Below are 144,179 nucleotides of genomic sequence, written 5' to 3' on the forward strand. Positions count from 1 at the left end.
TCTTTGTTGGGTAGAGTAATCTTGGTTGTAGGTTTTTCCCTTTCATCACTTTAAATATGTCCTGCCAGTCCCTTCTGGGTTGCAGAGTTTCTGCTGAAAAATCAGCTGTTAACCTTATGGGGATTCCCTTGTATGTTATTTGTTGCTTTTCCCTTGCTGCTTTTAATATTTTTTCGTTGTATTTAATTTTTGATAGTTTGATTAATATGTGTCTCGGCATGTTTCTCTTTGGGTTTATCCTGTATGGTACTCTCTGTGCTTTCTGGACTTGATTGACTATTTCCTTTCCCACTTTAGGGAAGTTTTCAACTATAATCTCTTCAGATATTTTCTCAGACCCTTTCTCTTTCTGTTCTTCTTCTGGGACCCCTATAATTCGAGTGGTGGTGCTTTTAATGTTGTCCCAGAGGTCTCTGAGACTGTCCTCAATTCTTTTAATTCTTTTTAAAATTCTGCTCCCTGGCAGTTATTTCCACCATTTTATCTTCCAGCTCAGTTATCCATTTGTCTGCCTCAGTTATTCGGTTATTGATTTCTTCTAGAGTATTTTTAATTTCAGTAATTGTGTTGTTCATCACTGTTTGTTTGCTCTTTAGTTCTTTTAGATCCTTGTTAAATGTTTCTTGTATTTTCTTCATTCTTTTTCCGAGATTTTGGATCATGTTTACTATCGTTACTCTGAATTCTTTTTCAGGTAGGTTGCCTATTTCGTCTTCAGTTATTTGGTCTTGTAGGTTTTACCTTGCTCCTTCATCTGTAACATATGTTCTGTCATTTCATTTTTATTTTTTTTGATGGGTGGTGTTGTATTCCTGTTTTACTGGTTGTTTGGCCTGATGTGTCTAGCACTGGAGTTTGCAGGCAGTTAAATAGAGCCTTGTCTTGGTGCTGAGTTGAGGACCTCCGGGAGGCCTCACTCCAACTGATATTCCCTGCGGTCTGAGGTTCTCTGTTAGTCCAGCAGTTTGGACTTGGAGCTCCCACCACAAGAGCTGGGCCTGACCTCGGCCTGGGAACCAAGATTCCGCAAGCTGGTTGCTGGGGTTTCCTCCCATCCCCTTAGGTGTTCATGGTTCTCCTCCGGTGCCTGGTAGGTGCCCTAGTTGTGAGGAGATGCAAATTCCGTGTCATCCTAGTATGCCATCTTGACTCCTGTATTTGTTTTTTTTTAATGTATTATTTGTGTGAAAAATATTGTAAACTATTATAGTACAGTGCTATATAGCCAACTGTGTTAGTTGGGTACCTAGGCTAACTTTTCAGACTTAGTGAACAAATTGAACACACTCTCAGAATGGAACTCATTTGTATGTAGGGGACTTACTGTATAGTCTGAAGTCAGGGAGTGTGATTCCTCCAGCTCCTTTTCCTTTCTCAAGATTGCTTTGACTATTCAGGGTCTTTTGTGTTTCCATACAAATTGTAAAAATTTTTGTTCTAATTCTGTGAAAAATGCCATTGGTAATTTGAAAGGGATTGCACTGAACCTGTAGATTGCTTTGGGTAGTATAGTTATTTTCACAATATTGATTCTTCCAATCAAACATGGTATATCTCTCCATCTTTCTCATCTTTTATTTCCTTCATCAGCATCTTATAGTTTTCTGAGTACAGGTCTTTTGCCTTCTTAGGAAGGTTTATTCCTAGGTATTTTATTCTTTTTGATGTGATAGTAAATAGGATTATTTCCTTAATCTCTCTTTCCTACCTTTCATTATTAGTGTATAGGAATGCAAGAGATTTTTGCGTATTAATTTTGTATCCTGCATCTTTACCAAATTCATTGATAAGCTCTAGTAGTTTTCTTGTGGCATCTTTAGGATTTCCTATGTATAGTATCACATCATCTGCAAACTGTGAGAGTTTTACTTTTTCTTTTCCAATCTGGATTCCTTTTATTTCTTTTTCTTCTCTGATAGCCATGGCTAGGACTTCTAAAACTGTGTTGAATAAAAGTGGTGAGAGTGGACATCCTTGTCTTGTTCCTGATCTTAGAGGAAATGCTTTCAGCTTTTCAACATTGAGTATGATGCTAGCTGTAGGTTTGTCATATATGGTCTTCATTATGTTGAGGTAGTTTCTCTCTAAGCCCACTTTCTGAAGAGTTTTTATCATAAATGGGTGTTTAACTTTGTCAAAAGCTTTTTCTGCATCTACTGAGATGATCATATGGTTTTTATTCTTCAGTATGTTAGTGTGGTGTATCACATTGATTGATTTGGGTGTATTGAAGAATCCTTGCATCCCTGGGTTAAATCCTACTTGATCATGGTGTATGATCCTTTTAATGTGTTGTTGGATTCAGTTTGCTGGTATTTTGTTGAGTATTTTTGCATCTATCTTTATCAGTGTTATTGGCCTGTAATTTTCTGAGTTCACTGATTTTAGATATTGTATTCTAATACAAGCATTTAAAGTTATTCATTTTCTTCCACATAGTGCTTTAACTGCATCCCACAAATTTTGATGTGTTTTATTTTTATTGCCATTCAATTAAAAATATTTGATAATTTCCCTTGTGATTTTGTCTTTGTCCTATGAATGATTTTGAACTGTATGGTTTAATTTCCAGTTATTTGGGGTTTTCTAGATGTCTTATTACTATTGTTTTCCTATTCAACTCTGTTGTAGTTTGTAATGGCTAATTTTGCATGTCAACTTGGCTACACCACCCTACCCAGATTTTGGTCAAACATCAGTCTAGACATTGCTATAAAGGTATCTTTTAGATGTTATTACCATTTAAATTAGAAAACTCTGAGTAAAGCAGATTACCCTCCTAATGTGGGTAGAACTTATCTAAATATTTGAAGGTCTTGAGAGAAAAGAGGTCCCCTGAGTAAGAAGGATTCTGCCTCCAGAAAGTCTTCAAACTTGACGCTGTAACTTTAACTCTTCCCTGTTCTCCAGCCTGCTGCCTGTCCTGTAGATTCTGGATTTGCCAGCCTCCACAATCATGTGAACCAATTCCTCAAAATCTCTCTCTCTCTCTAGATAGTGAGCTAGCTAGCTAGCTAGCTACATGTATATGTATATGTTTATAGATGGGCATATATCTATATATAGATATAGATATAGATACACATATTCTATCAGTTTTTTTCCTCTGGAGAATTCTAATACATAAGTAGAAAACACACTCTTTTTAATTTTAATCCTTATTATATTTATTGAGATTTGTTTTATGGCCCCAAATAAGACCTATCTTGGTTAATGTACCATGTACTCCTGAAATGCTGTTTATATAAATGGTGAAATATAATTCATCTGTTGCTTGATGTAGTGGCTTATAAATGTTAACTTGGTGGAGGTAGTTTACAGTGATGTTCACATCTTCTTGATTGTTACAGATTATTTTGTCTAGTTGGTATAAGAATTTCTTTGACAGGGTGTTAACAATATCTTATTGTGATTGTGTAGCTGTCTAAATCTCCTCAAATTCTTTCAAGTATTGCCTCACATATTTTGAGATTCCATTATTAGGTGTGTACTTTTTATACTTTTTGTGTCATCCTCATGACTAATCCTTTTAATCATTTTGAAATATCTCTTTATTTCTAGTAATACTCTTTGCCTTAAACTCTGTGGTATATGACATTAATGTAGCCACTCCAAGCTTGGTATGTTTGTGGGTCGTGTGATATATATTTCTCCATCCATTTACTTTCTACCTATCTGTGCCTTTATATTTTAAATGTGTCTGTTGTAAGAAGCATGTAGTGAGTCTCAGTTCTTTATGAACTCTGTCATAAGTAGACTTCTTACACCATTAACATTTAATATGTTTTTATGTGGTTTAGTTTAAGTCTACCATTGTACCTTTTTTTCTGTTTGTCACTTCATTTTTTGTTCCTCTGTTCCATGTTTTCTTCCTTCTCTTGGGTTATTTAAAGTTTTTTTTTTCTTTACTATTTCTTATTAATTTATATCTTGGCTTTTAGACTTTTTTCAAGTGTAAATTTTTAGTGGTTGCTCTAGGGATTTACATACCTAAACTTTCACATCTGCTTAGAGTTAATATTTTATTATATCATATAAAGTATAGAAACTTGGCAATCATATATGTCCCTTTATATCCCCCCACTGTTCTTCATGTTACAGTGGTCATATGTATTACTTCTACATGTATTGAACACTCCACAGACAATGTTATAGCTTTTGCTTTAAACAGTCATATGTATTTTAAAGGACTAAAGAGGAAAACAGTCTTTTTTTAAAGACTATTTTTTAAAGCAGTTTTAGGTTCACAGAAAATTGAGGGGAAGGTACAGATCTTCCCCATATACCTCCTGCCCCCACGTGTACAGCCTCCCCCATTACCAACATCCACCATCAGAGTGGTACATTTATTAAAACCGATGAACATACATTGATACATCCTAGTCACCCAAAGTCCATAGGTTACATCGCAGTTCACTCTTGGTGTTATATATTCGATGGGTGTAGACAATCCATCTTTATTGTATCATACAGAGTGTTTTCACTGCCCTCAAAATCCTCTTTCCTCCATCTATTCATCCTTCCTTTCTCAACCTGGACCTTTCTACTGTCTCTATAGTTTTGCCTTTTCTAGGATGTCCTCTAGTTGGAATCATTTAGTATGTAGGCTTTTCAGATTTCCTTCTTTCACTTGGTAACATGCATGTAAGTTTCTTCCATGTCCTTTCATGGCTTGATAGCCCATTGTTTTTTAACACTGAATCATATTCCATTGTTTGTATGTACCACGATTTATTTATCTATTAACTTACTGAAGGATATCTTATTTGCTTCCAACTTTTGGCAATTATGAATAAAGCTGCTATAAACATCCAGGTGCAGGTTTTTATATGGACGTCAGTTTTCAGCTCCTTTGGGTAATTATCAAGGAATGCAATTGCTGGATTGCATGGTAAAAGTATGTTTAATTTTGTAAGAAATTACCACACTATCTTCCAAAGTGTCAGTATCATTTCACATTCCCACAGCAATATGTGAAAGTTTCTATTGCTCTACACCCTCACCAGCATTTGATGTTGCCAGCGTTCTGGATTTTGGCCATTCTAATAAGTACGTTGTGGTTATCTCGTTGTTTTAATTTGCATTTTCCTGATGACATATGGTGTAGAGCATCTTTTCATATGCTTATTTGTCATCTATCTTCTTTGGTGAGGTTTCTGTTAAAATCTGGTCCATTTTTCAATCGAGTTGTTTCTTATTGTTGAGTTTCAGGAGTTCTTTGTATATTTTGGATAACAGATGTATTTTTTGCAAATATTTTCCCTCAGTCTGTGTCTTCCCTTCTCATTTGCTTGACATTGTCTTTCACAGATCAGAAGTTTTAAATTTTAATGAAGTCTAGCTTATCAATTTTTTCTTGGATGATGCCTTTGATGTTTTATCTAAAAGTCATTGCTATATCTAAGGTCATCTAGGTTTTCTCTTATGCTATTTTTTTGGGCAGGTGTAAGATCTATGTCTGGATTCATTTTTTTGCATGTGGATATCCAGTTGTTCCAGCACCAGCTGTTGAAGACTGTCTTTGCTCCATTGTATTGTCTTTGCTCCTTTATCAAAGATCAGTTTACTACATTACATGGGTTTATTTTTTGGGCTCTTTGTTCTGTTCCAATGACATATTTGTCTATTCTTTCTCCAGTATCACACTGTCTTGATTACTATAGCTTTATAGTAAGTCTTGAAGTAGGGTAGTGTCTGTCCTCCAACTTTGTTCTTTTCCTTCAATATTGTGTTGGCTATTCTGGGTCATTTGCTTCTCCATAAAAACTTTAGAATCAGTTTGTCAATATCCACAAAATAACTTTCTGGGATTTGGATTGTAATTGCATTGAATCTATAGATCAAGTCGGGAAGACCTAACATCTTGACAATATTGAGTCTTCCTTATCCCTACACATGGAATAGCTCTCCATTCATTTAGTTCTTGATTTCATTCATCAGGTTTTTGTAGTCCCTTATATAGATCTTAAACACATTTTGTTAGATTTATACCTAAGTATTTCATATTTTGGGGTGTTTGCATTAATATTAAATGATACTGTGTTTGTTATTTCAAATTTCACTTGTTCATTGCTTGTGTATTGAAAAGTGATTGACTTGTATATTAACCCTATATCCTGCAACCTTGCTATAATATCTTATTAGTTCCAGCGGTTTTTGTTTGTTTGTTCAGTTTTTTTTTTGTCTATTCTTTTGGGTTTTCTACATAGATGATCATGTCATCTGTGAACAAAGACAGTCTTTCCCTGGTACCTGCTTTCTCACCATTAAATATGATGTTAGCTATAAGTTTTTATAGAAATTCTTTATTAAGTTAAGGGAATTCCTCTGTATTCCTGGTTTACTGAGTTTTTGTCATGAATAGGTGTTGGATTTTATCAAGTTTTTCTGTATCTATTGATATGCTCATGTAGTTTTTCTTTTTAGTCTGTCTATATAATGGATTACACTATTTGAAAATCAAATGTTGAACCTGCTTTGCATACCCAAGATAAATCTCACTTGGTCATGTCGTATAATTCTTTTTATACATTGTTGGATTTTGTTTGCTAATATTTGTTGAGAATCTTTGCATCTATGCTCATGGAGATATTGGTCTGTAGTTTTCTTATTGCATCTTTGTCTGATTTTGGTATTAAGGTAATGGTAATGCTGGGCTCATAGGATGAGTGAGGAAGTATTTCTTCTGCTTCTGTCCTCTGAAATAAATTGTAGAGAATTGGTATAAATTCTTCCTTAAATGTTTAGTAGAAGCTGTTGAACTCATCTAAGCTGCTGTTTTAGAAGGTTATTAATTATTGATTCAATTTCTCTAATAGGTATGGACTTACTCAGATTGTCTATTTCTTCTTGTGTGAGTTTTGGCAAATTGTGCATTTCAAAGAATTGGTTCGTTTCATGTATGTTATCAAATTATGGGCATAGAGTTGTTCATTATATTCCTTTATTATCATTTGAATGACAATGGGATCTGTAGTGAGATCTGAATAAAATAGATGTCCCTCCTTTCATTTCTGATGTTAGTAACTAGTATCTTCTCTCTTTTTCTTAGTTAGCCTGGTTAGAGATTTATATTATCTTTATATCATATAAAGATTTTATTGATCTTTTCAAACAACCAGTTTTTGGTTTCATTGATTTTCTCTTTTGATTTCCTGTTTTCAATTTCATTGATTTCTGCTCTATTTTTATTTCTTTTCATCTGCTTACTTTGGGTTTAATTAGTTCTTCTTTTTCTAGGTTCCTAAGGTGGAAACTTAGATTATTGGTTTTAGATCTTTCTTCCTTTTTAGTATATGCATTCAATGCTATAAATTTCAATCTAAGCACTGCTTTTAATGCATCCCACAAAGTTTGATAAGTTGCGTTTTCATTTTCACTTAGTTCAAAATATTTTTAAAGTACTCTTGGGATTTCTTTTTTGAACCAAGCGTCTGTCTCTTCAAATTGTGTGTTCTGCCTTTTGGTATGCCTTGTAATTTTTTCTTGATAGCTGAACATGATGTACCAGGTAAAAAGAACTGCTGTAAATAGGCCTTTCGTACTGGGGTGGTGAGGTGTGGTGAGTAAAGTGTTTTATAGTCCTATGATTAGGTCTCAGTCATTTAGTGAGCCTATGCTTCTGCCCTGTGAACTTCACAAGTGTTTCTCAGTTTTCACTCCCCCATTAGGTAGAACAGGATGGCTAGAGATGGCTGGAGTTAGGTATTTCCCTGCCCCCAGGTCAGTTAGATTCTGGTAATACCCAAGCAGATAAGACGCTGGTTAACTACTTTTCCTTGAGGGCAGTCCTTGTTGAGAAAAAGAGTGCTCCAGCTTATTTCAAAATTGTTCATTTTTCTTTCCCCCTGCCAGAAGCGTGAGGGGATTTTTCTCTGTTATTTAGATTGGTTGGAGGGCTAACTTCAGGCCAGTATTCAATTAAATAAAATTGGATTTAGTGGGAAAAAAATTTAATTTTTTTTTACTGAGGGAAGCTGACCGAGTACCTGGAAATGAATCTCACAATATTGTGGGGGTGATCCTTATGACTGAGTACTCCTGGAGTGTTTAACTCTCAGACTTCTCCACACTGAACACTGAATTTCCCCCAGCAATTCATCAGTTACAGTTCAGGATTTCCTAATCCAGCACTGGTTCCCATAGCTGTTTCTGCTGGTGGATCTCTGCTCCTGTAAGCCTGTGACTCCCTGTATTTGCCTGTCTGTGTTTCTAATTTAGGGACAGTGGTTTGCCCTGTGTTTTCCACTAACTAAGGATCCAAGAAGAGTTGTTGATTTTTCATTCTGTTTAGCTTTTTATTTCTTATTAGGACAGAGTGGTGACTTCCAAGCTTCTTATATATAGGACTGGAAACTAGAAGTTCAAAGCATAGTCTTTTATACATACCCAGATGATTACCATTTCTGACACTCTTCCTTCATTGCTGATGATCCAAGTTTCCCTCCAGTAACATTTTATTTTTTTCAGCTTGAAGAGCTACCTTTAGCATTTTTTTTTAAAGAGTATATCTTCTGGTGACAAATTCTCTCTGTTTTTACTTATGTGAAAATGTCTTCATTTCACCTTCATTTCTGAATAATAGTTTTGCTGAATTTAGAATTCTAGGTTTATGGATTATCTTCCTCCACTACATTAAAGATGTTGGTCCTTTGTTTTCTTGTTCTTCATGAGAATATGCAGTCATTCATATCCTTGTTCCCCTATATATTATGTGTTATTTTTCTCTAGCTGCCTTGAAGTTTTTTCTTTATCTTTGATTTCTGAAAGTTCAATTATGATTTCAAGTACATCAATTATGATGTACCTAGGCATGATTTTCTTTGAATTTATCCTGTTTAGATTTTACCAAGCTTCTAGAATTTGTAAGTTTATGTCTTGAACCAAATTGGGGAAATGTTGTGGGCTGAACTGTGTTCTCCCAGAGGATATACTAAAGCCCTAACCCAGGTACCTGTGAATGTGACCTTAGTTGGAAATAAGATTGATGTAATTAAGGTAAGATGAGGTCATTTAGGTAGGTTCTAATCCAATATGACCGGTTTCCTTATAAGAAGAGAGAAATCTGTATGCAAACGCACAAAGGAAGAGCATCATGTGATGACAGAGGCACAGATTGGAGTGATGCAGTTACAAGCCAAGGAACACCAAGATCTATGACCACCACCAGAAACTAGGAAGAGGCAGGGAAGGATTCTACCCAAAGTCTTAGAGGAGCATGGCCCCACTGACACCTTGATTTTATACTTCTAGCCTCCAGAAGTGTGAGATAATATATTTCTGTTTTTTAAGCCACCCAGTTTGTAGTACTTTGTTGCAGCAGCTCTAGGAAACCAACACAGGAAGTTTTCAGCAATTATTCCTTAATTTTTTTTCTTTCACAAACTCTTTTCCTCTCTTTCTGGGACTCTAATTCTATGTATGTTAGACCATATGACACTGTCCTACAGGTCTTAGAAGTTCTGTTCTTTTAAAATAATTTTTCTCTTTATTTTTCAGATTGTATAGTTTCTATTGATTTGTTTTAAAGTTCACTCTCTTTACTCTGTAATCTCTATTTTGGTAATGAGTCCATGCAGTGTCATTTTATTTCAGAGGCTGTAATTTTTTGTTCTACAATTTCCATTTGATTATGTTTTGTATAGTTTCTATTTTTCTTCTTAGATTTTCTATCTTTGTATTTATTTCAAGTATATGCACATTAAGCATAGCTATAACAGCTACTTTAAAGTCTTTGTTAATTCCAATTTCTGGGTCATCTCAGTGTTGGTGTTTATTGATTGTCTTTCCCTTAAGTTATATTTTTCTGTTTCTTTGAATGTTGGATATGTTATGAATGTTATATTATGTAGACTCTGGCTTTTATTATATTCCTCTGGAGATCGTTGATAGTTTTGTTTTAGTTGGCAATCAATGCAGTTAGGATCAGACTGTCAGGCCTGTCTCACCTTTGGTGAGTGATATTCAATTCTCAATTCAGTTCTCAAAGCCTTTGCTAGGCTGGTTTCAGTTTGTCCCACACATGCATAGTTCAAGGATTAAACTGAGACTTGTGGAGATGATTCAAATATCAGTTCAATTCTCAAAGCCTTTGCTATGTTGGTTTACTTCTGTCCCACGTATGTGTTGTATAGGAGAGAAGCTGAGACGTGATTTCTTCAGCAGAATTAGGGGACAGCATTCTCCTGACTTCTCCTTTCTCAGATTCTCCCCATTTCACTCTGGCTTGCATAACCTGGTTTCCATAGTTCCTCTGGCCAGAAAGACATTAGGATACTTTTTAGACTTTTAGTTGCCAATGCTGTGCTGCTTGATGACTGGTCCCCTCAGAGAAAAGAATCAGGAGAAAATAAGAACAGGAAACTCACCACCATGCAAATACTTCTCCAAGTTTCGATTCCCCTTTATAATCTTTCTGCTTTTAGTTTCTTCAACTTTTTATTTTAAAATAATTATGGTTTCACAGGAAGTTGAAAAGATAGTACAGAGAGGTCCCATGTATCTTTCATCCAATTACCCCCAAAAGTTACATCTTACATAATTATAGTACAATATCAAAGTCAGGAATTTCATATAGGTACAATGTGTGTGTAGAGTTCTGTCATTTTATCAAATGTGTAGGTTCATGTAACCATGACCACAAGATACAGAACCATTCAATCAGCACAAAGATGTCCCTAATGCTACCCCTTCATAGTCACATTCAAGCCCTCCCCCCATCATCCTTAATTAGTGGCAACCATTAATCTGCTTTCCATATCTATAATTTTATCTCTTCAATAATCCTATATAAATGAATCATACAGTTTGTGAAACTTGGGTTTGATTTTATCACTCAGCATAGTAATCTTGAGATCCATCCAAGCTGTTTCATGTATCAATAATTCATTACTTTTTATTGTTGAATAGTATTCTGTGGTATGTAAGTACATAATTTGTTAAACCATTCACCTATTGAGGAACGTTTTGATTGTTTCCAGTTTTAGGCTATTACAAATAAAGCTGCTATGAACAATGATATGTGGAGTTTTGTGCAAATATAAGTTTTCATTTCTATGGGATACATGACCTAAAGCTCAATTGCTGGCTCATGTGGTAAGTGTATATTTAGCTTTCTAAGAAATTGCCAAAGTATTTCCCAGATTGGCTGCATCATTTTGCCTTTCCACCAGCAATAAATAAGAGACCCAGTTTTTCCACATCCTTGCCATCATTTTAGCTGTTTTAATAACGGTGAGTGATAGCTCACTGAGGTCTTCATTTGCATTTCCCTGATGACTAGTGATGTTGAACATCTTTTCATGTGCTCGTTTGACATCTGCATGTGCTCTTCAGTGAAGTATCTCTTCATGTCCTTTACCCATTTGCTAATTGGATCATCTTTAGTTTGGATAATACTTTACATACTCTAGATTTGTCAGATATGTGCTTTGCAAATATTTTCTTTTCCATTCTGTAGCTTGTATTTCCATCCTTCTAACTGGATCTTTTTCAAAACAAAAGTTTCAAATTTTGATAAAGTCAATATTTGATTTTATTTTTATGGATTGTGTTTGGGGTATCAAGTCTAGGAAGTCTTTACCAAACCTGAGTCCTGAAGATTTTCTCTTATGTGATTTTCTAAAATTTTACAGTTTAATGTTTTACATTTAAGTCTATAATCTAGTCTGAGTTAATTTTTATATAAGGTGTGAGGCTTATATTGAGGTTCATTTTTTTGCCTATGGATAAAATGCCAATTGGTCTGGCACCATCCATTGAAAATATTACCCTTCCTCCACTGAGTTTTTCCCTATATTTTTATCAAAAATCACTTGGCCTCATTTGTGCAGGAGTTATTTCTGGTTTCCCTATTCTGTTCCACTCATCTATGTGTCTATTCCTCCATCAATATCACACATTCTTGTTACTATAACTATATAATACATCTTGAAACCAAGCAAAGAGATTCTTCCCACTTTATTCTTCTTTTCAGAATTATTTGAACAAATCTAGACTATTTGACTTTTTGTAAATTTTAGAATAATCTTGTTTATATCTACAAAAAATATTGCTGGGATTTTGATAGGAATTGCACTAAACCTGCATGTCAATGTGGGGAAAATTGACACAACTATAGTGAATCTTCTAATACATGAACACAGACTAGTTCTCCATTTATTTGGGTCCTCTTTGATTTCTTTCAGCAATATTTTGTAGTTTTCAGCATAGAAGTCCTGTGTGTCTTTGTTAGATGTTCTCCAACAACCAAATATTTATTTCAGAGTGACTGTATATGCCATTGTATTTCTAATTTCTGTTTTTACATGCTTGTTTCTATTTCTATAGAAATACAATTGCTTTTTGTATTTTGATCTTTATCCTGCACCCTTGCTGAACTCATTAGTCCTCAAAATTTTTAGTAGGTTCTTTGGGATTTCCTACTTAGACCATCAAGCCATATCATTCTTTCTTCTTTTCTCATGTTCCAAGATTCCTTATTCTGTAATTTCCATTATGTTCAGATAACTTTCTTAAGCTATTTTTTTAGGATAGATTTGCTGGCGAGAAATTCTGTTAGTTTTCTGCATGCTTTGCTCCAATCTGGTGGGGATGAAAAACCCACATCCCCACTTGGCCCTCTCAGACATCACTGAGTTGGGGAGTCGTGTGACTCTTTATAGCCTGACATGAGTGGAAGTCTAGGCTCTCCATCAAGCCTTTGCTGGCAGAGATGGGGTAGGACCATAGACTTTTCTGTGACATTTGGCTTAAGTAAAAAGGTTATCTAAAAATCTTCTGTTTTCCTTACTTTCCCTATTCCTGATCTTTTGGCCAAAGAATGTAGGCTTTCCTGGGCTTTTTTGTTTGTGTCTCCTGGCTTTCCAGATTGCCACCCTCTCCAATATCCAAACTGGGCTAAATGGGGCAAAAGAAATTCCAAAGAACTTACCACTGTGTAATTCTTTGGGCCCCAGCTTCTCTAGTTGGTCTGCCTTTTTCTGTCCACTTTTCAGAGTCTTCTATATTTGTCTTATATGCAATGTCCAGGGACTTTTCAACGTACTCAGCAGGAAGAATAGGGTAGATATGCTTACTCCATCTTCCCAGAAGCAGAAGAGTTCTTAATTACTTTTGAGAGTTCTTGGGTAGTCGTTTTTTCTCTATTTTCCAGAGTGTATAGTTGTAATCAGTGCAAAAGATGGGTTATAGAGATTTAACACTGCCACAGAGGATTTGGAATTCTCCATTAATTTTTTAAAGAGTTTAAGACACAAAAAAGGGGCATGTTTTATAAATATTAACCAAAATACTTCCCATTTCTGGCATTCTTTACTCTTTTGCGTTACTCCAAATTTCTCTCTGGCTATTTCCTTCTGCCTAGAGAACTTCATTTAACATTTTGCAGAGTGCAGGTCTACTGTTAATAAATTATCTCAGTATTTGTGTCATAAAGTTTTTATTTTGCCTTTGTTTTTGAAAGATATTCCTGGTAGGCTTAGAATCTCAGAATGACAAATTTTTCTTTCACTAGTTTCAAAGATGTGGCTCTATTGTCTCCAGATTATATAGTTTCTGATAAGAAACCTGCTCTCACTCTTATCTTTGTTCTACTCTAAGTAATGTATGTGTATATTTATTCCTCTAAGCGCTTTTGTGATTTTCATGGTGTCACTGGTTTTCAGCAACTTGATTATAATGTACCTTGGTGTGAATTTCTTTATGCTTATTTGATTTAGTGTTTGATGACCTTCTTAGATATATGGATTTGTAGTTTTCTTCACATTTGGACTTTTATTATTATTATTTCTTCAAGTGTGTCTCCTTTTCTGGGACCACAATTACATGTATAACATTGTGTGATTGCTTGATACAGGTCCCCAGCTTACTGAGGATCTTTTAACTTATTTCAGGTTCTTTTTCTCTGCATGTTTCATGTAGTATAACTTTTATAGCTTTGTTATCAAATTCACTATTCGTTTTTTTCCTCAGTTTCTAATCTGCTGTTAATCCCATCATCTGGTGTATATTTCATTTCACATACTATATTTTTCATTTCTAGAAATTCTATTTACATTTTCATATATCTACCATTTCTCTACCCATTGTGTTCATGTTTTCCTTTAAATTATTGAGCTTATTTAAGATTCGTAATAGCTCTTTTCAGGTGCTTCCTTAATAATTTGGGTAGATGCTTTACATAAGCCACTAATTAATTTTTATTTAAATGGGCATTTTATTCCTATTTTGCAATTAAGGAAACGAAAGCTCAGAGAGGCAAATTAATTTGCCTAAATCATGTAGTTAATAAGTAGAAAATTACAGCCCAAGATCATCTGATTCCCAACTTCATCCTCATAGTTACTGTGCTATGCAATATTAACTCTCTTAACTGGTTGTTTAAATTTGAACAAGTATTCTACTTTTGTGAACCTCAGTTTCCATGTCTATAAAACTAGAGATCATGAAGATACCTACCTCACAGTATTGTTTATGAAAAGTACTTCTCCTCTGAAGTTATTTTTGCTGCAGCTGGGAGAAAGAACTTGAATTTTATTTCAGAGGACAGCCCAACAAGAGCAGAGCTAAATATGCATTTGGATAGGTGTGCGTGGGGGGAAGACATCTCATTGGAAGGCTCTCATAAATTAGGAAGCATGAGGACATAGGGGCATTCCTCGTAGAGGTCCTTGGATAGGAAATAAAAAGCATTAGTGGGGCTTCCCTGGTGGTGCAGTGGTTAAGAATCTGCCTGCTGATGCAGGGGACACGGTTTCAAGCCCTGGTCCGGGAAGATCCCACATGTCACGGAGCAACTAAGCCCGTGCACCACAACTACTGAGCCTGTGCTCTAGAGCCCACGAGCTACAACTACCGAGCCCACATGCCACAACTGCTGAAACCCGCTTGCCTAGAGCCCATGCTCCACAACAAGAGAAGCCACTGCAATGAGAAACCTGTACACCACAATGAAGAGTAGCCCCCACTCGCCACAACTAGAGAAAGCCCACGCAGAGCAATGAAAACCCAACGCAGCCAAAAATAAAAAATAAATAAAAATTAAAAATATATATATATAGAAAAAAAGCATCAGTACCCTACTCCTATGGGCACTAATATGCCTGGTACTGCCTGGATATGTCAGAGAAGCTATGGTTTTAATCATTTTTAAAATATGAATTTACCATTTTGACATAGGTATAGTGTGGAAAAGAAAGATTGTTATATATTGGACATCTTAACCTCTTCCAAAAATCCAGGTGGTGATAATGACCAAGATGGCATCTACTGGAAAGAGTTTTTATTGTTTTAGATAAGGATTTCTTCCTAGATTTATATCCCTTCACAGAACCTTCTCTATGGTTGGAGAGCTCGGTTTATTTGCCCTGTGTATCCAGGGTACATTAATGAGTTCCATGATAGATATGTTTCTTTTTTCTTTTTTCTTTATTCTTTTTGTTCCTTGAGGTACTACTAAACAGAACTACCCTAGGCAGCAATCTTGAAAATTCATTCAGGGTTCTCTATTTACTTAGTATCAACTCTATATAAGTGTATTGCTATGCACTCTGTACTAGGGATACAGAATTGCATAACATGAAATATCTGCACCTAAGGAATTCACAGACTAGTGGGGAAGATAAAATACAAGTTAAACATGATGTAGTAATAGGTCTAAGCCACAGGGTGTGGGAAAATCCAAAATTGGTTATCCCTTACCCATCTGGCAAAGGGATAGACAAACCAAATTCTGAAAGGATCTTAGGGACGGTGATGCTTGACTGAATTCTGAAAGGTGAGGATGAGTTTGTCAAGGGTGGAAGTAACAGCAGGGAAGGAGGTTCTCAGCAGAGGGAGGGGAAACATTTCTGAAGCTTTGCAAGAGTGGTGAGTGTAGTTCCTCTGTTATCTGTAATTTGTTTTGACTGGGGCTCAGGGGAGATAAGACAGGACAGGTAGGCAAGGTGCAGACTGTGAAGAGGCTATTATGTCTCTCGGTCACAAGGGAGTCTGAATGTGAGAGCGTGGGTGAGGAGGTATTAATTCATATCCATGCTGCAAAAACAACTCAAAGTACAAGGCTGGTTGCTGACAAATCAGTTGCCTCAGATTTGTGTCTGATCCCACACGGTGGCTGATGCAGAAATACCGATGACTGACTGGGCCTAAGCTCCCAGACAGTGAGGAAATCTGCTGAGTGGAAGCCTTTGGAGTCTGACTACAGGATAAACAGCTTTGCTCAGAGCTCTACCCTCTGGGTAAACAGTGGCCTTTTTCTGAGGGGAGACAGCTCAGCTGGGGGTGGATTTTGTTGGCTCTCGAGGCAGAAATAGTGCTGCCTGGGCTTGTGCAGGCTCCTGAGTTTGCAGGCAGACCACAGGAAGCTGACAAATCCAAAGAGGCATGAATGTGGTGAAAAGAGCACTGTCAAAGGCCGAGGAAATGTTTAAAACCAAGTGGGGAGTAAGAAGAGGAATGTCCTGTGTGAATACCAACCTTAGCGCAGAGGTCTAGGGCTAGATATTTCCTCCTCAGCTCTGTAACTGCAGCTATCAAGTACCAGGGTTCAAGCTAAGTGCTTTCCTTGCAGAATAATAACAACAACTGACATTTTGAGTGCTTGCTTTGTTGCCATGTACTGTTCTAGGTACATTCCATACCGTTACTTATTTAATTCTTATATCTACCCTATGAAGGAGTTAAAAATACTATTTCATGTTACAGATAAGGAAACTGAGTCTCAGAGGTTAGGTTTGCCTAATATCACACACGTAGGAACTAACTAGTGGATCTGGGGTTTGAACCCAGGCAGTGGAACTTCACAAAGCCCATGGTCCTTTTCTCTATAATTCTATGAGACAAGCATCATTATCCCCAATGTATAGATGGGAAAACTGAGGGTCAGAATAGTTAAGAAAATAATGGAGCTGGAATGGACCTCAGTCCTTGACTCCAGTTCTTGTGGCCTTCACCATTGCACTCCATTGGGAATATGTCTAGAGCCAGTGTCTGTCTCTATGAGACTCTTGCCTGGTTGGAGCAATGTCTGGACCTGAATTCTATAAGGGAACTGGGCTGTGGGGACGCCCAGCCAGACCCTCTGAGGAGATCATAAAGATGTCTCCCAGAGAGCAGAAGGTGTTAGCCATATAATCAGTGTTAGCCAAAAAATCAGCAATGTCCACCAGGCACGGGACCACCACCACAGGCCCTACCTGCCCTGCTCTTACAGCCACCCTCAAAAAAGCAGAGAACTTAAGCCCTTGAAAGAGAATTAGGGGAAATATTCCAGACCCAGGCATGGACCACAGTCTCCTCCACTCTCCAAGGAGCTGGAGTAGGAAAGGATGTGGAAGAGCCACCCCCCTTCCTAGTCTAATCCCTCAAGCTGTGCAAGAGATGTGGGGAAGAGATAGTGAGTAAATTAGTCTGAGTTGGGAATTTTAAATTGGACGACATAGACTTTTTATTAAAAAATAAAAGAACAATTATGTACCCTGGGAAGTTTTGGAATCTGCTCAAGGCATCATTAAAGGAAAGGAAAGGAAGAATCCAGGGAGCACAGGCAGTGATAGAAAGATATAAAACTGTTTTATGAGACTGTTCAATAGACCAGATACATCAGTCATCTACCAGCTCGGGCATTCCAGCTCAGGCTGCCCTTCCCATCAATATTTTACTCCTCATTTAACTTCTTTCAAACTTAGAAGACCCCTAATTCCAATCCCAATGCTTGCTACCATAGCAATGCTCTTTCAACTCATGGTTGGAAGCTGACAGTTGTTATTTCTCTAGGACTCCTACTATGTTCCCCTCCCAAGCCAGATACTGAAGCCACCTAAGGCCAAGGTACAGTGGTTGTGCAAAGTTCAGATCAAGTTTTATTTATTTATTTATTTGTTATTATTTTTTAACATCTTTATTGGAGTATAATTGCTTTACAATGGTGTGTTAGTTTCTGCTTTATAATAAAGTGAATCAGCTATACATATACATATATCCCCATATCTCCTCCCTCTTGCATCTCCCTCCCACCCTCCCTATCCCACCCCTCTAGGTGGTCACAAAGCATTGAGCTGATCTCCCTGTGCTATGCGCCTGCTTCCCACTAGCTATCTATTTTACATTTGGTAGTGTATATATGTCCATGCCACTCTCTCACTTTGTCCCAGCTTACTCTTCCCCCTCCCCGTGTCCTCAAGTCCATTCTTTACCTTTGCGTCTTTATTCCTGTCCTGCCCCTAGGTTCTTCAGAACCTTTTTTTTTTTTTTTTTAGATTCCATATATATGTGTTAGCATACGGTATTTGTTTTTCTCTTTCTGACTTAGTTCACTCTGTATGACAGACTCTAGGTCCATCCACCTCACTACAAATAACTCAATTTTGTTTCTTTTTCTGGCTGAGTAATATTCTATTGTATATATGTGCCACAACTTCTTTATCCATTCATCTGTCGATGGACACTTAGGTTGCTTCCATGTCCTGGCTATTGTAAATAGAGCTGCAATGAACATTGTGGTACATGACTCGTTGTGAATTATGGTTTTCTCAGGGTATATGCCCAGTACTGGGATTGCTGGGTCATATGGTAGTTCTATTTTTAGTTTTTTAAGGAACCTCCATACTCTTCTCCATAGTGGCTGTATCAGTTGACATTCCCACCAACAGTGCAAGAGGGTTCCCTTTTCTCCACGCCCTCTCCAGCATTTATTGTTTGTAGATTTTTTGATGATGGCCATTCTGACTGGTGTGAGACGATACCTCATTGTAGTTTTGATTTGCATTTCTCTAATGATTAGTGATGTTGAGCATCCTTTCACATGTTTGTTGGCAATCTATACATCTTCTTTGGAGAAATGTCTATTTAGGTCTTCTGCCCATTTTTGGATTGGGTTTTTTTTTTTCATATTGAGCTGCATGAGCTGCTTGTAAATTTTGGAGATTAATCCTTTGTCAGTTGCTTGGTTTGCAAATATTTTCTCCCATTCTGAGAGTTGTCTTTTCGTCTTGTTTATGTTTTCTTTTGCTGTGCAAAAGCTTTTAAGTTTCATTAGGTGTCATTTGTTTATTTTTGTTTTTATTTCCATTACTCTAGGAGGTGGGTCAAAAAGGATTTTGCTGTGATTTATGTCATAGAGTGTTCTGCCTATGTTTTCCTCTAAGAGTTTTATATTTAGATCAAGTTTTAGTAAAGCATCAATGGTATCATGAGTCAGGCTCTAAACACCTCTGGTAAATGGATTCTATAACCCTGTTAAGCTTGTTTCCTAAGACCTTTCAAATTCATCATGGACACTGCAGCGACTGACTGTGAGCCCTATGTCTGTTGGGGGAAACAGGCTGTATGTCCTTCTACAGAGAGGTTGGATGTCCCAGGGATAGAAATCAGCATCTTACAGGGCTGGGGACAGAGGTGGATAGCTGAGGCCTTGTGTTTCTTCCTAAAAGACACAGCTCTGAGGTGGAGATAGAATCGGCCTGTCCGAGATCACCATGCCTCAGTGGATGGAGTGTAAATACTTGGGAAGACCATGGGATATAGAAAGGGGAACAAGTAGCTCTAAGTTTTCAGACTGAGATGTTTATTGCAAGTTTAATTCTTCTGAGAAAGTTTGACTCCCACCAGACCTCAGGTGTCTCCTTGAGAACAGAAAACTGAGCATACTAAATCAGGCCAATGCTCGGGGGTATGTCAGGAACTCCTAAAAGATGAGCAAAGGACAGAGTGTAGGGATGGTCAAGGTATCCTCTGTCCTGCTCCCCATACCATGAACACCCTTATGTTTCTCTTCATGGCCTAGAATTGATCTATCATCTTAGGATACTTCTAAGCCTACCTTGAATCTGTACCTCATCTCAGGGGAAGCAAACTTCATATGATTATGACTAATCATTATGTTGAAATGAAATAAGATGGTCAATTCATGCATTCATACATTCACTTGTTCAACAAATATTTATGGAATACCAATATATGCCAGGTAACTGAGCTTAAATCTCCAGGTTCTCAATGTTTCCAGGCCCGTTGGGAGGCCCAGAAAAAAGATGTTTCAGAAAAACAGAGGCCTTTACTCAAACTGCAAGAAGGTGGGTGTGAGAAGGATGAGGGGCGAAGTCACAAATTTTAGGACAACCAAAGGCTTCCTGGAAAAAAGAATATGAAAAAAAGACATGATTTTCACTTTGTGTTCCTACTTTTTTGGGTACTTCAATCACAGAAGCATGTCAAGTTTTGATGTCGAGACCTTGGCATGAAGCAGGTACCATCCACTCCTTTCAACCCTTGTTGGGAATTAATACATCTGAGTGGGGCTTTCCACATGCTTAATGGAACTGAACAGGCTAGTTGGATTTTATAGCAACAGTCATTTTTATTTTCTGTCTAGATGAAAAATTTGTGATCTTTGTGTTGTTTCAGAACAAGATAAAAGTGGGATTTGAGAAGCAATTATAGCTTTAAGGAGGGAATTTCTTCCCCTCACGCTCTCTCAGCCTATTTAGTGAAGCAATTTGGATTGCATTTTGCTTTTAGCTCCACTCTTGTGTAGGTAAAGAAATTACTGCATGAGCTCACCCTTGGCCCCCAGCCCTGGGCTATCATGCCAGTAAATCTATGATAGCAGAGTCAGCACACCAAATGTCTATATCTTTATTCTAATCTCAACATGAACTGGACTCAGAAAAATTCCTTTTTCCATATCATTTTTATTCTTAACCTTTCAAGCCACTGGGCTTTGCTCTGAGGCATTTCTTTTGTCGGGAAGGGGTGGGAAAGAAAAGAGAGGAAAAGGGGAAGAAGGGAGGAAATTAAAACCTGCCCAAACATACTCAGACTACCTTTTTCACGTGGGGTAGGAGGCAGGCAGGATACCTGGGTGGCTGTTGGATGATATTGTATGGATGTGGGTGGACCTTTCTAAGCATGTTCCTTGGTATTATATCCATAAGGGAATGCAGCAAATATTTGCTATGGCTTTGAGCAAAACACAAACCAGAGCCTCCCCTCCTGCCTTTTTTTTTTTTTTTTTTTACAAGATTTGAAATTCTTTTTTGCATTGCTTTACTTTTTTTTGTGATCAAAGAATCCCATGCTTATGATATAACATGTGGAAAGTACAAATAAGTAAAAAAGTAGCCAAAAATGGCATTTACAGCCCCACTCCTATAAGAAATTACTGCTAAGGGGCTTCCCTGGTGGTGCAGTGGTTGAGAATCTGCCTGCCAATGCAGGGGACACGGGTTCGAGCCCTGGTCTGGGAAGATCCCGCATGCCGCGGAGCAACTAGGCCCATGAACCACAACTACTGAGCCTGCGCGTCTGGAGCCTGTGCTCCGCAACAAGAGAGGCCGCGATAGTGAGAGGCCCGCGCACCGCGATGAAGAGTGGCCCCTGCTTGCCACAGCTAGAGAAAGCCCATGCACAGAAACGAAGACCCAACACAGCCAAAAATAAATAAATAAATAGATAAATAATTAAAAAAAAAAAAGAAATTACTGCTAAGAATACGTTGAAATCAATATTCCAGGTGATAAACCAGAGCCCTTTTAATGATGCTCCCTGTGCTTTGGGACACTTGACAGAGTCTCCGGCCTGCTATTCCACTTGTTGGAGTTGGTGGTTGGTCCTACAAAATAGCCCTACAACGCTCATTCTTGTTCTCCTCCAAGCAAATGTACCAGGCATGCTTGCTTTGCCCAAGGCCTCCCCTCAGGACAGCCGCTCTGGTTCTCTGCTCAGTTCAAGCATCTTAAATGAAATTTAAGCGCTCAGCAGAGCCTCACAGAGCCGCACAAGAGGAATCTGGACGGGGTCCTAGCCTGACCCCTCCCTCGTCCCTCCCATGCTCACTGCTCCCCAGTGGCAGCTGCAATGGAAAGACCCAATAGGAACTACGAACTCTTCCTTTATCCACAGTCCTGGCTCGGAATCAAGTTGCTGACACCAGAGACACCTTTCCTGAGGGAAGCACTTGGAAGCACTCGGCACTGGGCTGGAGCAGACAGCATTACGTGCCCTTTTAAAATCAGGACAGTGAAAGATCACTTCTAATTGTGGAGGTGAGATTTGAGAAGGTCATTAAAAGTGAGGACTGATTAAGATGGCTGGAGAAGATAAAGGAAGAAAAACTTGGATAGGGATGGAGACCCAGGGCAGGAATCATCTTCTGAGATCCTCCAAATGGCTAAGGCCCCTCTCTTGGGGACTTTTGTCAAAGCACTTATCATCAGGACTGTAATTTATTGTGTACTCTTTGGACATAAGACAAGAGGGTGAACTCCTCATCCTTATCTATGCACCTCCGTATGTTCAGACCTAGCACAGGTATGTCACTGAGAAAGCACTTAGTAAATGCTTGTTGGGCTGAACTGAAATGTTGTCAGCGTGAATAAAGCTCAGCAGGTGCAAGAGAGAGTAAGACAGGGGAGAGGTGGGAATACAGCTAAAGGGGAAGTGGGTATCTTCTCTTCCTACAGGTCTTGTAGCTGAACTCTTTTGGGTAGTCAACCAAGATTTCTGAGAACCTCTGCGTAGGCTCTGCTCAGGTGCAAGAGGTAAGATGGCAAATGTGACCCTACTAACTGTCTCCTCCCTCTCAGCACATCTTATTTCCTGAGCAGATGGAAACCAGGAGAACTCTGTCATCTATCCACTACCAAACTGACTGCCCTGCCTGAGTTCAGACTCACATATTCTGCCCACCTTCCTGTTATGCACAGAAAAGTGTCCGGCTGCTACCGGTCCCTGACCCTCCCCTGGGCACTGCTTCTTCTTTTCTTTCATTTACGCAAGGATTTTGCTTTATCTCCTCTCTCTCCAGCATTGACAGTTTACCCTCTCTGCAGAACCATTCTCATCTCACTACCATTTACTTTATTATATCTCCCACCTTAACTGTTGACCCATTTCTCTGCCCTCATGTATAGCAAAACTCTTCAAAAGAATAATATTACATTATATTATATTATATGTCTCTAACTCCTAGCCTCTTATATTCTCTTTAACCCACTCCAGTCACATTTGTATCTCTGAACTCTATTGAAAATGCTCTGGTTCAGACCACCAATGACTTCCATCTTGCCAAAACCAACAATCTGACCAGGTCATACCTTGTCCAATTTTTTCAACCACCCTGTTTATTTTTACTCTTCTTCAAAGCACCATGCTCTTTCCCTTGCACACTTGCTGTTTCCTTTTCCTGGAATGTGCTTCCTTCAGAACTTCACCGGTTTCTCTCCCTCACTTCAATCAGAAGTCACCTTGACGTCCTAGTGGGAAATAACATCCCTCACCATTTCCTGTGCCACCCTATGCTCCCTTACCTTGCTGTCTTCCTTCTTAGCACTCATCACTGCTGAAAATTGATTTATTTGCAAACTAATTTAGGTATGATTCCTAGTAGAATGTGAATTCCAAGAGCTTAGGGACTTTGACAGTCTTGTCCCTTCCAAATCCCCAGCACCCAGAACAGGGCTGGTACACAGTCAGCCCTGAATGAATAGTTGTTGAACAATGAATGAATAAAGGCACAACCCTGACCCTAAGGAACTCATAGTCTGAGGATAGTGATGATGATGATGATGATGATGATGGTAGATATGTGATATTAAGTGCCATATATATACACACATATACAATCATTATACTCTTCATAATAAATATATGAAGTTATGAAATTACGAAGTAGGTGGTATCATGTCTACTATATAGATAAGGAGACTATCTTATCTTTAGAACTAACCTGTATAACCAGCAAGAGGCATAGCTAATCAGCGGGAAGAGCCATGACTCAAACAACCTCTGACTCCAGAGGTGTGGTCTTCAACCTTGAGCTCTTTGACCTTGCAGTCTGAGAGTATGTGAAAAGGTCACCCCATCTTCACAGGTTGTCTTAATGTGGATATGGCAGTTCCACCTACTCATGAACAGCGAACACCCATTTATGCTTGCATAGTAGAAAAGAGTGCTGACCTTACTCATTTTGCCATAAAAGCACTCTCTATGCCAGAAGCCAAAATACACAGAGTTGGTAAATATTTTGTACTTGGTTACAAGCAAGGACCCAAATCCAGTTAATTTTGGCTCAGCGTGATATGGTTGTTCACTACTTTTAGGAAATATGTAGGTAGGTTCAATTCCAATTTGAAGACGTTCCTTGGTCATATTTCAGCTGAGTGTTTTAGGAAATTTAAACCTTTTGATCCATTTGGGCTTGTTTCTGAGTTCAGCACAGTTTGTTCCCCATCATGGTTTATAGTCCGGTTTGGTGCAAGGCCCTGGCTGTTGGGTTTCCTGTAGGCCCATAAGCTGTCCTAATGAATGTGGAAAAGCCGAAGAAAATCTCTGCCCAAGACTGTGTGTGTGGATCTTAACTTGGGTCAAGCAAGGAGTGATAGCCTTCTTCTTGGCCAACCACATATGTAATTTTAAAGTTTCCACGCACACAAAAAAAGGAAACATGTGAAATTAATTTTAACAATAGATTTTATTTAACACAGCATACCCCAAATATTATTATTTCAACATGAAATCTGTATAAGGAACTATTAAATCTAGTCTGTATTTTACATTTATACCATATCTCAAATTAAATCAGCTACACTTCAAGTGCTCAATAGCCGCATGTGGCTGTAGTGTCTACCATAATGGATAGCATATCTCCAGAGTGTAAGAGTAGGTTTTGATTTTGTTGTTGTTGATAAGGATGGTAATGATGCAATTATTATTAACTCTGAGTGTGCCAGACATATAGCATCTTTATTTGGGAAGAGAATTTAAGGTTTGTGTAGTCTAATTATCCTTTCAATGCTTGACTGTTTTCTAGAGTATCATCTATGAGAGGTCATTCAATATCTACTTACACAGTAATAGGGAACTCATCCCCTCTGAAGGAACTTATTCCATCTCTAGCCAGCTTTATTATGGCAGTATCCTTTTTACTGATCTGGAAAGTGTCCCATTAGTGTTTCTACACTTTGTGGTTCTGCACTTTGAAGCCAGAGAGAGTAAATCTGATTCCATTTGCATGACTTTTTATATTTGAAGATAACTGGCCTGTCTTGTTGAGTCAATCTTCTCTAAATAAACTGCTTTATTGCTCCCATCATTACCCCTGATAGTTTCAAGTAATCTCCACATTCTGTCCCATGAACAGATTCCAGATTATCAATGTCTATCTTAAGGTTTGATGCCCAGAACCGAATAAAATATTCATAGATGGGCCCACCACTCTCATATAGAGTGAGACTATGAACTGTTGGCCTTATATATTACATTTCTACTGCGCCATGATCACAACTCACTGTTGACTATACTGAGCTCCTTGGCCCCAAAACACCTAAACGTGGTCCCCATGCACATCTTCCTTATGTTTTTATGTGTATACTTATATCTGGACCCAAGGCAATGCCATAAGATGGGCATGGTCCATGTATCATACAACTCTGGCGAGCTGGGGATAACAAAAGTAAGGAAAATGACCCAGGTGAGAACAAAAGTAAGGAAAATGACCCAGGTGATGACATGAGAAACTTAAAAAAAATATTATTTATATAATACTTATGCATTACCATACAGGAAAGATTGTATTTCTTCAGATATAAATTATGTGCATTTTCAATTTTCAGTGTAGTACTCATCATTAAAAGCTGATTGCTTATAGTAGGAAAAATTATTATCGTTATTTTTTACAATCTGAAATGCTAAGATATTTTTGGATACACTATCCAGTGTATTAATGGGCTCTTTCAATTACCTACCCATCATTAGCAAATTTTGATGAGAAAACTCTTTATATCTTTTACAAGTCATCAATAAAATTATTGAGTATGTTGTGTCCTAACCCCAAAACTGACAACATGAGGTCTTCACTAAGTAGTACACTTTGGGTGAATGTGAATGTGTTCAACCAATTTAAAACTACTGAATTTTCATTAAACTGGTCAATATTTCTCAATTTTGGAAATATTTTGGAAACATTTCCAGTCCTCCTGGGACTATCTTAACCTCATTTTTGCCTGGAAAATTTCTGCTCAACCTTTGTGCTTTATTTTAGTTATTCCTACTTGTTCTGGGTTAGGTACCATTCTTATGGGCTCCTGCAGTGTTGTCCCTGTCATAGTAATTGCCACACTCTTTTGTAATTTTCTGTGTATCTGCCTCTATCTCTACTAGAGATAAACAGTGTTAGGACAGGGATTGACACTCTTATATCCTAAATGTCTAGCAAAGTTGATGCTCATTAAATACTTCTTGGTTAAATGAATAAATCCTCATGATCACATGCAGAGGTAGTTATTATCATCTTCATTTTAAAGATGAAGCAGTTAAAACTCAGAGAACTGAGTAAGCTTAATAAGGCACAGAGCGGCTGGCAAAGCTGTGGTTAAAGGGCCAGGGTTCTGAATCCGAACCTAAGGCTCTCATCATAAAACCAGTTATACATGCCTTTGATACCCTCCTGGACATGTGAAGTTCCTCAACAAATGGCAGTGCCTTTATGGTCTTACTGGAGATAAGACTTATAGTGCAAATATCAGAAAGAGAGAAAGCACAATAAACTGAGTTCTGGTAACACTAGAGTATTAAATACTGATGTCAGATGATCTCCTAGAAATAGGTTCTGACTTGAAGGGAGATAGACTGAACCTAGGGTTCTTGTCATGCAAGTCTGTGCAAATCACTTTTTGTCAGCCTCTCAGTTTCTCAGAGCAAATGCTTGTTAATTATTTGGTTTCCAAGCAGTTAGAAGAACAGACCCCCATGCTTTGTTCTTTTCCATGTGAACGACTGTAATCAGAACTTATTTTAAACAGTATTAATTGTTTTTCTGCTTATAAAAATTAGACATGTTTATTGTTAAAAATTTGAAAAAATAATTTTAAAAATTATACCTAACTACATATGCTTTTCTTTCTTTTATAGATACTTATATGCCTTCTCTAATTTGGGATCAATCACTATGTGTCCCTTTTTCCTTAATAATTAAGAATTTTCTTATATCAAATATTCTCTGCCACATGATTGCATAGATTCACCCTGTGTACAGTCCACAAATATATCTAAACAATCTTTATTGTAGATATTTAGGGCTATTTCCAGTTTTAAATTCTATAAATAATATGGCAATACTCATCCTTGGATGTTAATCTTTATACACTTGGCTGATTAAGGAGACATTTTTGTTTCCCTCATCTAATTGGTCATATGTTGTTCTGGGCATTAGGATAAGAACTCCCCAGAACTGGGCCCTCACCTTAAAGGGCTTATAGGATTTTGATCCTCAGCAGTAATCAGATTGAATCAAGGATTAGAATTCCTAACTCCTGAGTACCTAGATTAGGAGCCTTGGGGCCCTCCATTGCCCTCTGTTTTCCTGTGACATCCTGGGAGCTAATTTCTAGGGTTGGGCTGGAGGCCTCCCTGTTTTCAAGCTGGACCCCTTATTTCTGCCAGAAACCCCACTCCTGTTCCTCAGTGCCAAGCTAGGGAAGAAGAGTTAGTATTGAGAATGAGGACAGCAGGGGGTTGTCTCTGCCCAAAGGCAGGAGAGAGAGAGAGAGAGAGAGAGAGAGAGAGAGAGAGAGAGAGAGAAAGAGCACAAGTGAGAAAATAAGCAAAATGCACATACACTCTCTTTCCCTTTTTTCTTTTCTCTTCTTTTCTTTTCTCTTCCCTTCTCTTCTCTTCCCTTCTCTTCTCTTCTCTTCTTTTTCTTTTCTTTTCTTTTCTCCCAGGGAAAGAAAGAAAAGCAACTGCTTAAATTAATACTGCCCTGGGGGCAGCCTGAATGGGCCTGACTTGAACAGAGTAGCTTGTCACCCTGCTACCATTATGACCCTTGCAGGGTCCAAGAAAATGCATGGATGAACTCACTGGGTTGAACAACATGCTCAGTGTCTTGAGAACAAACAGACTTTTCTTTGGTGTTAGTTACAAACATCTTTTCTTCCCACTTGTTCAGTTCAGTTCTCCCAGAATCAAGAGCTAATCTCCTGTGAAAGTTCAGGGGAAAGGCATGTGACACAGCTTCAAGCTGCCTTAGCCACACGTCCCCGGGGAAGGTCCCTGATCAGCCTTGGAGGGGCTCTGCCTCTGTCCCAGCCCCTCTACCCTGCGTCTGGGAGAAGATTCATCATGCAGAGCCTTAGTTTTCTCATCTGCAGAATGGAAATAGGAGTGGTCCACCCAATTGACTATACTAATTTAGAGTTGTTTTATTTTAGATGGATTCATTCACATATATAGCACCGAGCTGCCATACACCAAGCCAGATACTGAGGACACAATGGCACAATTTCTGCCTTTGAAGAACTTAAAGTTAGTGGGAATCTCAGACAATAAATGGGCAGTTACAGTGCAATATTAAAGAGACTATAACAGGAGAAATACAAGTAATAATATCACTTATAAGCCAGGCTCAAACAGGAAGCCATTCAGGAAACGTATCCTTATGGAATTGGTATTGACACTGAATCCTAGTGGATTTAGCCAGTCAAGAGGCAGGGACAGAAAAGTTACAAAGAACTTAAAATCAAGAGAAAGCCTGGTTCCTCTGGAAAACTAGGTAAGTAGGTATGGATGAATGAAGCATCCTGGGAAGAGTAAGAGGTGATGTTGGGAAGGGCAGATGTCAGAAGAGGCAGGGCTAATCTGGATTGAAATGATTTTAATTTATCCACAATTTTCTTGGATAATTTTATTTCCAGTAAAGTCTGTGTTATAACACATTGTCAAAGGTTGCAACAAAGATCTTAGGCCAAAATCCATATGCTCAACCTTTCTTATATATTTCCTCTTCTTGAATCCCAATCATAAAATCTCTACCGTTGTATGACTTAATGGGTTGTTGCAATAGTATTTAAGATGCTGACCAGTGGAATCCCAAAGACAGAGTATTTCAAAATAGAAGTGATTTTAGAGATTTTCTACTTTCCAGAGGCAGTTTAACACCCAGAGATACAGTATATAATGTACTGTATGGATCTGTTGACAACTTAGTTATGTTTGGAACTACATTTCCCAGAATCCCTTTTCTTAGATTGTCTGGGTTAGAATTGCCAAAAGTGACGTTCCATGCTGCTCTTAGAACATAATACAAACTCCTTAGCTTTGTCTACACAGTCCTCAGACCTCTTGAAGGGCCCAGGATGTCTACGCTTAACCTCTGCCTTCATCTCTGCCTTGAACAATCCTTCCCTCTTCACCTCTATTCCTTCACCTAATTCCCCTTCTTTATAATTCTAGATTAAATACCTTTTTCTGTGGAAATTTTTCCTTGTGGACCCCGATGGTGGTTTTAAACAAGTCTATGAACACTTCTAAGTCCCTTCCCTTTAAATCTCAGTGTTTTTTGACACTTTGACCAATAGAAAACAGTGAAAGTGACACCATGTGACTTGTGAATTTAGGTCATAAAAGACCATGCATTTCTACATTATTTACTGGAATACTTTCTCTTGGACCCCTGCTATTCCATGTAAGAAATCTGGCTATTTTGAAGCCTCCATGATGGGAAGGCTATGTGCAGGTATATTTGGGACAATATCTCCAGCTAAGCCTAACCTTCCAGAAATTCCTCCCAAGGCAACTGCAAGTGAATGAAGCTATCTGGGATCCTACATCCTAGCTCATCCCCTAGATGAATACCACAACATGACCTTGTGTCATGCTTCACATATCCTCTTATTTTAGTAAAAAGTTCTCTAAGTATCTTAAGGATGTGTCTCATAGGCCTTCCTAGTTAACATATTGTGTTTCTAAGGCTCTTAGGGGCACTTTTTTCCCACAATTGCTTCACAGGCACCCCAAAGTTGAGAAGAGCTAATCTTTAAGAGATTTATGACAGTGACTTTTTGTTTACTGAAATGAATTTTATTAATTGTTACATAAGAAACCCACAAAGTTTTACAAGAAATTATATCAGTATGAACTGAAATGGACAGAAACATTCCAAAAAGAAAAGATTTCTGTGAACAAGAAGCACACTGAGAAAATCACTTAGCTGAAAACATAGGCAGGAATGACTCGGGGGTGGAACTAAGAGATCAGAGAATGGACCAAAGAGTCGTGGAGAATTCCTAGGAGCATGATTCAGGCCTAATCAAAGAATAGACAACATGTTCATGATTGAATTTCAGAATTGCTATGAACTAGTGACTGCTATGTGCCTTCTATTGCCCTCCTTTTGGAACAGGACAGTATATTGCGGTTTTCCTATTCCTTATCACCACCATGGGGGTGAGGATAGAAAAATTCCCCTTTAATCTTTAGATTGAGAGGAACCATACCTAGAGAACTAGACCTGAGGAGACTTATCTGTTTCTGGATCTAATTTGGGCAATGACATGTTGGACCTCGGGCCTGAACCCAATGGCATAATAGAATGAGACTTTTAAAGGAGGAGGAAGTGAATGTATTTTGCATATATGAGAAATTTAAACAACTTTTGGTAATAGAGATGACTGTGACAGTTTTAAAATATAGCTACAGATTCTTTAACACTCTTATTGAAAGAAGGTATCTAAAAATCCTCTCCCCTTGAAGCTGTGAAGGCTTGTGACTGCTTTGATCAATAGAGTCCTGTTATCCCCAGCAAGGTAACAAACAAGTTAGTGAAGTCATCTTGGATTGTTCAGACTAATCCACCCCCCGAGCTGAATATCACCAAGTGACCTCCATCAATACCACGTGAAAGAAAAGAATCACTTAGCTGACCCCTGCCCAAATTCCTGACCTACAAACTAATGAACTCTAAATAAATGGCTGTAGTTTTGCGATTGTAGTGGCTAAGTTTTGCGATAGTTTGTTACACAGCAGAAAATTACTGGAACATCACTCAAGGCTAGCTATAAATGCCCTGTGTCTATGCCTCTATGAAACCCTGTCCTCTTTAAACTGTGCAGTGTAATTATCTGTGAAAGACATATACTCTGACAAATATAAAATACTGATGAAGGAAATTGAAGATGATACAAAGAAATGAAAAGATATATTGTGCTCTTGGATTGGAAAAATTAATATTGTTAAAATGGCCATGCTACCCAAAAGAAATATACAAATTTAACGCAATCCCAATCAAAATACCCATGAAATTTTTCATAGAACTAGAATAAATCATCCCAAATTTTATATGGAACCACAAAAGACCCAGAATTACCAAAGCAGTCTTGAGAAAAAAAGAACAAAGCTGGAGGTATCACCCTCCCTGACTTCTGACTATACTACAAAGCTACAGTAATCAAAACAGCACTGCATATGCACAAAAACAGACACATAGATTAATGGAACAGAATAGAGAGCCCAGAAATAAACCCAGGTACCTATGGTCAATTAATCTACAACAAAGGAGGCAAGAATACATAATGGAGAGAAGACAGTCTCTCCCATAAGTGGGGCTGGTAAAACTGGACAGCTACATGTAAAAGAATGAGAGTAGAACATTTCCACACACCATATACAAAAATAAAGTCAAAATGGATTAAAGACCTAAATGTAAGACCTTAAACCATAAAACTCCTAAAAGAGAACATAGAATGCTCTTTGACATAAATCATAGAAATATTTTTTTGGATCTGTCTCCTAAGACAAAAGAAATAAAAGCAAAAATAAACAAATGGGACCTAATTAAACTTAAAAGCTTTTGCACAGCAAAGGAAACCATCAACAAAACAAAAAGACAATCTACAGAATGGGAGATAGTATTTGAAAATGATATGACAGACAAGGGATTAATATTAAAAATGTATAAACAGGGACTTCCCTGGTGGTGCAGTGTTTAAGAATCCACCTGCCAATGCAGGGGACACAGTTCGAGCCCTGGTCCGGGAAGATCCCACGTGCTGCGGAACAACTAAACCCGTGTGCCACAACTACTGATCCTGTGCTCTAGAGCCCACGAGCCACAACTACTGAGCCCACGTGCCAGAACTACTGAAGCCCGTGCACCTAGAGCTTGTGCTCTGCAACAAGGAGAAGCCACTGCAATGAGAACCCCGTGCACCACAACAAGGAGTAGCCCCTGCTCACTGCAACTAGAGAAAACCCACGTGCAGCAACAAAGACCCAAAACAGCCAAAAATAAATAAATAAATAAATTTATTTTAAAAAATAGTATAAACAGTTCATAAAACTCAATATCAAATAAACAAACAACCCAATCAAGAAAATGCGCAGACATTTTTCCAAAGAACACATACAGATGGCTAACAGGCACATGAAAAAATGCTCAATATCACTAATCATCAGGGAATGCAAATCAAAACTACAATGAGATATCACCTCATACTTGTCATAATGGCTATTATCAAAAAGTCTACAAATAACAAATGTTGGTGAGGATATGCAGAAAAGGGAATCCTCCTACACCGTTGGTGGGAATGTAAACTGATGCAGCCACAGTGGAAAACAATATGCAGCTTCTGCAAAAAACTAAAAATAGAGCTATCTTACGACCCAGCAGTTCCACTCCTGGGTACATATCCAGAAAAAAGGAAAGAACTAATTTGAAATGATACATGTATCCCCATGTTAATAGCAGCACTAATTACAATAGCCAAGATATGGAAGCAACCCAAGTATCCATCAACAGATGAATGGATTAAAAATTTGTAGTATGTATATACAATGGAATATTACTCTGCCATAAAAAAGAATGAAATTCTGCCATTTGTAGCAATGTGGATGGATCTACAGAATATTATGCTTAGTGAAATGTCAGACAAAAAGACAAATGCTGTATGATAATCACTTATATGTGGAATTTAAAAAATGAAATGAATGTATATAGCAAAACAGAAACAGACTCGCAGATTAGAAATCAAACTAGTGGTTCCCACTGTGGAGAGGGAAGGGAGGAGGAGCAAGATAGGGGTATGGGATTAAGAGATACAAACTACAATGTATAAAGTACAAAGATTGTACAGCACAGGGAATTATAACCATTTTTTGTAATAACTTTTAATGGAGTATAATCTATAAAAATTCTGAACCACTATGCTGTACTCCTAAAACTAATATAACATTGTAAATCAACTATACTTAGATAAAAAATTTTCTTAAAAACACTGTAGTATAATTACTGGTTGACTTGCCTGTGTCACCTTCCTGGTGAGTGTTCCCTGAGGATGAGGGTGGTCCCCAGCATCAAGAACATTAGCTTGCATAGGAGGTACCCAGTATATTATTTGTTTTTTTTTCTTTTTCTCACCCTGATATATATATATATGTATATCATGATTGATATTTATATATATATATATATATATATATAGAGAGAGAGAGAGAGAGAGAGAGAGAGAGAGAGAGAGACAGATCTATCTATCTATCTATCTATCTATCTCTCCAAGGTTAGAGTATGGATGGAGATTCTTAAAGATGTTTCTTTGTTGTTGTTCTGGTCTCACTAGGCTGAGTTCGGGTCTTCTGACTTCCACAGCTTCCTGTAGGACTATAGGCTTGGTCTGTCTGTGGATATTTATATGAAGGACATCCACTAAAATAAGAAACAGGCCCAGAGTAGTTAGTTCCTCTAGAAATACACATGGATTTGAAACCAAAGTGGATAATTACTGTGCTGAAACATGTTTTGAGTTTTGCCTCTCCCAGAACCTTTGAGAACTAGAACATAATGTGTAGCCAAACCTCAAACACCCCTGGGTTTGCACATCTCTAATAATCCCATCCAGATACATTTACTTTCACATAATGGATGTCTGGTTCCAAGGTTTTTCCAGCATGAAAAACAACTCCTAGAGAAAATTGTTCTTCTGTGAGCAGCGGCCTGCCTGATTCTCCCACAGCTGCATGGTCACCCCAGAAATTTCAGACCTGACTCTCGACCTTCCTGTTTCAAAAATAATCACTTTACTTAAATGTGTGATGAGTTTACCTACTGAGAAAAGTTAGGATTCAAGCCAGGCTTGAATCCCAACTCTGTCACTCACCAGCCATGTGACTGTCAGCAAGTTACTTAATCTCTCTGAGCCTGTTTCCATATAAACCAAAGGAGAGAATACTAGTGTTTGCTTATAGGGTTGTTGCAAGTGTTAGATTAGTTAATGTATGTAAACACTCAGCAGAGTTCTGACACATAAAAGCTCTCAATGAATTAATGAATGCCAGTTGTTACTATTATTATTACATCCTTCCCTGCTCTACTTTTTCAATAGAAAATTATCAGACTGGAGGGACCTACATCTCCTCAGATTGTCTGACTCTGTTCAAAGATATTGGATTGGTCACAATCACCCTGGAAACCTATTATCTTCCTTCTTTTCCTTAGAGAAAAATGCCAAACCAGCACTTGGCATAAAGTGTGAGGGAATCAATATCATAGAGGAAAAAATATATATATCCCAGTTTATTTTCCTTTAGTTCATGACCTACCCCATTTTGCTGTGATTTCTACTTTTACCCTGTCAAAGGCAGACTTCTGTAGTTACATGACTGTATTTTCTGAACTGTAAATAAGGATCCGTGGTCTCACAAATACAAATGTTCTTAAGGGGGCAACATGACTCAATATTTTAAACTGAGACTGCCTTAAAAAAATGTAGGACATATGGTGACCATACCCATAGCTCTCAAAGCCTGATGCCAACTGGCTCCAAAAGAAGAAAACCAAAACAATCAGAAATCTCTTCTATTTGCCAAAACAAATCTTGTGTCTCTCTCAATGTTATTCCTGTAGATATCTTTGTTTGAATTGGGCCTGTTCACCAGTTCCATTTCTGCTACCATCTCTGGGGATGAGGGAAAGAAAACACCTTCATATTCACTCACATTAGCAAGAAATTCTTTTTTGGATGGAATTTAGGAGCAATGAAAATTAGAAAATTTTTGTGTGTGTTTGTGGTTTCCTTTCCTTTTATTTTTCTATATAGAGAGTCTTCTGCTATGGCTTTTCCTTCTGGTCTCTCACTAATTACTAATAATAATTTAAAATAATGATATACTAAAATTATTATTATTACTAAACACATTCTATATTATGGGCATTTATCATGCATTTTCTCCTGGATATACTTAACCCTCACAATGGACTTGCAAGGTAGATATCATTGTCTCTAGTGATTAGAGAGAATAAGAAACTGGTCCAAGTTCATAGAGTTAGTAAGTGATAGAATATGGATTTGAACCCAGAAATATCAAATATCTTTGATCCCAGAAATATCAATTAAACATGTACTGAGCACCTACCAGGTGCTGCACTAAAATATTTAATTATTTTCTCTGATCCTCACAGCTGCTGAGATTAAGAAAATTTCCCAGGGTCATTGAATTTGTAATTAGTGGAACCAGGAGTCAAATCCACTTTTCTTTTCCTTTTCTTTTCTTCTCCTCTTTTTTTCTTTTCTTTTCTTTCTTATTTTTCTTTTCTTTTTTTTGTGAGTGCAGTTTCAAAACTCTTTCTAAACCCCCTTAGGGCATCTGGGAGCAGAAGTGCAAAAAAACCCCACAATGGTATGTTTAGAAACTTGAGTCCTGGGAGGATATTGAGTGAAGAGAGCAGGTACAGAAGGTGGGACTAATACCATCACAGAATCCTGCCCCTTAGTATGAATGAGTTTATCATTGGTAAGTAGTGGGAACAAAGCTGGTGAGTACAGAGGAGAGTTTAGGAAGCAGGAGTAAATTAGAAAAAAAGAACATCAGAAGTCAGCTCAGTATCACCTAAGTTTTAGCACTGTGTACGGCCAGACTTTGTCATTGTAAATGATCTTCATTTTGAGCAAGAATATTTATTAGAAAAGGCTTCAAGTGGCTGTTTCAATTTTTGGAGAAAGTAGAAATACCAAGTAGAACCAAGAAGTAGAAAAAAAATTGTTGTCGAAAGGGTAAATATCAGAGGATAAAATCATTTTGATTTTGGTCAAAGAAGGAGAATACTTCTTTTAAAGTGATTCTGCTATAAATGAGAAAAAGAGGAAAACATTAAAAGCTATCATCTTAAATAATTTCCAGTTGAGATTATCAAGCTATTCTGTCTGCCCTTCTAATTTACATCCTCCCACATTTAGCTGCCCAAATACATTTGACTTGATGTGGAGAAAGCATGAGGGAAACAGTAACATTCCCCTTGTTCATTTTGACCTCAAGTTTCTTAATTTTTATTTTCTGAATGAATTCCCACTAATCCCAGTTATAGAAATATTATGTGCTCATCAGAGTAAATATAAAGTATACAGAAAAGTTAAAAGATCGAAATAAAATCTCCCACAATCCCACTATTCTGACATTGTTAACATTTTGACATATTTCTAATTTATTTTTCTATCTTTTATTTTAAAAATGACATTATAAAAAATACACCTTTTTTACTCAAAGTATATCATAAGCATTTTCCCATGTCATTAGTGTTTGAGGACATGTATTTTAATCACAGTCTAAATGTGCATCTACATATCATAGTGTATTTAAGCAATCCTCTGTTGTTGGATATTTAGATTGATTTCAAATTTTCACCATTATAAATGTAGTGTTCATCTTTGTACATAATCATTCCATGGCCCATACCTCTTTTAGTATACCCCTTGCTCAGTGTTTCTCAGCTTTTTTTCTCTCACAGACATGATTGATAGTATTTGCATTTGAGACTTTTCCTAGGATTATGTGTTACATTTATCTAAGGTTATATATATCCAATTTCTTGTGTTTTAATTAAATGTAATACCTATACATTTTTCGTTCCTTCAGGAAAGCACAGAAGAGTGGAGATGAGTAAAAAGTGATGTAAAGGATTGCCACTGAGTCCACTATATTTTATAAATAGACACTGTATGAATTTCAGTACTTTATTACTAGTAACAATTTATTTCAAACATATCTTATAGTTGATTGTGCCACCTAATTGGAAAAAAGCACTGTTTAGCTGACCTTAGCAAGCACCCTTGTAATCTCTGAGTGGGTTGAGCATGCATTCACATTGAAGACCATATCTAGCTATGATTTCTGTCTTTAGAAATAAAGGCACTTGTATTTATTTACATAGTAGTAAATTACAAGCTATAGCCAGAATTAGGTCTTCATTTTGAGAAGGGAGTAGCTTAAGCTTTGGGAAGGGCTGAATAAGCATAAATGGGTGCATACCTATCCCACCCCTGTCCAGAGTATCTGATGCAATTTTCCTGAGGCCACCCCCTCCCCATGCCCCCTGACTCCGAATCACTGCTTCAGAGGGCATAACTAAGCCTTTTTTTAAAAAAAATAATTAATTAATTAATTTTTAATTTTTGGCTGTGTTGGGTCTTCGTTTCTGTGCAAGGGCTTTCTCTAGTTGCGGCGAGCGGGGGCCACTCTTCATCACGGTGCGCGGACCTCTCACTATCGCGGCTTCTCTTGTTGCGGAGCACAGGCTCCAGACGCGCAGGCTCAGTAGTTGTGGCTCACGGGCCTAGTTGCTCCACGGCATGTGGGATCTTCCCAGACCAAGGCTCGAACCCGTGTCCCCTGCATTGGCAGGCAGACTCACAACCACTGCGCCACCAGGGAAGCCCCCAACTAAGCCTTTTTGTTCTCTCAGGACAACATCTGTGGTCTGAAATTCTAGCGAATTCAGCTGCCTACCTCTTCATCTTTGAGCGAATAAGGTAAGGTCAAGATGGATTTTTTTTTTCCTTAGGTTGGGAGATGCATGACCATTTAAGAGAACTGAAAAGTACATGGGTTGAAGCATGTGGGTGATAACTTGATATTATCTCCTCCAGGGACGGTGTTCTACTTGAAACATTTGTAGGATGTGACCTTTTCACAACTGAGAAGGGCATGCCATCTCGATGTGGTATTCGCAAACAAGCCCATCTTGATGGGTCTGAATGTTGCATCTTAGAATAATCTAATCATAGGTAAAAGACATTTACCTACCGGAAGAATTTTAATGCTGTATTAGTTGACCCTTTTGGCTGCAATGACAGCACTAAAACTTGAACTAGTTTTTTTTTTTTAAGGGAATTAATTTTTTTCATTAAAGCAAAGAAATTGTTTAACAATCAAATTATGGGAAGAACAAGAATGCTGTTGGGTAAGGAAACAAGAACCAGCCAGAGACATATAATGTCAGAATATTCTCTCTCTCTCCCTCCCACCCCTCTCTCTCTCCAACTCTTGCCCGGTCTTCTTTCCTCACAGGCATTTCATTCCGTGTCACTGCAAATTAGTTTTGTCCACATTGCTGAAAACATGTGGTGGGGTGGGAGTGATAGTTCCAAGTTGTTTTTTTTTTTTTTTTTAAGTCTTACAGTTTCTGCCCCTTGGGAGAACTGGCAGGCTTTTCTACCATCTCAAGTCCAAAACTAGAGGAAAAGATTCCTTGGCTGGTTTGGGTCAGATGAACAAAGAGGTGTCATAAGAAAAATGTTGGAGAAATTAAGAAGGAAAGGTTCTCCTAAAAGTGTTTACCCCATTAGGCTGCATGGAAGCCTGCTATTTCAGATGATTTGCTGAAGAAGGGAGTGAAAAAGGAGTTGAAGGGAGAGGAAAAAGACAGGGAAAGAGAGTATTATATGACACATATGCAAGTTGCTTATTTTTCCTGGTGCTCGTGATTCTCTTTCTCCCCCCCAGTTCTCTGGCACTAAGGTTCACAAATGGAGACCGGAGGTCATCTTCTCCAGCTTATGGAGCAAGAGCTGCGTGTGTTTTGCGGGGCATCAATTTCCCTCGTGAGTTCCGGCTGCAAAACAGCAGACCTGTGTGCTCTTTCTCACACCCTGGCATTCAGCCACCTTCCACTGCAGCCAGCTGAAAACTACGCTAGTGGGAAACACATATGGGAAACCCAGAAAAGCCACAACGTCAAAAGCAATAGGCAGTGGAACAAGCAAGTTTGAGATAGGTCTCTACTGGTCTGCACCACCTTTTATACCTGAAGTTTCAAAATGAGAAGTAGTCTTTGACATTCACAATTTTTCCTTCAAAAGCTCCCCACCCAAGCCCATGCAAAGGAGAGTTGGTGTGATATAGGTGCATGGCCCTGAGCAGCTGACTTTGGATCTATGCTTTGAATTACAGACTAATGTAATTCAATTTATTTTTATTTATTTATTTATTTTTACTTTTACCCTTGGTGGAGATATCAAACTTAAAAGCCTATAGATGCCAGGCAAGTTACATTAAAAAAAGTTGTAGAAAGGATGAAATGAGAGATAATAATTACTTCTAGCAAGTTATTGTTATGGGACTTACTACTGTCCAAGCATCTCTATTTTTTCTCTTAAGAGAAACTGTAAATCCAGCCTTTTCACAGAATGATTGAATATGGCCCACCCAAATGTATGAATGGACTGTTTTCGGGCCCTTTCACCCTGTAGGACTCAAACTTTCAGTTCTCTCTTCCTGTTTTTGGAGATCTGGCCTTTGGACCCCATTTGGCATTGTATGTTTCTGTTCTTTATTTGGTGGACAGAGAAGTTGTCTTGTTTTTGAGTAAGGCTATCATCTTTTTATCCTTCATTTCTTGTTTTATCTTACTTTTCTGTGTTTGAGCAGGGAAGGGACCCACAGTACCATTTTGACAAGAAACCCTGTCTCATGCTCTTTCAACTATACCATATATGCTCGGTTAGGATGACTTATTCCGTTATAATTAAATCCATCTCATCTGAAAGGACTGGATTTGTTAAATTCCCTGCTGAAATTCACAACACCATGAAAGGAAAAATCAGATTAGTTTGGTATATTTTTTCTTAGTAGACTCACACTGTTTTCAAGCAATCAGCACTTTCTTTGCTCAATGCTCTCCAAACATCTATTTAATAATTTAGTTTAGAAATTTGACAATAATTAGTAGGAAATCTCAGTGGTCTAACTTTCCTGAGATTTTTCTTTCTCCTCCTTTTTAAAGTTAGGACAGCATGTGCCTATAAATTTTTGAAACCTTGTTTATTCTCATAGTTATTAAAACTACAGCCTTGTATCAATGGCACAAAACTGGAGGGAAAGCTAAAATGTTTAGGAATAGTATCCAGACTCAGAAGATCTTGACAAGTTAAAGCAATGAACTCAATTTCAAGAAATACGTTTTAGAAAGTATCAACTCCTATACTTAAGCAAACAAAACAAAACAAAAACAATTTAAAAAACCCCAAGAATTAGGAAAAGAAATCAAAAATTTTGATTGACTGCCAGCTCAGTAGGAGTCATAAGGGTGATATGGCTAACAAAAACAGAAACAAACCAAAACAAAAATAGAAAAACACAAATTGAGGAGTAGTACAATGTTCAGAAACATGGATGACAGTGACATTTTTAAAAACATGAAGCTCAGTAGAAGAGCACCTATGTTAGTTGATAGAATTAAGATTACCACTGGCTGGAATTACAGAGTTTACCCGTATTATAAAATATATGAACAAAATGTATTTAGGAGCCTATATCTGTGGTTCCCCCAAAACTGCACATAAAAAACAAGGAGGGTAGATTATATAAGGTCCCAAAGCAGCTGTGTTTAATTTCAAAACCAAGCTACCTTTTTCCCCAGTCCTTCTCCTGCAGTGTCCTCTCCCTCCCTGAAGGCGCTCTAACACCAGGTGTCCCGCCACACACTAGGCAACACAGTTGCCCTCGCTTTCTCATTCACTCCCAGCTTCCAGTTCATCACAGACCTAGTCATATTCCGACCTCCACTGGTCTGGGGTAATTGTACCTCCCAGGTGTTTTCATCGTGCCTGTGCAGACCTGTATCTCTATGGCCATCACACTGCATGCCCTGCTTCCTTGTTTGCCTCCCACCCATTCCTGTCCTTGCTGCTCTATAAGCATCTTGAGGCCAAAGGATCTGTTTTGTTCATCACTGTGTCCCCAATACCTGTCACATTGCTCGGCACATAATACTTTCTCAATAAATATTTGTAGAGATGTATGCTTAGTTAAACCTGGAGAAGAGAAGTCACAAAAAAAAAAAAACCCTGAAAGATATCTTCAAATATTTCCAAGCAAACCTATCAAAGAGGTGTTAGACAACAGGAGGAGTCATAAGCAGGACAGTGTAGTGATAAAAAGCGCACACTGTGGAGTCAACTGCCTGTGTTCAAATCCTACCTCCTCTGCTTAACGGCTGCAGGGCCTTGGACAAGTTATTCATCCTTCCATGGCTCACTGGTAAAAGAATACCTATCTCACTGTCTTGTTGTGAGGACCGAACAAGTCCAAACAAGTAGCATATTTCAAAGAACGCCTGATGTGAGTAAGGCTTCAGTACACATCAGCCATGACACTGACCGTGATTCTTCATTTAGGTCTCAGTCTGTAATAGTCATGAGCGGTGTGCATCCATCCGAAAGCAGGGTCTAAAGCGCAAATTACATGCAAGTAATTTATTTTGAAGATATTCTCAAAGAACAAGAGTGTGGGCCAGGGAAGAGTAAAATAGGAAGTAGGAAAAGCCTCCATCCTGCTAGAAACCCTGTGAGGAGCTGTGGAGAGTGTGACTTGAAGTGGAAGAGAAGGGTATTCATCCACTGACTCCTGTCTGCGCTGGTCAAGGTCTGCCCGTAGGGTGTTAAGTCTCTTTCATGTCCTGTGTGCACATGCATCAGAACAGCCGAGCAAGCCTCACAGGTAGAGAAAAAGAGGTCTTGGGAAAGACTCATGTATACAATGTATATATAATAATGTACTGTATTATATAAAGAGATACATAATGTAAAATATATACATATATAAATATATACACATATTTTTATATGTATATACACATCCTCTATATAAATTATATATATATACTTCCTCTGTATTATACACACACACACACACACACACACACACACACACACATACACAAAGATGTACAATGTAACTGAAGTAAAATGCAGTCATTTATGTCTGGGTGCCGCAAGTGGCTGGAGTAAACAAGTGAGCAGAGAGGATGTGAGGTGGGCACAGGAGGTCCTGTCCCTGTGGTAGTGGTAAGAATGATTCTGCTCCCAGGAGTGAGGACATGGCTCAGCGTGACCACTCAACCTGCTCCATCCACCTGCCACAGGGAGAGGCTCAGGGATGGATACGCAACCCTGGGCTAGTTTATTGCTAAAAGAGGATGTATTTGCCAGGCCCAGAAATCCAAGGTAGCTCAGCATCATATAATCACGCTCTTTGTAGCACTGAAAATCTGAATTCTCTCTCTCAAAGAAATGTTGATGGGAGCAAGGCAAGGAGGTAGGAAAAATAGCATGAGATCACATGGGGACCCAGGAGGATCCACAGAATATGCAGACACCTCCTGCTGTGTATTTCACTCAAATTACCTGTGCCTTACTTCTTCTAGCCTGTTGTTTTCAGTTGCTCTGAGGCAGAGTCAATATAGAAGCAGTTCTTTGAGAGCTAGAAGGATGGTAAAAAGCAAGGCATATTCCTAAGACACAGAAACTATAGAGACTGGGTCCATGTTCAAAGACCATGACTCAGTAAGATAACTGGTTCTGTTTACTAACAAGCTGGCCAGCTTCTGACTGAGTTTTTAAGGGAGTTGTGCTGCCAGAGAAACCCTAGGCCTGCAACTTCTCAACCCTAAAAAACCGTAAAACTCCAAATCTGCACCCAGAGCAAATGCACCATTAGATCTAACAGACACAGGGCCATTCCCCAAAGAGGAATCATATAACACTCTTTTTGGACATGGCCATAGAGGACAAAAATAAGGAAGGTCCCCCTGGAGCAAAACCTGGGATCAACCAGGATGGCTGTCCGATATCTCACTCCACTGCATGCAGGAATTCCTCACTAATTCTGCCCACCTGTGTGAGATCTGCTGTGAACTAGTAAACTTTGCATATTGTCTTAATTTCTCTCCTTTTCTAGCTGGGAATTTGAATTGTGAATATTCTATTTTCCCCTCCATATTGCATGTTCTTTTTTTTTTTGAGAATGCTTTAATATATCACTTAGTAATGGGTTATAAGCCCATGCAGAACCACATCTGGCCCTGCCCTAGAAGAATGCTTGTCCGCTGGAGAACCTCAGTTTACAGCTAGGTGCAGGAACTAGGGTCAACTGAGTTGTTCCCATGGCAGAGGAAGTATGTCCTTTCTTTCCTGTTGTATATGGAGTAATTGACATCACGCAGGGGAAAGGGCGTAGATGTTAAATTGTGCACAAAGAATGGGATTTTGTCTATATAGTACCATTCTACATTCCTTCTTTTGGGTAATTCTCCTTCCCTCACTTTATAGGAATTCTCTTCAGCCCATGTGGTTCAAGGGGGACTGATTCTTCTTCCCCCAATCCCTTGGTCCCTAGGGATGGATGTTTGACTTAGAACTGATGGACCAGGATCCTCTAAGCTCACGACTATAGTTACTGGCACACAGAGTGTGAGACAATCAGTTCAATCAGCCTTCCCAGGGCCTTGGAACCACTGGATCCAGCTAAGCCTAAACAACTCTGGGGGACTTTTCAATTAATCCATTCTTAAAAACCAAGATAATTTGAGTTGGGTGCTGTGACTTGCAACTGAAAGATTTATGGCAAATCCTCAGCTTCTTATATAGGAAATATTTCCTAACATTCAGACTTAGCCAAGAATGGAAAAGACTATTTTGAGTTCCCGTTCCCTGGAGGTTATCCAATAAGTGGATGGTAACCATATCTACGAAATGCATTCAATCAGTACCCAAAGGGAGACAACTTAAAATCTCATCCAGTACTGTATTTGGCTCTCAGTCCATAAGCTCTAGACACTGTGTCATTCTATCAAGGCCCAATGTGACTCCTCTTGGTGCTGAGAGGTGTATTCCAAAGGGTTCCTAAAAGAAAAAGAATGGATGGGGGATAATTCTTGGGTAAACAATCAACCCTGTGTGCCTTACCACTCAGCAGAGATTTTTTTTTTTAAACATCTTTATTGGAGTATAATTGCTTTACAGTGTTGTGTTAGTTTCTGCTGTATAACAAAATGAATCAGCTATATGTATACATATATCCCCACATCCCCTCCCTCTTGCATCTCCCTCCCACCCTCCCTATCCCACTCCTCTAGGTGGTCACAAAGCACTGAGCTGAGCTCCCTGTGCCATGTGGCTGCTTCCCACTAGCTATCTATTTTACATTTGGTAGTGTATATATGTCCATGTCACTCTCTCACTTCGTCCCAGCTTACCCTTCCCCCTCCCTGTGTCTTCAAGTCCATTCTCTACCTTTGCGTCTTTATTCCTGTCCTGCCCCTAGGTTCTTCAGAACCATTTTTTTTTTAATTTTTAGATTCCATATATATGTGTTAGCATACAGTATTTGTTTTTCTCTTTCTGACTTGCTTCACTCTGTATGACAGATTCTAGGTCCATCCACCTCACTACAAATAACTCAGTTTCATTTCTTTTTATGGCTGAGTAATATTCCATTGTATATATGTGCCACATCTTCCTTATCCCTTCATCTGTCAATGGACACTTAGGTTGCTTCCAATGGAGGCAGCAGAGATTTTTGTAGAGAGCATCTTATACATTCTTTAAGGTTCCATTCAAATCTGATATGCCCTTATCCTATGAAATATAGAACAAAATCAACTTTAAAAAATGCTTTTCCTAGTCTATTTTGTTTAAAGTTTATCTTCTTGTCTATTCCATCTCTAGGATTAGTAGGTAGTTGCTCAAACCCCCTTTCCCATTAGATGTTAATCTACCATCACTTTATAAATGGGAAATGAGTGTTGAAATTTCTCAAGCTTGATATAAATTCATAGAGTTTGAGTTATCTAATTTTGATGAGGATTACTGCCATAGAATACACATTTTTGTTGTGAGGCATCTGTATAAAGACATTTTAATTCTGGGAGCAACTTAGATTGCAAAAGGTTGAACATTTCCTTCTGCTACTCTTTTAAAAAATAATAGTCATAGTGCCTGTGGCTTGTGAAGTTTTATGGGAAGCCATGAAGAGAAGCTGTCGTATGAAAGGATGCTTATTAAAATCCTACATACATTATGTATGAATCTGCACTTTTTTTGACCTCCTCTCTTGGAACTGTCCCAATCCAGATTACACCAGGCTGAGCTGTGAAACTCAGAGAAAACTGCAAACCTCTTTAATTGGGGCATTAGGAAGTTTCAAAACAGCAGTTCATGAAAGCCTCTCAAGGATTTAAGTTTCTCAAAATATATAAGCCAAGTTCTTGTGCGAATGTCATGTTCTACCCTGAGAAATATAGCTCCAGTCAACATTGAGTACTCCAGGCTGGCGGCTGGTCAAAAACAGGGATTGTAAGCCTTATTTTAGAGTCTTTATGGAACCAGCAAAATTAGGGAAATAATAAATGCATGGTAGAGGGTTCTTCTTTTATATTTACAAACTATAGATTCTCCACTTATCAGCCTTAGCAGACATAAATGAATAGGTGTTTAGTATAAAGGGAAGGTAGAAATAACATGGAAAGAACAGATGCTTTTTTCAGGCACATTTAAAATGCTCAGAACCAGCTGGTATGGAATTCTGGAAGGAGCCTTAATCTTTTGATCTGGTGAAAGGCATCTTTGCAGCTTGAAAGGCAGAGAGACAAAAGGGGCTACACGTCTTCTCTAATAGCTGAAAGCTCCCATTTGGTGAGGAGGGAATGGTTTAAATCAAGCATGCAAAAATAAATTACTGAACCACCCACCTCTTCTCCTACTCAACTGCCTGAGCCAGGAGTTCAGGCTGCCCGCACTCCCACCCTCAGAGAACAACTCAGAAAAGATGCAGCTATGGCCAGGGTTGGGGCAGTGAGGGGGCCAACATGCCCCACACCTGGGCAATGGGAAAACTTTTCTTGGAAACCTGAATAATACATATGCGTCAAAGAAAAGTATCAAATCTCTGAAAACACCACTTAGAAAAATACATTTTGGCTTTTCTACAGATCCAAAAGCATGTTTGACCCAATTTCCAGTATCATTATCTGCTCTGTAACCCCTGTCTGTTTAAATTTTTAGGTGTAGCTTATATCCTGTTCTAGGTATTAGCATAGCAAAAGGGCTCTTAGAGACACTCATTCCATCTTTTTTTCTTTTTTTATAAAGCATTACTGAAAATGCCAAGCATCGTGCAAGGTAGTCAGGACAGAAATTAATTAACCCAGTTCTGCCCTGAAGGAATTTAGTGGCAGAAACATAAATACAAAAATAATTAAGGGTTCTGGTTAAAAATCAGTGACTGATAATACCGGTTTATCTTCTCTCCTTCCTCAGATCCTACAAAACACATAGTAAAGGAATAGAAAGAGGTATTAATCCATAGGAACAAAAAGAATAGAAGAGACAATGACAGGAGAGCAAATTTTTGAGATAAAAAACGCAGATAGGAGAGAAGTAGCAGATTTAGAGGAATGGAAGAAGTTAACAACCCAAGAGTCTGCTGAGGGGGATACAGAAGGAAGCGAGAGATTTGCCTCCAGGTTGGTACCAAAATATATTGGGGATTGGGAGGTGGGAAGACTGGACATGACTACTAAACCTACTTTAAATTCATGACCACCAACCACCTGGAAATTTTCAGTACTGCTAGCCTTGAATGATGGCTAATCACATACCAAATGAATTCCACCCATTTTAGGTACAATGGAGCAGAGAGGGCAGGGAAGCAGGTAAGAAAGTTCATTCATTGGTTTGTATGGCAGAAGACACCTGGCTCCATTTGTGTGTAAACTTGTAAATGGAAAGTGGACTGATTTCATCTTCCAAGTGTCCCATGCTTGCAGCAAGCCTTTGAAAAAGAGACTGTAGAGAAACATGCTCTCTTGTTAGCATAAAATAATTAGCTAAGTACAAACGGGAAACAACCCAAATGGTGAGGGAGTTCCTGTTGTTTACCTCCTTTCCAATTCTGGACTGTAGTTTCCAAAAGCAACAGGAAGGCAGTTTTGCCCCAAGAATTTTCAAACCACATAAACCATTCCAAATTCCCTTTGATATGCCCCAGCCATCCAGCATTTCCCAAGAAATCCACCCAGCTTGCTTTACTTTTAGAAGTCATGATGTGCAGCAGCTCTAAATGGAAATGTACATGCTCAGCCCACGAGTCCATGGAAGGTTCTGACACAATAAGATAAAGGGCCCATAGTTTTGCTTTCAATTTTCCCTTGTGGCCCCCAACCATAAAATGTGAGGATGTTGAGTTATGCAACCAGGGCTGGTCAGTGGGTGGGGTTTCCATTTCTGTTTTTTTGGATAATTCAATGAGAAACAGATTAAACATTCATAGCTCTGCCCTCAATCTCTTTTTGCAGAAGCCAAAAGCTGTCAGGCTGTTTGTAGAGACAAAAGTAATTTTGCCAAATGTCTGCGGTAAGTTTCCCAAGAGTGTGGAGGTGATCTGAGCACCAGACCCAAATTGACATGAAAAAATATTTTCTTTAATTAAGATAGTTTTCTGATTAAATATCCATTGCCAGTAATTTGGGAAATTCAGAAAAATACCAAGAAGGTAGAATTGATGATTACTTGCTGATTAATTAATAGGATATATGTGAAGAGGAAAGGGGGGATTGAGTGAATTCTCAGGCTTCTGACTAGAACAGCTTGGTAGATGGTGGAACCATTGAGACAGAGAACACTCTTAAGAGGGACATGTTAGGCTGAAATATAATAACTCACTTAGGACATTTGAACTTGTGGTGTGGGAAGAACATCTGAATGGTTAGATCCAGTAAGGCGTGGGAGAGGCTGGTTGGAGCTCAAAGAGAGATAAGAACTGAAGACACAGACTTGGAAGTCCTCTGCAAGTATGTAATAAAAGCCATGGGAGGAGATGAGAGAGCCCAGGGATAACAGGAAGGGTAGGAAGGGATGTAGAGATGAACAAGTGGAAAGGAATTCACGAAGAAGGCTGGAAGAGGCATCCAGAGAAGTAGGGTGAAAACTCAATGGGACATGAGAAAATGCAGCCAGTTGGTGTAGACAACATTTTCAAGAGATTTAGCTGTGAAGGGGAGGAACAAGATGTCAGGGGCGTGTATGTGACATTGATTTAAGAGATAGGATGAGACATGCTCTCTTCAGTCCCCTTTTATAATACAGAAGACTGAAACACTATAGATAATTCTACGACATCAGGCCTTAACTTCTTGTTCACACCTACCTGGAAAAAATACAACTTTGTCTAAATCCAATACTCTACCTACTGTACACCAGCACTCAGGGACCTCAACACCGCCAGAGAAAAACACAGGATCATAGTGATGGGCTCCACTTCAGCCTCACGATTATTAACCTCAAGTGGGTTCTTAGTGCTCCCAAGCAACCCTACTTGATTCACTCTCCCTTTCTTTCACGTGAGTATTACAGACCTTCTCATCCCTCAACAATCCTCCAGGCCCTCCTGCTTCATCCTCACTCTTAGCTGATGACCTGGCTTCATATTTCACTGGGAAAAGCCAAGCAACTAGAAAAGAATTTCCACAAGCTCCAGACCGCATCTCCCCATTGGCATACAATAACATGCCTTCTCTCTGGTTAATCTAGATGAACTGTCTAGGCCCCTGTCCAACTCCCCCTCTTGAGTTTAACCTCCTATTCCATCCAACCCAGCTCTACCTCCAAGCTTCCCAGGCTTTCTTCCATAATCAAGCATCTAAAGGGGTAATGCCTACCAGCATATGGTGCCTCCCAGACCAGTATCTCTTGGTGGCTATAGTGTGCCAGTTGTCAACTACATCCAAAATTACCTCTGAATATGGGCCAGGCTTATTTCCCTAGCTCCATCTTGATTCACTTTCATCTGCATATTTTATGTTCCAGCAATGTCAGACTAGCTGTATTCTGCACCCAAGTTATCTGGTTTCTTTCCTGTGTGCCTTTACTTCTGCAGTGTCCTCTGCTTGAAATGATATTCTCTGTGCTAGACCCGCTGAGCCCACCTTCCCAAACTTTTCCTCTTTGTCTGGCTAATTCTTCACCAACTTTAACACTGATAACTCATCTGAAAATACAGTTTTAATCATCAACAGTGAAAATCTTTTGGACAGTAAGTAAGAACAATGAATGGGAATTTAAAAATATCTATCTTATATATAAAAACAACCTAAGAGTCTATGGATGAGTGAATCAATAAAGAAAATGTGGTATATATACAATGGAATATTATTCAGCCATGAAAAAGGAAATCTTGCCATTTACAACAACATGAATGAAGCTGCAGTGCATTATGCTCAGTGAAATAAACCAGACAGAGAAAGACAAATACTGTATGGTATCACTTATATGTGGAATCTAAAAGAAAAAAAGTCAAACTCATGGAAACAGAGAGTAGAATGGTATTTGCCAAGGGCTGAGGGGTGGGGGAAACTGGAATATGTTGGTCAAAGGTTACAAGGTTTCAGTTACAAGATGAATAAGTTCTGAGGATCCAATGTACAGCATGGTGACTGTCAATAATATGTATTGTATACTTGAAATTTGCTAAGAGAGCAAATCTTAAGCATTCTCACTAGACTCACACACACTCAGAGTAACTAAGTTAGGTGATGGATTGTTAATTAATTTGATTGTGGTAATTATTTCACAATGTATACATATATCAAATAATCACATTGTACACTTTAAATATGCGCAATTTTATTTGTCAATTATATTTCAATAAAGCTGAAAAAAGAAGTCTTGCTGGTGAGAATAAAGTAATAAATATATTCATATATATATATCCTACAAGAGCAGAGCCTTAAATTCCTCTCTCATTGCAGTTGCCACATTTCCTGGATTTTTCATGATAATTCTGATTTAAATAATTCTCTTCTTGTCCGTTATCACAATACGGAACTTATCAGATATATTGAATCTCAGAAAACGTGGTGTCTTATATATCTCCAGTTCTTCTGTGGGGTTTCTCTAAGTACTGCTGTTCCTCAAATCTATTAATTCTTCTGGATATATTTATTACTAATCAGTTTTATAGCTCCTCTGAACTTCAATTTCTTAGCCTGTAAAACAGGGATGACAATACTTACCTCAAAGTTCTGCTGCGAGAATTAAATTAGGTAATGTGTGTGTACAGCTATTGCTAAATAAATGTTAGTTCCTCCCCACATACTCAGCAGCTAAATTATTTGTCCAAAACTCATTTGCCAGTCAGTGAGCTATTTGTGAGTATTTCCTCTGGCTGGCACTGTGGAAGTTATGGATACAGAAGAGCCCATTAAGAGCCTTATGATCTTATTGGAAAACCTTAGGATAAATAGAGGTCAAATGAATGCTAAACTGAATGGAATGTTGAAGAGTCTCAAATAGGATTTAGAGAGGAGAAATATTAGAGGATCAGTGAGATTTGGCTAGAGTAGGAAAAGGTGGTACTAGAACTCAGTGGGAAGCCATAGAAAAATACTCTAAGAGAAGAATGAGTTTCATTTCAGGTGCCTCTTCTAAGTATTTGGCTGTAACAAGAAGGACCAACTCAGGTTCTGAGAGCGAGACTGCCCTGATTGATTACTAATGTCTGCTGTGACTATGCAGTGGGTTTTCCCAAGACCAGTGCAGTAGCCTATTTACCAAGACCGCCCCAGAGCATCATGGAAAGGTGAAGAAAGAAAACTGTTCTTAGTTGCCCCCCTTCAGAAACTTTCCCTTCTTTTTTTCCTTTTGGTGCCCTGAGACTCTGGCTTATAAATCACCTCGCTCTCTGACAGGCTGGTTGGACAGGACTTGCTGCATCCTGGAAGCTTGGCAAGCTTACTGTCACAGTTCTTGCAACTTACAAAAGGCAAGAGTCCTGCCTGGTGAAGAGCTAAGGCTTGTGAGTTTGTCAGTGGCCTCTAGGGAAGCACCATTATAAAGCGTCTGACGGTTCCTGCCCTAAATATGCCACATTGTGAAAAATGATGGCAAGAATATTAATCCTAAGTAGGCTTCCCTGGGGTTCCTCACGTGGAATAAACTGGGTTACCTGAAGATCGATTGTGACTCCATCATCAAACCTGGAATATCCTGCCATCTTTCAAACCTGTCCGAATGGTCTCCCAAATTGTGATATCCATTAGGAAGCCTCTGTGGGAAGCATCAGGCCACCTCACACATGAGTAGAAGGAACATCAAAGGTTGATTTAGCCCTGAGCCATAGCAGTAAGGGAAGGACTAAATTATTCTTTTAAAAAGTTCTAGAAGATTTTTTATTTTGATGTCTCCTTAAAAGATACTTGTGTTCGTGAGGAAGACAGAGTTGGCCCTCTGGAGAACTCAGAAGAAAATGAGGTAAAGGACCTTGTTACATGACTTTGCTAAGGGCTGATATTAAGTCATACATGATATTAAGTCATATATGTCCTATGTGTAGGGCCTATAACACATCAGCTATAGGGAAAGGACTGGGTCCCCTTGACCCCTCACAGGTGGCAATCAGAAAACAATTTATTCAACATACGATTAGGGATTATCAAGGTGACCTACTACATGTCACTGTTCTTAAGGCAAACCCATAAAATATAATGACCATTGCCAGTTCCCCTCCCCCCCTGAAAAAGAGCTGAATTGCCATGGGAACAGACAGAAAAGAATGTCTGATGTGCTGCTGGGAGTTATGCCCAAAGATGTGAAAATACAGACTTACCAGGAGGATGTCAGGGTGAGTCTACATTCCAGACAGAGGAGCAGCCCGTGCAGAGGCCTGGATGCGTGATGGGGCTCAGCTTGTTCGGCAAGTCTGGAGCAAAGGGTGTAGCAAAGAAGTTGTGAGAGACGGGAGGCACAGACTTCCCGTAGAAAGTGGGAAACCTAGAAGTCATTCTACTTCATCATAGTGGTAGATGGCCCTTTTTCTCCTATCCCTTTGGCCTGTCTCCACTCGTCATATCAGTAGTACCTTCAACACTACAATGACAGCTGCCCAATAACCAATGTTCTTTCTTTTAGTAACAGCAACCCCATTTCCCCTGGAGAATCATCCATTTCCCAGTCTCATACCATGTGGTTTGGGTGCAGCTGGGCCTCTCTCCTAACGGTGGGGGTAGGCTTGTGAGCCGGAACTAGCCAATCAGAGCATGACCTCTGGCTGCTGTAATTGGTTTAGGAATGACCATGTGACTCAAGCTGGATCCTTAAGACCTAGTGCTGGGAATTTTGCTGTACTTTTGGAGAAAGGAGCACTCCATTGTCACACTGTCCTCATTCCCTTGGGGTATGTGAACTGTTAGTGATTTTTACCACCACTTGGAGAAACGACCTGAGAATGAAACCAATATTGAGGATAACAGAGCTGAGAGATGGTGAACGATGAATCACATATATTTTCTGAGCACCCGGATAGAAGTCAACTTAGTCCCTTGTTTTTTACAGTAACATGAAACAATAAACCCTTTTTACAATTAGATATATGTTGCTTGCAAACAAAGTGGCTTCTGAAGCCTTAACCCCTGTCACTTCAGTGACTCACAGTGTCTTGGGGCATTTATTAACTGGATTTGACTCAAGGAACTAGGTCTTGGAAATCCTTTAATGCTCCAAGGAGGGCAGTTACTCAAATAGTATATGTTGGACTGCCATGGATCCAAATACCCTTAGCTACTATCCAAATACTCCTCACCCCACATGGGCTTCTTAATAAATGAATGTGCTTCCATTCATATGGAAGGAGAACTGTCCAACTCTGAGGCTAGGAAGTCTAGACTTCAGTGACAAGGTCCCTCTTGAGGATTCATCCAGGGCACAATAGCTCTAGGGGTACTACTACTTCTACCATGCCTGTGGCCCCCTTGGTCTAAGCAGTTGCTGTTTAATTTCCACATTCTAATTTCTTTGCCTTGTAATAAAATATCACTGTTCCTACTGGAATACCTCATAGTAGTTATCACTCAAGTCTGCTCAACTATTGTAGGTAAAGAGATTAAGAGGATTTGGAATCAAATAGACCTCAGTTCAAGTCTGGTTTCAACAAATATTCACTATTTGACTTTGGACAGTTACTTAGTCTCTATGAGCTTCAGTTTCTTTATCTATAACATGGGGCTAATAATTAATACCTAACTCAAGGAATTGTTTGGATTCAATAAAATTTAAACAACAATATATCAAACCTGTCATTCAAGTTCACCGTCATCTGACTTACACTTACTTTTCCAATCTTTACTCCATTCTCCCTTCTCCACCCTCATATGTACTCAGTTGCAGCTGCACAGACTCAGTGACCACACCTGAATGCTTTGCACAACTACATCGTTGTGGCTTTGGCGCTATAGTTCCTTTCACCTGGAATATCCTACTGTCCAGCATCAAGACCCACCTCAAATCTTACCTCTTCTATGAATCCTTCTTTTACAGGTCAGCTCCTTACTCTTTGATCTCCCGGAGAATTTCTGGTTGAACACACTTACCATCTTGTATTGGATTTTTGTTTTCCCCTCATATCTTGTGTCCCCAACTATATCCCATCTAAACCTCTTTGTATCCTCCCCTACCCACTGTCTTACACATAGATGGTACTCAATGAATATTTGCTGAATGCTTTATCTTCCTCCCAATCATTTGTTATTGGATAACACTGAAATTCTAATAAGTAAATTTAAAAAGAAGACCTACTTCCCCAGCTCTATAACTCCCACAAAAGTCTGTACAGCTTGAGTTGAGGCCTGTCTTCTGCTTTTGAATTTGCAATTGGAAACATATGGTGATTTGGAAGCCAGCCATTTTTTCTTCTCTCTTTTTTTTTTCCTCTCTCTAAAGACACCTTTAAAAATCTCACTAAATATGTCAAGAAACAGCAATGAAAATGTCAAAGAATTGTAATATTGCTTATTGCAAAACACATACACACACACACATACGCACACACCCCACTGCTGGTGTGTTTACAAAGTTCCAAGTTGAAGAAAACAAGTGCTAATTTTAGATTTGGGTTTTTTCCTTTAAGTCATAACAAGAAAAAACACAAACATCAACTGAAACCCCAGTGCACAAAACCTCTTAGTCATACCCACCAGGCACTTTTAAAAACCAGTTTTCAGGAGAAAGGATTCTAATTCTTAGGTCATTGAATCATGAATCCTGCTACCCCGATGAATAGAAGGAATTGAAAACACCACTAATGGAATCTTGTGGTCTAGTCTTGGATAGGAAAGTAAAAAATGGGAGCTATGTCTTGCATGTTGTTTTCTAACGCATTCCTCACCTCACTGAAACCCTACAATGCTTAAGACATTGTTGATCATAACCCAAAAGAGAATGAGCCTCTTCACTTCTCATTGACAGCAATGCCAGTCTTTTGACATCTTGATAATCATCACAGCAATCAGTGCTGAATCATGTATTGAAATTTTGACTTCACTTGGGAAATCACCAACCAGTACAGATGAGTCGTTCTTAACAAAGCTCTGACTTTCTAAACATTCTGGTAATAATAATTCAGTTTTCATTTCAGTGATGGAAGACAGAATGGGGGAAGGAGGGTGAATGTTTCTCAACTGTCTTGCTTTCTCCAGGCAGAATTCCTGACTCCTGGGCTACTGGGGTCCCCAAAGCCGTGCTGCCTTCTCCAGAACATCTCAGGGGACTGACATCTTCAGGCCCTTAGTTTTTGTTTCCTCTTTTCCCTGATTCATTATAAGCATCAGTAAATGTTTTGAAGCGAAGGCAAACAGAACCTTCAAAAAGATATCTGTATGTCATGTCATCACCGTCCTTTACATCTTTACTGGAACAAGCTTTTTTTTTTTTTTTTAATTATAATCACTAGGACTTCAGTGATAAGAGATCGCCATCACTAGCCAAACCATTACTCAAGAAACAGTCTGAATTTCAGATTCTTTTTGAGGCCTCCCTTGACCATCTCAATCCTCTGGGAGCCTTCCCTCCTCTCAACCCTTGGAAAACTTGATCATCCCTCCTTTGTTATTCAAAATGAACTTCATTGTTTTTCATGTGGGTGAGACTTGTCTTCCCAAACAAACCGGCAGTGTCTTGTCTTATTTTAGTGTGATGTTTAAGGGAACCACCACTTCCTGGGCATGACATTGAACTAGTTACATAACCTTCTGTGCCTCAATTTCTTTATCTATGAGATGAGGATAATAATAGTATCTACCTTATAGAAATGTAATGAATATTAAAGGACTGAGTGGATGTGAAGTGCTTGGAACAGTCCTGGGAAATAGTAAACACTAAATAATGTTATGTATGAACTCTTTCAGTACCTCTTACAGCAGTCTATACCATAATTGGTTCATTCAACTAACAAATATCTATTATGTACCCACTATATTTCAAGGACTACTTTAGGTGCTAGAAATGCAGGGATGAACAAGGCTGCCAAAGTTACTCCTCATGGAATTTACTATCTTGACAGAGAGATAGGTGATATACAAGCAAATAATATAACATAACAAAATAAAATATAACATAATTAAGTATGATTTCGGGTAATGATGCGGGTTTTGAAGAGGAATAATCAGGGTATCAAGATAAAGTGTGGTGGGGAAGTGGTGTGGGCTGTCAGGTAGGGGTTTATTTTAAACGATAAGCACTCAATTGTTAGATCTGGAGAAAGAGTTTCCTGATCATCCATTGGAAAGCTTGAAGCTGTGCCTGGCAAGTCAATTTCTGAAAGTCAAATTAGAAAGAAGACTGTAAAGAATAAAGCAAAATGGTAAAAATTGGCCAAATCTGTCCTGGGCAGCACATCTCTTGACTTTATCTTATATACTCTTTCTCTTCAATTCTACTCCTCAAAGCGTGTTCACTAGTCAGAGCTTCCCAGAAATGTGCAAGGAAATTTAATCAGTGATTCAATATCCAGAATGTTCCTTTCATTCGCGCATCAATATTTACCAGTCCTAAATCCTCTTCCCTGAGGCCTCCTTTTCACTGTGTTTCAACATTAGACTACATTTATCTCCTAAAATATTCCAGAAATGTTTTCTAGTGGTGCTTGCATGTAAAGGAGGAAAAGGTCTGTTGGTCTTAGGCTATATTCCTGTTTTAATGATGGTTTTCTGAAAATCAAGTAATTTGTCTGATAATATAAAGTTTATGGTAGCAAGACTGCAGGAAGACATCTTTGGGTCAGGGAAGACCTTGTGATACTTACAAAATCTCATGATGTAGACTGCAACCTTGTCCTGGGAAGTGTATTTTTTGTGCTTAATTTTGATTCTAGAATCACATAAACGTGGGTACAAGCCTTGACTCTGCCAATTCTTGCTATGTGATCATTAGAAATTAACTTTTACTCAGCTTTCTGTCTGTAAAATGGGGAGACTAACACTGCTTCCCACCTTGGGTTTTTAATGAGGCTTAAATGGGCCTGTATTAACAGGTAGTATATTGGGTACAGTATCTTGTATATTTCAAGTACACAGTCCCATCTTCCAAAAATATATTTATGCAAATACAATCTTTGTTTGACCTAAAGAAGGATTAATTTACACAGCTACTCTTTAGAGTGTAACTATTGATAGCAAATGTGAATATGGTTTCTTTCCTGACCCTGGGAAGGAAACAGCTTCTTTAGGTTGGGTACGTTGTAACTGTGGTAGATCTGTATAAGTTGATTCATAACCATAACATGTTGTGTTTGGTTTGGTGGTTTTAAAATCTTCAAAAGAAAAGAGTCTGACCCATCAGAGGAGCTAAGTTACCAATTGAAGGACACTTTCTCTAACTGAGAGAAGTTCGAGGGAGTGGCTTAGGAGAAAGACAATGCTGAGGAATGCTCCTTGCCTCCCATAAAGATGGGGTTTAGCCTCCTATGAGAGATGGCAGCTGGGGTTCAAGATGGCTGTGGAGAGAAATTAAGAAAAGCTTGTGTTCTGGTTAACATGGTGTGGATGGGATGGGAATAAGAAACTTTCTTTCTCTGAAGGTATCTGGGAATGGACTGAAGCCCCCAGGACTGGAACCGGGAGAAGGTTTATTACTTTTCGGATGAATGAGAGACATTGTTGACCTTCTCTATGTGAAAGGAAACCAGAGTTTGCAGCAGTTGAGTGAGGACCTAGGTATCCCACTTGTCCTGAGATGTTTGTATTGCCTTTAACAGAGTCAACTCTCAAATCAGTCTGCAGGCACCACAACACGAATGGAACCCAGGGAGCATAATCCGATTGTGTTTTGTGTAAATGGAGTTCCCTGAAGTTGTGCAAGGCAGCAGCCTCTCTTTAAGCTCTTGTTCAAATTGCGTTACTTGTATTGCTCATAAGAATCAGTCACTGCGAGTACTGTTTCATTAGTTAAATGTGTTGGCCATGAAATGAGTTAGTGATTCTTAAAGTGTGATGTCTGGGACACCTACATCAGAAATCATCTGGAATTTTCTTTTTTTAAAATGCAGATTCCCCTGGGTCCCACTTTGATCTTCTGACTCCATGGGGATGAAGCCCAACAATTTGTTTTTCATAAGCATACCAGCTTATTCTAAGACACATTAGAGTTTGAGGTCCAAAGAAATACACATTGTTAACATCAGAGACGTTAGAGTGAATTAAAAACAAAACAAAACAGAAAACATGAGTAAGACAGTTTGGCATAATTACTCCTTCTTTTCTGAACTTTAGAAGTATACTCATCATAGATATTTCCCAGGTCAACCCCTACCACTAGTTTTTGGTCATTATAGGGTTTAAGAAAATATTTCTTTCAGATGCACCCTTCTGTGTCCTAGAAGCTGGTATGGATAGAAGAGGGTCATTAAATGAGGAGGCTCCATAGCAAAGGCAGGAAATTAGATTGAAAAGAGCATAGCCATGGTCTGGCACAGAGCAAAGAGGAAAGATTTTTCCATTTCTTAAGTAGGAAATAAACAAAAAATCTTAAAACAAAACAAAACAAACAACAACAACAAAAAAAAACAAGAACAAGAACGAAGCCTGTCTTTTAAAAGCCGCTGTTGAATGTTGCACTTAAGAACATCCCTGACTTCCCACTCTGTAATGGCTCAAAGCAGAGAGCACAAGTTCCCTATTCTCTCTGTTTGGTGAGGAAGTGTTAACTTCAGTCTTTCTTGGACTCTGGGTCTGTGGTGGATGCTGTGATTCATCACCCAGATTCCCCTTTGAGCATGACTGACTTACTCCCCAGCTGATTGGGAGTGAGGCTGGTGGAGAGCCCTGGCATCCCTGATTCCCTTATGGGGATCACCTCTGCTCAAGAGAGCTGCCTGGCTGAAAGTTGTGCCATTTTTCAGAGCATCTCACATCCAATGACTGATCCCAGTGGAAATATAAAAGTTCAGCCTACCTGCCCCAACTTGCGACAAAGGAAGGGTAATTCCAGCTTCAGAATTCCTTGTAGGGTTGACTAAGGCCTCCAATGAGACTGAATAACAGCTCAACTTCTCCTTCTGTTCAGTTCTTCCTTCTCTTCCCTTCTACAGGTGTTGATCCTGATAGTACTCTCTAATAAATTTTCTGCACGCTAACCTCTATCTCAGAATGTGCTGGGGAATCCACCCAAGAATCCTCTTCTGTGTGGTCAGAGAAAGATTAGGTTAAGGGCTAGTGGGAGAAGGGGACTCATTTATATTATTTTTTTCTCATAACACACTCTGATCCTGGAAGTACATAAACATTGGAAGTACATTGGACAATGGACGTTCTAGTCTATGAGGGAAGGTTGAATGAACTTTTATTCTTAACATCAAATTAGCTGAATGATATCATTTATCATTGAAAATCTTATCCTAAAAAACTTGCCCTAGAAATTTCACCCTGCCATCCCAATCACCAAGCATATTCCCCAGAAGAAACTTAGGTATTTGTTAGACCTACTAAATTAAAGATGGCAGGGTTTCTTTTTATTGGGATATAAAATATAGTTTCCCATTGATTGATTGCAAGGTTGATTGATTGACTAAGTGATTCATTCAACAAACATGGTTTATTCATTCATTCATTCAACAATTGTGTTTTGGATGCCTACTATGTAACAGGCACTGATGTAGGCTTTGGGGACCAAAAGCTTGGGTCTCTTGGAGTGTACATTCTAGATGGGAGGAGTCAGACAATAAACATACACATAAATGAATAAGATGATTTGAAATAGTGATAAATGCTATGAAGATAATAAAAGAGGATAATATAATAGGAAATTACTCTGAGCAAGGGTAGGCTGTAGGGAGAGGTATTTTAGACAACATTCACCAATAAAGTCTAGAATGAGGAGGCAATATTTGAGTAAAGTCCTAATTGGGAAGATCTGGGCAGAAGCAACAGGAAGTGCAAAGGTCCTGAGATAGGTCTAAACTTAAAGAAAAAAATGCCTAGAATAGGGCAAAAATTGGGGAATAAGATGAGGTCAGTGAAGAGGGTAAAGTAAGTCATGGTGAGAATTCTGGATTTATTTGAAGGTCAATATGAGACAACTAAAGGTCTTAAGCAGAGGAATGATTATCTGATTTACATTTCAAAAATATAACCAACTTCTCTGAGGAAGATGTATTGTAAGGGAGCAAGAAGGAATCAGAGTAACCAATGAGGAGATAGTTCCAGGAGCCTGATATGAAATGATGGTGCTTGGCCCAAGGTAAAGTCTGCAGAGATAAGACAAGTGGGTGGATTCAGGATAGTTTCAGAGATAGAGAGGACATGCTAGTCGTTTGGAAATGGTGTATGAGGGAGAAAAAGTAAAAAAGGATCATGACTCTTAAGTTTTCAGCCTGAGAGATTGGGTGGGTTCTGGTACCATTTTCTGAGATGGGAAGACTGCATTTGAGTTCTCCTATTAATGATTAACGTGTTTCGCCCTGAGCAGCCACTGTCTTTTCCTGACAGAAGGACTGACAGAGACACTGCTGCATTTTTCATCCTTCTAACAGCCTCACTGGTTACCCCAGGGGCATTGTATATGCCACGGAGAGCCAATCTGCACTCTTGCCAGAATCTCTCCCAAAATTTGTTATGCTTCAGTGTTCCAGGACACTTTATTACAAATGAGTAGCTAAAGGCAAAGTGTAATTAGGGACAAGGGTAGTGGGGCATGCAAAGCTGGCACCACTTTGAGCTCAGCATCCCTGTACAGGTGCCAGATCTTTATAACATTGAGATTACAGCAGCATCTTGGCTGCTCAGCTGCCAAGATGTAACCACCTCCCACCACTCAGCCTGATGGGTGGGGGCAGGTAGACCAACTAAGTATGATAGTTTCAAGATCCCAAACTGAGTGATATGTATTTCAATCACGGACCCACCTTTCATCAGGCATCAATAAAGGAACAGATAATTACTTGGTCCAATCAGATTCAAATTGTTTTTTTTAAAGTCAGTGGAGAAAAATAGTATTTTAATTGGGATTTCATTAGACAGACTGACTAGTAAGGATTTCAGAGTCCCCTATGTTTATTTAACATTAAGGCTTTTTATCACATGGAATTTGCTACCTTAACTGGAAAGTTTTTTGAAGATTTCGTGACTGCTTTTGTTGTTGTTGTTGTTGTTCATAGAGGTACTTTTCCTTTAGGCTGTAGTTATTGGGAATCTCTTTCCTATTTTCCTATTATCCCTTCACATTTCGTGCATTGGGCTTGATTAAGTTCTCTCTTTTCCCATTGCTGTTTAAGCCAGTGCATAAGTCTTGGGGATATACTCATTTCATTGCTTTTTTTTTTTTTTAATACCCTGCTACCCTTATTTTCCCTTTTTATAATTTTCTCGTTATTTTGCTTTTACATTTACATATTTGGGAACTGCTTGAACATAGCAGAGTTTATATCATGCATACATTTATATTCATATATGCATTCATATCACTACTGTCAAGAATCATTTTCTTTTTGGACCCCAAAGGAAGGGTCTTGGGGCAGGAGATCTTTGTAATGTAAAGACACAATTCTCAAGCTGGGCTGGGATATGCAGCAGTGTTCAAGGAAAAAATGTGAATTCTTATGAAAACAAATCATATTTTCTAGCATGTTAATTTTCATTGCTGATTTTGAGGATATCAGTTTATATTTAAAAAGAAATAATATATTAAAATGAAAGATTTTCAAGAATTTTAAAAGTTCAATATAAACCTTATTAGGGCTTGTGAAAAAAAATAAAGAACTTCATTTCCCACACCTCAAAGCTTCCTCTTACTTAGATTCTTTTATTCACAATGAAGCAGAAGTTTCATGATCTCAAGAGATAGAGACCAACTCTGCCGTTTCCCAAAGGCAGAATTTCTTTGGAAATGAAAGTGGTCTGAATTGCTGAGCTGACATAGTTCCCGTGGTCCTTAGAGGTGTTTGAAAGGGTTTGTCACAACCTGTCGGCAAGCACCATGGGTGTAACTGAAAAATGGCTTTAAAGAGCAGAGAGGTTCTGATACCTGTTATCTTTCTATAAGGTAGGAGAGGTCATCTTAAATGACATCCAATCATAACTTATCACGACTCTAAAAGAAGCACAAGTCAGAAAATAAAGATAACCTCTAAAATAAAAAGGATTTTAACAAATAAACATTTGCAGAAATTATTTATTCCCTTTATGTATCTATCCTTTAAGAGAGAGATTGTCTTAGTTTGGGTTTCTCCAAAAGTCATCTCTGACACAAGCTTTTGGATGCTAGTGGTTTATCTGAAAGGAGATCTTGGGAAACATGTAAGAGAATTGGGGAGTTAGGCAGTGAAAATAGAAAAGCCAATAAATAGCATGCTAATGAGTAAATTTCCACTAGGGCAACTCTGGCTCACACCCACTGGGGTTCTCTGAAAGACTGTGTGTTAATTTGGTTCTGCAAGAAGCAGATCCCAAGATGGAATCAGATGTACCAGAAGGAGAAAATGCAGTACCACTGGCATAGAATTTTGAGGGTACTTGATCAAGAGGGCTAGAACGTAAGATTGGAAAAATAAGAATTTATTGACTGGGGAACATTTTCTTGGGACATGGGATTTAACATCTGCAAGGACCCCAGGGAATGGGACAAACTTTCTGCTAGGGTGGCTCTTAGAAGCTTAGAAAAAGTGATGACCAATATTGAGTGAAGTATAAGTGCCTGCCTTGCCCTGGTAGAGGGTAGAGGAAGAAACAAAGTGGGAATTCTGGCACAGGTATACTTTGTGTGGTTAGAAAACCCATCAGAGGATTATGCTTCACAGGAGGGTCCAGAGGACACAATTTTTATCAAGGCCATCAGGAATGCACAGGTGAGAGGGGCACCAGAACCACTGAGCAGTGGTGGCTGTCCTCTGCAGGTCAGGGCTGATGGTAGGAGAGACAATCACAGAGCTTTAATAGACATGAGAATGATGTGGTCCTTATATAATAAAGGCCAGGTGGCAGCACTTAATTAGCAGAAGCCAGGAGGCCACAATTACTATCATGGAAGTTTGACACACAAGGAGTTGTGGAGATGGTTAAAAGAGCTCGGTATCCTTAGGGGCAAAAAAGGTGGGCAGCCTACAGGGATGTTGCTAAACATATAACAAAAAAGAAAAAGAAGGAAGGGAGGGAGGGAGGGAGGGAGGAAGGAGGGAAAGAAAGAGAGGATGAATGAATGAGTGAATGAATGAATGGGAGAGCAGGAGACGTACTGAGGGTGTTCACCCCAATAAAAAGGCCTGATCCCAGAACTGAACCAATTTTCATTTAGAAGTTCATTAGCTGAAGAGGATGCCAGGTCCCCAGGAAGAAGAACCTAGTGATGCTACGGCAAATATAAATTATGATTCTCTGAGTCTTCCCCCATAGTGACGGATGGCTATTTATTCTGGTGACTGTACGTTGGAGAAATGGAAGTGCCTAGATGTTTTGAGAACTATTGGACACAGAGCCTGATCTGGTGTCGGTAGCTGGTGACCCAAAGAGCATCATGGCTCCTCTGTTAGAGAGGGGGCTTATGAGAGCCAGGTGTGAAGTCCTGGCTAATATCTGGCTCCCAGTGGACTCACTGGATTCAGGAACCCACCTAGTTCTTGTTTCCCCTGTTCTGGAGTGTATAATTGAAATTGATATGCTTCACAGTTGGAATAATCCCTATACTGGGTCTTTGGTTTGTAGGATAAGAGGTACTATGGTGGATAAGAACAAGTATATACCTGGCCAAGATAGTAAATCAAAAGAAATAACACATCCTTGGAGGCATGGTAGAGAGACAGTGACACCATTAAATAAAGACCTAGATGATGCAGGGGTGGTAGTAATCATATCTCTGTTTAATACGCCAATCTGGCTCCTGCAGAAACCAGATGGATCCTGAAGAACAAATGACTTCATTGGCATAACCAATTCACTGAAGGCATAACAAAGTAGAAGCCTCAATTGCAGCTGCTATGCCAGACACGTACTGTAGCTAGAGCAGATTAATAAGCCTTTAAATCCATGGTATGTAAGATTGATATGACAGATGTGTTATTTTCCATTCTAATTAGAAAAAAGGATTAGAAAGACTTTGTATTTATGTAGGACAGACAACAATATTCATAAGGTCTGCTGGATCATCTGGCTGAAGAGGGAAGATTTTGCCTCAAGGCTGTATTAACTCTCCCATCCTCTGTCATGATATATTAATAAAAGATCAGGATGACCCAAACATCCATCACACAGATTGTCGCGGATAAAATATATTAATGATCTCATGCTGTTCATATAGGATGAGCAAAAGGTGACTAATTGGCTTGGAAGACACATAAGCTGCAGAGGATGGGTTATAAACCTTATGAAGGTTCAGGAACACTGTCACCAGTTAAGTTTTTAGTGGTCCAGGGATAAGGAGTGTAACCTCCAAAGTAAGAGGCAAATCGATGATTCTCCTCTTCTCTAACATAAAGAAAGCAGCACAGCACCTGTTAGACCTCTTCGGAATAAGAAAGCATCCCATTCCACACCTGGGATACTGTTCTAGCCCATTTACTGAGATAGCCAGCTTTGAGTGGGGCCTGGAGCAGGAAGGGGCTCTGCAGCCAGCCCTAAAAGCAGCTCAAGCAGCCCTGCCACTTTAGCCATACGATCAGAAGATCTTATGGTGTTGGAGGTGTCTGTGGTGGGAAAAGACCTCATACAGAGCTTATGGCAGCTGCAGGGCAAGAATCGTAACTCAGGTCCCTGGGATTCTGGAGGAAGGCCATGCCATCTGCAGCAGAGAATTGTATGACTTTTGAGAAACAGCATCTGGAATATTGCCCTGGTAAAGACAGAACACTTAGCTATGAGGTGTCAATTGATCATGCCACTGGAACTGTCCATTACAAGTTGAATTTCGCTGGACCGGCCCAGTCATAAAGTCAGATGGGCACAGCAGTAGTCCATTGGAAGATGGAAGGGGTACATTCAGGATTGAGCCTGAGCAGGATCAGTGGACATGAGTAACTACACTAGTAGGTAGCCCAGACACCCACATCACCCACCTTAATTGCACTAACTCACACCTATGGTCATATTGGAGCAGGGTGTCCCATATAATCAGCTGATGGAGGAGAAAAAGCCCAAGCTTAGTTTATGGAAGGGTCAGCTTGGTACATGGATGCAAGCCAAAAATGGATGGCAGCTCTATTATAGACATATTCTGGGGGCCTTGAAAGACAGTAGGCAGGGGATTAACCTTCTCAATGGTTGGAGCTGTGAGCAATGTATCTGATTTTCCACTTTATGTGAAAAGAGAAGTAGCCCAAAGTGAGAACAAGTACAGATTTTTAGACAGTTGTCAATGACTTTGCTGTTTGGTCAGGGGCTTGGAATAAAAAGGATTAGAAGATTGGAGACAAGGAGGTCTGGTTAGATGCAATGGGCGTGGAAAGTGAAGATTTTTTTTCACATGCTAACATCCGCTAGAAAGCATCCATCATGGAAGACACGCTGAAAAACCAAGTAAACAAAATGAATTACCAAGTAGACTTAGCTAGTTGACATTACTTAGCTTTTGTTATCAGTAACGCCAGACTGGCACTTAGTACCCAGGAGTGTAGTGGCCAGTAGCACAAAGCTACATATGAGCCCAATAATGTGGGTACCTACTTCCCAAGACTACTAGCTCCTGCTACCTCTTGATGCCCAATCTGCCAGCAATAGTGAGAAGCACTGAACCTCTGATACAGCCCTATTTCTTGAGGAAACCACCTTAGTGTCAAGGTGACGACATGGAGCACTTTCATTCCGCAAGGGATAGATATATTTTCTGGGTATGGATTTGCCATTGCGGCCCAGAGAGTCTCAGCTAGCACCATGAACCAGGACATATGGAATGCCTGATCCACAGGCATGCACACCCACAAAGCAGAGCATCCATCCAGGGTCCTCAGTCATAGCAAAGGAGATGCAGGGGTGGAGATCAAGGGCTGTATCCTCATGATAGCCGGAAGAACATAACTCAGAACTCTCCCACTGAAGGGAGAGAAAGCTGGGGTATTTTCCACCAACCACAGTCCATCACTGGCTCAGGAGTCCTCCTGGGACACCAGCTCGTCCTGCCCTGTTTTTGGACTGAGCACGCATCCATAGCTATTTGAATGCTCTCAAGCAAAGAGACACACAGAAAGATATCCATATGCCTGGAAACTGCCTGTGACTTCCAGGGAAGGTTGAGGGGATAAGAGTAGGGCATCACAAGCATTTTCTATATGTTCATAAAATCTTGGAGTAATTTATTATGTTCCAGGATGGCAAATTCAGTCATATTCCAAGTTGGATGTGCAGAGAAAACATCCGTTTTTGGCTGCATAGTCTTTAACTGCCTCTTTGTGAGACAACAACTGCATAATATTATTTTCTGTAAAAAGAATAGAAAAATAATTCAGCCTTTCCAGTGGCAGAGTTTGCTTAGGAGGGCTTGGGAGGTGAGGAACATGTAATTGGGAGGATCCAAGGTCATTCTGTCATAAAATGTGTCCTTTGGCATGGAATTGTATGGATGGGAGACATGCAAGCAAGAGACTATAAATCATATAAATTTATCTCACCCAATGCAAACTAAAGGTGTCCCCAACTCAGCTTCTCCTATGCTTGATCTCAGAAATGCCCACAGCCAGCCCAACACCACCCAACTGAAGGTGGCGTATGAGAGAGGGTAAGTCAAAGTGCATACGGACAGGATTCTTAATCTTTTGGAACTATGATGTCTTACTTTCTAAAATGTTACAAAACAAATGACCATGGATCCATTTCTAGGACCCCTCCAAGGATCTTGGAAGGGTCCTGTGCAAGTGAGGCACCCTTGGCTTTGAGCTTCCTCATCTTCCTGTAAACCCACAGCTCTCTGGAAATATATTTGATATATCCAATCTGTTCTGTTTCCTGATTCCTAATTCAGGACCCACTTTGAGTGCTAGTCCTTTGGAAGTCTTTCCTGATCCTCAAAGCCGGGGTGGGTTTCCTCCCATAGGAATTGAACTTGCCAGTTCAATTTTGTGTCTTAACCTGCAATTCTCACTCTCTCAGCAACCATGATTACACCCAAAATTCACTCCCTCCCCATTTCTCCAGGGACCACAAATCTTTGAGGTCAGGGCCCATGTTTTTTTCATCATGTAACACACAGCCTGGCATATAGGAGATGATCAAAAAATATTTGATGAATTAATAAACAAATGGAACAATGGCAGGAGGGAGAAGACATCTACTTTAGTGATTTCCTGAGAAAGAACTCACTTCTTGACAGAGCCACCCAATAGGAAAAATCCTACTAGAATACAGACAGCCCTTCTCTATGATGGTTCCCTGTTTTCCCTTTCCAGACTTCCTTCTGTGACTATTTCTGACAGGTATCAAAGTATTCCTCTAAAACTGCCAGTGTAGGAAACTTATGACTGTCCCCAAAGAAGAATCTCTTAAATCTTAAAAATTTTAACCATATAGCCTCTTCTTGTCAACCTTTATGTATTATACGGAGAGACAAATTGTAGTACGGAGAAAGAGAGGTTTGGATTCTAATTCTGGCATAATCGCCATTATAGCTCATTACTATCACCTTTCAGTGTTTAATTCTTGGACGATCTCCTCCACCTGTCATCATATTAGCATATTTTTGAAGACTATAAGTGTAATTAGGGCGATAGGAGAGCACAAGAATGGTGTCTATCTCTGCAATCAGAGATTTGGATTAAAAACAAATGTGACTTCACTGTTTATTATCCAGCGGCAGGGGCTGAGAAGCTCTGGAGGAGAAAACCAAACTCAGCTCTTCTCACTAACGTCACTTTCCACTACCTGTCTGGCCATGCAAAGCTGATTATCTTTTATTGCTGACAATGCTTTGTGGACTTTACATTCACAAATGTCTCTGGACGGGCTTTGAATTGTCCTTTTGTTCTTGATATATTTCTGTGGTTAACAACAGCTATGGGAGAAAGTCTATGATCAACCTTGACTTTCAATGACAAATATTGACATTTTGTAAACAAAGCACAGAAGGGGGAAATGTTGGTGTAGGGAAAACATTTGAAGTCAGTGGACCTGAATTTGGATCTTGATTGTGTGCCCTTAGGTATGTTTCTGAGCCCTAATTTCTTCATCTACATAGTTTTGATAACAAAAATAATGCATCATGAATTTGTGAAAATTGTCAGATAATGAAGGTGAAAGATGATCTATAAAATGTAAAGTGCAAAAAAAAATTAGCCTTGATTTCAGAAGTCATATTTTGTGTTGTGCATTACATGCCCAGAAAAGCTATGTAAAGGTTTATTTGAAAGTTCACTATTTAGAAAATGTAATCATTTTGTGAAATAAAGGGGGATGTCTGATGGGTCCTGAACTGATTAAGGCCAGGTGTACTCAGAGAGAATGTCTCCAATTAATTAAAAGGAAGAAGGCCTTTGAGTAATGAAAATGACTGAGTTAATATGAAAAACTAGCCAGAGGCCCTTAAAATACAAATGGGCATATAGTTTTAGAAGAAGTCTGGAAGAAAAAAAAATTGGGAAAAAAAGATCTATTTAACTTTATCAGAAATCTGTGCAAAGTGGATAGATTAAATTAAAAAGTGTTGGGCTTCCCTGGTGGCGCAGTGGTTGGGAATCTGCCTGCCGGGGCAGGGAACACGGGTTCGAGCCCTGGTCTGGGAGGATCCCACATGCCGCGGAGCAAATGGGCCCATGAGCCACAATTGCTGAGCCTGCCCGTCTGGAGCCTGTGCTCCGCAGCAGGAGAGGCTGCAGTGGTGAGAGGCCCGCGTACCGCGATGAAGGGTGGCCCCCGCTTGCCGCGGCTGGAGAGGGCCCTTGCACAGAGGCGAGGATCCAACACAGCCATAAATAAATAAATAAAATTAAAAAAAAAAAAAAAGTGTTACATGTTCCTTGTTGGCCATCAACATGATATTTGTTGTTGACACAATAACACAGTAAATTTAATGTGGTCCATTTGTCTGAAAAGGAAAAGCTTATCTTTTGTTTGGAAAATAGAAGCAAGCTGAATCCTGATCTGTGTTATTTCAGTGTCTAGTGGTGTGTACTTGAGGTTTCTGGAGCAAAAGCTTTGTTACTAAATACCTGGCAGAATAGCACTGCAGGGGCTAATGATCAAAAGGTGGAGTAAAGTCTTCTGTATGGTATCTCAGAATATTAACTCAGAATTACTTTTGCTCTCAAGAAATATAATTCAGTTCAAGAAACATTGATTAAGACTTATTACATGTAAAGGGACCCTCAAGAGGGTGGAGGAGTAAGATGTGGAGATCACCTTCCTCCCCACAAATACATCAAAAATACATCAACATGTGGAACAGCTCTTACAGGACACCTACTGAACGCTGGCAGAAGATCCCAGACTTCCCTAAAGGCAAGAAAACCCCCACGTACATGGCCATGTGGCTGACAGGGTCTTGGTGTTCTGGCCTGGTGTCAGGCTTGAGCCTCTGAGGTGGGAGTGACGAGTTCAGGATATTGGACCACCACAGACCTCCTGGCCCCAAGTAATATCAATCAGTGAGAGCTCTCCCAGAAAGCTCCGTCTCAACACTAAGACCCAGCTCCACCCAACGGCCAGCAAGCTCCAGTGCTGGACGCCCCATGTCAAACAACTAGCAAGACAGGAACACGACCCCACCCATTAGCAGAGAGGCTGCCTAAGATCATACTAAGTTCAGAGACACCTCAAAACACACAGCGAGATGTGGCCCTGACTACCGAAAAGACAAGATCCAACCCCACCCACCAGAACACAGGCACCAGTCCCCTCCACCAGGAAGCCTACACAAGCCACTGAACCAACATTACCCACTGGGAGCAGACACCAAAACCAATGTGAACTATGAACCTACAGCCTGAAAAAAGGAGACCCCATAAAGAGTAAGTTAATCAAACTAACAAAAATTACACACAAAAAAAAATATTAAAAGCAGCAAGGTAAAAACAACAAATAACATACAGGAGAATCCCGATAAGGTTAACAGCTGATCTTTCAGAAGAAACTCTGCAAACCAGAAGGGACTGACAGGACATATTTAACGTGATGAAAGGGAAAAACCTACAACCAAGATTACTCTTACCAGCAAGGATCTCATTCAGATTTGATGGAGAAATTAAAACCTTTACAAACAAGCAAAAGTTAAGAGAATTCAGCACCACCAAACCGGCTTTACAACAAATGTTAAAAGAACTTCTCTAGGCAGGAAACACAAAAGAGGGAAAAGACCTACAAAAACAAACCCAAAACAATTAAGAAAATGGTAATAGGAACATACATGTCAATAATTATCTTAAAAGTAAATGGATTAAATGCTCCAACCAAAACACACAGGCTCACTGAATGGATACAAAAACAAGACCCATATATATGCTGTCTACAAGAGACCCACTTCAGACCTAGGGACACATACAGACGGAAAGTGAGGGGATGGAAAAAGATTATTCATGCAAATGGAAGTCGAAAGAAAGCTGGAGTAGCAATTCTCGTATCAGAGAAAATAGACTTTAAAATAAAGACTCTTACAAGAGACAAAGAAGGACACTACATAATGATCAAGGGATCAATCCTAGAAGATAACAACTGAAAATATTTATGCACCCAAAATAGGAGCACCTCAATACATAAGGCAAATGCTAACAGCCATAAAAGGGGAAATCAACAGTAACAAAATCATAGCAGCGGACTCTAACACCCCACTTTCACCAATGGACAGATCATCCAAAATGAAAATAAATAAGGAAACAGAAACTTTAAATGATACATTAAACAAGATGGACTTAATTTATATTTATAGGGCACTCCATCAAAAAACAACAGAATACACTTTCTTTTCAAGTGCTCATGGAACATTCTCCAGGATAGATCATATCTTGGGTCACAAATCAAGCCTTGGTAAATTTAAGAAAATTGAAATCGTATCAGGTATCTTTTCCAACCACAGTGCTATGAGACTAGATATCAATTACAGGAAAAAACTGTAAAAAATACAAACACATGGGGGCTAAAAAATACACTACTAAATAACCAAGAGGTCACTGAAGAAATCAAAGAGGAAATCAAAAAATACCTAGAAACAAATGACAATGAAAACATGACAACCCAAAACATATGGGATGAGGCACAAGCAGTTCTAAGAGGGAAGTTTATAGCAATACCATCCTACCTGAAGAGAGAAGAAAAATCTCAAATAAACAACCTAACATTACACCTAAAGAAATTAGAGAAAGAAGAACAAAAAACCCCCCAAAGTTAGCAGAAGAAAAGAAAGCATAAAGATCAGATCAGAAATAAATGAAAAAGAAATGAAGTAAACAAGAGCAAAGATCAATAAAACTAAAAGCTGGTTGTTTGAGAAGATAAACAAAATTGATAAACCACTAGCCAGACTCATCAAGAAAAAAAGGGAGAAGACTCAAATCAACTGAATTAGAAATGAAAAAGGAGAAGTAACAACTGACACTGCAGAAATACAAAGGATCATGAGAGATCACTACAAGCAACTGTATGCCAATAAAATGGACAACCTGGAAGAAATGGACAAATTCTTAGAAAAACACAACCTGCTGAGACTGAACCAGGAAGAAATAGAAAATATGAACAGACCAATCACAAGCACTGAAATTGAAACTGTGATCAAAAATCTTCCAACAAACAAAAGCCCAGGGCCAGATGGCTTCACAGGTGAATTCTATCAATCATTTAGAGAAGAGCTAACACCTATCCTTCTCAAACTCTTCCAGATTATAGCAGAGGGAGGAACACTCCCCAACTCATTCTACGAGGCCACCATCACCCTGATACCAAAACTAGACAAAGATGTTACAAGAAAAGAAAATTACAGACCAATAACACTGATGAATATAGATGCAAAAATCCTCAACAAAATACTAGCAAGCAGAGTCCAACAGCACATTTAAAGGATCATACACCATGATCAAGTGGGGTTTATCCCAGGAATGCAAGGATTCTTCAATATATGCAAATCAATCAATGTAATACACCATATTAACAAACTGAAGGGTAAAAACCATATGATAATCTCAAGAGATGCAGAAAAAGCTTTTGACAAAATTCCACACCCATTTATGGTAAAAACTCTCCAGAAAGTAGGCATAGAGGGAAACTACCTCAACATAATAAAGGCCATAGATGACAAAGCCACAGCTAACATCATTCCCAATGGTGAAAAACTGAAACCTTTTCCTCTAAAATCAGGAACAAGACAAGGATGCCCACTCTCACCACTATTATTCAACATAGTTTTGGAAGTTTTAGCCACAGCAATCAGAGAAGCAAAAGAAATAAAAGGAATCCAAATTGGAAAAGAAGAAGTAAAGCTGTCACTGTTTGCTGATGACATGATACTATACACAGAGATTCCTAAAGATGCTACCAGAAAACTACTAGAGCTAATCAATGAATTTGTCATAGTAGCAAGATACAAAATTAATGCACAGAAATCTCTTGCATCCCTGTACACTAATGATGAAAAATCTGAAAGAGAAATTAAGTAAACACTCCCTTTTACCATTGCAACCAAAAGAATAAAATACCTAGGAATAAACCTACCTAAGGAGACAAAAGACATGTATGCAGAAAACTATAAGACACTGATGAAAGACATTAAAGATGATACAAACAGATGGAGAGATATACCGAGATATACCATGTTCTTGGATTGGAAGGATCAACATTGTGAAAATGACTATACTACCCAAAGCAATCTACAGATTCAATGCAATCCCTACGAAACTACCATTGGCATTTTTCACAGAACCAGAACAAAAAATTTCACAATATGTGTGGAAACACAAAAAACCCCAAATAGCCAAAGCAATCTTGAGAAAGAAAAATGCAGCTGGAGCAATCAGGCTCCCAGACTTTAGACTATACTACAAAGCTACAGTAATCAAGACAGTATGGTACTGGCACAAAAACAGGAATATAGATCAATGGAACAGGATAGAAAGCCCAGAGATAAACCCACGTACATATTGTCACCTTATCTTGATAAAGGAGGGAGGCATATACAATGGAGAAAAGACAACCTCTTCAATAAGTGGTGTTGGGAAAACTGGGCAGCAACATGTAAAAGAATGAAATTAGAACACTCCCTAACACCATACACAAAATTAACCTGAAAATGGATTAAAGACCTAAATGTAAGGCCAGACACTATCAAAGTCTTAGAGGAAAACATAGGAAGAACACTCTTTGACATAAATCACAGCAAGATCCTTTTTGACCCACCTCCTAGAGTAATGGAAATAAAAACAAAAATAAACAAATGGGACCTAATGAAACTTAAAAGCTTTTGCACAGCAAAGAAAACCGTAAACAAAACAAAAAGACAACTCTCAGAATGGGAGAAAATATTTGCAAATGAAGCAACTGACAAAGGATTAATCTAGGAAATATACATGCAGCTCAATAGCAAAAAAACAAACAACCCTATCCAAAAATGGGCAGAAGACCTAAATAGACATTTCAGCAAAGAAGACCTACAGATGGCCAAGAGTCAGATGAAAAGATGCTCAACATCACTAATTATTAGAAATGCAAATCAAAACTACAATGAGGTATCACCTCACACCGGTTAGAATGGCCATTATCAAAAAAATCTAGAAACAATAATAGCTGGAAAGGGTGTGGTGAAAGGGAACCCACTGTTGGTGGGAATATAAATTAATACAACCACTATGGAGAACAGTATGGAGGTTCCTTAAAAAAACTAAAAATAGAACTACCATATGACCCAGCAATCGCACTACTGGGCATATACCCTGAGAAAACCATAATTCAAAAAGAGACATGTACCAAAATGTTCATTGCAGCACTATTTACAATAACCAGGACATGGAGGCAACCTAAGTGTCCATCAACAGATGAATGGATAAAGAAGATGTGGCACATATATACAATGGACTATTACTCAGCCATAAAAAGAAACAAAATTATTTGTAGTGAGGTGGATGGACCTAGAGTCTGTCATGCAGAGTCAAGTAAATCAGAAAGAGAAAAACAAATACCGTATGCTAACACATATATATGGAATCAAAAAAAAAAAAGGTTCTGATGAACTTAGTGGCAGGACAGAAATAAAGACACAGAAGTAGAGAATGGACTTGAGGACATGGGGAGGGGGAAGGGTAAGCTGGGACGAAGTGAGAGAGTGGCATGGACATATATACACTACCAAATGTAAAATAGATAGCTAGTGGGAAGCACCTGCATAGCAGGGGGAGATCAGCTCGGTGCTTCGTGACAACCTAGAGGGGTGGGATAGGGAGGGTGGAGAGAGACACAAGAGGGAGGGGATATGGGGATATATGTATACATATAGCTGATTCACTTTGTTATACATTAGAAACTAACACAACATTGTAAAGCAATTATACTCCAATAAAAATGTTAATAAAACCCCAAACTTATTACATGTCAGGGAGTGTTCTACGCTCTGAGAGTATAAAGATGAATAAAGAATATGCTCCTAATTTTGTTGTGAATTTCATTCTTGCAAAATTTCTGCTATCCTTCTGGTCCACCCTTCTTTTAGTCATTTTCACGGTCTGCTTTCTTACCTCGTGGAAGGACAGCCAGAGCTAAAAAAACAGAGAGGAAGAAGTTAGCCTTTGAATTTTAAAAGTTGAGGTCCCAGGAGACTGGAAGGACTTGGAATAAACAACAGAAGAGCATGCTGGAGGGAACTCCATTCATGCTTATCTGTCTTATTGGTTACTCTTCCCATTAATGTCCTGTGAAGGCTACAATAACATCCAGAGCATGGACTAACTAGTTAGTACCGCCTTTTTCCTGAGACTCTGTTCTATCCCCATGGACTGACTCATTTGGAGACCTTTGTTCAACATCTCAGGACACAAATATCCTTCTGAGTTGGAAGCTGGTACTCTTGACATCTAGGGGAATTGTGGTGAGATGGGAAATATGGTGAGACTGCTAACAGTTTACACCCACTGTTAGACACTCACACCCACACAACACACATATCTGCCCTCAGTTTAATCAGGCATGCATGCTTGCCCAGCTAGAGAGCCAGAGTCTGTATTTTATAGATTCCCTATAGCTGGATAAATCCATGTGTTTAGGATGTGAGCAGTCATACCAGACTTTGATATGGAATTGTAACATTGTGTATATGCTCCACCCATCTTGCCCTTTCCATGGGCTGTAAAGTCTTAACTTGGCAAGTACTTACTTGGCAAGACCCAGATCCAGCCCTGTGGCTAGAATACCACCTGAGGATGGCAGAGCAGAAAGAAACAGACCCAGCAGAACCTGGGTCCTTGAAGCATCTCTTCCTACTGCACTGCTCACTGTTAGACTATTTCTCATCTATTTAAGCTACAATGATTGATGGTCTTATTTTTTTTTTTTTAATTAATTAATTTATTTATTTATGGCTGTGTTGGGTCTTCGTTTCTGTGCGAGGGCTTCCTCTAGTTGTGGCAAGCGGGGGCCACTCTTCATCGCGGTGCGCGGGCCTCTCACTATCACGGCCTCTCTTGTTGGGGAGCACAGGCTCCAGACGCGCAGGCTCAGTAGTTGTGGCTCACGGGCCTAGTTGCTCCGCGGCATGTGGGATCTTCCCAGACCAGGGCTCGAACCCGTGTGCCCTGCATTGGCAGGCAGATTCTCAACCACTGTGCCACCAGGGAAGCCCGATGGTCTTATTTTATATAGAAACCTAGCCTTTACCTTAAAACAGAAAGAAAAGCCCACTTCACCTGTATTTGCTTGTGTAAGAATGAATGGAACCAGCTTGAGGTGTCTCCTAGAGGTACTGACAATTTATTAGAGGAAAGACATAAGGGAACAGGAGAATCATCTCCCATGGCTGAAAAGTTCAGAGACAAGTTAAGTATTACAGATCCAGAGGGTAAAGGGCCAGGGTACGGCTGGGTTGAGTGAGACTCATTGTCTCTACCATTTGTACAATTCTGGGCAAACGCTGACAAATTCATGCTGCTTGGGCTTTCTTTTTATTATTATTCTTTTCTTTCTTTTTATTTCATTAGCACTCTTTCTTCAGGAAAAAGACAATATAATTAATTTGATATGATTGCAATCTAGGCATGCCCCATTACCACCAAGATTATATGATTACACATGGATGTTCTCAGACAATTTTAGACCCAGAGTTGAGCCTACTCTTGTTTCACTCTCAGAAGGTAATCGAATTGCCATGTTCCTGTGAAGGGAAAGCAAAAAAACCTCAGCTTTGTAAAGTGCTGAATGTTTTACTATACAAAACTGGATCTCAAAACTGAATATTGCTGTTGGCAGAGGATGAGAACATAGTCACAAGAAAATGGAGCATTTCTTGTGTGAAAAATGTGCCACACTCTTTGTCTCCCTTTTCACCCTCTCCCCGATCCCAGCATTGAACAGTATCTTAGTGATACATTTGGCTGGTGGTTGAATCTTTGTGCCTGATGATGTTTTGAGGCTTAATCCAGCTAAATCTGGAGACAGCCTACTAGCCTCTGACAAAGTTTTGTTTTTCACTACACGTAACCTCAAAAGCTTAGCAGTCAACAGAAGGCAGCAAATTCTTCATTCTCCAGCAGGTTTTAAAAAAATAAACTGAAATGAAACCTAGAGGGAATAACAAGTGCTCAAAATTTCACTCCCAATCCCTACTTGCCTGTGAATTTTGAGGGAAGTTACTAAACAAGCTACCTCCCTTGCTGCTTTCTACACTAACTTAAGACAAAGCAAAGCAACACACTTTTTGTATTTTGAAATAAACATAGTTTCACAGTAAGTTGTAAAGATAGTACAGAGTGATTACTTGTATGCCTCACCTATTTCCCCCACTGGTTACATCTACAATATCAAAACCAGGAAATTGACATTGATACAATGTGTGTGGGGTTCAACGTCATCTTATCACATGTGTAGTTTCACGTGACCACCACTGGGATCAAGATACAGAACTGTTCCCTCACGATAAAAGCCTCCCTGGCGCTACTCCTTTGCAGTTACATCCACTCATATTCCCCCAACTTTGCTAAACCCTGACAGCCACTAATTTGTTCCCCATCTCTTTAATTATGTCTTTTCAAAAATGTTATATAAATACAATCATAGGCCATTTACATTTAATATAACTATTGATATGTTAGGGCTTAAATTTGCCATTTTTTTTCCTGTTTGTTTCCTCTATTTTTAATTTCTCTGTTTTATTTCTCCTGCCTTCCTGTGGGTTACTTGAACAGATTTTAGAATTCTCTTTTGATTTATCTATAGCATTTTTGGATATATCTCTTTGTACAGATTTTTTAATGATGCCTGTAAGCATTATATTATACACATATATAACTCATCACAACTGATTTCAACATTTTGCCAGTTTGAATAAAGTGTAGAAATATTACCTTCCTTTAAGTTCCTTTACATTCTCCCATTTACAATTTAATTGTCTTAAATATTTTCTTTACATGTATTGAATACCACATCAAACAATGTTATAATTTTTGCTTCAATCATCAAACACAATTTAGAAAATTCAACAGAAGGAAGTTTATTGAATGTATCCATATTTTAAATCTTTCTGTTGTTTTTTTTTTCTTCTTCCTTCCAGATGTTCAAAGATTTTTTAATTTTTTTTTTTTTTTCTGTTTCAAGAACTTTCTTTAGCCATTCCTTTAGGATAGGTCTGTGGTGAAAATTCTTTTATATTTTCCTTATCTGAGAAAGCCTTGATTTCCCATTCACTTCCAAAGAATATTTTCCCTAGATATAAAACTCTGAGTTGATTTCTTTTTTTCCTGCACTTGAAGAATATTGTGCCACTTCCTTCCATCCCCAATGGTTTCTGATGAGAACTCCATTGTTACTGGAACTGTTTTTCCCCTATAGGTTATGTATCATTTCTCTATGAGTTCTTTTTATTTTCCCCCTATGGGTGCTTTTAATACTCTTGTCTTCAGCATTCAGAAGTTTGAGTATGAAGGATCTTGTGGATTTGTTTTAATTTATCCTGTTAGGAGTTTGTTCAGCTTCTTGAATCTGTAAGTTTATGTTTTTTGCCAAATTTGTGAAATTTTCAGCCATTCTTTCTTTTGTTTTAATATACTAATTTTGCTAAGTTAGTCCTTTAGGTTTTTTTCCCCTATGAGTTGGGCCTTTTTATTTATTTTTTACTTTACTGAGATATAATTGACAAAAAACATTGTGTAACTTTAAGGTGTACAACATGTTGATTTGATATACTTATATATCACAGTATGATTACCACCAGAGTATGACCATAATTTCTTGAATACTTTTTCATCCCTATCTCTTTCTGCCCTCTTTGTGCCTAAAAACACAAATGTTAGATCCCTCAGGTCCTTCAGGTTTTGTTCATTTTTTCCCTTGGTTTACTTTCCTTCTGTTGTTCAGATTGGGTATTTTCTATTGTGTTATCTTCAAGTCCATTGGTTCTTTCCTTTGTCCTCTCCTTCCGCTGTTGAGCCCATTTATTTTTTACTGTTATTATTGTATTTTGCAGTTTTAAAATTTCTGTTTACTTCTTCTATATGTCTTTTGTTCCTTTGCTGACACTTTCTCTTTCTTCATTTGTTCCAAACATGTTCATAATTGCTCACTGAAGCATTTTTATGATGTCTTCTTTAGAAGTCTATTCAGATAATTCCAACATCTGTTTTCTTAGTGCTGGTGCATGTTGCTTACTTTTTCATGTTTAAGTTGAGATTTTCCTGGGTTTTGGTATGAGTGACTTTCTTATTGAAACCTGGACATTTTGAGTATTTGTCATGAAATTCTGCATCTTCTTTAAATCTGTTGCTGTAGTAGGCCTCTTCTGACACTACTTTGGCAGAAGACGGTAGGGGTACTCATCATTACTGCCATGTGGGAGTGAAAGTCCAAGTTCCCCACTTGGCCTCTTCTGATACTACCCCAGCAGGGAGAAGTAGGAGGGCCTTGTTACCCTTGGATGGGGTCCCCATGTGGCCTCCTATGTGGGGGGAACATTGTCACTAGATGGATAGGAAAGTCCTGCCTCTCCACTCTGTCTTCTCTGACACCACAGGGTGGGAGGTGGAGTAGGAGCCTTGTTATAACTTTGTTGTAACCAAGCAAGAGGGGCTGTAACCTAACCAAGCTAGGTTCCCCACTTGGCCTTAGGTAATGTGGGTGACGCTGCGGGTTTTTCCATAGTGTTTGGCTGTGGGAGAACAATTTTTCTCTAAAAGTTTTCTGTCTTGCTGGGGTGCCCCATTCCTGGTCTTTGGCTCAAGACAGCAGGCTTTCCTTGGGGATTTTGTTATTTCTCCCATTGACATTTCCAGGCTGCCACCTTCTTCAGCTTCATGTCTGGGATATGTGAGGCACAGAGAAAGCCCAGAAAACTCACTGCCATGATCCAAGGTGCCCTGCCAGACAGCCTTCTTCACTCCACCTTTGAGTCTTCTTGTATTTGTTTTACATACAATGTCCAGTGTTTGCAACTATACTTAGCAGGAGGAATAGAGAGAAGTGTATCTACCCACTCACTTGTTTTCACCCTTAATATTTCCATAGCTAACAATAATGACAATGGCTGCCATGTTTTGAGTTGTATCTACATGACCAGCACCATCTAATTCATTTAATTCTCACAGTAATCCTATGAGGAAAGCATAATAGTTATTCTTTCCATTTTATACACAAAGGAACTGAAACTCAGAAATAATCATGTAAACCTTTAGAACAGTGTCTAGCACACATACTAATAAAGGTTAGAGAAAATAATAATAATAATTATTACTATTAATACTTTAGAGTTGTTAATGTGTCTGATGGACACAACTTTTAAGCGGAGTTTTAAAAATCCAATACAGGACAGTCTAAGCTGATGCTCATAAACTCTAGGTTCTAATTTCTCTCAATCTGAGTGCAACCGTTTAGATCAAGCAGTTCCTGCTGCATCCCAATTTATATTTTTATCCCTCTCCCTATTTCACTGCCACTATTTTCTTTCTTTCACTTTCTCTAGAGGTACATTTCCCAAATTTCTCTCCATTTATAGCTTAATAATAAAATAACCAACTTGCATATACTTACGTATAAGGTTGAAAAAGTGATTTTATATTTATTACATTTAATATTTATTTGAAACCTCATAGCAATCTCATAAGCAGGTATTAATTATCACTCTACTTTAAAACTGAAGTTCAGAGGAATTCAGGGACTGGCTCAAGGTCACATGGTTAGGGAGTGGTTGAGATAGGACTCGACCCCAGTGCTATTTCCGCCATCCTATGCTGCATCTGTAGCCACAGTACACTTTCTCATCTTCCATGTAGTTCTACATGCTCATAGCTTACCTCCCTTTGGACCACCTAGCAGAACGTAAAGGTCTTGGAGGAGGAGACAAGGGAGGGAAATGGCCCAGTAAATGAAGAGTTGCCTCTATACTTATGGATCTCCTCTAAGGACTATTGGCCCATGAAGACATGTTGGAATTACTGCCATATGTTAACACACCTTTCTCCTGTTGCTTGCATCTCCCATGGAGTCATGTTTTAAGATCTAGTAAAGAATGGAATGGGTGGGTGCATGGAGAAAAGATAGTTGGTTTGGAAACAAATTGGCCACATAGGGGATTCCTGCAATACATTCTAGGCAATAGAAGACAAACAAAGCCAGAGACAGTGAAGATCAAGAACAGGGGATTAGAAGGATATTTAAAAGACATATATGCTAGGAATTGGTTACCAAATCCAGTGTGTGGGGTGTGTGTATGTGTGTATTTGAGAGAGAAAGACAGTTAAAGAAGGGAGCGGGACTTATTAATGACAGTGATGCTATCTAGTTTTCTGATTTGAAAAACTGGATGGGTCATTTTGTTCATAATTGAGGTCAAGGAAAAATAGTTTCAAGGAGGACGGAGAGTGCATGGTAGAATGCTAAAGAGAGGACAAGGAAAATAAGGTTGTTATCGAAGTAATTGGATTTGAAAATTAGGAGGTAATTAGTGGCTTTAGAACAATACCTGCCATAGGTGGATACAGAAGCAGGCAGAATAGTGGGGTGAGAAGGGCATGTTCAGAAATCATATGGAAGCTAGGAGAGACTATCCTTACAGTGACACTGTAACATGCTCATGGGATTTGGAATCTGAAGGTCCATTTTCAAAACCTGGTACTGCTTACTTGCCGTGTAGCCTTTGAAAATCACTTTACTGAGTCTCTTTCCTAAAGATGAGCAGCAGTTTGCTCTGTTCACTTTCCCATGATCTATTTCCTCACTGTGTGTCACAGGATAAATTCAGGAAATTGAGGCATTTTTTTGCCCTTTAAGTGAATCCACCTGCCCAAAAATGGCACCTTCCAGTCCAGATCAACTGGGATTGATTTGACACTTGATTGAATCATGGTTAAATGTTGTGAGAGTAGGTATAGAGTTTTCTATAACTCTGGTTATACACAGAGAGACTGCTTATAAATATAATCTTATTTCCAATTGGCCCTTGATAGACAGTTAAACCTTGTCACTCAATAAGTTAATGCACATAATTAGTAGGTATGATGTATTTTTTACTTTGGCACCTCTTAAAAACTCAAACAAAAGCATGTGTGATTCTTTCCGAAGATATTAAATTAATGTCTCTTATCCCACATTTTCCTACATAGTAAACATTTATTGAGTACTGACAATGTACCAGACCCCATGGATATTAAGAAATCACTTACTTCAAGTTTATCTTGTGCAGAAATATAGGATCAGCTCCCATTAACTTCAGGTCAAAACACTATGCAGAAACTATATTTTGTATTTCTTCTCTACCCCTATTTCATTTTAATTCAGGGATAGTAAAACTTGCCACCATTTATTTATTTATTTTTGCACCACAACCTTAAGCATAATTATCTCCATTTTAACAGATGAGAAACCTAGCTTTAAAAAAATGGCAAAACAAATTTAAATGCCCATTATAGAGCTAAACGTAGTAGCTGCTGAATAAATATGTGCTCCTACTGTAACAGGGTCTTCACTATTTTAAGATTAGTAGGGAACCAAGTGTGCTCTCAACTGCCAGCATGCAAATAAGCATAAACCAGCAACCATGCAATAAAAGTTTCCCGGGCTTTCCTAAATCTCTGCCTTATTTCTTCTATTTGTTCACTTATTCATCCATTTATTTATTCAGCAAACTAGTTACTATGTTTGAGAACAAACTAGTCACTACGGTAATTCATACATCTGTTAGTCCACATGTATCATGACTACTTCTGTACAATATATTCTGACTGTACTTGCAAGACTCTAACCTCTGGTTGCCAACACATAACTGCAAACAATAGTAGGCACACCTAAGAAACTTGGAGTGGCAGTAGGTCCTAGGCCTGAGATATCGTGGAATCCTCTGAATGACTTTGATAATAGAACAAAGTCCATGTTACTCATTAGATCCTAGTACATCAGGTCTCCAGAATGCCAGACTTTATCCTTAGGATCTCAAATGCTGTGGAGGGTTCTTCTCCCTCTCTTTGGCAGCTGCACATTAGGGTACCACCAAAGGTTCACCCCTCTGAAAGGCCCTGCCAACCCATATTGTGACCTGAAGTAAGAGGAAAAAAATCTGTGATACCAATCCTTTGTTTATGTTAAGATTGGATTAGGGTAGACATTAACTAGATTTTGAATTTAAGGCACCCCCTTAAATTTGTGCCTGAAGCTAGTGCCTCACTTGCCTCATCCTTGTCCGCACCTTGCCCTTCTGCAAGGGGATTAATAATGACTTGGGCCACAGGAGCACAGGAAATGACACAGTTCCAAACATGTTCTTGAACTGATCTTCACCACATAGTTTGCATAGGAAATAAGGTCCATCTGTGGTCTTTCTTTACTCAATGTGCTCAACCTTCAGTGATCTATATTCCTCTCCTTTGGATTTCAAAACGCCTCTTAATCCCTATAGATGGAGACTGATATTGTCCAGAGGAAATAATGTAAAATGACCTCACTGGTTTAAATATTGAGAAAATAAATCCAGACAACTAATGTGTAACGTTGGCTTCTAGAGGCTGACTAGAAGCAGATCTGCTGAACAGATGCCATCCTAAAAGGAGAACTCTTTCTAAACCTTCACCTCTGTAGCGTTCCTTCCAGAAGCAACATTCAAACATGTTGGAATGTTCACCTGAAACCTCCATTAATTTCTTCCGATCCTCCCCGGAAGTGACCCAATGTCTTCCGGCTCTGCCTGCGCTTCTGTCAGGTGAGCGTGGGCAGCCTTTTCATCCCAGGCTCAGTTTCCCTCTTGGTGCTAAAAAACAACAAAACAACAGAACCTTGAAGGGAGGCCCTTTCTTGTGAGTTTCCATCCATTCCAGAAAACACGGAAGCTGGCTCAGAGACTGTTTACTAGACTTAATTATTGGAAGGAAGCGATCTGAATTTTATAACCAGTGATCAATTATCATATTAATGGGAAGATGAGTAGATAAAAGAATTCCATAGATACTCCAAATTTCCCAACTGTGCCAGCAAATTTGCTTTTTAAAAATTCTCTCCTTTTTGCCCAACTCTTTGTTGGATCTGATGATAGGTAGCAAAAGAAAACTGGTTGATTTGGACTTGACATTCCCAAGGTGAAGAAGCCCTTCCAACATTTCCACCTCTCGGTTCTTACTCTCAGGTCTCAACTCAAAAGCTGAATTCTTTATGAAGGATTCCTCAATCAACCCCCATCTGAATTACTTCCCCCTTCCTTGGTGCTCACATAGCACTTTTCTTGGATATGCTAAAACATTTATTTCTGCTTTGGTTTATGGTTATACTTTACCACTTTTTAACAGCTGAATTTAGGTAATTTGCTTAATCCCTCTACCCCAGTTTTCTTATTTGTAAATGGGGATAACGATTATTTTGTCAAGTTATTGTGAGAAACCTGGACTCAAATTATGAATCCCCAGTTTCCAGGTCTGCCTTGGAGGTGTTATTTAACTCCTCTACACCCATTTTATGAATCTGTGAAATGGGAATAGAGATTACATCTCCCACAGAAGTTCCTAGGAAAATTCAAAGCGATAAAGCATGTTAAAAAAGTAACTATTATAATTTTATTGTCATTGTTGTTTTCTTGATTAGATTGTTTACTTCTTAGAAGAAATAAGTCTCATTTTGTTCGTCTTCTTATCACTCATAGATATTCTTAGCTGGTGGTCGATAAGTGTTTGAAAGATGCTGAATATTTTCTGTACTTCTATCTCAATTAGTTTATATTATCTGTAAGGCCTTTATCATGTTCAGCTTTGTATAAGGATTTATTTATCTTCTCTTTTGTGATGTGCTTTATGCAAAACAGGCACTCAGAAAATACCACTTAAATAAATGGAATAATACCAATGAATTCAAGGGTTCGTCACAACATAGCATCATAAAATCTTTCCTGATAACTGACTGAAATGCTGCATTTAAGATAAACAAGTTACATTTCCCCCTTTGAAATGCGATACTTTTCAAAAAATTTGCAGTCACCAAATGAGCAAATCATGAGCGGAAGCCTTTTTCTGTATAACATGGACATATGTCCTTATGCTGCCCTGACAGGCCGTGTGCAAGCCGCATCTTTGAGTGCCACAGTCCTGCCCTCTCCTTCTGAAGAAACAAAGCTGGCAGTTAGAAACAGGTTTCTCTTTGTTTCAGATGATGTCATTTAGGTCCAGCACGAAGGATTTGCTGTCTGTTCTCATTTTTTCTGCTCTGAGGAGCTCTCTTTGCTTCCCTTGACACTGGCACAACAGAGAAGGCTGAGGGGTGGGAGGGAGATTGAAAGGGCTGATATATCACCAGCTCTAAAAACACATGACAGCAGAAAGCTGGGCTATTACTAATGCTGATCAGCTCAAAGGCAATGCAATCAAAACCTTCAATTACACCTGGGTGATTTAATCAACTCCCTGTCAAACTTGGGCTGGAACTCCTCTGGTACTGTACAAATACAGTAATTACCATGCCAGTTTGCAATAAGATATCATTTCAGTGGATTAGAAAACACATTCTGTTGTCAATTACCCACAGTCAATTTATAGGCCCTGAAACAAGCAATATTTTTTAATTGCTGCCTTTGTGTCATTATCACAAAATTACTTCTCTTATGAGGCATTAAATCATCTCAGCAATGTTGGGAGTGGGGCAGGGTGATTGAAAAGTTTTCACTCTGTTCTTTCCTGATAAAATAGGAATAGAAGCATAAAACTTGGATCCCGCCGTGTTGGATTTTGAAAGAAAAAACAGTCAAAACCCCCAGAGAGTCTCAACTTTGCAAACAATCATAAACAAATCCTAAAGCTACATGAACGGATCAGAGTGTAGGAAACCAAAAGTCAGATTTATTTTGACCTGTGTGTTTTCTGTACCCCTGGCCTCATTTGTCTCCCATTTGCCTATCATCCAAGCTTCATTTTGTAGAGGTATTTCTTTTGAGTATATGTTCCAGCTGATACCAGATGTGGTCACTGTCACTGGAGATCTGCAGATTTAAAAGATTTGAAAATTTCCTACTGTATCCACCCCCTCCCAAGCCCATTTGGCCAGTCTAAATAGTAACAGCCATTCAGCCTTGCCACCTCCACTAAGCTCCTGCCTCTGATTCTTCTCTTCTTATGCAAAGGGAACATCAGACACACCCCTGCTGACTCCCTCCACCTACCCCATTCCAGCCACCACATAGCTTGCTTGAGTTAGTTCTAAAAGGAGGCACATTTATTCTTCCAGATGATAGGATGTAGAACAAATTTTATTACTATTATTATTGTTGTTGTTGTTATTGTTATTATCATTATCACTGTTAATAGCAAACATTTTATTGCATTTACAATATCCCAGGCACTGTTCTAAATGCTTTACAAATATTATACCAATCCTATAAGGTATGAATTAGTATTATTCCCATTTCACAAATGAGGAACTAATGCACTGAATGTTTAAAGTTTTTGGCCACAGTGATGTAATGGAAAGAACATAGGATGTGTCTCAAGAAGAGCTGAGTTTGAATCTTGCCACTGCCACTTAATAGCTGTATCATAGTCAGCCAATTATGTACCCACTCTTAGCTTTCATTTCCTTATCTTTGAAAAGGAGAAAATAGTAACAGTAATATTTATTATGTCATGCATTCTTTTACATGTATTGACTCATTGAATTTTCACAATGCCTCTATGAGGTAAAAGCTATAGTTATTGCTATTTTACAGATAATGAAACTCAGATATATAGAGGTGAAGTAACTTGCCCAAAGTTACAAAGCAAGGAAACATTGGCGCTCTGGAGGTAACTCTTTTAACCATTATCCTATATTGCCTCTTAAGTTAGCCATTCCTCCTATACTACTGATACTATAATACTAAACTATACTATAGTATACCATCTCCAGTCACATTCTCTCTATTAAGATCCAAATCTATATCGCCAATTTCCTACTGTACGTCACCACTTGGACAATGTCACAACCATCTCAAAGTCCACATGTCCCAAGTTGAAGCCATCATATCTGGGCCCCACCTTCCAAACTGCCTATTTTTCAGTCCTTCCTGTTTCCTAGGATGAATACCTCCATCTACCTGGTTGTCCAAGCCAAAAACCTGGGCATAATTCTTAGTCAACACCTCACACTTAGATAATTGCTATTATTTCCAACGGGTATTTCTGCTCTAGTCATGTCACTTTCAATTACACACAGATACGTCACCAACCACTCTCTGTTCCTGGTCTGTCAGTGACCATATCACTTCTCTATCTTCAGGGGCTTGAAATTATTATCAACATAAACTCTTATAATGGAGAACAGTATGGAGGTTCCATAAAAAACTAAAACTAGACCTACCAGACACTGGTGGGGGACCACAGACACCTAAGGGGATGGGAGGAACCCCCAGCAACCAGGTAGGATGTGGGGGGGAGTGAAGGGGGAGGAGAAGTGGAGGTGGGATGGGACCAGTGCCCCTGAGGGATGGCTGGGGGAGGGGAAGGGATCACACGCCCGGAGGGAGAAAGGGGGGGATCATTGGGAGGGCAGAGGATCAAAAGGGAGCGTGGCCAGGTTTCCCCTGCCCTTTTGGGCCCCTAGGAACCTGTTGAGATCCCAGGCCTGATCCTCTGCCCACCTAGGCCCCCTCCAGCCATGCAGGTCCTGAGGGAGTGGGAGGGAGGAAAGGGGGAGCAAAAGTAAAGGCCGGACCCATAGGACCAGCACCCCTGAGGGGTGGCTGGGGGTGGGGAGGAGTTCCTACACCTGGCAAGACCCACCCACGGTTAGGGGTCCAGCAGCATGAGGGAGACCCTCCAGGGGCGGAGGAATGGAAGGGAACATGGCTAGCGCTTTCCCTGCCCATTTGGGCACCAGGGAGCCTGTTGAGCTCCCAGGCCTAATCCTCTGCCCTCAAAGCCTCCCTCCTGCCACACAGAGCCCAAGCCCTGCCCCTACACCCACACGCAGGGCCCTACCTCTACACGTGGTACTTGGCACTCAGAGACCCCCTCTGAGACCCCCTCCAACCGTGCTGGGCCTAAACCCCACTGAAACACCCTAACCGAGGATGTTACCTCCAAATTCCGGAACTCCACACTCCAGAAGCCCCTCTCTTGATGTGCTGCCTCTCCCCTTCCTAGCAGGTCCTAAGCCTAGGCCCTGCCCCCAAGTCCTTCTCTGGCTGTGTGGGTGCTGAGCCTAGGTCCTGCGCCACCCTAAACCCCACCCTTGCCTAAGTCCAGCCCCCCACCCCCCTCCCCACCTAAGATCTGCTGTCCCATAGCCAAGGTCTTTTCTGGACATTTTTTGTTCTTTTTTAGGTTGGGGTTCTGTTTTACCTTGTTGTTGATTTATTTATATTTTAATTTTTTCTAATAAATCTTTTATTTTTCTAATTTTATTTTATTCTTCATACTTTGTTATTGTTCTGCTCCTTATGGATTGTTCCTTTTTTTTTTTCTTTCATTTTTCTGTTGTGGTTTTGTTTTAGTTTGTTGCAGTTGTTTCAATTACATTTTTATTTTTCCTAATATATTTTTTACCTTTCTAATTTTATATTATTTTTTATTCTTTGTTGTTGTACTGCTCCTTTTTTTCTTTTCTTTTGCCATGCTGTGTGGCTTGAGAGACCTTGGTTCCCAGGCTGACAGTTGGGCTTGAGCTCCTGTGGTGAGAGTGTCAAGTCCAAACCACTGGACTAACAGAGAACCTCAGACCCCAGGAAATATTAATCAGAGTGAGGCCTCCCATAGGTCCTCATCTCAGCACCAAGACCCAGCTCTACCCAACTGCCTGCAAACTCCAGTGCTAGACACCTCAGGCCAAACAACCAGTAAGACAGGAATACTGCCTCACACATCAAAAAAAAAAATTTAAAAATAAAAAAGAAATGACAAAATAATATGTTACAGACGAAGGAGCAAGGTAAAAACCTACAAGACCAAATAAATGAAGATGAAATAGGCAAATTAATTGAAAAAGAATTCAGAGTAATGATAGTAAAGATCATCCAAAATATTGGAAACAGAATGTAGAAAATACAAGAAACTTTTAACAAGGACCTAGAAGAACTAAAGAGCAAACAAACAATGATGAACAACACAATAAATGAAATTAAAAATACTCTAGGCAGAATCGATAGCAGAATAACTGAGGCAGAAGAATGGATAAGTGACCTGGAAGATAAAATAGTGGAAATAAATACCATGGAGCAGAATAAAGAAAAAAGAATGAAAAGACTTGAGGACAGTCTCAGAGACCACTGGGACAACATTAAATGCACTAACATTTGAATTATAGGGGTCCCAGAAGTGGAAGAGAAAGAAAAAGGGTCTGAGAAAATATTTAAAGAGATTATAGTCAAAAACTTCCCTAACACGGGAAAGGAAATAGCCACTGAAGTCCAGGAAGCACAGAGACTCCCATACAGGATAAACCCTAGGAGAAACACACCAACCCACATATTAATTAAACTAACAAAAATTAAATTCAAAGAAAATATATTAAAAGCAGCAAGGGAAAAGCAAAAAATAACATACAAGGGAATCCCCATAAGGTTATCAGCTGATTTCTCAGCAGAAACTCTACAGGCCAGAAGGGAGTGGCAGGATATATTTAAAGTGATGAAAGGGAAAAACCTACAACCAAGATTACTCTACCCAGCAAAGATCTCATTCAGATTCAACAGAAAAATTAAAAGCTTTACAGACAAGAAAAAGCTACAAGAATTCAGCACTACAAAACCAGCTTTACAACAAATGCTAAAGGAACTTCTCTAAGTGGGAAACACAGGAGAAGAAGACCCACAAAAACAAACCCAAATCAATTAAGAAAATGGTAATAGGAACATACATATCAATAATCACCTTGAATGTAAATGGATTAAATTCTCAAACCAAAAGACACAGACTGGCTAAATGGATACAAAAACAACATTCTTATATATGCTGTCTACAAGAAACCCATTTCAGACCTAGGGACACATACAGACTGAAGTGAGGGGATGGAAAAAGATATTTCATGCAAATGGAAATCACAAGAAAGCTGGAATAGCAATACTACTATCAGATAAAATAGACTTTAAAATAAAGACTGTTACAAGAGATAAGGAAGGACACTACATTATGATCAAGGGATCAATCCAAGAAGAAAACATAACAATTATATATATTTATGCATCCAATACAGGAGAACGTCAATACATAAGGCAAATGCTAGCAGCCATAAAAGGAGAAATGGAGGGTAACACAATAATAGTGGGGGCCTGTAACACCCCACTTATACCAATAGACAGATCATCCAGACAGAAAATAAATAAGCAAACACTAGTTTTAAATGACACAAAATACCAGATAGATTTAATTGATATTTATAGGACATTCGATCCAAAAACAGCAGATTACACTTTCTTCTCAAGTGAACATGGAATGTTCTCCAGAATAGATCACATCTTGGGTCATAACTCAAGCCTTGGAAAATTTAAGAAAATTGAATTATATCTAGCATTTTTTTTGACAACAGCACTATGAGATTAGAAATCAATTACAGGAAAAAAGCTGTAAAAAGCACAAGTACATGGAGGCTAAACAGTGCGCTGCTAAATAACCAAGAGATCACTGAAGAAATCGAAGAAGAAATACAAAAAAATACCTAGAAAAAAAGGAGAATGAAAACACAACAATCCAAAACCTATGGGATGCAGCAAAAGCAGTTGTAAGAGGGAAGTTTATAGCAATACAATCCTACCTCAAAAAACAAGTAAAGGGCTTCCCTGGTGGCGCAGTGGTTGAGAATCTGCCTGCCAATGCAGGGGACACGGGTTCGAGCCCTGGTCTGGGAAGATCCCACATGCCGGGGAGCAACTGGGCCTGTGAGCCACAGCTGCTGAGCCTGCATGTCTGGAGCCTGTGCTCCACAACAAGAGAGGCCCGCACACCGCGATGAAGAGTGACCCCCGCTTGCCGCGGCTGGAGAAAGCCCTCGCACAGAAATGAAGACCCAACACAGCTAAAATAAATAAATAAATAAATTTATAAAAAAAAAAAAAAAGAAACAAGTAAAATCTCAAATAAATAATCTAACCTTATACCTAAAGCAACTCCTAAAAGAACCAAGAAAACCCAAAGTTAGTAGAAGGAAAGAAATCTTAATGATCAGAGCAGAAATAAATGAAATAGAAACAAAGAAAACAATAGCAAAGATCAATAAAACTAAAAGTTGGTTCTTTGAGAAGATAAACACAACTGATAAACCTTTAGCTAGACTCACTGAGAAAGAAAGGGAGAGGACCCAAATCAATAAAATTAGAAATGAAAAAGGAGAGATTACAACTGACACCGTAGAAATACAAAGGATCATAAGAGACTACTACAAGCAATATATGCCAATAAAATGGACAACCTGGAAGAAATGGACAAATTCTTGGAAAGGTACACCATTCCAACATTGAACCAGGAAAAATTAGAAAATATAAACAGACCAATCACAAGTAATGAAATTGAAACTGTAATTAAAAATCTTCAAACAAACAAAAGTCCAGGACCAGATGGTTTCACAGGTGAACTCTATCAAACATTTAGAAAAGAGCTAACACTTCTCCTTCTCAAACTCTTCCAAAAAATTGCAGAGGGTGGAACACTCCCAAACTCATTCTATGAGGCCACCATCACCCTGATACAAAAACCAGACAAAGATACTACAAAAAAAGAAAATTACAGACTAATATCACTGATGAACATAGATGCAAAAATCCTCAAAAAAATACTAGCAAACAGAATCCAACAACACATCAAAAATATCATACACCAGAGAGGAGCTTCAAGATGGCGGAAGAGTAAGATGTGGAGATCACCTTCCTCCCCACAAATACATCAGAAATACATCTACATGTAGAACAACTCCTACGGAACACCTACTGAATGCTAGCAGAAGACCTCAGACCTCCAAAAAGGCAAGAAACTCCCCACGTACCTGGGTATGGCAAAAGAAAAAAGAAAAAAACAGAGACAAAAGAAAGGAACGGGACCTGCACCAGTGGGAGGGAGTTGTGAAGGAGGAAAGGTTTCCCCACAGTAGGAAGCCCCTTTGCAGAGGGAGACTGCAGGTGGCGGAGGGGGGAAGCTTCAGAGCCACGGAGGAGAGCACAGCAACAGGGGTGCAGAGGGCAAAGCGGAGAAATTCCCACACAGAGGATCAGTGCCAGCCAGCACTCACCAGCCCAAGAAGCTGGTCTGCTCACCCGCCGGGGCAGGTGGGGGCTGGGAGCTGAGGCTCTGGCTTTGGTCGGATCCCAGGGAGAGGACTGGGGTTGACTGCGTGAAGACAGCTGCAAGGGGAATAGTGCACCAGAGCTAGCCAGGAGGGAGTCCGGGAAAAGTCTGGGGCTGCCAAAGAGGCAAGAGACTTTTTCTTGCCTCTTTCTTTCTTGGTGCCCAAGGAGAGAGGATTAAGGGCGGCGCTTAAACGAGCTCCAGAGACAGGCACGAGCCACGGCTATCAGCGTGGAGCACAGAGACGGGCATGAAAAGCTCAGGCTGCTGCTGCAGCCACCAAAAAGCCTGTGTGCAAGCACAGGTCACTATCCACACCAACCTCCAAGGAGCCTGTGCAGCCCGCCAATGCCAAGGTCCCGTGATCCAGGGACAACTTCCCCAGGAGAACACATGGTGCGCGTCACGCTGGTGCATCGTCATGCCAGCCTCTGCTGCCGCAGGCTCACCCCACACTCTGTACCCCTCCCTCCCCCTGGCCTGAGTGAGCCAGAGCCCCCGAATCAGCTGCTCCTTTAACCCTGTCCTGTCTGAGTAAAGAACAGACGCCCTCAGGCGACCTGCATGCAAAGGAGGGGCCAAATCCAAAGCTGAACCCCAGGAGCTGTGTGAACAAAGAAGAGAATGGGAAACTTCACCCAGCAGCCTCAGGAGCAGCGGATTATATCTACACAATCAACTTGATGTACCCTGCATCTGTGGAATACCTGAATAGACAATGAATCATCCCAAATTGAGGAGATGGACTTGGGAGCAACGATATATATGTATTTTTCCCTTTTTCTCTTTTTCCGTGTGGATGACAGGCTCTTGGTGCTCCAGCCAGGTGTCAGAGCTGTGCCTCTGAGGTGGGAGAGCCAAGTACAAGACATAGGCCCACCAGAGACCTCCCAGCTCCATGTAATATCAAACGGTGAAAAACTCCCAAAGATCTCCATTAATACAAAGACCCAGCTCCACTCAACGACCAGCAAGTTACAGTGCTGGACACCCTATGCCAAACAACTAGCAGGACAGGAACAAAGCACCACCCATTAGCAGAGAGGCTACCTAAAATCATAATAAGGTCACAGACACCCCAAAACACACCACCAGATGCGGTCCTGCCCATCAGAAAGACAAGATCCAGCCTAATCCACCAGAACACAGGCACTGGTCCCCTCCACCAGGAAGCCTACACAACCCACTGAACAAACCATAGTCACTGGAGCAGACACCAAAAACAACGGGAACTACGAAACTGCAGCCTGTGAAAAGGAGACCCCAAACACAGTGAGTTAAGCAAAATGAGAAGACAGAGAAACACACAGCAGATGAAGGAGCAATGTAAAAACCCACCAGACATAACAAATGAATAGGAAAGAGGCAGTCTACCTGAAAAAGAATTCAGAATAATGATAGTAAAGATGATCCAAAATCTTGGAAATAGAATGGAGAAAATACAAGAAACGTTTAACAAGGACCTAGAAGAACTAAAGAGCAAACAAATAGTGATGAACAACACAATAAATGAAATAAAAAATTCTCTAGAAGGGATCAATAGCAGAATAACTGAGGCAGAAGAAAAGATAAGTGACCTGGAAGATAAAATAGTGGAAATAACCACTGTAGAGCAGAATAAAGAAAAAAGAATGAAAAGAACTGAGGACAGTCTCAGAGACCTCTGGGAGAACATTAAATGCACCAACATTTGAATTATAGGGGTCCCAGAAGAAGAAGAGAAAAAGAAAGGGACTGAGAAAATGTTTGAAGAGATTATAGATGAAAACTTCCCTAATATGGGAAAGGAAATAGTTAATCAAGTCCTGGAAGCACAGAGAGTCCCATACAGGATAAATCCAAGGAGAAACACGCCAAGACACATATTAATCAAACAATAAAAAATTAAATACAAAAAAAAAATTAAAAATAGCAAGGGAAAAACAACAAATAACATACAAGGGAATCCCCATAAGGTTAACAGTTGATCTTTCAGCAGAAACTCTGCAAGCCAGAAGGGAGTGGCAGGACATATTTAATGTGATGAAAGGGAAAAACCTTCAACCAAGATTACTCTACCCAACAAGGATCTCATTCAGATTTGATGGAGAAATTAAAACCTTTACAGACAAGCAAAAGCTAAGAGAATTCAGCACCACCAAACCAACTTTACAACAAATGCTAAAGGAACTTCTCCAGGCAGGAAACAGAAGAGAAGGAAAAGACCTACAAAAACAAACCCAAAACAATTAAGAAAATGGTAATAGGAACACACATATTGATAATTACCTTAAATGTAAATGGATTAAATGCTGTAAAGAAAAGAGATAGACTGGCTGAATGGATACAAAAACAAGACCCATACATATGCTGTCTACAAGAGACTCACTTCAGACCTAGGGACACATACAGACTGAAAGTGATGGAATGGAAAAAGATATTCCATGCAAATGGAAGTCAAAAGAAAGCTGGAGTAGCAATTCTCAGATCAGACAAAATAGACTTTAAAACAAAGACTATTACAAGACACAAAGAAGGACACTACATAATGATCAAGGGATCAATCCAAGAAGAAGACATAAAAATTGTAAACATTTATGAACCCAACATAGGAGCACCTCAATACATAAGCCAAAATATTAACAGCCATAAAAGGGGAAATCAACAGTAACACAATCATAGTATGGTACTTTAACACACCATTTTCACGAATGGACAGATTATCCAAAAACAAAATACATAAGGATACACAAGCTTTAAATGATACATTAAAGACAGACTTAATTGATATTTATAGGACATTCCATCCAAAAACAACAGAATACATGTTCTTCTCAAGTGCTCAGGCAATATTCTCCAGGATAGATCATATCTTGGGTCACAAGTCAAGCCTTGGTAAATTTAAGAAAATTGAAATCGTATCAAGTATGTTTTCTGACCACAAAGCTATGAGACTAGATATCAGTTACAGGAAAAAGATGTGTAAAATACAAACACATGGATGCTAAACAATACACTACTTAAAAACCTAGAGGTCACTGAAGAAATCAAAGAAGAAATCAAAGAATACCTAGAAACAAATGACAATGAAAACACGATGACCCTAAACCTATGGGATGCAGCAAAAGCAGTTCTAAGAGGGAAGTTTATAGCAATACAATCCTACCTCAAGAAACAAGAAACATCTCAAATAAAAAACCTAACTTTACGCCTAAAGCAGTTAGAGAAAGAAGAACAATAAAACCCCAAAGTTAGCAGAAGGAAAGAAATCATAAAGATCAGATCAGAAATAAATGAAAAAGAAATTAAGGAAAAAACAGCAAAGATCAATAAAACTAAAAGCTGGTTTTTTGAGAAGATAAAAAAAATTGATAAACCATTAGCCAGATTCATCAAGAAAGGAAGGGAGAAGAGTCAAATCAATACAATTAGAAATGAAGAAGGAGAAGTAACAACTGACACTGCATAACTACAAAGGATCATGAGAGATTACTACAAGCAAGTATATGCCAATAAAATGTACAACCTGGAAGAAATGAACAAATTTCTAGAAGTGCACAAACTTCCAAGACTGAACCAGGATGAAATAGAAAATATTAACAGACCAATCACAAGCACTGTAATTGAAACTGTGATTAAAAATGTTCCAACAAACAAAAGCCCAGGACCTGATGGTTTCACAGGCAAATTCTATCAAACATTTAGAGAAGAGCTAACACCTATCCTTCTCAAACTCTTCCAAAATACAATAGAGGGAAGAACACTCCCAAACTCATTCTACGAGGCCACTGTCACCCTGATACCAAAACCAGCCAAAGATGTCACAAAGAAAGAAAACTACAGGCCAATATCACTGATGAACATGGATGCGAAAATCCTCAACAAAATACTAGCAAACAGAATCCAACAGCACATTAAAAGGATCATACACCATGATCAAGTGTGTTTTATCCCAGAATGCAAGGATTCTTCAATATATTCATATCAAACACTGTGACACACCATATTAACAAATTGAAGGAGAAAAACCATATGATCATCTCAATAGATGCAGAGAAAGCTTTCGACAAAATTCAACACCTATTTATGATAAAAACCCTTCAGAAAGTAGGCATAGAGAGAACTTACCTCAACATAATAAAGGCCATATATGACAAACCTACAGCCAACATCATCCTCACTGGTGAAAAACTGAAACCATTTCCACTAACATCAGGAAGAAGACAAGGTTGCCCATTCTCACCACCACTATTCAACATAGTTTTGGAAGTCTTAGCCACAGCAATCAGTGAAGAAAAAGAAATAAAAGGAATCTAAATCTGAAAAGAAGAAGTAAAGCTGTCACTGTTTGCAGATGACATGATACTATACATAGAGAATCCTAAAGATGCTACCAGAAAACTACTAGAGCTAATCAATGAATTTGGTAACATAGCAGGATACAAAGTTAATGCACAGAAATCTCTTGCATTACTATACACTAATGATGAAAAATATGAAGGTGAAATTAAGAAAACACTCCCATTTACCATTGCAACAAAAAGAATAAAATACCTAGGAATAAATCTACCTAAGGAGACAAAATACCTGTGTGCAGAAAATTTTAAGACACTGATGAAAGAAATTAAAAATGATAAAAATATATGGAGTGATATACCATGTTCTTGGATTGGAGGAATCAACATTCCATAAATGACTATACTACCCAAAGCAATCTACAGATTCAATGAAATCCTTATCAAATTACCAATGGCATTTTTCACAGAACTAGAACAAAAAATTTCACAATTTGTATGGAAACACAAAAGACCCTGAATAGCCAAAGCAATCTTTAGAAAGAAAAACCGAGCTGGAGGAATCAGGCTCCCTGACTTCAGTCTATACTACCAAGTTACAGTAATCAAGACAGTATGGTACTGGCACAAAACCATAAATATAGATCAATGGAACAGGATAGAAAGTCCAGAGATAAGCCCCCGCATATATGGTCACCTTAACTTTGCTAAAGAAGGCAGAATATACAATGGAGAAAAGACAGCCTCTTCAACAAGTGGTGCTGGGAAATCTGGACAGCTACATGTAAAAGAATGACATTAGAACACTCCGTAACACCATACACAAAAGTAAACTCAAAATGGGTTAAAGACCTAAATGTAAGGCCAGACACTGTAAAACTCTTAGAGGAAAACGTAGGAAGAACACTCTATGACATAAACCACAACAAGATCCTTTTTGACCCACTTCCTAGAAAAATGGAAATAAAACAAAAATAAACAAATGGGACCTAATGAAAATTAAAAGCTTTTGCCCAGCAAAGGAAACCATAAACAAGACAGAAAGACAACCCTCAGAATGGGAAAAAATATTTGCAACCAAGAAACTGACAAAGGATTTATCTCCAGAATTTACAAGCAGCCCATGCAGCTCCATATCAAAAAAACAAACAACCCAAACCAAAAATGGGCAGAAAACCTAAATAGACATTTCTCCAAAGAAGATATACAGATTGCCGACAGACACATGAAAGGATGCTCAACATCACTAATCATTAGAGAAATGCAAATCAAAGCTACAATGAGGTATCACCTCGCACCAGTCAGAATGGCCAACATCAAAAAGTCTACAAACAATAAATGCTGGGGAGGGTGTGGAGAAAAGGGAACCCTCTTGCACTGTTGGTGGGAATGGAAATTGATACAGTCACTATGGAGAACAGTATGGAGTTTCCTTAAAAAACTAAAAATAGAACTACCATATTACACAGCAATCCCACTACTGGGCATATACCCTGAGAAAACCATAATTCAAAAAGAGTCATGTACCAAAATGTTCATTGCAGCTCTATTTACAATAGCCAGGACATGGAAGCAACCTAAATGTCCATCGACAAATGATTGGATAAAGAAGATGTGGCACATATATACAGTGGAATATTACTCAGCCAGAAAAAGAAATGAAATTGAGTTATTTGTAGTGAGGTGGATGGACCTAGAGTCTGTCCTACAGAGTGAAGTAAGTCAGAAAGAGAAAAACAAATACCATATGCTAACACATATATATGGAATCTAAAAAAAAAAAGGTCATGAAGGACCTAGGGGCTAGACGGGAATAAAGATGCAGACCTACTAGAGTCTGGACTTGAGGACATGGGGAGGGGGAAGGGTAAGCTGGGACAAAGTGAGAGTGGCCTGGACATATATACACTACCAAATGTAAAACCAATAGCTAGTCAGAAGCAGCCGCATAGCACAGGGAGATAAGCTTGGTGCTTTGTGAACACCTAGACGGGTGGGATAGGGAGGGTGGAAGGGAGGGAGACAGAAGAGGGAAGAGGTATGGGGATATATGTATATGTATAACTGATGCACTTTGTTATAAAGCAGAAACTAACACACCATTGTAAAGCATTTATGCTCCAATAAAGATGTTAAAAAATAAAAAAATAAAAATAAAAAATAATCTAAAGAAAAAAATATCATACACCATGATAAAGTGGGATTTATCCCAGGGATGCAAGGATTCTTTAATATCTGCAAAACAATCACTGTGGTACACCATAATTATGAGTTAAAGAATAAAAACCATATGATCATCTCAATAGATGCAGAAAAAGTTGTTGACAAAATTCAACACCCATTTATGATAAAGACTCTCCAGAAAGTGGGCATAGAGGGAACCTACCTCAACATAATAAAGGCCATATATGACAAACCCACAGCAAACATCATTCTTAATGGTGAATAACTGAAAGCATTTCTTCTAAGATCAGGAATAAGACAAGGATGTCCACTCTTGCCACTATTATTCAACATAGTATTGGAAGTTGTAGCCATGGAAATCAGAGAAGAAGAAGAAATAAAAGGAATACAAACTGGAAAAAAAAATAAGTAAAACTGTCAGTGTTTGCTGATGACATGATACTATACATAGAAAGTCCTAAAGATGCCAACAGAAAACTACTAGAGGTAATCAATGAATTTGGTGAATTTGCAGCATACAAAATTAATGCATAGAAATCTCTTGCATTCCTATACACTAAAAAGGAAAGATCAGAAAGATAAATTAAGGAAACAATCCCACTTACTGTCACAAGAAAAAGAATAAAATACCTAGGAATAAACCTACCTAAGGAGGCAAAAGACCTGTGCTCAGAAAACTATAAGACACTGATGAAAGAAATCAAAGATGACATAAACAGGTGGAGAGATATACCATGCTCCTGGATTGAAAGAATCAATATCATGAAAAAGACTATACTACCCAAAGCAATCTACAGGTTCAATGCAATCCCTATCAAATTATCAATTGCATTGTTAACAGAACTAGAACCAGAAATTTTACAATTTGTATGGAAACACAAAAGGTCCCGAATAGCCAAAGCAATCTTGAGAAAGAAAAACGGAGCTGGAGGAATCAGGCTCCCTGCCTTCAGACTATACTACAGAGCTACAGTAATCAAAACAGTATGGTACTGGCACACAAACAGAAATATAGATCAATGGAACAGGATAGAAAGCCCAGAGATAAACCCACACACATATGGTCACCTTATCTTTGATAAAGGAGGCAAGAATATACAATGGAGAATAGACAGCCTCTTCAATAAGTGGTGCTGGGAAAACTGGACAACTACATGTAAAAGAATGAAATTAGAGCACTTCCTAACACCATACACAAAAATAAACTCAAAATGGATTAAAGACCTAAATGTAAGGCCAGCCACTATCAAACTCTTAGAGGAAAACATAGGCAGAACACTCTTTGACATAAATCACAGCAAGATCCTTTTTGACCCACCTCCTAGAGAAATGGAAATAAAAACAAAAATAAACAAATGGGACCTAATGAAAATTAAAAACTTTTGCACAGCAGAGTAAACCATAAACAAGATGAAAAGACAAATTTCAGAATTGGAGAAAATATTTGCAAACGAAGATACTGACAAAGGATTAATCGCCAAAATATAGACGCATCTCATGCAGCTCAACATCAAGAAAACAAACAACCCAATCCAAAAATGGGTGGAAGACCTAAATAGACATTGCTCCAAAGACTCACAGATGGTCAACATATATGTGAAAAGATGCTCAACATCACTAATCATTAGAGAAATGCAAATCAAAACTACAATGAGGTATCACCACACACCAGTCAGAATGGCCATCATCAAAACATCTAGAAACAATAAATGCTGGAGAGGGTGTGGAGAAAAGGGAACCCTCTTGCACTGTTGGTGGGAATGTACATTGATACAGCCACTATGGAGAACAGTATGGAGGTTCCTTCAAAAACTAAAAATAGAACTACCATATGACCCAGCAATCTCACTCCTGGGCATATACCCTGAGAAAACCATAATTCAAAAAATACATGTACCACAGTGTTCATTGCAACACTATTTTCAGTAGCCAGGACATGGAAGCAACCTAAATGTCCATCGACAGATAAATGGATAAAGAAGATGTGATATATATATATGATATATATGATATTCCATTATATATATAATATATATATATATATGGAATGGAATATTACTCAGTCATAAAAAGGAATGAAATAATGCCATCTGCAGTAACATGAGCAGATCTAGAGATTTTCTGAAGTAAGCTAAAGACAAATATGTGATATCACTTATATGTGGAATCTTAAAAAAAATATGATACAAATGAACTTATAAACAAAATAGAAACAGACCCACAGACATAGAAAACAAATTCATGGTTACCTAAGGGGGAGAGGGGTAAATTAGGATTTGAGATTAACATATACACACTACTATATATAAAATAGCTAAACAACAAGGACCTACTGTATAGCACAGGGAACTATACTCAGTATTTTGTAATAACATTACAAAAGGAATCTGAAAGAGAATATATGTGTATATATGTATATATATACACATATATATGAATCTCTTTGCTGTACACTTGAAACTAACACAATATTGTAAATCAAATGTACTCCAATTTAAAAAAAGATAAACTCTTAAAATCTGAAGCCCTTGCAGACCAATTTACTTACTAAAAAAAAAAAATGGTTTTACCGTTTCTTCAGGCTTCTGCATCACCTTCTTGGTTTGGTACTATGTATATTGCTCAGGATTTTTATTATTCTCTTCATGGTCTACTTCCCTTTCTTACAGTTAGGAGGCACTCAGGGAAGTAGAAAACTACCATCCACTGGATATTATCTCAGCTTATTTTCTGACTTAATCAGGCACTATCCAACCAGGGTTTTAAAGCACTGAAAAGTAGGGAATTTCAACGATTAGTATTAGAAAGAATGGGCAATAGAATTTTAAACTTGGAAAAGATTATATAGTTCTCACCATCAAATTCCCTCTTTTTTCAAAGTTTAAACAGTATCACTAAGGTCAGTATAGGGCGAAAGTGATAGGTAAAGTCCATGGGATGTCAAAGTTTGCAAAAACAGTTTGAATAAATACATAACAAAGAAGCTAAGTCCAGGGTCTGCTTTGGGGACACATCTTCTCTCATTAGAGGCATAGATCTCTGCCTGGCATACTCCTTCTGGGTCTTATCCATGTAGAGTGTCATTTCCCAAGTGGTGTTCCCCAAGATACACTTTGGAAAGAAACAAAATCTCTCCTGTGGTTCGATATTGTTGTAAAATTGGCCTATAGCATCTCCCTCTGAGAAAGACATCATGAACATTGGCATGTTGAAGGCTCTTAGAAATTGTGCTGTAGAAAACAATTTTAAAAGTCAGATGTCTCAAACTCGGACCATGGATCCCCACTTTAGTTTTGGAGTTTAATACTAGTCAAAACCTTACAAAATGGAAATTAAGCAGAATGTGATGATTTAGTCACTAGTCACATTTCAAGTTCTCAATAACTATATGTGGGCTAGTGGTCATTGTATTGGGCAACACAGATTTAGATAATTAAGCCAACTAAACTAATTAGTTAGAGGATAAAAAATAGCACTGTTTTGCTACTATTTCCATATAGCAATTTTGCTTATTTATAGTTCTTTCAATGCCATATCCCAAAGGATGAATTATCATGGAGGATAATTTAGACACTGGCCCATGTTGGAAATATTTGGGATGGAGCCTGTGGGTGAATCTTTAGTTTGACCAGATAGGTCCTCAACAAACATATGGATATGGACATCCCAGTGTGGCTTATTTACATTAAAAATAGCACCTCACTTGCTCACACCCAATTTCTGCAATCTGCCCTGGTTATTGGTTGTGCAAATAGCTGATTCCATCAGTCATGTTTACATCATACCAGGGAGCTGGCAAGGGCAAAACATGCTACTCCTTGCCCCAGGATGATGGAGTTAGATTTGTCACTGTGGACCCTGTCCAATTCTGTGAAATATGCCCTTGAAAGTACGCCTCCCTATAGGGAAGGAATGAGAGAGAACAAAAATAAATAGCACTAGGTGGACTCATAAACCTTGTCAAAATCTTTTGAGCATGGCAGATGTGATGATTCATGGGGTTCGCAAAGCACTACCAGATTCAGACAAGAAACGCCACGCAGAGCAGCCCTTCCATAGCTTCGGAACCCTGTGTGGCAATGTAATCCTAACGTGGATGGCATAGTTGGGAGACTGCATGCTCCCCTGCACCACCACCACTCACACCATCTTAAGGCAGGACAGAGCTCATCAGTGAAAGTTATTGGTTCCACCTTATTCTTTCTCCAGAAACAAAGACTTTATAAACTCCCTCTGGAAATCTGTTGAGAAATAACTTGCTAAATTTCTCTCCCTGTGGATGGAGCCCCTTTTCTCTCATGCAGTCGTCAGCGGGAAGGGAGAAGCACTGATTCATCCGCCCACTTATTCTAACCCTTCACAGTTTCAGAGACAGTTGTGATAAAGCAGTTTTCCTTGTGCTGCTGTCTCCTTTCTGTGAATTGAATGTTAACCCCTTTATCCATACACAGCTAAAATTCACTGTCTTTCCACTCTCTGCACATTCTCACTCAATATGATACCGTCACCTTTCTGATCTGTGACCAATCACTGTGCATAATTAACCAATGGAAAAAAACAAGTCCACTTCACATCCAGGGCTAGTCTGAGACGAGTCCTGGAGAAAGGGATTAATCAGCCCCTGAATTCAGCCTAATCAGCTGCTAGAGGAAGACATCACTTTGATGGGCCCGGGGCTGCCAGAAGGAGAGATTATTCTTCATCTACGACTACATGTTTGACTATAGTGTGTGCTGGTGCCCTGGGTGCAAGCTACAGTCCTGCCTACGACCCAGTCCCCCACCCCAAATGATGCTGTACATTGTTACAGAAAAAAAAGATTTTCTAGATTGTTTTACTTTGCATAAATATTTATTGCATGCCTATAATGCACCAGGCACTGTGATAGGAACTGAAGAGAAAATGATGAACAAAACAGAGTCCTTGCCCTTGATTGTAGTCTAGTGAAAGAGGCAGAGAGTAATCAAGGAGTCACAGATACACATGTGGACGTACTAGAGGATTAGATCTATGGGAGTGGGGATCAGGAAAAGCTTTTTTAAGAAATAATGATTCAGGGCTTCCCTGGTGGCACAGTGGTTGAGAATCTGCCTGCTAATGCAGGGGACACGGGTTTGAGCCCTGGTCTGGGAAGATCCCACATGCCACGGAGCAACTAGGCCTGTGAGCCACAACTACTGAGCCTGTGCGTCTGGAGCCTGTGCTCTGCAACAAGAGAGGCCGTGATAGTGAGAGGCCCGTGCACCGCGATGAAGAGTGACCCCCGCTCGTCGCAACTAGAGAAAGCCCTAGCACAGAAACGAAGACCCAACACAGCCATAAATAAAATAAAAAATCAATTAATTTAAAAAAAAAAGAAATAATGATTCAGTTGACGTCTGAAAGAGGAGAAGTTAATTAAGCAAAGGGGAAAGGTTTCTGGAAGAGGAAACAACCTGTAGAAAGGTCCTGTGGTGGGTGGTGGTGTGTTGTGATAACAGAAGATCAGTGAGGCCCACATGCAACAAGTGGGGATGAGCGGTTTAAAATAAGGCTGAAGAGATAGGTGGGGGCCAGACATTGCAAGTCTTTAGAATCCATGCTAAAAACTCTGTTCTTTATCTCCTGAGTAATGATGAGCCCCTGAAGTGTTTTAGGCAATGGGAAGCCATTGGAATACTTCCAGCTAAAATAGAAATTAATCAGGTGTCTTTTCAGTTAAAAACTGCTAATGACTTATCATAGCCTACAGAATAATTTACACCTTCTACCATATTATTAGAATCTTCTGGGTTTGGGACTTCCCTGCTGGTGCAGTGGTTAAGAATCTGCCTGCAAATGCAGGGGACACGGGTTCGAGCCCTGGTCCAGGATGATCCCCCATGCCATGGAGCAGCTAAGCCTGTGTGCCGCAACTACTGAGCCTGTGTTCTAGAGCCCGCGAGCCACAACTACTGAGCCCGTGTGCCACAATTATTGAAGCCCGTATGCCTAGCGCTCATGCTCTGCAACAAGAGAAGCCACCACAATGAGAAGCATGCACACCACAATGAAGAGTAGCCCCTGCTCGTCACAACTAGAGAAAGCCCGCATGCAGCAACGAAGACCTAATACGGCCAAAAATAAATAAATAAATTAATAATAAATAAATCCTCTGGGTTTGATCCCCAGCCTTTTTTTCCTGTCTCATCCCCCCTGTACTTTCTTCCCTGTCCCTTTATACAATGGACCTTGAGTCTCAGCCACAGTCTTCACTGAACTTGCCACACGCCTTGCGGGCCTCTGTGCCTTTGCTCACATTGTCTCTTCAGCCAGCAAGGGGGATCCTGCATTCTCTGTGAAGGCAGGAATGATGTCCTATTCATGTGTGTTCCTGGGGCCTAAAACAGAGCCAGCCACACAATGGGATCTCAGTAAATGCTTCTAGAATGGGTGAGTGAATGAATGTCTTTACTGCTTATTCATCTGCTGAAATTCTGCCCAGGTTTAAAAGACCTTAATCCAAATTTAACCTCTCTCATGGAATCTTATCTGATCTCCCAGTTGGAATGAATCGTTCTTACCTTGCTCCTACCCCAGGACATTGCTTATACTAGTTACATCACAGTTATTATTATTATTTTTTTAAATTATGTCCTGTATCAAAGAGAAGATGCCGGGAAACACAATCTGTGTGTTCACTTCAAGAACTCTGAGAAGTCGAGGCAGACACTTTGAATGAGGGTCTTCAGGTCACTTGAGAGAAAGCAACATGGCTTAGGGACTTTGGAACTGGCAAACACATCCTTTGACACTAATGAGGTTGTATCTAATCTAACTAGCCTCCTTAACCTTGACCTAAATAGTGTCTGGTGAGACTAAGACATGTCAGAGCATATTGGATGGGTTGGGTGGATGGCACTGCCAATAATCTGTTTGCATTAGGGACTATGAGAGAACTTAACCCAAGGGAGAAGTCAGGCTGACAAACTTCATCTAAAGCTCTAGAAGGAATTATCCTTCTTCTCCACCCATAGGATCATATTTCTTACAATAACTTGTCTCCCAGCCCAGTCTCTATGGCTCCTTTTTGAGTTCTGTGGTGGGGAGAGGAGATGTCAGATGTTAGCAAAATCAGCAAGAGCAATTTCTTATAACAGTACTCATTACCAAGAAAAAAGGTCTAAGACGAGATGTTGAGGTTGAGGGTGATTTTGGAGTTGGAGCACAGGTAACAACTTTGTGGGACTGGAGATAAACTTCTTTGATTATTACCTTGGGCCTGATAGGAACCTTGATTTCTCCCATGATCAATGCGACCTGGGGAAAACAAGTTATGTATTGTCCTTGGATATTTGATGGATATTTCTTCCACTGGAGGAACCACCTTATCTCATCAAGGTAAGGAAGCCTGCTCGGTCTAAATATCTACAAGGCTGAGAGCTCCCATCTGAGCAGGACCCCAACCAACCTCCACAGAGTCCCCCCACCCTTGCTCCTCAGTAATAACAGATTCCTTGAAGGAGTTTTTTGCAATTTTCCTTAAACCAGTCTGTTCGCTGTGGTCAGCACATGGTATCAACTCAGCCTCTCTGTCCTGCTCTAGTTCCCTTTTGTCCACCATTGGTTACCTGCAAAGCAGCAGGAAAAAGACTTTCTAGACTTTCTAGACCCACTGCCCACCGTAAGAGTACCAATATCTGCACCTGAGCTGCTCCCCCCAGACGTTCTCAACACTCCCCATTCTCAAGGTGCTGGAGTGTTGCTTGATTTGATTGCACCTACAGCCAAGGAGAGTGATGGCATGAGACAGAAGATACTTCTTCCAAAATCTGTGCCACAATTTGTTGCCCGGGCCTCAGAACAGCTGTACTTGAAAGTTGCATGATGAAATTTCTCTTGAACAGTCAAGTCGGTTTCTTTTTCTGGCTCCTTTCCACTTGAGGCTCAGAATCACCCATAATGAACGGGGGAAAGCTCCTTTGTGGGAGGGCTGCTATGTTGAATCTACTGGCAATGAACTAATTACTCTTTAGTTTATTTCTTCTAGATTTTTAAAATAATAGAACTATGAATTGTTCTTCTTGGTTACATGGTATAAAAATGGAAGGAAAAGGCTTTATGAAGTTTCTTTCCCTAGAAAGGAGTTTTGTGGTCAAGTCATCATTACGGTTTAATGGTGAAGTCACACCATGTGTTTTAAAAGTGACCAGTTTTACCCACCCATGTCCAGGCTTCTTCATACATTAAAAGTTTATTTACACATACACATGCACACACATGCATGCAACCTTGCCTTATACAGAGAAAGAAAATGGGCATTAGTCTATCTCCTTAATATTCTGCATCATTTTACTTTCCCCTGATGTATAAAAGAGTGGCTCTTTTTGCAGGCATCTAAAAAGAGATAAGCAGATACTGGAGTGAGTATGTGTTGCGGAGTGCTACTTTTTAGTGCCTACAGATTCATATCAGATACTTTGCACATCATTATGCTTGGGTGGCAGGGGGGTGGGGATGTGGCAGGTTGTGGGAGAGAGTCCATCCATAGATGTTTTTGAATTTTGCGTCAGTTAGGGAATGGGTAAGGATGACTAAGAGTTAGGTAGTTGTGGCTCAGTACAAAAGACAATCTTTCATATCCTTCAGAGTGTTTTGGAACTATATAAGACATATTACATTGGTAAAATCCCAGAAAATTGCCTGGCATAAGGCAGGTACTCAATGGACATTAGTTCCCTTTCCTTTCCAATCGTCTCCCTTTTATAAATAGACTTTTATCTACATCACAGCATTTCCATTCTGTTCAATTTTTCAACTCTCCCTTACTTCAAGGTCTTTGTGATTTCTTTTCCCTATTAAAAAAAATAGCTCTTAGGAAAAAAGATCTGATAATAATTCACATCTTGGTATGAACATACACTACCCATGCTCCCTTTTTTGGACTGCATTTTAAGCCCTATATCAAATTGTAGATGAGAGGACTAAGTCTTCTGTGAAAGGCATTTCAGGAGTCAGAATGAAATTGGAGAAGTTATTTTGGAAAGAAAAGGGCTCTTCCTCTATGTTCGTAAATTATGCCAATTTAAGTGTTTGCCTCTCCCCCCATGAGTGAAAGAGATATTCTTCTGGATGTGCAATGGGTGCAGGTGTTTATGTGTGCATTCTGTGTGGGAACAAGGCCTAGACACCACTGGCTGACAACAAAATACAGCTTAAAATCATGTGCTTTGCATCTCCTCTTAGAAGCTAATAAATAGTTTGGCCATAACCCTTCTCCCTAAGGAAAGAAATATCACAGAGCCCTTCCATCCATCCTGGTGCCAAGTAGAAAAAACAATAACTCAGAATTCTTTCATTAAAATAGTCTGGAAATCCAAAATAAGAATTTTTCACATTGCCTGCGGTTTCAACATATCAGCCCCCTAAACAGTGAACTTTCTTCAAATTAATTTAAAGTTGGGGTAACTTTTCAGTGAACTTTCATACACCTCCAGAACATACTTGTAAAAGTTGGAACCATTATTATCTTAGCAGCTTTCTCCAAAATTCTTTTTTGGAAAGGAACTGCTTTTATATACAAAAGTACCTTAGGAAGTCCTGGGGGTTGAAGGGTTGAAAGAGTGGTACCCTGTGGACATACATAAGCAGGAGACAATCAAAAGGAGAGGAAGAAAAGAATGGAAGAAGAGAACTTCAGGATGGCAGAGGAGTGAGACATGGAAATCGCCTTGCTCCCCACAAATACATCAGAAATACATCTACATGTGGAACAACTCCTACATAACACCTACTGAACGCTGGCAGAAGACCTCAGACTTCCCCAAAGGCAAGAAACTCCCCATGTACCTGGGTAGGGCAAAAGAAGAAAGAAAAAACAGAGACAAAAGTATAGGGACAGGACCTGCACCACTGGGAGGGAGCTGTGAAGGAGGAAAAGTTTCCACACTGAGAAGAACCTTCACTGGTGGAGATAGGGATTGGTGGCAGAAGGGAAGCATTGGAGCCACGGAGGAGAGCACAGCAATAGGGGTGCAGAGGGCAAAGTGGAGAGATTCCCTCACAGAGGATCAGTGCCGACCAGCATTCACCAGCCTCAGAGGCTTGTCTGCTCACCCGCTGGGACAAGTGAGGGCTGGGAGCTGAGGCTCGGGCTTGGGAGGTCAGATCCCAGGGATAGGACTGGGGTTGGCTGCATGAACACAGTCTGAAGGGGGCTAGTGTGCCACAGCTAGCCAGGAGAGAGTCGGGGAAAAAGTCTGGAACTGCCTAAGAGGCAAGAGACCATTGTTTTGGGGTGCACGAGGAGAGGGGATTCAGAGAACCACCTAAACGAGCTCCAGAGACAGGCGTGAGCCGTGGCCACCAGCGTTGACACCAAAGATGGGCATGAAATGCTAAGGCTGCTGCTGCAGCCACCAAGAAGCCTGTGTGCAAGCACAGGTCACTATCCACACCTCCCCTCCCGGGAGCCTGTGCAGCCCACCACTGCCAGGGTCCTGTGGTCCAGGGACAACTTTCCCTGGAGAACACATGGAGCGCCTCAGGCTGCTGCAATGTCACGCTGGCCTCTGCTGCCGCAGGCTCGCCCCTCATTCTGTACCCCTCCCTCCCCCCAGCCTGAGTGAGCCAGAGCTCCCTAATCAGCTGCTACTTTAACCCCGTTTTCTCTGGGCAGGGAACAGAGGCCCTCAGGCAACCTACACGCAGAGACGGGGCAAAATCCAAAGCTGAACTCGAGGAGCTGTGCGAACAAAGAAGAGAAAGAGAAATCTCTCCCAGTAGCCTCAGGAGCAGCAGATTAAATCTCCACAATCACCTTGATGTACCCTGCATCTGTGGAATATCTGAATAGACAACAAATCATCCCAAAATTGAGGCAGTGGACTTTGGGAGCAATGATATACATATATATATTTTATCCTTTTTCTCTTTTGGTGAGTGTGTATGTGCATGCTTCTTTGTGTGTGATTTTTTCTGTATAGCTTTGCTTTTACCATTTGTGCTAGGGTTCTGTCTGTCCTTTTTTTTTTTTTTTGGTATAGTTTTTAGCACTTGTTATCAGTGGTGGATTTGTTTTTTGGTTTGGTTGCTCTCCTATTTCTTTCTTTTTTGTTCTTTTTTTCACTACTTTTTAATTTTTAATAAATATTTTTGAAATTTTTTATTTTAATAACTTTATTTTATATTACTTTCATTTTTTCTTTCTTTCTTTCTTTTTTTCTCCTTTTTCTTCTGAGCCGTGTGTCTGACAAGGTCTTGGTGCTCTGGCCAGGTGTCAGGCCTGTGCCTCTGAGGTGGGAGAGCCGAGTTCAGGACATTGGTCCAACAGAGACCTCCTGGCTCCACGTAATATCAAACAGTGAAAGCTCTTCCAGAGATCTCCATCTCAATGCTAAGACCCAGCTCCACTCAACGACAAGCCAGCTACAGTGCTGGACACCCTATGCCAAACAACTAGCAAGACAGGAACACAACCCCACCCATTAGCAGAGAGGATGCCTAAAATCATAATAAGTTCACAGACACCCCAAAACACACCACCAGATGCGGTCCTGCCCACCAGAAAGACAAGATCCAGTCTCATCCTCCAGAACGCAGGCACCTTCCACCAGGAAGCCTACACAACCCACTGAAACAACCTAAGCCACTAGGGGCAGACACCAAAAACAACGGGAACTATGAACCTGCAGCCTGTGAAAAAGAGACCTCAAAACACAGTAAGTTAAGCAAGCAAAATGAGAAGACAGAGAAACACACAGCAGATGAAGGAGCAAGGTAAAAAGCCACCAGACCTAACAAACAAAGAGGAAATAGGCAGTCTACCTGAAAAAGAATTCAGAGTAATGATAGTAAAGATGATCCAAAATTTGGAAATAGAAAGGAGAAAATAGAAGAAACGTTTAACAAGGACCTAGAAGAACCAAAGAGCAAACAAACAGTGATGAACAACACAATATATGGAATTAAAAATTCTCTAGAAGGAATCAATAGCAGAAGAGCTGAGGCAGAAGAATGGATAAGTAACCTAAAGATAAAATAGTGGAAAAACAACTGCAAAGCAGAATAAAGAATAGAATGAAAAGAATTGAGGACAGTCTCAGAGACTTCTGGGAGAACATTAAACGCACCAACATTCAAATTATAGGGGTCCCCAAAGAAGAAGAGAAAAAGAAAGGGACTGAAAAAATATTTGAAGAGATTATGGTTAAAAACTTCCCTAATATGGGAAAGCAAATAGTTTATCAAGTCCAGGAAGTACAGAGAGTCCCATACAGGATAAATCCAAGGAGAAACACGCCAAAACACATATTAATCAAACTATCAAACATTAAATACAAAGAAAAAACATTAAAAGCAGCAAGGGAAAAACAACAAGTAACACACAAGGGAATCCCCATAAGGTTAACAGTGGATCTTTCAGCAAAAACTCCACAAGCCAGAAGGGAGTGGCAGGACATATTTAAGTGATGGAAGGGAAAAACCTACAACCAAGATTACTCTACCTAGCAAGGATCTCATTCAGATTCGACAGAGAAATTAAAACCTTTACAGACAAGCAGAAGCTAAAAGAATACAGCACCACCAAACCACCTTTACAAAAAATGATAAAGGAACTTCTCTAAGCATGAAACACCAAAGAAGGAAAAGACCTACAATAACAAACCCAAAACAATTAAGAAAATGGTAATAGGAACATACATATCAATAATTACTTTAAATGTAAATGGATTAAATGTTCCAACCAAAAGACACAGGCTCACTGAATGGATACAAAAACAAGACCTGTATATATGCTGTCTACAAGAGACCCACTTCAGACCTAGGGGCACAAACAGACTGAAAGTGAAGGGATGGAAAAAGATATTCCATGCAAATGGAAATCAAAAGAAAGCAGGAGAAGCAATTCTCATATCAGACAAAATTGACTTTAAAATAAAGACTATTACAAGAGACAAAGACGAACACTACATAATGATCAAGGGATCAATACTAGAAGATAACAATTGAAAATATTTATGCACCCAAAAACAGGAACACCTCAATACATAAGGCAAATGCTAACAGCTATAAAAGGGGAACTCAACAGTAACACCATCATAGTAGGGGACTTTAACACCACACTTTCACCAATGGACAGATCATCCAAAATGAAAATGAATAAGGAAGCACAAGCTTTAAATGACACATTAAACAAGAGGGAGTTAATTGATATTTACAGGACATTCCATCCAAAACAACAGAATACACTTTCTCCTCAAGCGTTCAGTGAACATTCTCCAGGATAGATAATATCTTGGGTCACAAATCAAGCCTTCGTAAATTTAAGAAAATTGAAATCATATCAAGTATCTTTTCTGACCGCAACGCTATGAGACTAGATATCAATTACAGGAAAATATCTGGAAAAAATACAAACACATGGAGGCTAAAAAATACACTACTTAATAACCAAGAGATCACTGAAGAAATAAAAGAGGAATTCAATAAAAGCCTAGAAAAATATGACAAAGAAAACATGACAACCCAAAACCTATGGGATGAAGCAAAAGCAATTCTAAGAGAGAAGTTTATAACCATACAATCCTACCTTAAGAAACAAGAAACATCTCAAATAAACAACCTAACATTACACCTAAAACAATTAGAGAATGAACAACAACAACAAAAAACTCAAATTAGCAGAAGGAAAGAAATCATAAAGATCAGATCAGAAATAAATAAAAAAGAAATGAAGGAAACAATAGCAGAGATCAATAAAACTAAAAGCTGGTTCTTTGAGAAGATAAACAAAATTGATAAACCATTAGCCAGACTCATCAAGAAAAAAAGGGAGAAGACTCAAATCAATAGAATTAGAAATGAAAAAGGAGAAGTAACAACTGACACTGCAGAAATAAAAAGGATCATGAGAGATTACTACAAGCAACTATATGTCAATAAAATGGACAACCTGGAAGAAATGGACACATTCTTAGAAAAGCACAACCTTCGGAGAGTGAACCAGGAAGAAATAGAAAATATAAACAGACCAATCACAAGCACTGAAATTGAGACTATGATTAAAAATCTTCCAACAAACTCAGGAGCAGACGGCTTCACAGGTGAATTCTATCAAACATTTAGAGAAGAGCTAACACCTATCCTTCTCAAACTCTTCCAAATTATAACATAGGGAGGAACACTCCTAAACTCATTCTATGAGGCCACCATCACCCTGATGCCAAAACCGGACAAAGATGTCACAAAGAAAGAAAAGTACAGGCCAGTATCACTGATGAACATGGATGCAAATTTCCTCACCAAAATACTAGGAAACAGAATTCAACAGCACATTAAAAGGATCATACACCCTGATCAAGTGGGGTTTATCCCAGGAATGCAAGGATTCTTCAATATAGGCAAATCAATCAATGCGATACACCATATTAAGAAACTGAAAGATAAACATATGATCATCTAAATACATGCAGAAAAAGCTTTCGTCAAAATTCAACACCCATTTATGATAAAAACCCTCAGGAAAGTAGGCATAGAGGGAACTTACCTCAACATAATAAAGGCCATATATGACAAACCCACAGCCAACATTGTTCTCAAAGGTGAAAAACTGAAACCATTTCCGCTAAGATCAGGAACAAGACAAGACTGCCCACTCTCACCCCTATTATTCAACATAGTTTTGGAAGTTTTAGCCACAACAATCACAGAAGAAAAAGAAATAGAAGTAATCCACATCGGAAAGGAAGAAGTAAAGCTGTCACTCTTTGCTGATGACATGATACTATACATAGAGAATCCTAAAGACGCTACCAGAAAACTACTAGAGCTAATCAATGAATGTGGTAGGGTAACAGGATACAAAATTAATGCACAGAAATCTCTTACATTCCTATACACTAATGATGAAACATCTGAAAGTGAAATTAAGGAAACACTCCCATTTACCATTGCAACAAAAAGAATAAAATACCTAGGAATAAACCTACGTAAGGAGACAAAAGACCTGTACGCAGAAAACTATAAGACACTGATGAAAGAAATTAAACATGATACCAACAGATGGAGGGATATACCATGTCCTTGGATTGGAAGAATCAACATTTTGAAAATGAATATATTACCCAGAGCAATCTACAGATTCAATGCAATCCTTATCAAACTACCAATGGCATTTTTCACAGAACTAGAACAAAAAATTTCACAATTTGTGTGGAAACACAAAGACCTTGAATAGCCAAAGGAATCTTGAGAAAGAAAAACGGAGCTGGAGGAATCAGGTTGCCGGACTTCAGACTACTACAAAGCTACAATAGTCAAGATGGTATGGTACTGGCAGAATAACCGAAATATAGATCAATGGAGCAGGATAGAAAGCCCAGAGATAAACCTGCAGACATATGGTCACCTTATCTTTGCTAAAGGAGGCAAGAGTATACAGTGAAGAAAAGACAGCCTCTTCAATAAGTGGTGCTGGGAAAACTGGACAGCTACATGTAAAAGAATGAAATTAGAACACTCCCTAACACCATACACAAAAATAAAGTCAAAATGGATTAAAGACCTAAATGTAAGGCCAGACACTATAAAACTCTTGGAAGAAAACATAGGCACAGCACTCTGTGACATAAATCACAGCAAGATACTTTTTGACCCACCTCCTAGAGTAATGGAAATAAAAACAAAAATAAACAAATGGGACCTAATGAAACTTAAAAGCTTTTGCACAACAAAGGAAACCATAAACAAGATGAAAAGACAACCCTAAGAATGGGAGAAAATATTTGCAAATGAAGCAACTGACAAAGGATTTATCTCCAAAATTTACAAGCAACTCATGCAGCTCAATTTCAAAAAATCAAACAACCCACACACAATCCAATAATGGGCAGAAGACCTAAATACACATTTCTCTGTAGAAGATATACAGATGGCAACAAACACATGAAAGAATGCTCAACATCACTAATCATTAGAGAAATGCAAATCAAAACTACAATGAGATATCAGCTCACACCAGTCAGAACGGCCATCATCAAAAAATCTACAAACAATAAATGCTGGAGAGGGTGTGGAGAAAAGGGAACCCTCTTGCATTGTTGGTGGGAATGGAAATTGATACAGCCACTATGGAGAACAGTATGGAGGTTCCTTAAAAAACTGAAAATAGAACTACCATATGACCCCATAAACCCACTACTGGGCATATACCCTGAGAAAACCATAATTCAAAAAGAGTCATGTACCACAATGTTCATTGCAGCTGTATCTACAATAGCCAGGACATAGAAGCAACCTAAATGTCCATCAACAGATGAATGGATAAGGAAGATGTGGCACATATATACAATGGAATATTACTCAGCCATAAAAAGCAGCAAAATTGATTTATTTGTAGTGACGTGGATGGGCCTAGAGTCTGTCATACAGAGTGAAGTAAGTCAGAAAGGGAAAAACAAATACCGTATGCTAACACATATACATGGAATCTTAAAAAAAAAAAATGGTTTTGAAGAACCTAGGGGCAGGACCGGAATGAAGATGCAGACGTAGAGAATGCCCTTGAGCAAATGGGGAGGGGGAAGGGCATGCCGGGATGAAGTGAGAGAATGGCATGGACTAATATATACTACCAAATGTAAAATAGATAGTTAGTGGGAAGTAGCCGCAAAGCACAGGGAGATCAGCTAGGTGCTTTTTGACCATCTAGAGGGGTGGGATAGGGAGGGTGGGAGGGAGACGCAAGAGGGAGGAGATATGGGGATATATGTATATGTATAGCTGATTCACTTTGTTTTAAAACAGAAACTAACATACCATTGTAAAGCAATTATACTTCAATAAAGATGTTTAAAAAAAAAAAAAGAATGAAAGAGAAAGAGAGAGAGAAGGGAGCCTGATAAATTGTCCACTAGGAATGAGTAAGACTGGGGAGGGGGAAGATATGGGACAGCCTATCAGCATGGGGGGAGGCTGGTGTCCAAGCTGGAGGGTATCTAAAGTACTTCTTTAAAGACATATTTGGCTATTAAGCAAATTTAAGGTGTCTATGTTGCTTTACATTTATTTTTCTGCTTTTACGAACCTCCAAAAAAGGCCCATGAGAGTGGGTTTTTGTAAACATCAGGGATTGTTCCATACCTAGTTCAAAATAGGGTCAGCTTGAGATTCATGGAGTGAACTGGAATTAAGTGTAAATTGCTCATTTCAAAGGTTATCACAAGCATGTACATCCCCCGGGGATTTGCAGAATTCTTAGGAAGTCATTGGACTTTTCCACAGAATACAAATGTTGAAATTGTCAGTCATATCTGCATTACCTAAGTCATATCTTAAGTTATCATCTGAGTTACAAATCTTTTATGCAAATGAGGCCCACATATGATGTTTTGAGCTTCCTGTCCCATAATTTGCATTTTCAGACTGACTCTCAATGGTCTTATAAATAAATCTCAAGGAGGCTCTTGGAAGGGCAATCTGATTTTATTAAATAGTTCATTTTACATATACTGGAAAGGTGTGCCTTTGAATGCATTTCTCTGAATAAAATCTATTTTCCAAAGCTCCTGAGGTTTGGGAATGTTTTTTTCTGGCTCCTTTCAACTTCTGCACACAATAAAACAATTCAGGATGTGTCTTGTTTTACTCCACAAATCCTTAAATGAAGATTTGAAGAGGGTGGGGGAAGAAAGACAGTGAAAAGTGAACTGGATACTAACTTATTCCTGCTCGCTTCCAGGATGAAAAGGCTCTGCTCATCCCCAAAAATTCCACAGGGAATTGGAAAGAGGGAGAGAAACAAGATCACATTGTTTGTACAGAGCTGTTCACAAATGTCATATCATGGGGTCAGATTCACATGATGGCTTAAGTTTGAAGAAAAATATCCCAAGAGATTCCATAGGATGTGAAAGCAAGCCCAAAACTTGACTTATCCTTTTCTCTCCTGGTGAGACCTGAACATCAACAATTTAAAAACAGGCCAGGGAGGATAGTTAGCACCTCTTGAAAAGCCGTCCTGAATCTAGATCCAACCAAATTCACCTACAATTCTCTGTGGCTGTTTATATCTTCTTATTCAGGACTTTGGGATCTTAAATAAGACATAGATCTAATTTCAGGGAGGTGAGTAAGATCCAGTAGAAACTCTAGAAATGTGCACTAATCCCTATTAGTCTGGTCCTCTCCCCAAGGTCACATAGAGTGGTATGATTTGTGTGCCTTATTTTTCATAGCTCAAGAAAGGACAGATGAAAACCCAGGATCAAATAGAACTGAGTCTGGCTGGGCAGAAGCTAACTAGTAACGAATGATTTCTGCTCAGAGGTCATACCTACTGGGACTAGATGATGATGTTGATGATGGCGAAGGTGATGATGTCCACAGTTTTTGAGTATTTACTCTATATTAGGCACTACCCAAAACAATATACATTGTTTCATTAAATTTTCACAATAATCCTATGAGGTAACTGTTATTATTGCTATTGTTAAGATGAAGAAACTGAGGCTCAACAAGTTTAAATCACTTGTTTAAAGTGTTAAGCTATTAAATGAGCCTGGAATTTGAATTCAGGAGTGTTTGGCTTGACCATTGTGCTATACTATTAGGGAACCATTGACCAAAACCGCCCACTTTTGCTAAGCTTAATAACCACTTGCATGAGTTGTCTCACAACAGGAGGTCCCAATAAGGAATACGGTGCTGCCACAGAAAATTAACTGGGAGAATTCGAGAGGGACCAAAAGGAGGGAGGAGATTCCAGCCCATAATATGCCCTGCTAACCTCCCAGAAACACTCAGGCTGGAATCCATCTTGGCTGAGAGATGTGCGTGCCACCAGGAAGGACCCTGAGTCAGACTACGGGCGCAAGGAAGATGATTGGCCAGAGACAACCCGGAAACTAACCCTACTACCATACAACCTGAGACTGTGAGCCATGTGACAGAGCAGTTCTCCTGGGTTCCCTTACCCTCCTGCTCTCCACCCAGGCGCCCCTTTACAATATAGTCTTTTCCTTTGTCAGTAGGAGTGTCTCCTTAGACAATTCATTTCTGAGTGTTAGACAAGAGCCCATTGTTGGGCCCTCAGGCCCCCTTCTAGCAACAGTACTGCCTCTCTACTAGTAACCTGAATTGTGGTTCCTAGTGGAAGGGGAAGTAAGGCTGGGGATGGAATTGAGGGTGGTCCTCAACAAAGTGATGCAGTATGTAAGGGAACAACCAGTATTTTCCCCATTTCGCAAAGATCCCTCCCCACAGAGGACCAAGGATTCTCCTGTTATCTCCATCTTATGCCTCTCATCAAAACTGGCTCTCAAGTAAAAATTTAGTTTACTCATTCAAATTATGCAAACTATGATAAAAATGGTTAACTGGCTCATGATGAGATTTGGAATCTCTATAAGGAGCAAAATCTTGAGCCCGGCAAATTAATCTATAGCAGCAGATTTTCAGACTTAAGTAGAATTGAAGTGTTTTCAAATTGGAATATGGGGAACAGGAGGGATTTTTTTCCCCCATCAAATCAACTCTATCAATGAGCTTTTTATGCACCCATTGTGACCTCTAAAAAATACTGGTAGGCCCATCCTGAGGTTCCAGTTGACCTACTATAAAAATTGCCTGACTTCTTTGCCAGAAAGGTGAAAAGTGTTTCAGATACATCTGGGTACTGTCCAGACCCACGACCTCTCCAAAATAGCATTTGAAATCTATTAGAAAGCATGAAAAATGATCTTTGGGGTATTTGGGCCTTTGCCTTGCAGATTTCATCCCCAGACATCCTGAAGGGGGTGGGGAAATAGTTTAGTCATCCAGAGTTCTTATGCCCTGGGAATTCTAGTATTTTGAGGGGATTTTAAAGAAATTTTTTAGATGTTTGTTTAGATTTCTTTCAAGCTGAGAAACCAAATGAAAGGGGAAAGTTTTCAAATACCATTTCCTGTCTATTCTGGATGTCTTGACCAGGCTTAAAGACCTTTGCTCATAAAATTGCTGTATTTTTTTTCTTCCAGGTTTTATAGTGACTCGTTTAGTTTTAGATCATAAGCCAGAGAAGAGGTAAATGCCCCATGGATTTAATATGCAAAGGATGCCTGCTCTTGCTCCCCATCTCCTCAACCTCAAGAAAAATCCTCAACCTAAAAGAAAACAAAAGGAAAAGAAAGAGCTACTATCTCTGTGGGGTGAAGGTAGAATGATTTTGAATTCCTAATGTCTTAAACAAACTTTAGGTCCAATATATTTGTTCAGAAATTAAAACTTAGAACTATCATTGGTTGCACCATTCCACTGTTTTGTAAATAGCTTTAATCCACTTTCCTATTCTTCTGGTTGCTCTAAATTTGTGTTCCTGTATTTCAAGGCCCATCATTTTCATGAGTCACCCAGTCACGGAGAGTGCAAGTGTTTAAAGGCTGGGATCCAACCAAACAATGCCTGGGTTCCTTAGTGCCTTCACAAACTGCTCTGGCCAGTATGGTAATCACTGTCTTATTTCCTTATGGGATAAGCTATAAAGGTTTGGGGTAAAGAGGGACAGTAGCTAACATCTATTGAGAATCTACTCTGTGCCAGACATACTGCTTCACATCTTAAACTTCAGTCCTTACCACAACCCTATGTGGTAAATATTATTAACCTCTTTTTTCAGATGAGGAAACTAGGTCTTAGAGGTTTGACATAATTAGCTTAAGGAAATAAAAGCTAAGGTAAGGTCAAGGTTGAATACAGGTCTCCATCTCCTAAACTTTGCTCATCCTACACCAACACACTGCTTCCCCAAGCTGCAAAGCCTCAGCCAAACACAGTTTTAGGAAAAAATGAATCATAGGAAAGGGCTCTGCCTGACCATGATCTTCATATTTTTCACCACCTAACTAGCTAACGATACCCAGAGCATGTGTCAACTGAGCCCTGCATTGATGTAACCTTTCTGGGCTTATTTAGAGTATGGAGTTCATTCTTGATTCATGAGCCGACTCTGTGCTGTGTCCTCCAGGCTGGAGTTACTTCTGGCAATGCAGGGTCTCTGCTCCTTCTTTTGACACTTGGTCTCACTGGATACTGACTCCTTCCAAAAGAAATCTATTAAAAGAAATTTCTAAAACCAGTGATTGAAAATCCATCAGCTGCACAAAATTTGGAGAGAGAATTCTTCCATTACCTAACTGGAGTTCAAGTAATAGAGGCAAGATAATAATAATAAGCAAATTATAATAACCAAAAGCTACTGATCAATTTTCTTTAGTCTACTATTTACAATAACCAAAAAAGAATCAGCAACCCTAACATTCAAATCACTAGCAGAGTGCTCTGTTACTATGCCTAGTGCATGTGAAATCTTTGACCGCTACAGAGCAGAAGTGGGGGTGAGATGATATCATTCATTCAATTAAAAATTAATAGTTATTTAAGCTAGTACACACACTCGGCAGGTGACAAGGGAGAGGATAAAGAACTAGTTTTAATTTAGTCCCTTCTATGATCTAGGAATTTTGCTGAGCATATTCATATATCTATATTATTCTTACATTCTCATAAAAACTGTACAAGATAGGCACTGTGGTTCTCACTTATAGAGGACATAGATATTCGCAATATTTTTAAGTAACTTGTTCCATCGTGAGTCCAATCATTTAAAGCTCTGTTGACATCATATAGTTTTTAGTAAAAAAACCAACTCAGCAGGCACTAACCTCACCTGAGTGCCTGAAAGAGACAACTGGAGATAGGATTCTCATTCTGATTTCTAATTCAGGATCATGGAATGAACATATGTGTTTATTGCCTCTTTTTGCTAAGACTTCATTAGAGGATATTTTTTAAAAAAGCAAGAAATCTTCAACAATGAAATGAATAGGCAAAGGATGAGAGATTTAAATGAATCTGTAGCATACAGAAAGTGGAAGGAAGACCGTCAACTAAGGAAACAATGGGAGAAAAACACAGCCTTGAATGTGAGGGGGATACTGCAGCACACCAGGTAGGTAGCCAGCAAAATCAAGAGAGGCTCTGGATTCAAAAAGATGGGAGTGGAAAAGTCACACTGAAGTAGAAGGTCTATGCATAGATCAAGTGGCCTCAGCCACACCTTTCCCTTCCTTCCACATGCAATACAAATCCAGGTCCTTGCCTACAAGTGAAATTATCAGAGAGCTCTTTTCTAACAGAACAGGATGAACTTTTGGGGGGGAAAAACTAGGGTGGCCGGTGTGGGTGTTTGTGACCCACAGTAAGGCCCTCCTCACTCATTCCCTAAGGCTCTCTGCCTTCATCACAGGCCCTAGAGCATCCAGCTTGGAGAAAACCTGCCATTTGATGCATCCTGAGGGCTCACCCAGAGCTCGTGGGCAGTCTGCTTATTGCTAATTCTGACATCTAGAGAGACAACCAAAAATCACTAGACATTTAAGAAAGTCAGCAAAAAAAGAGAAACACCAAGATAAACAGACACGTCAGTTGCTCCCAAGAGGAATAAGAGAGTTTAGGGAATAGATGAGAACTTACAGAATAAAACTAATTTAATATAGTCAGAAGTATTCAAGAATATTTGGCATGGATAAAACAAGAATAGAATGTTATATTTTTAAAAATAAGGATTTTTTTGGAAGTTAAAAATATAACCCCAAAATTGAATATTCACTAGATGGGGTATAAGGTCAGGTTGAAGAAAGTTCCTAGAAAATAGAATGAAAGTAGTTAGGAAGAAAATGTGAGCAAAAATTAAGAGACATTAACTATCAGTCCTAGGAGATCTAACATTTCATTAACAAGAATTCTAGAGAGAACAGAGATAAAAGAGGGCAGGAAATTATCAAAAACATAATATAAAACAAAAATTTCACAGTTTGAGTCATGTATCACAATGTTCATTGCAGTTCTATTTACAATAGCCAGGACATGGAAGCAACCTAAGTGTCCATTGACAGATGAATGGATAAAGAAGATGTGGCACATATATACAATGGAATATTACTCAGCCATAAAAAGCAATGAAATTGAGTTATTTGTAGTGAGGTGGATGGACATAGAGTCCGTCATACAGAGTGAAGTAAGTCAGAAAGAGAAAAACTAATACCGTACGCTAACACATATATATGGAATCTAAAAAAAAAAAAAAGGTTCTGAAGAATCTAGGGGCAGGACAGGAATAGTGACATAGATGTAGAGAATGGACTTGAGGACACGAGGAGGGGGAAGGGTAAGCTGGGACGAAGTGAGAGAGTGGCATGGACATATGTACACTACCAAATGTAGAATGGATGGCTGGTGGGAAGCAGCCGCATGGCACAGGGAGAACATCTCTTGGTGCTTTGTGACCACCTAGAGAGGTGGGATAGGGAGGATGGGAGAGAGATGCAAGAGGGAGGAGATATCCGGATATGTGTATATGTATAGCCGATTCACTTTGTTATAAAGCAGAAACTAACACACCATTGTAAAGCAATTATACTCCAACAAAGATGTTTAAAAAAAAAAAGTAGTGATAATTATGTGATGGTAATACAATGGTGATAATCATATTGCAATAAATAAATATATCAACTCAGCATGGTGTACACCTTACACTTACACCGTGTTATATGTCAATTACATCTCAATAAAAAAATTAAAGAAGAAAAATTTTCACAGTTTTGGATTTGCAGATACAAACTATTATATATAAAATAGATAAAGAGCAAGGTCCTACTATATAGCACAGGGAACTATATTCAGTATCTTGTAATAAACCATAATGGAAAAGAATATGAAAAAGAATTGTATGTGTGTGTGTGTAACTGAATCACTTTGTTGTACACCAGAAACTAAGACAACTTTGTAAATCAACTGTACTTCAATAAAAAAAAATTTCCCAGAATTGATGGGAGAGTATCTTTAAATACAAAGGACTCACTCAGTGCCCAGCATAATAAACAAAGACGGATACCCCTCAACACAACACAGTGAAATTTCAGAACACTGACAGTTAAAAGAATATCCTAAAGATTTCCAGAGAGAGGGATAGGGAAAAACAGTAGCTAAATTCTCATAGGTCACAGTATGAAGCTAATAGCTAAATGTCTAAAGTCTACAAAAGCAGAAACAACAATATAAGCATGTTATTTAGGATAACCACCAAAGAACCCCAAAACCGAAATCATTAAATATTGGTTTTCTCTGAGGAGCAGGACTGATGGAATTGGGTCAGGGGCCATGGGTGGGATTGTGACATTTTATCGTTAGCATGCAGGTATTACTTTGGATGGAATACACATACACACACACATATATATATGCACACACACACACACACATATATGTATGTCACATATACTATAAATATTAGATATAGTCAATATATACTAGAGCCAAAATATACTATAGTCTATGTATCATATAAAATACCATATGTAGTTAACATATATATTATTATTGTTTGTGTATGAAAGTAATACTTTCAGCCTGTATGTTTATTACCCTTTGAGAACAAACACATCAAGCAATGTCTCTTATACCATAACACTTAAACAAGGTTTATTCTTGCTTATATGTATTGCAGTGCACACATAATTACCTTTGGATTTGATACAGAGCCATAAAATCATATCCCACAAGGTCTCCTAGTGGCCTGGAAAATAAACAAGCCTCCTACCAACACAACTTCCAAATAGTCAGTGGCTTAGGCTGGGCCAACAGGATATAAAAACAGTTGGTTGAGAAGTGGAAACTTCAAGCTGAAAAACATTTGGGATTTTCAGATCTCAACTGAATGTTTTTTTAAAAACTGAATTTCGTCAAACCTGTTTGTGTATATGGGGAGCCAGCCATAGGCACTAAGCAACATTTGACTCTTCCTGCTGCTAAACATGCTGGGAGAAAGAAACTTCTGGAAGCTGGTCAAATTATTTTGAGCCACAGTGAATTCCTTAAGGGAGAGAGAAATAGTTTCCTAACTGGTCCCTTTGCAGCATAAAGGATTGGTCTCATGTGGGAGATGGCCACCAAGTAACGAATTGGAGTACTTGCTTCATGGTAGAGACTAGAAAGAGTCAGGTTTGTGGGGCCTAAAACATTTGGCAAACTGAAGTCTAGAGGTAATGTGGAAAGAAGAGAGAGTTCAAGTGAATGTATGAGAGAGGGGCAAAAAGCAGGAGTAAGAAAGATGAGATGTGAGAAATGCTATACAATCCCAGGGAGCACTGTATTCATTAGGCTACACCAGCAGCTGTTTGGGTCTTAAGTTGCCATTGGTGGTGTTTTTCTTAGCCTGGTACCTTTTCAATTGACTATGCGGAAAGCATTCCTCAGAGTTAGGGCATGGTGAAGACTGTGCTGTCTCACTCACAGCTGGTAATTTCCCTAGAGGCAGGTGAGATTCAGGGAGACAAAACCAAGGACTCACAAGAAAAATTGCATTAGTGGAGAAATGAAGAGCACAAAGGGACTGAGTAGGCAAAGCTGGCCAGTAATATAATAATTCAAAGACTGCAGGTAAAAACAGTTCCCTGGGATGGGGCAGTTTGTCATGCACTCAATCAAGGAAGGAAAACAAGAAGCCAAAAATTGTGGTGAAATTGTTTTCCTGAAAGAGGAGCTGTTATAAATATAGATGCCGTGGGATAGAAGGAATAGCAAGCATAACAGCAAGCCTGCATTCAGAATGAGATGCAGATTCCAGCTCCAAGTAGGAAGGTCCTCAGTGCTACTCTCCCAGGTATTGAGGAGAAAGCCACCAAGGTGATGGGAGCTTCAGAAGATCTAAATGACTTGATATTCTAAGATGATTAATTCAAGTTTATGTATTAGGCAGAATCTTAGATTCAGTGATGCCGATGTGTTTTTTGTTTGTTTTTTTTTGTTTTTTTTTTGCCAATGTGTTTTTGATCTGAAGACTTTTCCCTAGGAGTGGAAGACAAGGATATAATTTAGAGGAGGATGTTAGGGGTTGCGACCTAGGCACAATATTGAAAATGGGGTGCTGGACAGGTCTTAGGGTACCCCCCTGTAATTCCCCCCTCTTTGTGTCCCTCCTGTTGAGTGTAGGTGGGACACACTCCCACCTGTGACTTGCTTCTAGGCAATAGATGTGGGAAGGGTGATGGGATGTCACTCCCCGGATTACTTTATGTTATATAGGACTCCATTTTAGCAGACTGGGTTATGAAACTCTCCTTGCTGGCTTGATGAAGTAAATGGCCGTGTTGATGAAGTCCATGTGGTAAGGAAGGATGGTTGACCCCTGGGAGCTGTGGGGAAGCTCTAGGACCTGAGGTCAGCCCTTAGCCTACAGACAGCAGAAGGTGGTGGCACTTGGTCATACAGCCACAAGAAAATGAATTCTGCCAGCAACCTGAATGAGTTTAGAAGTGAACTCTTCCCCAGTCAAACTCCAGATGAGAATGCAGCCCAGCTGACACCCTGACTTCAGTCTTGTGAGACCCTGAGAAGAGAACTCAGCTCAGCTCAGCCCAATGTACAAACTCCTGACTCCTGGAAATTGTGAGATAATAAATATGTGTTGTTTTAAGTTGCTAAATCTGTGGTAATTTGTTACACAGCCATAGAAAATAAACACAGTGGGGGAGGAATAGGTGAAAGGCATTGAAGAATGATGTCAGATAACTTCTAAACAGGAAGTAGCAAAGCATCCATGAGGCCAGGTGTTCATTTCATCACTATTAAATAACATTTAGGCTTCCCTGGTGTCCACTGCCCCATGGTCTAATACTAGGCTTTTATCACCTCTGTGTTGTTTCCTCTTTCCTTGAGGTAGAATCTATATGTTGTACTATTGGCCAAAGGATGACAAAATGTATTGCTCCTAGTTTTTCAGTATAGAAAGTCTGGCCCTGTGCAAAGTTGTGAGGTGGGAAAGTGTGCTCCTCTACTCTTTGGATAGTCTTCTGCTCTCATGAAGAACCCTTCCCCCAAAGAGCACAAATAGCCTCTTGTTACCACCCTTCACCTTACCTACCCCATGCTCCATATATTTTTGAATTTTCTTCTTTCTATTAAATTTTGTCCGTTTCTGTGTTCTATTCCTCAGACCTTGCTTGGTATCATTGAATTCATCTGATATCAGCTTAACGAATCATCTTACTGTGATGACATTTGTGCTTTTTAACTAAAAGGTGTCTTCAAAAACTTGAACCAGTAAGGAACTCAAGAAACTGGTGAGTAGATATATTGCCCAGCCAAGACTTCCACAGGCCCACAAGCCACACCAATTAGGAAGAGTGGAAAACAGCTTTCCTGTCTGCTCCAGTAGACTGCCCCTCATTTCCTTCCCACTGGAGGCCTCTTGTTGGTTGGGGCCTATGTTAAGTGATCATATTGTATTTATTCCAGAAGCAGTAAAAGCAGCACCTGTCGAGTGTCTGGCAGGTGTCAGACTCCACCGGCCCCCACCATGTGGAAATGGGGATGGACAGCTTGCCTTATGCTCATCACAAATATATCACTCACATCTTCTGAGTTTTTTCAGTAGTCATCTTTACTGCATATATTTCTGAGCTGCAGAGAAATGTGCCTTCCTTATTGGAGCAATGGGAGAGAAGCCAGGACATGGAACCCAACATAGGTTTGCTGAGCTTCCATGAAGAAGTGGAGTCTCCCCTCCAGGGAAAGCCCCCTTCTTCCTTCTATGAGGAAGATTCAGAAAAGGTCTATATCCCCAGGAGACTCAGAGACACTCTCCACCTAGACTGTACTGTCTTGGTCTCTAAGCCTTTTTGCAACCCATGCCATCTGCCTGAAATGCCCTTCTCTTACCCTACTTGAATCCACAGTTAGCTTAGGGGTATGCACACGTACACCAATGCCTTAACTGACTTTAGGGTGATTAGGCTGCCTACTTTAAGCCCTCATAAGAGCAGCAATCATGACATTTAAGACACTGTCCAGGAATTGTCTTAATTGTCTGTCTCCCTGACCAGACAGTAGGCTTCTTGAAGATATGGGCTGTGTCTTACTATTGTCTTTTGTCTTCAGAGCCTAGCTCAGTGTCTAGCCCTAAATAACTGAGTTGTGGATGAGAGAATGAATGAATGGCCAAACAGGAAGCAAGGATCCGATCTGTTCAAACTGAAAATAAGAAAAAGAACGAAAAAGGAGATGGTGATTCCACAAGGGCAGGAGTTGACAAGGATGTGAAGTTGTTAGGTGTTCTGCATTAAAATCAGGCCACAAGACATCTGTCCCATACTGTCCTTTGTAATTATTGGGCAGCCAAGGTACTTTATGACACTTTCCAAAAACGTGTCTGTGAAAACCACTCAGCTGAGGCAGGAAGGCAAGGCTATATTAAGAAATGTTGTGGTTGAGAAAGTATTATGAAAGAGTGCAATAAGGGGGTTTTAGTTTCATGGCAATTGCTGATTATTTTCTATAGTCAAAGTATTTTATAAAAACTTCTCTATTATATGTTTACAAGTTGATGTTGATGAGACCTAATTTTTTCCCATATTAGACTTAAGAGGGGAGACGGAAACTTCTTTTTTTTTTTAACATCTTTATTGGAGTATAATTGCTTTACAATGGTGTGTTAGTTTCTGCTTTATAACAAAGTGAATCAGCTTTACATATACATATATCCCCATATCTCTTCCCTCTTGCAATTCCCTCCCTTCCACCCTCCTTCCCACCCTCCGTTTCCCACCCCTCTAGGTGGTCACAAAGCAGTGAGCTGATCTCCCTGTGCTATACGGTTGCTTCCCACTAGCTATCTATTTTATATTTGGTAGTGTATATATGTCCATGCAACTCTCTCACTTTGTCCCAGCTTACCCTTCCCCCTCCCCATGTCCTCAAGTCTATTCTCTAATAGGTCTGCGTCTTTATTCCCATCCTACCCCTGGTTCTTCATGATCATTTTTGTTTTTTAGATTCCATATATATGTGTTAGCATACAGTATTTCTTTTTCTCTTTCTGAATTACTTCACTCTGTATGACAGACTCTAGGTCCATCCACCTCACTACAAATAACTCAATATAGTTTCTTTTTATGGCTGAGTAATATTCCATTGCATATATGTGCCACAACTTCTTTATCCATTCATCTGTTGATGGTCACTTAGGTTGCTTCCATGACCTGGCTATTGCAAATACAGCTACAATGAACATTGTGGTACATGACTCTTTTTGAATTATGGTTTTCTCAGGGTATATGCGCAGTAGTGGGATTGCTAGGTCGTATGGTAGTTCTATCTTTAGTTTTTTAAGGAACCTCCATACTGTTCTCCATAGTGGCTGTATCAATGTACATTCCCACCCACAGTGCAAGAGGGTTCTCTTTTTTCCACACCCTCTCCAGCATTTATTGTTTCTAGATTTTTTGATGATGGCCGTTCTGACTGGTGTGAGCTGATATCTCATTGTAGTTTTGATTTGCATTTCTCTAATGATTAATGATGTTGAACATTCTTTCATGTGTTTTTTGGCCATTTTTATATCTTGTTTGGAGAAATAGCTATTTAGGTCTTCTGCCCATTTTTGGATTGGGTTGTTTTTTTGATATTGAGCTGCATGAGTGGCTTGTAAATTTTGGAGATTAATCCTTTGTCAGTTGCTTGGTTTGCAAATATTTTCTCCCATTCTGAGGGTTGTCTTTTCGTCTTGTTTATGGTTTCCTTTGCTGTGCAAAAGATTTTAAGTTACATTAGGTCCCATTTGTTTATTTTTGTTTTTATTTCCATTTCTCTAGGAGGTGGCTCAAAAAGGGTCTTGCTGTGATTTATGTCATAGAGTGTTCTGCCTATGTTTTACTCTAAGAGTTTTAGTGTCTGGCCTTACATTGAGGTCTTTAATCCATTTTCAGTGTATTTTTGTGTATGGAGTTAGGGAGTGTTCTAATTTCATTCTTTTACATGTAGCTGTCCAGTTTTCCCAGCACCACTTATTGAAGAGGCTGTCTTTTCTCCATTGTATATTCTTGCCTCCTTTAACAAAGATAAGGTGACCATATGTGCGTGGGTTTATCTCTGGGCTTTCTATCCTGTTCCATTGATCTATATTTCTGTTTTTGTGCCAGTACCATACTGTCTTGATTACTGTAGCTTTGTAGTATAGTCTGAAGTGTGGGAGCCTGATTCCTCCAGCTCAATTTTTCTTTCTTAAGATTTCTTTGGCTATTTGGGGTCTTTTGTGTTTCCATACAAATTCTGAGATTTTTTGCTCTAGTTCTGTGAAAAATGCCAGTGGTAGTTTGATGGGGATTGCATTAAATCTGTAGATTGCTTTGGGTAGTATAGTCATTTTCACAATATTGATTCTTCCAATCCAAAAACATTGTATATCCCTCCATCTGTTGGTATCATCTTTAATTTCTTTCATGAGTGTCTTATAGTTTTCTGCATACAGGCCTTTGTCTCCTTAGGTAGGTTTATTCCTAGGTATTTTATTCTTTTTGTTGCAATGGTAAATGGGAGTGTTTCCTTAAATTCTCTTTCAGAATTTCCATCATTAGTGTATAGGAATGCAAGAGATTTCTGTGCATCAATTTTGTATCGTGCTACTTTACCACATTCATAGATTAGGTCTAGTAGTTTTCTGGTAGCATCTTTAGGATTCTCTATGTATAGTATCATGTCATCTGCAAACAGTGACAGCTTTACTTCTTCTTTTCTGATTTGTATTCCCTTTATTTCTTCTTCTTGTCTGATTGCTGTAGCTAAAACTTCCAAAACTATGTTGAATAATAGTGGTGAGAGTGGACAACCTTGCCTTCTTCCTGATCTTCGTGGAAATGGTTTCAGTTTTTCACCATTGAGGATGATGTTGGCTGTGGGTTTGTCATATATGGCCTTTAATATGTTGAGGTAAGTTCCCTCTATGCCTACTTTCCTGAGGATTTTTATCATAAATGGGTGTTGAATTTCGTCAAAAGCTTTTTCTGCATCTATTGAGATGATCATATGGTTTTTCTCCTTCAATTTGTTAATATGGTATACCACATTGATTGATTTGCGTGTATTGAAGAATCCTTGCATTCCTGAAATAAACCCCACTTGATCATGGAATATGATCCTTTTAATGTGCTGTTGGATTCTGGTTGCTAGTATTCTGTTGAGGATTTTTGCATCTATGTTCATCAGTGATTTTGGCCTGTAGTTTTCTTTTTTTTGTGATATCTTTTTCTGGTTTTGGTATCAGGGTGATGGTGGCTTCATAGAATGAGTTAGGGAGTGTTCCTCCCTCTTCTATATTTTGGAAGAGTTTGAGAAGGATAGGTGTTAGCTCTTCTCTAAATGTTTGACAGAATTTGCCTGTGAAGCCATCTCTTACTGGGCTTTTGTTTGTTGGAAGATTTTTAATCACAGTTTCAATTTAAGTGCTTGTGATTAGTCTGTTTATATTTTATATTTCTTCCTGGTTCAGTCTCGGAAAGTTGTGCTTTTCTAAGAATGTGTCCATTTCTTCCAGGTTGTCCATTTTATTGGCATATAGTTACTTCTGGTAATCTCTCATGATCCTTTTTATTTCTGCAGTGTCACTTGTTATTTTTCCTTTTCATTTCTATTTCTGTTGATTTCAGTCTTCTCCCTTTTTTCTTAGTGAGTCTGGCTAATGGTTTATCAGTTTCGTTCATCTTCTCAGAGAACCAGCTGTTAGTTTTATTCATCTCTTCTATTGTTTTCTTCATTTCTTTTTCATTTATTTCTGATCTGATCTTTATGATTTCTTTCCTTCTGCTATCTTTGGGGGGTTTTTGATGTTCCTTCTCTAATTGCTTTAGGTGTAAGGTTAGGTTGTTTATTTGAGATGTTTCTTGTTTCTTGAGGTAGGGTTGTATTGCGATAAACTTCCTTCTTAGAACTGTTTTGCTGCATCTCATAGGTTTTGGGTCGTCGTGTGTTCATTTTCATCTGTTTCTAGGTATTTTTTGATTTCTTCTTTGATTTCTTCAGTGATCTCTTGGTTATTTAGTAGTGTATTGTTTAACCTCCATGTGATTGTATTTTTACAGATTTTTTCCTGTAATTAATATCTAGTCTCACAGTGCTGTGGCTGGAAAAGATACTTCATACAATTTTGATTTTCTTAAATTTACCAAAGCTTGATTTGTGACCCAAGATATGATCTCTCCTGGAGAATGTTCCCTGAGCACTTGAGAAGAAAATGTATTCTGTTGTTTTTGGATGGAATGTCCTATAAATATCAGTTAAGTTCATCTTGTTTAATGTATCATTTAAAGATTGTGTTTCCTTATGTATTTTCATTTTGGATGATTTGTCCATTCGTGAAAATGGTGTGTTGAAGTCCCATACTATGATTGTGTTACTGTTGATTTCCCCTTTTATGGCTGTTAATATTTGCCTTATGTATTGAGGTGTTCCTATGTTGGGTGCATGAATATTTACAATTGTTATATCTTCTTCTTGGATTGATCCCTTGATTATTATGTAGTGTCCTTCTTTGTCTCTTTTAATAGTCTTTGTTTTAAAGTCTATTTTGTCTGATATGGGAATTGCTACTCCAGATTTCTTTTGATTTCCATTTGCATGGAATATCTTTTTCCATCCCCTCACTTTCAGTCTGTATGTGTCCCTAGGTCTGAATTGGGTCTCTTGTAGACAGCATATACATAGTTCTTGTTTTTGTATCCATTCAGCCTGTCTGTCTTTTGGTTGGTACATTTAATCCATTTTCATTTAAGGTAATTATCGATATGTATGTTCCTATTACCATTTTCTTAATTGTTTTGGGTTTGTTATTGTAGGTCTTTTCCTTCTCTTGTTTTTCCTGCCTAGAGAAGTTCCTTTAGCATTTGTTGTAAAGCTGGTTTGGTGGTGCTGAATTCTCTTAGCTTTTGGTTGTCTGTAAACCTTTTAATTTCTCTGTCAAATCTGAATGAGATCCTTGCTGGGTAGAGTATATGGGTTGTAGGTTTTTCCCTTTCATCACTTTAAATATGTCCTGCCACTCCCTTCTGGCTTGCAGGATTTCTGCTGAAAGATCAGCTGTTAACCTTATGGGCATTCCCTTGTATGTTATTTGTTGTTTTTCCCTTGCTGTTTTTAATATTCTTTCTTTGTATTTAATTTTTGATAGTTTGATTAATATGTGCCTTTGCGAGTTTCTCCTTGGATTTATACTGTATGGGACTGTGTGTTTCCTGGACTTGATTAACTATTTCCTTTCCCTTAATAGGGAAGTTTTCAAGTATAATCTCTTCAAATATTTTCTCAGTCCCTTTCTTTTTCTCTTCTTCTTCTGGGACCCTTATACCTTGAATATTGGGGTATTTAATGTTGTCCCAGTGGTCTCTGAGACTGTCCTCAATTCTTTTCATTCTTTTTTCTTTATTCTGCTCTGCAGTTGTTTTTTCCAATATTGTCTCTTCCAGGTCACTTATCCGTTCTTCTGCCTCAGCTATTCTGCTATTGATTCCTTCTAGAGAATTTTAAATTTCATTTATTATGTTGTTCATCATTGTCTTCTCTTTAGTTCTTCTAGTTCCTAGTTAAATGTTTCTTCTATTTTCTCCATTCTATTTCCAAGATTTTGGATCATCTTTACTATCATTATTCTGAATTCTTCTTCAGGTAGACTACCTATTTCCTCTTCATTTGTTAGGTCTGGTAGCTTTTTACCTTGTTCTTTCATCTGCTGTATGTTTCTCTGTCTTCTCATGTTGCTTAAGTTACTGTGTATGGGGTCTCCTTTTTTCAGGCTGCAGGCTCGTAGTTCCCATTGTTTTTGGTTTCTGCCCCCAATGGCTAAGATTGTTTCAGTGGGTTGTGTAGGCTTCCTGGTGGAGGGGACTAGTGCCTGTGTTCTGGTGGATGGGGCTGGATCTTGTCTTTCTGGTGGGCAGGCCCACGTCTGGTGCTTTATTTTGGGGTGTCTGTGACCTTATTATGATTTTAGGCAGCCTCTCTGCTAATGGGTGGTGTTTTGTTCCTGTCTTGCTAGTTGTTTGGCATAGGGTGTCCAGCACTATAGCTTGCTGGTCATTGAGTGGAGCTGGGTCTTGCATTGAAATGGAGATCTCTGGGAGATTTTCACCATTTGATATTACATGGAGCTGGGAGGTCTCTGGTGGACCAATGTCCTGAACTTGGTTTTCCCACCTCTGAGGCACAGCCCTGATTCCCAGCTAGAGTACCAAGACCCTGTTATCCACATGGCTAGAATAAAAGGGAGAAAAAAAAGAAAGAAAGAAAGAAAAGAAAGGAAGAAAGAAAGAAAGAAAAGAAAAGAAAAGAAAAATAAAGTTATTAAAGTAAAAAATAAATATTAAAAATAAAAAAAATTTAAATTAATATAAAAAAAGAAAGAAAGAAAGAGAGCCCCAAAACCAAAAAACAAATCCACCAATATAACAAGTGCTAAAAACTGTAGTAAACAAACAAACAAACAAACAAAAAAATGGACAGACAGAACCCTAGCACAAATGGTAAAAGCAAAGCTATACACACAAAATCACACACAGAAGGATACACATACACATGCACAAACAATGAAAATGGATAAAAATATATATATTCTTTCTCCCAAAGTCCACCACCTCAATTTGGGATGATTCATTGTCTATTCAGGTATTCCACAGGGGCAGGGTATATCAAGCTGATTGTGGAGATTCAATCCACTGCTCCTGAGGCTGCTGGGAGAGATTTCCTTTTCTCTTCTTTGTTTGCACAGCTCCTGGGGTTCAGCTTTGGGTTTGGCCCTGCCTCTGCATGTAGGTCGCCTGAGGGCATCTCTTCTTTGCTCAGACAGGATGGGGTTAATGTAACAGCTGATTAGGGGGCTCTGTCTCACTGAGGCTGGGGGTAGGGAGGGGTATGGAGTGCGGGGTGAGCCTGTTGGGGCAGAGACCAGAATGACATTGCAACAGCCTGAGGTGTGCCATGTGTTCTCCCAGGGAAGTTGTCCCTGGATCACGGGACCCTGGCAGTGGCTGGCTGCATAAGTTCCTGGGAGGAGAGGTGTGGATAGTGACCTGTGCTTGCACACAGTCTTCTTGGTGGCTGCAGCAGCAGCCTTAGCGTCTCATGCCTGTCTCTGGGGTCCATGCTCATAGCCGTGGCTCATGCCCATCTCTGGAGCTCGTTTAAGTGGTGCTCTTAATCCCCTTTCCTTGAGCACCGTGAAACAAAGAGGCAAGAAAAAGTCTCTTACCTCTTTGGCAGCTCCAGACCTTTTCCTGGAGTCTCTTCCAGCTCTCTGTGGTGCACTACCACCCTTCAGGCTGTGTTCACGCAGCCAACCCTAGTCCTCTCCCTGGGATCCGACCTCCGAAGCTGGAACCTCAGGTCCCAGCCCCCACCCATCCCAGAGGGTGAGCAGACAAGTCTCTCGGGCTGATGAGTGCTGGTCGGCACCGATCCTCTGTGCGGGAATCTCTCTGCTTTGCCCTCCACACCCTTGTTGCTGCGCTCTCCTCCGTGCCTCCAAAGCTTCCCCCCTCTGCCACCCGCAGTTTCCGCCCGTGAAGGGGCTTCCTAGTGTGTGGAAACCTTTCCTTCTTCCCAGCTCCCTCTCACTGGTGCAGATGCCATCCCTATTCTTTTGTCTCTGTTTTTTATTTTGCCCTACCAAGGTACGTGGGGAGTTTCTTGCCTTTTGGGAGGTCTGAGGTCTTCTGTCAGGGTTTAGTAGGTGTTCTGTAGGGGTTGTTCCACATGTAGATGTATTCTGATGTATTGTGGAGAGGAATGTGATCTCCCCGTCTTACTCTTCCACCATCTTGAAGCTCTTCCTGTTTTTTTTTTTTTTTTTAAATAAGTGAGTTTGTTTACTTGTATTAGGTGTACTGACTTGTATTAGAAAGAGGTGATGTTCTGAGGTGTTCTACATTAAAACAGGCCCATAAGTCATCTGTTCCATCCTGTCCCATGTAATTATTGGGCAGCAAAGTTACTTTATGACATTTTCTAAAAGGGTGTCTTAGTGAGAGTCTCAGTGAATCCACCAGCACATTTAAAAGATCATATACCATGATCAAGTGAGGTTTATCCCAGGAATGCAAGGATTCCTCAATATACACAAATTGATCAATGTGATAAATCATATTAACAATTGAAGGAGAAAAACCATATGATCATCTCAATAGATGCAGAAAAAGCTTTCAGCAAAATTCAACACACATTTATGGTAAAAACCCTTCAGAAATTAGGCATAGAGGGAACTTATCTCAACATAATAAAGGCCATACATGACAAACCCTCAGCCAACATCGTCCTCAGCGGTGAAAAACTGAAACCATTTCCACTAAGATCAGAAAGAAGACAAGGTTGTCCACCCTCACCACTATTATTCAACATAGTTTTGGTAATTTTAGCCACAGCAATGATAGAAGAAAAAGAAATGAAAGGAATCCAAATTGGAAAAGAAGAAATAAAGCTGTCACTGTTTGCAGATGACATGATACTATACATAGAGAATCCTAAAGATGCTACCAGAAATCTACTACAGCTAATCAATGAATTTGGTAAAGTATCAGGATACAAAATTAATGCACAGAAATCTCTTGCATTTCTATACACTAATGATGAAAAATCTGAAAGAGAAATTAAGGAAACACTCCCATTTACCATTGCAACAAAAAGAATAAAATACCTAAGAATAAACCTACCTAAGGAGACAAAAGACCTGTTTGCAGAAAACTGTGACACTGAGGAAAGAAATTAAAGATGATACAAACAGATGGAGAGATATACCATGTTTTTGGATTGGAAGAATCAACATTGTGAAAATAACTATACTACCCAAAGCAATCTACAGATTCAATGCAATCCCTATCAAACTACCAATGGCATTTTTAACAGAACTAGAACAAAAAAGTTCACAATTTGTATGGAAAGACAAAAGACCCCGAATAGCCAAAGCAATCTTGAGAAATAAAAAATGAGCTGGAGGAATCTGGCTCCCGGACTTCAGACTATACTACAAAGCTACAGTAATCAAGACAGTATGGTACTGGCACAAAAACAGGAATATAGATCAATGGAACAGGATAGAAAGCCCAGAGATAAACCCACGCACATATGGTCACCTTATCTTTGTTAAAGGAGGCAAGAATATACAATGGAGAAAAGACAGCCTCTCCAATAAGTGGTGCTGGGAATACTGGACAGCTACATGTAAAAGAATGAAATTAGAACACTCTCTATCACCATACACAAACATAAAATCAAAATGAATTGAAGACCTAAAATTAAGGCCAGACGCTATAAAACTCTTAGAGTAAAACATAGGCAGAACACTCTATGACATAAACCACAGCAAGATCCTTTTTGAGCCACCTCCTAGAGAAATGGAAATAAAAACAAAAATAAACAAACGGGACCTAATGAAACTTAAAAGCTTTTGCACAGCAAAGGAAACCATAAACAAGACAAAAAGACAACTCTCAGAATGGGAGAACATATTTGCAAACCAAGCAATTGACAAAGGATTAACCTCCAAAATAAACATGCAGCTCAATATCAAGAAAACAAACAACCCAATCCAAAAATGGGCAGAAAACCTAAACAGATATTTCTCCAATGAAGACATAAAGATGGCGACCAAACACATGAAAGGGTGCTCAACATCATTAATCATTAGAGAAATGCAAATCAAAATTACAATGAGGTATCACCTCACACTGGTCAGAATGGCCATCATCAAAAAATCTACTATGAATAAATGCTGGAGAGGGTGTGGAGAAAAGGGAACCCTCTTGCACTGTTGGTGGGAATGTAAGGGGCTCCACTATGGAGATCAGTATGGAGGGTCCTTAAAAAACTAAAAATAGAACTACCATGTGACACAGCAATCTCACTACTGGGCATATACTCTGTGAAAACCATAATTCAAAAAGAGAGCATGTACCACAATGTTCATTTCAGCTGTATTTACAAGAGCCAGGACATGGAAGCAACCTAAGTGTCCATCAACAGATGAATGGATAAAGAAGATGTGGCACATATATACAATGGAATGTTACTCAGCCATAAAAAGAAATGTAATTGAGTTATTTGTAATGAGGTGGATGGACATAGAGTCTGTCATACAGAGTGAAGTAAGTCAAAAAGAGATAAACAAATACCGTATGCTAACACATATATATGGAATCTAAAAAAAAAAAGCAAAAGAAATGGTTCTGAAGAACCTAGGGGCAGGACAGGAATAAAGATGCTGAGGTAGAGAATGGACTTGAGGACACAGGGAGTGGGAAGGGTACGCTAGGACAAAGTGAGAGAGTGGCATGGACATATATGCACTACCAAATATAAAATAGATACTAGTGGGAAACAACCACATAGCACAGGGAGATCAGCTCAGTGCTCTGTGACAGCCTAGAGGGGTGGGATAGGGAGGGTTGGAAGGAGATGGAAGAGGGAGGAGATATGGGGATATGTGTATATGTATAGCTGATTCACTTTGTTATAAAGCAGAAACTAACACACCATCATAAAGCAATTATACTCCAATAAAGATGTTAAAAAAAAAAGAGACTGTGTTATTTAAAAAGCAATGAGATCAGTGCTTCCACATCAATAAATATGTGTGATTGCCACAGGGGAGATGTGCTTGCCTACCATCGCCAGCTCATAAAGGTGTCTGTACAGGCACTGGGCTGGAGCTTTGGTTTCCTCACAAGGCAGCAAGGTCTCATGATTTGTGACACAGCTGTCAGCGCTCCCAAGACTGTCTCCTGGCCCCTTGACCTTGGGGCAGTTGGGCCGAGCTGGAGTCCTTCCACCAGCCCCTGTGCTCCTGCTGGGGCCCGTGAATCTCATGAGGGGCAGTGAGGGAATGGCTAGGGCAGCACACCAGGTTTCCTGGGATGACCCCAGGCAGTAGGGCTATTCTGTGCACGGAGGGCAGCCAGCTCACTCTGTCAGAAAGCACTACAGCCAGCTGACTGATGACTGTAGAGCAGGACGAATTCAGTTCCTTGCCTCACACTTTGCACGGATTCTCTGGCCAAGCTCTTGAGGCTCTGAGAGAAAAGGGAGGTCAACTGAGCTAATTGCCTTTAAGAACTATCCCCGCAATGCCCGCTGAGGGAATTTCCAACCTCTAGGCCACAAGCTCTCCAAGTCCCAGTGTGACACCAGTCAGATTCCTGAAAGGTGGCTACAGCAAGAGAGAGCAAGGCAAACACACTCAATATGCTCTGGACCTGCTGGGTCTGACACTCCAATCAAAATGTGGCTGGAACTGAGGAATCCATCTTGAAGGCAAAGTCTCATTATCAGCAAAGGGTTCCCCAAACTGTTCTTCATCACGCTCATCCTCATGATGGCAGCAACGTGAGTTGCTATTTTTCTAATATTTGGTGCATGAAGATGAAAAAAGATGTGGCCTTTGCTCTCAGGAAAATTACAGTGGGCGTCATGGAAAGATCACAGGCTGAATATCCAGGGAGGGACTTCTAACCTTGTCACTTAAGTGACTTGATGTTCTAGGCAAGTTATTTAGCCACTCTGATCCCTAGTTTCTTTATGTGCAAAAGTAATACAAATGATTCCATATACCAAACAGAAACAGACTCACAGACATAGAAAACAAACTTATGGTTACCAAAGTGTAGAGGAAGCAGGGGAGGGACAAATGAGGAGTATGGGATTAACAGATACAAAAAACTATTCATAAAATAGATAAATAACAAAGATTTACTGTATAGCACAAAGAATTATACCCGGTATGTTGTGATAACCTATAATGGAATATAATCTTTAAGAAAACTGAATCACTATGCTGTATACCTGAAACTAACACAATACTGTAAATCAGCTATACTTCAAAAACAAAAAAACCTGATAGTATGTGAACTGCAGGGTGGTGATAAGATCTGTAAAGTGCTGGTTCAAACCAGCTCTCCTAAGTAGGAGACATATTCTTATAGCACTTAGCAGCCTGCTTGGTACATAGGAGATGCTCAATAAAAAGAAAATAGTAGCTACTTATACTGAAAGCACTGACACTGTGTAGGGCATGTAGTGAGCACACTATACATGTTAACACTCCACTCCATACATACATACACGCTTCTACTGAAATGTAAAGAGTTATTTCAATCTTTTGCAAGGCCAATCATCTTACCTTGATACTCAGGTCATAACATTTATCACTTGCTCTCCCAAAATAATATAGTTCTGACCTAGTCACTGAAAATAAGACTTATTTTTTGTGTCTGTGGAGACAACAAAGAGTTTATGTCACCTAACTATATATCCTAGGCATGAGTCCCTCTGCCCCACAGAGCTCACTACCCAGAGGTGAAGAGTTTGGTTCTTTGTTCTCTAACAAGATCTTTCCCCCAACTGTCTGAATATTCTCTCCCCACATCAGAGATTCTCTAGGTGCAATGTCAAAGCTACCATGTCTAGTGAAGTCAACCAAAAAATGCAGGCACTGTCAGTAGAAGAAATTCCATTAATCTGGCATCAGACATTTTGGAGTCTGATGTGGAACTATTAGAAGCATCTGACAAGTTCACCCCACTGGGATGCAATCACAACCCCAAGCTCTAGGAGACTCCTGCTCCCCTGGTTGTTGCACAGAACTCTCAGGACATATCTGCTTTCCCAAAGCAGGGGCTGAGAACCAGAGCCAAGGGAGTAAGGTCCCTGTCCTATGATCATCAGTCTCTCATCCCTGTTCCTATGGAGTAGACTGGTTTGTGCTTGAATCTAAGGTATGTAGCTTAGTCTATACCATATCCTCCTACTATTCATGCCTGGTTTGACCTTTTCACCCAAACATTTGACTTACTAACCAAACTCCTACTTATGTCCTCTTGCTTGGGCTGGATAGCAAGGCAGCAACTCCCAGTCACTGACTTCAACTCCAAGCTTTCCCTACTTCTCCATGTTGTCTTGATACTTCATGATGGATGTCAATTTCATTGCCAGGCCACACCATGGTGTCCTTACATTACCCATCCTCTTTTTGCACACTGGACTACCCACCATGGTTTATCAGCTTGCTTTTCTCCAGGCCTCCCCCTGTTCTGGAAGCCACCTGTACCCCATCACTGACCTATTTGATTTGTTTGATACCTATTTCAAGTAGTAACTGTCTTATATGTTATATCTTCCCAGTGAGATTGAAAGAAAGGACCATATCAGATGTTTTTCTTCTATGTTTTATATAAACTGGTGCCGGACAAAGCAAATATAGGCTGTTCCTTTATTTCAATGCAAAATATTCTTTAAAATTGGTTCTTAACATGACTCTTCATAAGGTGAAACAGTGATGACACGTTTGTTGTTCTGTTCATCTCTGCACGTGTTTGATCTCCTTGACAGAAACCACTAAATAACCAAGTAAAGGGAATGAGAGGGGAGGTATGGGTGTTTGTTGAGCAAAGTACTACAGTCAAAGCAGGAAACAGAAGGGATTGCCTATAGCAGGCATTTAACCACGGGTTGTTGAATTAAAATATTCCTGACCTGGTCGGGGGTGGGGGAACCATGCCCCTTTCCCTCCATTCATTTCATTCCACTCAGTCCAAAAACTTTTCTCTATACCTGCTGTGATTAGGCAGGATTGCAGCTACTAAAATTCTTGGGAATTCTCATTCTCTACTTAAAGCTTATATTCACCCTGATGCTTGTTATACTTCTGTTAGTTAACTTTCTAGAAAAGTTATATCCAGGGATCTGGAAAAGGAATAGAAGTTGGAAGTTACAGTGGAAAAGATGCCTTACTCTGTGCTCTATTCGCAGACTTCAAACTCCAGATGTGCTCTGGAGACTTCAGAAGCCCAGTAAAGCTTGATTACTGACTCAAACAGTTAGGCAACTGTGCTGAGATTCACCTACCTATCCATTCTCTTCTTTTTCTTTTCAGAAAGAAGCCTGATTTTATTTCAGGTGAAGATATGCCCAATTAAAGTCTATATTTATCTTTCCTTGCAGCTAGGGGTGGTCAATGTGATGGGAGTGAAAATTACTTGGTGAGATTCCCTGGAAAGTGCCTCAAAAGGGGGACAGGCAGTGGGCAGGAACTTTAAATCGCTATTCCTCCCTCCCTTCTACTTTTGGATTGAAGTTTCAATAGCCATCTTAAAACATGAGTAACTTGAAAGGAGAAGATGCACACTGAGGACAGTGGGGCCGATAATGGGAGAAGCATGGCTCTGGATGACTGTGGTACCCCCATGGCTCCCTGGATGGCTGCCTTACATTTCCTTAACATCTGGCTTTTTAAAAGCCATTTATTTGAATTTCTAATATAAGCAGCTAAATCTGCTCCCAATACAGTCTTTCCACCCTCATCCACTCTAACCCTATTCATTATCTCCACTTGAGGGTCTGTGCCAAAGAGTGTTCCTAAAGGGATTTAACAACCTAACCTTTCTGTAGCTCTGGATGAAAGCTGGAGACATGGAACTTGGTAAATGGAGCCCCTAATATGTGTTTAGAATTGTGCCATAACTGTAGGAACATAAAAGGCAATCTACCTTACTTAGTTAATGTATATCAAGCAGAATCTGTCAAGCTCCATGGGGCTGAATGAAAGGTAAGGAAAGTTCTTGTTATTCCTCTTGCCATCACTGTTGGTTACAGTCTTCGTTATTTATAAGGTGAAGATGTAGAACAGGGAATATATCCCAGAAAGCAGAGAGGCTTCCTCTGGAGCTGGGAAAGGTAGTGGCTAAATGGTTCTACAAGTCAGAAAAAGACTCAGAAAGTCCTGAGCAGGTTAAAAATTACTCAGACCAGGGTTCTCCAGCTACATGTTCTTTAATGTATCACTCTTAGCTGGAGGAAACAATTTCTGTAAATTTAACTTGTAGTAAGACACAAAATAAAAATAATACAAGTAAAACTCCTCGTAAGTGTCTAGTGCATAGTAGACACTGGATAAATATTGGTTGAATGAACACATAAATAAATTAATTAATGAATAAATGCCCTCTAATTTCTGGTAACATGGAACTATGTTCTTTCAAGCTTCTGTGCCTTTGCATGTGTAGTTGTTTCTACTTAGAGAGCCCCTCTCCTTTATTTATCTGATTAAATCCCATACATTCTTCAAAATCTAACTCAGATATTACAGACAACATATGGATGACCATCTCCCCACACCACCAATGAATTTGTCACTTCCATCACTATGTTCATTCTATTACGCTGTAGATATAACACTGCCTTCAATATTGCACTTGTATTTTATGATAATTGTTTGTGCACATATTTCTCCCTTAAACTCAGAGAAGAAAGAGAAAAGTATCAAACATACCCAGAGCACCTACTGTATACCAGATGCTGGGCAAGGGTGCTTCCTGTCTATTTCTTCACCTGCTCTCTGGAGCCAGCCTGGTAGCAGGTAAGAGTCATTATTCCCAGATAACAGAGGAGGGGTGTCTGAGTCATCTTTTGCAAAGGCTTTATTCCTCAGAGTTTTTATGGGCTAAACAATAAATGTAACTCCAGTTCCTTACCATAAAAGAAAAGACCTCAGCAGCTTCTTTTAGAAAATCCCCATTTCCTGATCCACTCCATCACCTCCTAAGCTCTCATAAATAAGGAAAATCATTTTCCAGCACCTTCAGAGAAACCAAACAGGTCACTGAGACCAGAAGTTAGAAGCAGTAGCCAACAGAGCCTTCCTATTATAGATTTGATCTCTGTTATTCATAGTTTTCCAATAGGTCCCATGCATGGCATGATGCATTTAAGACCAGAGTTTGAATGGCTTGCTCCTTGTTCTACTTATTTATTTCCTTGTCTCTCATCTCTCCACATTAAGAATGTAAGTTCTAGAGGGCAGGGACTTGGCCTGATTCACCTTTTAATCCTCAGCAACCAGAATAGTAACATCTTCCAATTTAAACATCAATTTGGTTAAATATTTTTTCTCTTAATTAAAAAGAAAACCAAGGGATAAAGATTTGTCAGTCATTCATGAATCAATATAAATTGCACAATAAAATAATTTTACCCCAGCAGAGATTGGCCAGTGGGGACATAGATATGTTGATGGAGTGGAAGAGGAGGGAAACTTTAGAACATGGATCGACTAGAGAGGAAAGGTAGGACTTTTGAACTGTAAAGGACATCATCTGTTTCTTAGATGACAAAGGAGATAATGACTCAACACACAGGATGGAGGGCTGGAAAGAGACAGACAGGACCAAAAATCAACCTTTCCTCCTTTGTTATTTTGCTTAAGGTCCTGGGAAGGTCTACAAGGATGCCATCAAAATCATCCCACATGCTGCCTTCAAAAGTGTGGTCCCTCCTTTATCATTCTCAGGTGTGTGATAGCTATTTTTGAAATTGTTTTCAATTGGAGGAAAGCTTTATACCCGATGGCTGAGGAAATGAGACTGTTTCATGGAAGGAATTGTAATTAGTACATTGCATACAAGGTTGAATGGCGACATCAGCACTTAAAGGCCATAAGCTTGAGATCAAATTGCATGTGGGCAAAAAAAAAATTCTTTTATTCGTTTATTCATTCATCAAGCTTTTTAGAACACCTATGCTGTTCCAGGGAACGTGCTCAGCATAAGGCACAAACCAGTAAAGCCCAGTTCCAGCTTTTAAGGAACTTATAGTCTCAAGGGGTGTGTGGGAAAAAGAAATGAGATAAAATGAATAATCGCAAAAGCCTCTCCAACACCTTGCACTTGGACAGATTTATTCACTTCCTCCAAACATCCTATTCAACATTCCAAAGTAAGGCAGGCCCTTTAACAAGGTATAAAAGTAAAAAGTCCAGATATTATTCTTAATGGTTAAGGATACAAGAGTCAGAGAGATCTGGCTTTAAATCCCAGTTCTGCCATTTGCTGATTGTGTGATCTTAGTCAAACCACCACTTCTGCAACCTATTTTCGCATTTGTAATAATATGTACGTTCTTGTGAGGTGTAAATACAATAATGTATATAAGGAAACAAGTATAGGAATTGACCTACAAAAGGATCCTAGAATTTTTAGTTATTTTTGTCCTGTATTCTTCAGCTCTGAGGCGCTGAGCCTATTGGGAAACCTGCAGATAGACAGCCTTTGAGAGGGCTGACATAATCTGCATCTAGCAGGTAATTAGCAGGCAGGGGGTTAGGGGAACAATGGTGGGGAATGGTAAGGAAACCTGAGCAGAACACACTGATCTGGGTTCTGAGGAATGCAGCACTGATGGGGGTATTGGGACTTCCAGGCACCAGGAGTGAAGATTGACAAGCAACCCCAGGAAGCCTGGAGAACATTAATTCTGTGGCAATATGGGTAACCTGGAGACCAGGGCTGAGATTCAATAACTATCAACAAATGCTAGGTGCTGGTAATATAAAGGTGAAGAGGTCTCTGTCCAGGTTCACCAGCTCCTGGTCCACTGGAGAAGAGGAACACAGATACAGATTTGTTTATGCAGTATGGTAAGCATAGTGATGTAAGGGATGCAGGGGTTATGAGCAAGTTCACTCAACCTATTTTTTTTTTATGCTTGTAAAATTGAATAATAATAATACCACTTACCCTAAAGCAGCGGTCCCCAACCTTTTTGGCAGCAGGCACCGTTTTCGTGGACGATTTTTCCACATATGGGGTTGGTTCAGGTGGTAATGTGAGCAATGGGGAGCAACAGTTGCTCGCTCGCCCGCCACTCACCTCCTGACGTGCGGCCCAGTTCCTAACGGGCCGCGGACCAGTAGCGCTCCACGGCCCGGAGGTTGGGGACCCCTGCCCTAGAGGATTGCTGTGAGAATTAATTGAGAAGAAATGTATACAAATATATGCGTATATGTAGACATATAGGTATACAATAGACATATTTATTTATATATAAATATATATAATGCACTCACATGCAAGCAATTGTAAATTATATGTAGTGCCATAGAAATATTAATTTATTTCAAAATTAATCATTCATGTCTAGCGTAGGCTCTCTGAGGAAAACAATGGGTCTTGCATTTCTCTTTATCCTTGAATAGTGCTGAGAATAGTGCTAAACACATAATGAGAAATATTTGTTAAAATAAATATAATCAAAGTTCAGACTATCGAGCATTAAAAATCCCCCTCCTTTCTGTCAGTCCCATTTTGCACAGCTCTTGCCCCTTAACAGCTACTCTTTGCCAAAAAAAAAAAAAAAAAATTATCTGGGAAACCTGGTTTTCCGTATGCACTGATAAGTGCCTTTCCCACTGGTTTCAGCAAAAACAGTAAGTTCATCCAAAGACAGAATTTGGCCTAAGGCAATTGCAGTGGACCAAGTTCTCTGCTCTAAAGATCAGCTGTGACCAGAGGACTACCTGGGTATTAATGACCAGCTGTGAGAAGCTGACTACCAGACCCAACCTAAGAAATACAGGGCACTTTTACTTCTCACTCACTTAAAAAAGGACAACCAAGTGAAAAGGACAGCCATCTGAAATCGTAATATTTTTTCCTTCGAATTGGTTATATGAAGAATCAGAAAACATATATAAAGAGAAATGCATACAATTGGCCCAGGTTTCTGGAGATACATTAGAGGAATTCCACAAAAATAAGCTCTGCTTTCTATAGTGTCTGCATGTAGGCATAAATATCTTTATAATGTTTATTTTGACCACAAGGGTAACAGTTGTATGAAGGAAAAGTGTTCTCACTTAAAACTAATCATTATAGTTATATTTCAATCAAGTTCTAATCATCTACTCCTAGATTTTTTAAAATTGTGGACATCTGAGATTGTTTTGTGTCTTGTTTGCCATCTGTGGCCCTGTGGCTACTTTCCTTAATTGTTTAAGTCAAGGCTCTTTTGACCTATTCAACTTATCTCAAGGAATGAGAAATTTTCTGTAAGGATATATCTGCATGGGCCCCTGAGAAAAAATGACGCCTTAGTCTCAAGAAGAAGAGATACTGTTTATTCAATTGGGCCTCATGGGAACAAGAGCAGAGAAACCATCAGTAC

At 39.3% G+C, this 144,179-nt stretch overlaps 1 long non-coding RNA gene across 1 annotated transcript; it reads right to left on the bottom strand.

The window, feature by feature from the left end:
- Positions 1-12,648: 12,648 nt before the first annotated feature.
- Positions 12,649-74,554, bottom strand: LOC309636729. The gene is made up of 2 exons (XR_014250183.1): positions 72,745-74,554; positions 12,649-21,476 (listed from the first exon to the last, which is right to left on the bottom strand). It is a non-coding gene; the product is annotated as an uncharacterized lncRNA (long non-coding RNA).
- Positions 74,555-144,179: the final 69,625 nt, after the last annotated feature.

Source organism: Balaenoptera physalus (genome assembly GCF_965194825.1).
Source record: "Balaenoptera physalus genome assembly, chromosome: 10".
Lineage (NCBI taxonomy): Eukaryota > Metazoa > Chordata > Mammalia > Artiodactyla > Balaenopteridae > Balaenoptera > Balaenoptera physalus.